The 144179-nt window shown below is 45.5% G+C and overlaps 1 protein-coding gene across 1 annotated transcript; it reads right to left on the reverse strand.

Moving 5' to 3' along the window:
- Positions 1-6116: 6116 nt before the first annotated feature.
- LOC134579472 (NXPE family member 2-like) lies at positions 6117-104538 on the reverse strand. The gene is made up of 5 exons (XM_063438776.1): positions 104442-104538; positions 70941-71620; positions 31789-31850; positions 31224-31439; positions 6117-6722 (listed from the first exon to the last, which is right to left on the reverse strand). The coding sequence occupies exons 1-5, from the start codon at positions 104529-104531 to the stop codon at positions 6187-6189; spliced, it is 1584 nt and encodes a 527-aa protein (XP_063294846.1). The 5' UTR covers positions 104532-104538; the 3' UTR covers positions 6117-6186.
- Between the last annotated feature and the right edge of the window lie 39641 nt (positions 104539-144179).

Here is a 144179-nt window from a genome sequence, read left to right on the forward strand (position 1 = left end):
ATTTCCTTAATAAATGTTGATGTCAAGCTGTTTGCATCAATCTTAGCTAAGAGATTAAAAACAATATTGGAGGATATAATTAATCCAGATCAAAGTGGATTTATCCCTGGGAGAAACTCAGGTAATAATGTGAGGAGGCTAATAGATGCAATGGATACGTCGGACAAAAACGGGGATCCCCTCCTGATCCTGTCTTTAGACGCAGAGAAAGCGTTCGACAGGGTCAGTTGGGGATTCATGTTTAAGGCCTTGGAAGCATTCAATATCTCTGGGTGGATGTTGGATGCGATTAGAGCTCTATATGCCAACCCATTAGCAAGATCGGTAGGCCAAAATCTATGTTCTTCCTGGTTCGGATTAGAAAATGGAACGAGGCAGGGATGTCCCCTGTCCCCAATCCTATACATCATTACCATGGAGATTTTTGCTTTAAAAATAAGACAAAATCAATTAATAAAAGGCCTTAATACAATTAAGGGTGATCTAAAAGTATCATTATACGCAGACGATACCCTTTTATATGTCAAAGACTTGGAAAACTCTCTACCCCAAATAATGACAGAAATTGAACTGTATAGTACCATTTCAAATTATAAAATAAATATGACCAAATCGATTGCTATGTATAAAAATGTAGGAGTAAGCATAATAAAGGAATATCACATTAAATACGGTTTCTCACAACCAGAAGAGTTTGTATATTTGGGGATTAGAATAACTAAGCATATAGACAGACTAATGGAAATACATTTCTTACACCTTCTAAAACGTACTAATAAAGATTTAAAGGAATGGCGCCAACTAGAATTATCATGGTGGGGCAGAATTAACACCTTAAGGTCCTATGTCCTCCCCAAATGGATATATATGTTCAGAATGTTGCCGCTAACAATCCCTCCCCCATGGCTAAAAATTATAAAATCAACTTTTTCCAATTTTGTATGGAGAGGCAAAAAACCCAGATTAAAAATAGACACTTTATGCAATCATACAAGCAAAGGTGGGCTAAGTTACCCAAATATAGAAAAATATTATGAGGCTGGGATAATTCATCATATAACACTATTGCAGAAAGAATCCATATTTAAGGAGGGCTGGTTCTGGTTAGAGTCTGAAATGTGTCAAACCAAGAAGTTAGCTAATATAATATGGAATGACAAAATATGTGATTACTCTACTTCCTATGTGCTGAGACACTTACTTCCCATGTGGGAAAAGTTAAAAAAGAAATTAGATATAAAAAACAAAATTTTTGGTTTCCAAAATATTGAGCATCTAGAAAGAGAAATACCCAATATTTCTCTAAAAAAAAATGGAAAGAAGGAAATATTACCACAGTAGAAAATATTTATAAAGATGACAAGGTGAAACCATTTAAAATATTAAAAAATGAAGCGTCTCTTCCGCCACAAGAAGTTTTTTCATATATAAGAATAAATCGCTATCTAAAAAAATACAAATTTATGAATCAAGGGAATATGTACAATGCAATTAAAGCAACATTTGATAATGATGAAACAAGAAAACTATTCTCAAAAAGTATTAGAATACTAGATACTAAGGTGACAGAACATTATCCAACAGCAATAAAAAAGCTGGGAGAAACTTCTACATATGAATATAGATATAGATATATGGTATGGGGCTTTAGCTAAGGTGAACAAATATGTGCATAGTATACATTTATTAGAAACTCATTACAAGGTGATAAATAAATGGTACTTGGTACCTACAAGACTGTTTAGAATTTCAACAGATAATGACCACCTATGTTGGAGATGTGGCAAATCAAGAGGAGATTATCTTCACATATGGTGGAAATGTAAAAAGTAACCCCCTTGTGGAGCTGGGTGAGCACTTTGTTACTCAAATGGGATAATATCAGAATAGAGACCAGCCCAGATATGATGTTGCTTCACTTTAGATGGCCTGCTTTAATTAAAAGAAAACAGATACTGACAACTCATTGGTTGATAGCGTCAAAAATAATTATAGCTAGAAACTGGAAAAAGACAGAAGAATTCTCTAAAGCAAAGCTTATACAACAAGTAAAATTTCAGCTAAGAATGGAAATAGGAGTAAACAAAAGTCGAAGTAACAGTAAAGAGAATAATTTCTGGTTTACCTGGTTAGAATTGTTGGAACAAGAGGAAAAAAAAAAAACGCCATAGAAATAGTTATTTATACAACGCATACTTCCATAAGTTAGAGATGATAAAAATGAAATTCACCACTGTAACAAGTTAATGTATGAGTGAAAGATGAATGAATGTAGAAAGAGATTTTTCTCCCCTGTCTCTACCCCCCACCACCCTCGGCCATTGCCTTCCATAAATGGAGACATTGAATATTTGATGGATATGGAAACCGACTCTCATAGGATTGAAAAGTAGAACCCTAATACAAAATGGATGGGAACTCGGGAAGGAGAAGAGGAGAGCAAGAGAGGAGAGATAGTAGGGGGAGAGGGAGAGGAGAGAGGAGGGGAACGGAGGATGGGGAGAGAGAGGTAGGAGGAGAGATAGGGGTTACGGAAAGGAGTCAAATGAGATAAGAGAAAATACTATATTGATGATGACTTTTTACCAAAGCCCTATACAATGATGTATTAGAAAAATCTCTTGGCTGGTAATGTCTGAAATAAATAAAAAAAAAAAAAAAAATAATAAAGAAAAAAAATAAAATAATACCCATTACAGAAAACAAAATTGCCATACAAAAGTATATATTTATATAAAGTAGAGCAAAAAAATGGGTCACAAGAGAATACTGAGAATGGGCAGCAGCTGAAATAGCCTGCCCTTCGGTGGGTCCCTGCTTAGTTCTCAAGCTGGTTTTTGCTCATTACAAAGAGAAACTATCCTCTGGGGTTGCTGTGTCTCTCGTGCAGAGGGAATTTGCTGGCATTTCGGGTCTGGACTGCCCGTACGGGTGGGACCAGTCTGATATGTTTCAGAGATGTTCTCACTGTAATGGCACAAGATGAGCAAAAACCAGCTTGAGAACTGAACGGGGACCCACCGAAGGGCAGGCTATTTCAGCTGCTGCCTGTTCTCAGTATTCTCTTGCGACCCATTTTTTTGCTCTACTTTATATAAATATATACTTTTGTATGGCAATTTTGTATGGCAACAGAAAATGCGACCCATTTTTTTGCTATTTATATAAAGTAGACCTCACAGGCTATTTACCTAAGGTTAGTTTGACACTTTTTACGTAGCCATTTTAACGCCAATCTCTGCTAAATATTGGAGTAAAATTGTGTTGTTTCTCTATTTTGGCATATACACATATAACAAGGTTTCTGTAATGTGTATTTCGTAAAGCTAGTGTGTGCTATCCCTGTACAGAACCCTGTATTGTGTTCAGCTACATCTGCTGAGTACAATGATTGTATACCTTTGTCCATATTCTGTGAAGCTACAATGCCATATAGGAGACCATGCATGATATTTCAGTTTCTATAGTTGGAATTTTCATAGATGGTCATATGTCTGATTTTGTGGCACTATAGCCATTTGACTGTTCAAATAACCCCACAAAGGCCTTCCATTTGAGAAAGCAGACACATTCCAGCGTACCGTATTAGGCATATATTATACCTTAACTCGCCACAATTTTTTCACCAATTTATTTCAAATTTTGTGGTGAAAAATAAAATAAAAAAATATATATATATATTTTTACATACATGTTGCATTTTCGCTGGGTATTTCGTACATTTGATATGTGCCACTGTCATAAATTCCCGCTAAGTATGCTCAGTTACCTCTTCTGAGTAAAACAATAAGCCCAATGTATGACCTAGACACTAATTTGTGAAGTTACAGTGCTGTAAAAGAGACATGACAAGTTCAGGTTTTTAAGTGTGAATTTACATGGAGGGTTTTAATGGGTCCGTTTTCTATTTTGAAATATGTTAGCAGGCTGCTTCTTCCAACTATATGTTGCCATTAGGAGCAGGGGCGGACTGACCGGTCAGGCACTTCGGACATGGTCCGAGGGCCCGGCCAGGAGGGGGGCCCGCCCTCAGGGGGCCCGGCGGCAAGTTCTGAGGCGGCACATTGCCCCACACACCCTACACATTCACACACTACACCCCCTCACACACACTGAACCTTTCACACACACTGCACCCCTTACACATTGCACCACTGCTCCTATACCCTACTACAGCCTCATATCCCAGCATACCCCAGGTAAGTTGTCAAACTGTTCTTAAACAGTTTGACTACTTACTCTGGGAGGGGGGCCCGGCCCTCCTGGCACCATAACGACTACACAGAGCAGTAGTGTTTATTGTGCATGGATTATTTCTTTAAATAATCTACAAGTGCCCAAGTAGCCAGCAAGCCAGCCAGCCCACAGGCCGGCCAGCCAGCCCACAGGCCACCAGTTAGGCTTACAGCCAGCAAGCCCACAGCCTGCCAACCGCAGCCAGCAAGCCACAGCCTGCCAGCCAGCAAGCCACAGCCAGCAAGCCACAGCCTGCCAGCCGCAGCCAGCAAGCCAACAGCCTGCCAGCCGCAGCCAGCAAGCCCACAGCCTGCCGGCAGTAGCCAGCAAGCCCACAGCCTGCCGGCAGTAGCCAGCAAGCCCACAGCCTGCCAGCAAGCCCACAGCCTGCCAGCCGCAGCCAGCAAGCCCACAGCCTGCCAGCCGCAGCCAGCAAGCCCACAGCCTGCCAGCAAGCCCACAGCCTGCCAGCCGCAGCCAGTAAGCCCACAGCCTTCCAGCAAGCCCACAGACTGCCAGCCAGCAACAGTAATTAAGGTAAGATGAGCCAACTTGGCCTAGGTATCAGCAAGCTATGTTGTGTTGCTATATTGTGAATAGGAACCAGAGTGTGGGAGAGACCCCCCTCCAGGCCCCATTAGACTCCATTGTAGTCTCTAATGGGACCTGGAGGAAATTCTTTCTAACACACTCTCTAAAGGACACTGAGATAGCCTCTGCTAGAATGCTCCCCCCCTCCATGGCCCATTAGCCCTCAATTGTAGTCTCTACTGGGGCCTGGAGGCGACTGTTTCCAGCAGGGACACTGAGATGACCTCTGTTAGAAAGACCCCCTTCCAAGCCTATTAGACTCCATTGTAGTCTCTAATAGGGCCTGGAGGGGATTCTTGCTAACACACTCTCTAAAGGACACTGAGATAGCCTCTGCTAGAAAGACCCCCCTCCATGGCCCATTAGCCCTCAATTGTAGTCTCTACTGGGGCCTCGAAGGGATTATTGCACTTTTGTTCCTTGTGTCTAAAGATTGTGTAGGGTGTGGCTGGAGGCGGTGCATGGAGGCGGGACATGGGTGGCGCTTGCTGCGGAGTATGGGTGGGGCCTGTAAGGGGGCCCTTGATTTATTTTGCCCAGGGGCCCTGAGGGTTCTCAGTCCGCCCCGGGATTCCAATCAAGCTGTAGTGAATGAGGCTGAAGCTTTCCAGGGTACCTAAAAGCAGCTAGGAAGAAAACAGAGCAGAGGTACTCAGAGTACTGGATTTCCGATAAACACACACACACACACATGCACGCACGCACGCACTCTCTCTCTTTTCAACTTCCTGCAAGTCCAGCCTGTTAGAGCTGGTTGTCATGACAACACTGCAGCACTGCACAAGTATGACTTGCAAGAGAAGGAGAGGACCAGCTTGTGGTGTAAGCTGGAGTCGTCTGCGTCCCCTTTCAGTATACAAAACAGCTTGGAGATTGCACAGCATCACTGGACCACCAGGAAAAGTAGTGGAGGGGGAACAAAAAAAAAAATATATAATATATATAAACTAGTATAAAAGACAACTACTCAGCCCCCACAGAACACAGCTCCAATCATATCTACCCCATACATTTATGCACACTCTGCATCCACTATACACACTCACATAATTTTTGTTTTGTTGTTAGATTAGAGCACTATAGTTTTGGAATTTAAATTTTAGTTGTTGTTGTATATCATATGACCATCTTCTTTGCCCAATTTTTACAAAATATGTTAGTGAATGCATTCAACCATTTCTTCTCTGCTTGTTAATGCAGATCAAGATGTATCAGGAACAGAAGTAATTTTAACTTTTTTACATTAAATTTATTTATTTTCACATTTTTACATTATTTATTGCAAAACATTTTTGATATCTATTCCATTTATACACAGCTTATATTCTGCAGAGTTATAGTGGATTTTTACTACTGCCATCAGCAAATATAAGTCATTAGCATATCCACTTCATGCTGAATATATGTATTTGGAGGGTGAATTATATTTGAATTGAATGCGTTTGTCATATCCCATGCATTAACAAAGCCAACATTTAGATCTTTAAAGATCTGTTCCATGATTAAATAGTGCACGTAGCCATGAAAGCTACTGTTTATTTCATATTCTTTTTCATTCTCACCAGAATGTTCAGTCTTAATAATTACTTTGGTTTCTGGACTTCTTAGGAACAGACGCTTCAGAGCTCTTTGAATGTTAATGATTCTTCTAATGTACAGATGGAGTGGGTGAGGTCTGAAATGCACACCGATATTAAGCACAATCACTGTGTTCTTATGACCTCCAATTAAGTCAATTTCTCGAGGGATTGTCCGTTCTTCTCTAAAAGACTGGTATGCGCCACTAAGAAATGGCCTGGTATGCCTTTTCCAGCGAACCATGATATTTCTCTTTAGGTCAATACCTAAAAGCTGACTTGCCCATCCGTCTCCATAGGGTGAGAACACTGTAAGTGCTAAATATACAAAAAGTAAAAATAAAATTAGTTTATACCAATATCATATTACATATTATATAACATTTATAGAAAATTGAAATAATGAATGGTCTATTGCTATAAAGATACCATGTTATCACGTACATTTAATGAGCTTCCAAATTCCTGGCTATATCCTTTCAATAGCTTAAAGTGGCACTGCCATTATTTTGTTTAATTTCATTTTTTCATGCTATTCCTGTCACGATTCCGGGAACCCAACACGCTAACAGACACACACACACACAGAAAAGGTGCCGTACCGGACCTTAGAGTGGCCGGGCTAAGCACACACAGAATAGTCAGGAGACAAGCCGAGTCAGGGGAACCAGAAAACAGGATAACGATAAACAAGCCGAGGTCAAAGGGTAGGAGAAAGTCACAAAGTCAGATTAACAAGCCAGAGAGTACGTAACCAGAAATCACAAGTTCAGAATCAATACTATACAGCAAAGACCACAACAGGGCAGGGAGGAACAGGAAAGGTGAGTATAAATACCCTAGGTTAAATTCTGATTGGATAACTTCCAATCAGAATTAACAATCACACGTGGGAGATATCTAAGCCTCCCACTGTGATTGTGGTACTGTTGCTTTAACGCCGGGTCACTCACGTGACCCCGGCATTTGCATAAATCAACGACCATCCAGCGTGCAGCGTTATACATGCTGCCGCTGGGAGGCGTGACGGATGCGAGCGGCGAGCGGCGGAGAGGAGACGCCGCTCACCGACAGGTAGGAGGAGGGGAGACCGCGGGCGGCGATGGACTGAGGGTGAGTGCTGCGAGCTGCGAGCAGCCTCCCCTACTAGCCGCCCGCGGACCCCTGACATAACCCCACCCTCGAGGACCGCCCAACGGGCGGGAAGCCGAAGGCTTCAAAGGAAACCGCGCATGAAAGGAGCAGACCAAAGAGGGCGCGTTCACGTCAGAGGCAGAAACCCAGGACCGCTCCTCAGGACCGTATCCCTTCCAGTCAATCAGATACTGCAAGCGACCCCGAGAAAAACGAGAATCAAGCAGGGCAGCCACGTCGTACACGTCACTAGAGGCTGCACGGAGGGAAACTGGACACCTGAGAGGACCAGAGAATCTATTACAGAGCAGGGGCTTCAAAAGGGAGGTGTGAAAGGTGTTAGGAATACGCATGGAAGGAGGCAAGGCCAGGGAGTAGGACACAGGATTGACCCTACGCAATACCTTGAAGGGGCCAAGGAACCTGGGTGCGAATTTCATTGAGGGGACCCTGAGGTGGAGATTCTTAGAGGACAACCAAACCCTATCACCCGGAACATAAGAAGGAGCAGCACCTCTACGGCAATCAGCAAATCTCTTCTGAGCAACAGCCACTCGAGAAAGAGTAGCATGGACCTGATCCCACATCTTCTGTAAGGAGGTTAGGTGCTCGTCCAAAGCGTTTATTCCCTTGTCGGAGAATACGCCGGGAAGGACAGAGGGTTGGAACCCATAAGCAACCAAAAAAGGACTTAAGCCAGTGGACGAATGAGTCACAGTGTTTCTGGCGAATTCAGCCCAGGGAAGGAGGTGAGACCAGTTGTCCTGGTGTGCATTCGTGAAGCAGTGTAAATACAACTCCACAGATTGATTCGCCCGTTCGGCAGCTCCATTGGATTGTGGATGATAGGAGGAGGTAAATTACAAGGAAATCCCCATCTCAGCACAAAAGTCCCTCCAAAACCGAGAGACAAACTGAGGACCCCTGTCGGATACGATATCCTGTGGTATACCATGCAAGCGGAAAACCTCATTGGCAAACACCCGAGCCAACTGAACCGCAGAAGGTAGTTTTTTGAGTGGAATAAAGTGTGCCATCTTAGAGAACCTATCAGTCACAGTCAAAATTACTGTCATTCCATCGGATGAAGGAAGATCAACAATAAAGTCCATGGATAGGTGGGTCCATGGTTTCTTGGGTACGGACAAAGGCATCAGGAGACCCTGGGGTTTAACAGTAGGGGACTTACACTGTGCACAAACACGACAAGCCTGCACATAATCCACTACGTCTTTCTTAAGTGAAGGCCACCAGAATTGTTGAAGGAGACCCTTGTATGTTTTGGTAACCCCTGGGTGACCAGCCGTTTTGGCGGTGTGAAATAAAACCAACAATTTCTTTCTCTCTCTTTCTTTCACGTATAATCTATCAACAGGTGTCTCAGAGGGTGCTTGGGTTTGGTATGCCTTGATACCATCCAGGAAAAGGGACGAAATAACCAAACGGGTAGCGGCTATTTTCTTAGACGTGGGTACAATGGGTTCAGGAGCGGGGGCAATAGACTCCAAAGGTTCGTATTGTCGGGAGATAGCATCAGCCTTGACATTACGGTACCCAGGCCTATATGTGATAATGAACTGAAAGCGTGAAAGAAATAAGGACCATCTGGCTTGACGAGAGGACAATCTTTTAGCATCAGCTATATAGGAGAGATTCTTATGATCAGTGATAACCAGGATTTCGTGTCTGGCTCCTTCTAATAAGTATCTCCACTCTTTAAAAGCCATCACAATAGCTAATAGTTCCCTGTTCCCGACGTCGTAATTTTTCTCCGAATCAGATAGTTTTTTAGAAAAGTAGCAACAGGGATGGAGGGGTTCGTTATAGGATAGTCTTTGTGATAATACAGCTCCCACACCTGATTCTGAAGCGTCTACTTCCATTACAAAGGGAAGGGAAGGATCGGGATGGTGTAACACAGGGGCAGTGGCAAATGCCTTTTTGAGAGTCTCAAAGGCTTTAATGGCTTCAGGAGTCCAAACCCTGGGGTGCAAACCCTTTTTAGTCAGTTTAGTGATAGGAGCAATGACTGATGAAAAGTTTTTAATAAACCTGCGGTAATAATTGGCAAAACCTATAAATCGCTGTATTGCTTTAAGGCCTTGAGGAAGAGGCCAAGACAACATGGCTTCTAATTTTGAAGGATCCATGCTGAACCCCTGTTCAGAAATGATGTACCCTAGGAATTGTACTGATTTTTGGTCGAATAAACATTTCTCCAATTTACAATAAAGACCATTTTGTAGCAATCTCTTAAGTACCTTCCTCACATGGGCATGATGAGACTCCAGATCAGGAGAAAACACAAGTATATCATCGAGATAGACCACGGCACAGACATGTAGTAAATCTCTAAGGACATCATTGATGAGGTCCTGAAAGACAGCAGGAGCATTACACAGTCCGAAAGGCATGACTAGATACTCGTAATGCCCACTGCGTGTATTGAACGCTGTCTTCCATTCATCGTTTTCTTTTATACGAACCAAGTTATAAGCCCCCCTGAGGTCTAGTTTGGTAAAAAATCTAGAACCTTTGACACGGTCAAACAACTCAGTAATGAGAGGGATAGGATAAGCATTTTTAACTGTTATATTATTCAGGCCTCTATAGTCTATACATGGCCTTAAATCGCCCTCTTTCTTGGCAACAAAAAAGAAACCAGCACCAGCCGGAGAGGAGGACCTTCTGATAAAACCTTTACGTAAGGATTCCTGTATGTACTCCTCCATGACCTGGTTTTCTTTCTCAGAAAGCGGGTAGACCTTGCCCCTAGGAGGCATCTTTCCAGGTAACAAGTTTATGGCACAATCATAATCCCGATGTGGGGGTAGTCTATCAGCTTCCCTTTTTTCAAAGACCAATGCGAGGTCTGCATAGACAGGGGGGACAGAAACAGAAAGGGGTTTAGCTGTAGGGACATTGAGTAAACAAACGGGACGTAAACGGACCATACAGTCTCGTTGACAGGATTCCCCCCAGGAGAGTATATCCAAACAACCCCAATCAAGTACCGGGTTATGCTTAACTAACCAGGGGAAGCCCAGTATGATGGAAGCTGTAGGGGAGTCAATTATTTGGAAGGTTATCCTTTCTTTGTGTAAGGCACCCACGGCCATTACCATTTCTTGGGTCTCATGGGTCACCAGGGGTTTCTCAAGTGTTCTATCATCTATGGCCTCAACGGCCAAGGATGTGGCCTTTTGGATCAGATTCAAGGCTGCGGTTTTAGCAAAGTTCTCATCAATAAAGTTATCTGCAGCACCTGAATCGATCAAGGCTTTAGTTGTAATCGTGGTTTGATTGACCAAAAGAGTAACCGTAATGAATGGTCTGGAGATGGACACATGAGGGGAAAAAAACATAACACCCGAGGCCGACCCCTCTTTAGGCCTTAGGTGCTGTAGTTTCCCTGCAAACTAGGACAGTTACTTCGGAGATGCCGAAGTACCACAATAAAGGCACACGCCCTCCCTTCTGCGGTATGTCCTTTCAGCTTCAGATAAGCCTACAGCACCTAATTGCATGGGTTCGGGAGGTGGTTGAGTAGGGGGAGGTAACGCTAGTAGTGCAGTACTGGGTAAAGCAGGTAACCCCTGTGTATTCATTCTTCTTTGACTACGCCTCTCTCTTATACGGTTGTCAATTAGAATGATATAATCTATTAGATCATCCAGAAGAATAGGCAATTCCCTGGATGCTATTTCGTCTAATATGTAAGCGGCCAAACCCTCCTGAAAAGCTGTTACGAGAGAGTCGTTATTCCAAACCACTTCAGCTGCCAGAGTGCGGAATTCAATGGTATAATCCACTACTGATCTACTGCCCTGTCGGATCCTGAGCAGAGCTTTGCCAGCAGAAGCAACCCGGCCAGGCTGATCAATTGTACGTTTGAAAGCTGTTAGAAAGTCTGCAAAGGACATTGGGGACGTGTTCTCCCACATGGGGTTGGCCCATGCTAGAGCTTTTCCTGACAAATGGTTGATCAGAAAAGCAATTTTGGCTCTGTCAGTGGGGTATGAGCGCGGATTCATCAGCAAATGAATATCAATTTGGTTGAGGAAACCACGGCACAATGCTGGATCACCGCTATAGCGCTGAGGTGGCGTCATGTGAACCACGTGATCAGGAGCGGTTACCGGATCAGGGCTGGGTTCTGGCCCAGCAGCAACAACTTCTTGAACGGCAGGTTGCAAGTGGGCAGTATGAGCCAGTATGGTTTGTAAAGCCTGGGCAAACTGATCCATACGATGGTCTAAACCATCCATTCTAGCCTCCTGATTAACTAGGAGCTGTGGAATGTCAGCAGGTTCCATAATGGCCCTGTTGTAATGTCACGATTCCGGGAACCCAACATGCTAACAGACACACACACACACAGAAAAGGTGCCGTACCGGACCTTAGAGTGGCCGGGCTAATCACACACAGAATAGTCAGGAGACAAGCCGACTCAGGGGAACCAGAAAACAGGATAACGATAAACAAGCCGAGGTCAAAGGGTAGGAGAAAGTCACAAAGTCAGATTAACAAGCCAGAGAGTACGTAACCAGAAATCACAAGTTCAGAATCAATACTATACAGCAAAGACCACAACAGGGCAGGGAGGAACAGGAAAGGTGAGTATAAATACCCTAGGTTAAATTCTGATTGGATAACTTCCAATCAGAATTAACAATCACACGTGGGAGATATCTAAGCCTCCCACTGTGATTGTGGTACTGTTGCTTTAACGCCGGGTCACTCACGTGACCCCGGCGTTTGCATAAATCAACGACCTTCCAGCGTGCAGCGTTATACATGCTGCCGCTGGGAGGCGTGACGGATGCGAGCGGCGAGCGGCGGAGAGGAGACGCCGCTCGCCGACAGGTAGGAGGAGGGGAGACCGCGGGCGGCGATGGACTGAGGGTGAGTGCTGCGAGCTGCGAGCAGCCTCCTCTACTAGCCGCCCGCGGACCTCTGACAATTCCTATTGTATCCCATATTATCCTAATGGTTACTTCCCCCTCCTCCCCTGTTTAAACTTCTGAGTTTGTGCCCATATTCTAGAGCTTATTCAGTACATTTTCAATGAAAACAATTATATCCAATTTGAATGATAAATTTTCTTTGAGATTCTGTTTACTCGCTTTTCAGTTAATTGAATCTGCATTGTACTGGATGGATCCCTACTATTTTCAGATAAACTTCTTGATGCATTGAGATTATTTTGCAAAAACCCCAGCAGCTGAGGTTTCCTTGCTATAAGAAACAAAATGCCACTATGGCAAGAGTAAGGTTGGGAGGAATTGTCATGCATAAAGGAGGGTTGGGAATAGCATAAAAGTGACTTTTAGGTAGATTAGAGTAGTCAAGGAAGTGCAAGAATGTTCGCATCACAAAGTTACATGCCTCGCAACATTTCCAATTGACAAACCACTTACAGGGTTTTTCACTAAACACCAGTGTGACATAAGCTCCCATGCAACAGCCTTCTGGAGAGGCTTGAATGACAGCTTCTTGCCCACAGACAATGGACCTGGTGCCAGGAGCCCCAAAAAGGGTCTGTTGTCCCTGAGGGTGAGAAGCCCTAGATGCTTGTTGTATTACAGACTAGAGTTGAGCGGACACCTGGATGTTCAGGTCCGGCGGGTTCGGCCAAACTTTTTTAAAGAGTCTGGGTTCGGGATCGAACTTGACCCCGAATTTGACCCTGAACCCGAACCCCATTGAAGTCAATGGGGACCCAAACTTTTGGGCACAAACAATGCCTGTAAAAAAGTCCTGGAAAGGGCTAGAGGGCTGCAAAAGGAAGTAAAATGGGGGTACGAGTAGGACAAGTTCCCTGCAAACAAATGTGGATAGGGAAATCACTTAAAATACCTAAAAATTAAAAATACAGCTGAGCCATAAAATAGCACTAGATGGAATCTTTGATTTTAGCTTTTGAAGAACAAAATCTAAAGCAAGGCTGTCAGGAGGATCACCAGAATTATCCATTTGAGAGAGGGTTGGATTGCAGGGTATTCTCTTTCATTGTTCAAACTGAGCTCAACTACTGATGCATGGAGAAAAGGCCTTCACAAGCCTCTGCTCTTGTGTACATAGTTTATACAAGTGACCCATAGGTTGAGGAAGCGGTGACCGTGGCGGTGGAGGTGGAAGCGGCAGTGGAGGAGGTAGCCAACACTGTTTATTGTTTTTTTTTAGTTTTTAGTTTTTTTTTTAATTGGGGTAGCCCCAAAATATTGGGACATATAAAAAAAGAAAACTCTGTTCCGTGCGTGCTGCAGCTGAAACTCCCCTATCGCCTGCTGCTGCTCGCACAGTCTCATGAGGCGGTCATGCAGGTGCAGACAGGCGAGCAGCAGCAGGGTGAGAACGCCAAAAGCGCACACAGATGGCCCACACTTTCTGCAGCAGCTCTGATATATCTGGGTATACACCGTGGCGGTGTAGGTGGAAGCGGCGGTGGAGGAGGAGGAGGTAGCCAACACTGTTTTTTATTCGTTTGTTTTGTTTTTTATTGGGGTAGCCACCAAAATATTGGGACAGATAAAAAAAGAAAACAAAGAATAAGTGCACTTGAGTATAACAATGGTATAAATGTCTATTCTGCACAAGGTACAGACAAGTCTGGTGGGATCCACGCCTGGTTCATTTTAATAAATGTGAGCTTGTCCACGTTGGCTGTGGACAGACGGCTGCGCTTGTCTGTGATAACGCCCCCTACCGTGCTAAAAACACGTTCAGACAATACACTGGCTGCAGGGCAGGCCAGCACCTCCAAGGCATAAAGGACAAGCTCAGGCCATGTGCCCAATTTGGAGACCCAGAAGTTGAATGGGGCAGACCCATCAGTCAGTACGTGTAGGTGTGTGCACACGTACTGTTCCACTATGTTGCTGAAATGCTGCCTCCTGCTAAGACGTTCCATATCAGATGGTGGTGCTGGTTATTGTGGCATGCTGACAAGGCTTTTCCACATTTCGGCCATGCTAACCCTGCCTTCTGAGGTGCTGGCGGTGCCCCAGCTGTGTTGGCGACCTCTTCCTCCTCCTCTGCCTTCGCCTTGTGCTTACACTGAGCCCCCGGTGTCAGTTGGGAATGCCCTCAGCAGCGCGTCTACCAGCGTGGGAATTAAGGACGGCACGTTGTCCTTGTAACGGGGATCCAGCAGGGTGGCCACCCAGTAATCAGCACAAGTTAGAATGTGGGCAACTCGGCAGTCGTTGTGCAGGCACTGCAGCATGTAGTCGCTCATGTGTGCCAGGCTGCCCAGAGGCAAGGACAAGCTGTCCTCTGTGGGAGGTGTATCGTCTGTGTTCTCCGTATCCCCCCAGCCATGCTCCAGTGATGCCCACGAGCTGCATTGTGTGCCACCCTGCTGTGAACACGGTTCCTCCTCCTCATCCTCCAGAACTGTGCCCTGGCTGGACAATTGTGTACCTGGCCTATGCTGGTGCAGGAACCCACTCTCCAAGACACTTGTGAATGACTAGCCTGATAACCGTGGAAATAACCCCTCTTCCTCCTCCTCTTACTCCTGTGCTACATCCTCTTCCATCATCGCCCGAAGTGTTTTTTCAAGGAGACATAGAAGCGGGATAGTAAGGCGGAGAACGGCGTCATCGACACTGGCCATGTTGCTGGAGTACTCGAAACAGTGCAAAATGGCACACAGGTCTCGCATGGAGGCCCACTCATTGGTGGTGAAGTGGTGCTGTTCCGCAGAACGACTGACCCATGCGTGCTGCATCTGTTCGCACAGTTTCTCCAGCATGTGCAAGGTAGAGTTCCACCTTGTGGGCACGTCGCATATGAGGCGGTGAGCGGGAAGGCCGAAGTTACGCTGCAGCGCAGACAGGCGAGCAGCAGCAGAGTGAGAATGCCGAAAGCACGCACAGACAGCCCGCACTTTCTGCAGCAGCTCTGATATATCTGGGTAGTTTTTCAGGAATTTCTGCAACACCAAATTCAGAACATGCGCCAGGCAAGGGATGTGCTGCAAACTGGCTAGGCCCAGAGCTGCTACGAGATTTCGCCCATTATCGCACACCACCAGGCCGGGCTTGAGGCTCAGTGGCAACAACTACTCATCAGTCGGTTGTTCCATGCCTGTCCACAGCTCCTGCACAGTGTGGGGTTTTTCCCCCAAACATATGAGTTTTAAAACAGCCTGCTGTCATTTCCCCCTGGCTGTGCTGAAGTTGGTGATGAAGGTGTTACGCTGCCTGGATGAGGTGGTGGTAGAGGAGGAGGAAGCGGAGTAGGAGGATGAGGCAACAGGAGGCAAAGAGAAATGCCCTGCAATCCTCGGTGGCGGAAGGACATTCACCAAACTGCTATCCGCCTCAGGCCCAGCCGCCACTACATTTGCACAGTGTGCAGTTAGGGAGATATAGCGTCCCTGCCCGTGCTTACTGGTCCACGTATCTGTGGTTATGTGGACCTTGCCACAGATGGAGTTGCGCAGTGCACACCTGATTTTGTCCGCCAATTGGTTGTGCAGGGAAGGGATGGCTCGCCTGGAAAAGTAGTGGCGTCTGGGAATCACGTACTGTGGGACAGTCACCACCATCAGGTTTTTAAAACGGTCTGTCTCCACCAGATGGAATGACAGCATTTCAAAGGCCATGAATTTTTAAATGCTGGCATTCAGGGCCATGGATAGCGGGTGGCTAGGGGGGTACTTCCTCTTTCTCTCCAGTGTTTGGGAGATGGACAGCTGAACACTTCCATGGGACAGTGTGGAGATGCTTGGGGACGGTGGCGGACGTGGTGGCATTGCTGCCACATCCTCTGTTTGCGGGGTGGCAGGTGTCACTCTGACTCCAGCGATGGAGGAAGAGGCCAAGACAGCAGTAGAAGGGGAAGCAGGAGGAGCCCGAGACCTTTCTTGGTTTTTGAGGTGCTTACTCCACTGCAGCTCGTGCTTGGTCATGCAGGTTGTGCTCGGGTTTAGCACGTTTATGCCTCGCTTCAGGCTCTGATTGCACAGCGTGCAAACCACTCGTGTCTTGTCGTCAGCACATTGTCTGAAGAACTGACATGCCAGGGAACTCCTTGGAGCTGGCTTTGGTGTGCTCGGTCTCTGGGTGCGCTGGGCAGTAGCAGGCATACCGTCTAGGGGACGGCTGCTCTGCTTTTGCACCCTGCTCCCTCTTATGCTGTGCTGGTGCCTCTGTGCGACCACCGCCTCTTCCTCCAAACTGGACACGTCACTCGCTTGATCTTAATTCCATGTGGGGTCGAGGACCGCATCATCCTCCACATCATCTTCCACCCACTCCTCAACCGTGCCCTCATTTCTGGTCTGCACACTGACGAAAGCCACAGCAGTTGGCACCTGTGTTTCGTCATCATCAGAGACGTGCTGCGGTGGTCCTTGCATGTCCACATCCTGACACATAAGTGGTTGTGCATCAGTGCACTCAATCTTTTCCACTTCTGGGGCAGGGCTAGGTGGATGTCCCACGGAAACCCCACCAGCAGAGTCATCAAAAAGCATAAGAGACTGCTGCATGACTTGTGGCCAGGGCCGGCCTTAGGGGTGTGCGAGCTGTGCGGCCGCACAGGGCGCAATGGAGCAGAGGGGCGCCCTGCAGCCGCACAGCTCACACATGGCCGGGATAAAAAAAAAAATTGCGGCGGGGCGGGGCTTAGCGTGTGGCGGGGCGGGGCTTAGCATGTGCCGGGGCGGAGCTAAAATGCCGTCTAACTGCTGCAGGGGAAGCAGGAAGGAGTCCCTGCTTCCCCCAACAACCAGAATCCAGGAGCTGCAGTGCCTGTCTGCCTCCACAAGGAACAGAGGTAACTATGTGATTGTCTGCTTGTGTGTGTGTTTGTGTGTCTGTGTGACTGTGTGTGAATGTCTGTGTGTGACTGTCTGCCTGTGTGTGTGTGTGACTGTCTGCCTGTGTGTGTGTGTGTGTTTCTGTCTGTGTGTGACTGTCTGTGTGTGTGTGTGTGTGATTCTGTATGTGTGTGTGTGTGTGACTGTGTGTGACTGCCTGTGTGTGTGTGTGTGTGTGTATGTGTGTGACTGTGTGTGTGACTGTGTGTGACTGTCTGCCTGTGTGTGTGTGTGTGTGTGTGGCTGTCTGCCTCTGTGTGTGTGTGGCTGTCTGCCTCTGTGTGTTTGTGTGTGTGTGGCTGTCTGGCTGTCTGCCTGTGTGTGTGTGTCTGCCTATGTGTGACTGACTGGGCAGACTAGATGGGCCGAATGGTTCTTATCTGCCGTCACATTCTATGTCTGTGTCTGTGTTTGTGTGTGGCTGTCTGTGTGTGACTGCCTGCGTGTGTTTGTGTGTGTGGGAAGGGGGAAGGAGTGGGGAGGGGGACGGGGTGGACAGGAAGGGGGGGCGCTGTGAATATTTCTCTCACAGGGCGCCAAAAGGCCTAAGGCCGGCCCTGCTTGTGGCTCAGAATGCTTGGCTGATTTGCAAGGGGGTGAGGTGAAAGACAGATGGCCATGGGCTGCAGGTGCCAACTCTGAGCTTTCAGCAGGAGACCAGGTGGGAGACAATGTGCAAGAACTGGAGGCACTGTCAGCCATCCAATCCACTATCGCCTGTACTTGTTCTGGCCTCACCATTTGTAGAGCAGCATTCGGGCCTACCAAATAACGCTGAAGGTTCTGTTGAGTACTCGCACACGAGGAAGGTGTTTAACTTGTGCGTGTAGGTGTAGCTGGCACAGATCAACCACGTCCTCTCCTTGCAACAGGAGCTCCACCAACACCAGCAGCACCACGACCAGGGCCACGTTCCTTATTTGACGCTCTCCTCATTCTTTGCGTTCACCCACCAAACTAACAGATGTTTTATGTCAGGCGACAATGTAACCGCCAATAGTCAACAATTTTTTTGTAAAACATTTTTTTCGTTTATTGGACTGCAAGAAATGCACCGCAGGCCGCAAATGTTCTATTTAGCAGCAAAAAAATAATAGAATTTTTGAAAGTGCGATGTAACCACAGTATTTGACGGTTCTATTTGACTCTCAGATATGAAGTGCAGGCACCAAATTGACTTTTTAGCATCTAACAAATTAGAATTATTAACACTGCTATGTCATAACAGTATTTGATGGTTCTATTTGACTCTCAGATATGAAGAGCACGCCCCAAATGTACTATTTAGCAGATTAGCACCCAGAAAATAAGAATGTTTACAATTGCGCTGTAACCGCACTATTTGACGCTTCTATTTGACTCTCAGATATGAAGAGCACGCCCCAAATTTACTATTTAGCAGATTAGCACCCAGAAAATAAGAATGTTTACAATTGCACTGTAACCAAGCTATTTGACGCTAGTGATGTCGCGAACCTGAAATTTTCGGTTCGCGGACGGCGAACGGGAACTTCCGCAAACGTTCGCGAACCGGCGAACCGGGCGAACCGCCATTGACTTCAATGGGCAGGCGAATTTTAAAACCCACAGGGACTCTTTCTGGACACAAAAGTGATGGAAAAGTTGTTTCAAGGGGACTAACACCTTGACTGTGGCATGCCGGAAGGGGATCCATGGCAAAACTCCCATGGAAAATTACACAGTTGATGCATAGTCTGGTTTTAATCCATAAAGGGCATAAATCACCTAACATTCCTAAATCGCAATGAATATGGATTGACACCTGACATATGACATTGACACCTTGACATATGGATTGACACCTGTCCTCAGAGCCCCTGATGCACACGAACACAGAGCAGAATAGGGACTGTTCCCCTTACATAGGGTCACTTGGCAGGTATGGATTGACACCTGTCCTCAAAGCCCCTGATACACACTGACACAGAGCAGAATAGAGACTGTTCCCCGTCCTCAGAGACCATGATACACACTGACACAGAGCAGAATAGAGACCGGGGGTCTAGTAGCGTGGATACCCAGCTCAGCCTTTTTAAACGAAGGTCCCTCAACAGGCACGACAGCATGAAAGACCACATTTGCACAAGGTTGGATGCCGAGCTACTCATTTCCCGTTCCTCCTCCTCACACAGAGTAGAATAGAGACTGTTCCCCATCCTCAGAGACCATGATACACACTGACACAGAGCAGAATAGAGACTGTTCCCCCTACATAGGGTCACTTGGCATATATGGATTGACACCTATCCTAAGGATCCCTGAAACACACTGACACAGAGCAGAATAGAGACTGTTCCCCCTACATAGGGTCACTTGGCAGGTATGGATTGACACCTTTCCTCAGAGACCATGATACACACTGACACAGAGCAGAATAGAGACTGTTCCCCCTACATAGGGTCACTTGGCAGATATGGATTGACACCTATCCTAAGGATCCCTGAAACACACTGACACAGAGCAGAATAGAGACTGTTCCCCCTACATAGGGTCACTTGGCAGATATGGATTGACACCTGTCCTCAGGGACCCTGATACACACTGGGGGGACCTACTGTCCTCCCCCCCCCCCTGGCCCCCACCCCTGCGCGGTGGGTGGGGGCCATAAATCACAATGGGGGACCTACTGTCCTCCCCCCCGGCCCCCACCCCTGCGCGGTGGGTGGGGGGCATAAATCACAATGGGGGGGACCTACTGATAGGAGTGGTGTACTATTCTTAGCAGTTTAATACCTGTTGCGTCTCCTATCAGTGGACGTGTATATGGCAGTGATTTTAGGAACCGCACACCTGGGACCCGAGCAAGGTCACCTCGTTCAACAGGCTACAACATTTGTCCCTGGAAAACTATCCTGGACATTATGTACAACTTATATGGATATGGCAGCGATTTCTGTAACAGGGAAATGGAAGAAGATGCTTGGTGGGTCCTCTTACTTCAAATTTGAGGCACTGAGCGGGCAATCTAATGTGCCACCAGATAGGAGTGGTGTGTTTAGTATTATTCTTATCAGTTTAATACCTTTTGCGTCTCCTATCAGTGGACGTGTATATGGCAGCCATTTTAGGAACCGCACACCTGGGAGGCATGGCATAAGGATTTGAGCACAGTCTTCTCAGAAGAACAATGGAACCAAGCCTTCATAGCCCATAAAGGTAGATCCAGATGCGCATCCCACCTAGAGCTAATGCGCAAGATACAATATAGGTGGTACTTGGTACTGACTAGACTAGCGACCATATATCCCAACACCTCGAGACTTTGCTGGAGATGTTTAATAGAGTAGGGCACAATGCTCCACATCTGGTGGGCCTGCTCGGCCATCAGAGGATACTGGAAGGCAGTTGAGGGTGTGATACAAGGGGCACTGGTCATGAGAACCAACCTGAGACCAGAAAATGCCCTACTCTTCATCTCGATTGACCCATTCCCAAAACCACATGCCGACCTAACATATCATATTTTGATTGCTGCCAACTTATTAATAGCCAGAGGGTGGAAACAACAACAGCCACCGGAGAGATCTAGCCTTCTCCAACAGATCTCCCTAAACCTAGCATATGAAACAAAAACCTGCCAGCGGCTACACCCCCCACACCACATAGTGGAAGCCAGGAACATATGGGAGGCGTATCTGAGGAAGGAGGAGGAGGGGGTCGTGTTAGAACAACAGCATAACATATCACACATATATATATATATATATATATATATATATATATATATATATACGAAGGATGAATAGTACCACTCCTAAGACCTAACTGCTCTGACGCAGAGAGACAACGACTCCAAACACCATGGTACAACAGCCAACATTGAGGTATACCAAGCTGAGGTTAAACAATCCTAGGGCATAACGGAACAAACACCCACATTGTACATAGTTAAGTAGTTAGATAAGGGAATAGACCCGGTGACCGCACACAGCGTGCTAACTAAGAAGGAGACAAAGGGAGGTGAGAGGCTTTCGACGTCTATTTCCCCCATTCTTCTTCCCCTACCGTAGCCTGTCCCCAGGTTTCCCCCTTCCCATACCCCGGACCAAACCCAGGTTTAGGAGAGAAAGACAACCCTGACATGGTACTAGACCGAAGGCACAAGGGCAGCGGAAAAACTCCCACGAGAATGAATAACCAGTTTGCTCTTGAATGTATACCCTCCCTTTTTTTCCTTTCTGTATCCCAAACAAGTTCTCTGATAAAATAAAAATTGTCAGATTCAAGTTCTTGTGCCCCACAGTTCAAATTAACATTCAAATGACAATTCATGACAGATCACACAAGTGAATAGCCCTGCCAACGTCGTCTCAGAATTTTTTTGTTATTTAAGACGAAATACAAATGGAAGAGCAGAATAGAGACTGTTCCCCGTCCTCAGAGACCATGATACACACTGACACAGAGCAGAATAGGGACTGTTCCAACTACATAGGGTCACTATGTGCCTTTTTTTGGGGGTTTGGTTTTTGAAGCCACAGTGCAGCACCAGAGGGTCTAAAAATTAGGCATGTACACATGCCTGAAAAATTTGGTATTGTTGCAGCCACTGCTGTAGCAGCGGCCAGAAAAATGTATGTTTGTTTCACAGGCAGAAAGTGCCCTAAAACATGGCGGCTTGAACCCTAGTTGGTGGCGGATAAGTCACGCAAGTCAACCGGCATTCAGAGCTAAAATACAGCAGCGTGTGGACCATTTTTAGCCCAAGGCAGCTCATCTCATCAGGCCTTTTTTAATCGAATGTATCGCCCAGTGTCAGTCCCTTCGGGATCCATCCCTCATTCATCTTAATAAAGGTGAGGTAATCTAGACTTTTTTGACCTAGGCGACTTCTCTTCTCAGTGACAATACCTCCTGCTGCACTGAAGGTCCTTTCTGACAGGACACTTGAAGCGGGGCAGGCCAGAAGTTCTATCGCAAATTGGGATAGCTCAGGCCACAGGTCAAGCCTGCACACTCAGTAGTCAAGGGGTTCATCGCTCCTCAGAGTGTCGATATCTGCAGTTAAGGCGAGGTAGTCTGCTACCTGTCGGTCGAGTCGCTCTCTGAGGGTGGATCCCGAAGGGCTGTGGCGATGCGTAGGACTTAAAAAGGTCCGCATGTCCTCCATCAACAACTTTAAAGCGTCCTGTCCTTGCCGGCGTGGTCGTGGGAGGAGGAGGATGACTTCCACCTCTCCCCCTGTTAGATTCTCGTTGTGCTGTGACATCACCCCTATACGCTGTGTAAAGCATACTTTTTAATTTATTTTGCAAATGCTGCATCCTTTCAGACTTGTTGTAATTCAGTAACATTTCCGCCACTTTCTGCTTATACCGGGGGTCTAGTAGTGTGGACACCCAGTACAGGTCGTTCTCCTTCAGCCTTTTTATACGAGGGTCCCTCAACAGGCACGACAGCATGAAAGACCCCATTTGCACAAGGTTGGATGCTGAGCTACTCATTTCCCGTTCCTCCTCCTCATTGATGTCAATGAAGGTATGTTCTTCCCCACAGCCACAAACAACACCACGGGTACCAGATAGGTGACAACGAGCACCCTGGGATGCCTGTTGTGGTTGGTCTTCCTCCTCCTCCTCAAAGCCACATTCCTCCTCTGACTCCTCTTCCTCACAATCCTCTTCCAGCGTTGCCGCAGGTCCAGCAAGCGATGCTAATAAGGCTGTTTCTGGTGGTGATGGTGACCACAACTCTTCCTCTTCACGCTCATCTATGGCCTGATCCAGCACTCTTCGCAGGGCACGCTCCAGGAAGAAAACAAATGGTATGATGTCGCTGATGGTGCCTTCGGTGCGACAGACTAGGTTTGTCACCTCCTCAAAAGGATGCATGAGCCTACAGGCATTGCGCATGAGCGTCCAGTAACGTGGCACAAAAATTCCCAGCTCCCCAGAGGCTGTCCTAGCACCCCGGTCATACAAATATTCATTAACGGCTTTTTCTTGTTGGAGCAGGCGGTCGAACATTAGGAGTGTTGAATTCCAACGTGTCGGGCTGTCGCAAATCAAGCGCCTCACTGGCATGTTGTTTCACCGCTGGATATCGGCAAAGTGAGCCATGGCCGTGTAGGAATGCCTGAAATGGCCACACACCTTCCTGGCCTGCTTCAGGATGTCCTGTAAGCCTGTGTACTTATGCACAAAGCTTTGTACGATCAGATTACACACATGTGCCATGCACGGCACATGTATCAACTTGCCCGACTTCAATGCCGCTAACAAATTTGTTCCGTTGTCATAAATCACTTTGCCGATATCCAGTTGCTGCGGAGTCAGCCACTTTTCCACCTGTGCGTTCAGGGTGGACAGGAGTGCTTGTCCGGTGTGACTCTCTGCTTTCAAGCAAGTCAAACCCAAGACGGCGTGACACTGCCGTATCCGGGATGTGGAATAGTACCTGGGGAGCTGGGGGGGTGCCGTTGATGTGGAGCAAGACGCAGCAGCAGAAGAGGACTCAGCCGAGGAGGTTAGAGAAGAGGATGGAGTAGGAGGAGCCTGCAAGTCGTGGCGGTGTCACCAAATCCTCTGCAGAGCCATGCATTCCATGCTTGGCAGCAGTCAGCAGGTTTACCCAATGCGCAGTGTAGGTGATATACCTGCCCTGACCATGCTTTGCAGACCAGGTATCAGTGGTCAGACATGCCATTACTTCCTTTTGCACAATTGAGTACAGGTTGGGGATTGCCTTTTGTGAAAAGAAATTTCTGCCGGGTACCTTCCACTGCGGTGTCCCAATAGCTACAAATTTTTTTAACGCCTCAGACTCCACCAGCTTGTATGGTAAAAGCTGGCGGGATAATAGTTCGGACAAGCCAGCTGTCAGACGCTGGGCAAGGGGGTGACTTTGTGACATTGGCTTCTTACGCTCAAACATGTCCTTGACAGACACATGACTGTGGGCAGATGAGCGGGAACTGCTCAAGGCGGGAGACGGAGTGGCGGATGGTTGAGAGGGGGCAAGGAGGACAGCAGTGGTTGACGTGGCTGAAGATGCTGGACCTGGAGGAGGATGGCGGCTTAGAGTAGGCGTGCTGCTTGTACTCATGTGTTGATCCCATAGGCGTTTGTGACGTGAGATCATGTGCCTACGCAAAGCAGTTGTACCTAGGTGGGTGTTGGAATTCCCACGACTCAGTTTCCTTTGGCATAGGTTGCAAATTGCATCGCTGTTGTCAGAGGCAGACACACACAAAAAAATCCACACTGCTGAGCTCTGCAATGATGGCATTCTGGTGGTGGACACAGCATGCGTTGATTGGCGTGCTGTCGGGCTGACCCCGGGTGCCGATGCATGCTGTCTGACTGTGCCACTAGCTCCTTGCGATGACCTCCCCCTGCTTCCAACTCGTCTCCTCCTCCTCCTCTCTGTCTCCCCATCTGAACTTTCGCCCTGTTCTTCTTCTTGCCGAGCGGGCACCCACGTGACATCCATGGACGCATCGTCATCATCAACCGCTTCACTTGTATCTGACAACTCAGCAAAGGAAGCAGCAGCGGGTACAACATCATCATCATCACACCGTACATCCATGTGTGTAATGCTGCCTGCCTGAGACATATCCCTGTTATCTACATCCTCTGGCAATAATGGTTGCGCATCACTCATTTCTTCAAACGGATGTGTGAATAACTCCTCTGACATACCAAGTAAAGCGGTTGTGGTGCTAGTTTTGGTGGTGGCGGCAGGCGGGTGAGTGGTATCTTGAGAGGTGCCTGAAGCTAAGCTGGAGGAGGATGGTGCATCAAGGTTCCGAGCGGAGGCTGTAGAAGATTGGGTGTCCTGTGTTAGCCAGTCAACTATGTCCTCAGAACTTTTCAAGTTCAGGGTACGTGGCCTCTGAAAACTGGGCATTATTCTAGGGCCAAAGGGAATCACAGCACCACAACCACGATGGCCCCTGCGGGGTGGCCTGCCTCTGCCTGTCATTTTTTTGGGGCTTAGTGGTACTATGCGTGCAAGCTACTGTGAGACCAGATATGAGTGGCAATGTGCACTGGCACAGTTCTGCAGAGCACACGCTGTAGGCCTGACACACACGCTTTAAGGACACTGACTGCTATTAGCTTGCACTGGAAACCTTTTTTTCTTTGTAAAAGCACGCTATACAGACACCAGATATGAGTGGCAATGTGCACTGGCACAGTTCTGCAGAGCACATGCTGTAGGCCTAATAAAAACCCGCTTTAAGGACACTGACTGCTATTAGCTTACACTGGAAACCTTTTTTTTTTTTAGGCACAGGTTCAAAGTTTGCTCAATGATGACGAATAGGGGGCGGTTGGAACCGCGCATGTGTTCGCACGCGGCAGTGAACGCGAACACGCTATGTTCGCCAGGAACTATTCGCCAGCGAACAGTTCGGTACATCACTACCACCAATCAGAGTGCTCTGAGTCTAATTGCAGGGCCCTGCAGAGCTCAGTCTGCGCGGAGCCCTCCATGGGTGAAGATGGATTTTTTTTTTTGCGCTCGTTTTTTTTTTGCATCGGTTATTATGGATTTTTTATTTGCCCTTTTTGGGCGCTGAAAAAAGAAGATTTTAGAAGAAAGAAAACATCAAATGGTAAGTTTTATTTATTTTTTTACAGGTACCTAGTTATTGGTCCCCCCTCACTATTTTTAGGGTGGGGGGGGCAGGTAGGGGTTAATTAATTTTGTTTGGAGGGGGGTGACTAGGGGTTTGGGGACCCCTAATCACCTGGGGTGGTAACATTTTTATTTAGGGCCCCCACCCGGGTTTGGCTGGGGGGGGGAGGACAAAAGGTCCCCCCCTATTGGTATTTAGGGCCCCTACCTGCTGCTCAGGGGTGGGGGCCAGGGGGGAGGACATTAGGTCCCCCCCTTATTAGTATTTAGGGACTCCACCCGCCGCTCAGGGGTGGGAGCCAGGGGGGAGGACATTAGGTCTTCCCCCTTATTAGTATTTAGGGCCCCCACCCACCGCTCAGGGGTGGGGGCCAGGGGGGAGGACATTAGGTCCCCCCTTCCTCTAATTTAGGGCCCCCACCCACCGCTCAGTGGTGGGGGCCATGAGGGAGTACATTAGGTCCCCCCACTTATTAGAATTTAGGGCCCCCAACCACCGCTCAGGGGTGAGGGCCAGGAAAGGACATTACGTCCCCCCCTATTAGTATTTAGGGCCCTCACCCACCGCTCATGGGTGGGGGCCAGGGGGGAGGACATTAGGTCCCCCCTTTTCTAATTTAGGGCCCCAACTTACTGCTCAGGGGTGGGGGCCAGGGAGGAGGACATTAGGTCCCCCCCTTATTAGTATTTAGGACCCCCACCCACCGCTCAGGGGTGGGGGCCGGGGGGGGGGGAGGACAATAGGTCTTCCCCCATATTAGTATTTAGGGACCCCACCCACCGCTCAGGGGTGGGGGCTGTGGGGAGGACAATAGGTACCCCCCCCCATCATTTTACCAATAGGTCGTCCCCCCCCATCATTTTACTTTAGGGCCCCCACCCGCCGCTCAGGGGTAGGGGCAATAGGTCCCTTTCTTTTTTTTTTTTTTAAACAGTGAGCAGCCATAGGCTGCTCACTGTTTAATAGAGATGCCCCTACTCGCTGTATAGCGAGTAGGGGCAACATTTACTAATACAAAGTAATTTTTACTTAGTATTAGTAAATTTGTCTGAAAGACCAATTTAGGTCTTTCAGCCTTTTGGTAGATAACTCCCTAATACCGTGGGAATTAGGGAGTTATCTACTAAGCGGCTGCAAAAGAAGTCCCGAAATGCCGAAATTCCGAAGTGCCGAAGTTGCCGAAGTGCTGAAGTGCCTTATTGCGGAAGTCTTTTAGACGTAAATCATTTCAGGGGGGTGACTTTGTGACATAAGAAGCCAATGTCACAAAGTCACCCCCTTGCCCAGCGTCTGACAGCTGGCTTGTCCGAACTATTATCCCGCCAGCTTTTACCATACAATCTGGTTGAGTCTGAGGCGTTCAAAAAATTTGTAGCTATTGGGACACCGCAGTGGAAGGTACCCGGCTGAAATTTCTTTTCAAAAAAGGCTATCCCCAACCTGTACTCAATTGTGCAAAAGGAAGTAATGGCATGTCTGACCACTGATACCTGGTCTGCAAAGCATGGTCAGGGCAGGTATATCACCTACACTGCGCATTGGGTAATCATTATATATATATACACACATGCTTGTAAAGGAAAAGAGGTATAATGTTGACTCTTAGGCTTGTCAAGTAAATTAATTGACTTGTTGATTTGAACTCCTATATAATGTAGCAAATTGATTATAGTTTTATTGTTTCGTTGCTTTGCATTTTATAGTGTGTATTATTAAACGTATATATATATATATAAAACAATATAGATAGGAGAGTGCGCTGGATCTTGTGTATTGTTTATTGTATAATATGGCCCCCAGCAGCACCCCATTTAAGCATGTTCAGGTGAGTGCAACCATCCCCCATGTTTCATATATATATATATATTAGGGAGTCTAGCCAACTCCTTGGTTTTCCACCCCTCCCTGTTCCAGGTGCCTCATCTCAGGTCCCTTGTACTGCAGAGAGCCTCAGATGGAATTTTTTCCCAGGTAAGTGGGTTAATCTCATAGGAGCAGACATTAGACTGTGAGAGTAGGACCTGCCAAAGATGGGGTACATTGACGTTGTGGCAGGCTTATGCAATGTATGATCATATGATGTAACTAAATCCCCATAATTTTTTTGCCTAGATTAGGTGTTTTTAAAAACAACTTTTAAAAACTAATAATATCTGTCAACATTGAAGTTGCTGTTTAGTAGGAGAGTGCGCTGGATCTTGTGTATTGTTTATTGTTTAATATGGCCCCCAGCAGCACCCCATTTAAGCATGTTCAGGTGAGTGCAACCATCCCCCATGTTATATATATATATATATATATATATATATATATATATATTTGTAGTCGGGGCAATCTAGCCGTAATGATAGTGTAACATAGCATATCATAACCAATAGACATATTCAAATGACACCAGTCGGTTGTGGTGTGCCGGAACCGACAGAGCAGTAGGCCTGTAAAAAAAAGTGGGCCCACCTTAGAGGGTGATATAAATAGAGGGAGGGGTGACTCGCCAGACTATCCATGGTAAGGTGGGAGAGGGTTGACAGCCCTTTTAAGGGAATTCAAGCCCCTCCCACAACTACAGGCCAAAGTCTTACATTTGTAGTCGGGGAAATCTAGCCGTGATGATAGTGTAACATAGCATATCATAACCAATAGACATATTCAAATGACACCAGTCGGTTGTGGTGTGCCGGAACCAACAGAGCAGTAGGCCTGTAAAAAAAGTGGGCAAAAAGAAGAATACCATACAAAATTTAATCATATAACATCTATTGTTTATTTGGACAAGTCATGAGAAGCTTGTATTAACTCTTTAACTGGTTTGGCATGCCAAGAGCCTGGGCGGAGAACCTCCCGCGTTCCATAACCCCGATGACATGAGCCAGAAATGTGGTTTGAGGAAGCTGAGGATGCTGCCCCTATGTGTAAGGAGTGTCATGAGGAAAGGTTTGTATATAGGCCATCCTTTCGGGATGGTGCGGTGAGTCTTGGTAGTCGAGCTGGGTCTTCGTTTCGCTGCTCTCCGCCTGTGTGGCCGGCACCTTTGGGTTTTGTGCCCTGTTGCTCTCGGCCTGGGAAGGCGTGTAATGTGGGATACGGTAGCGTGGGGCTTAGTGGTGCCCTGAAGAGGAGTTCCAAACCTCCTTTCGCCTACGGCCTCATCCCACTAGGGTAGTTCGCGGCGAGGTGCTACTGGCTGTAAGCTCGCCATCAGCTTGCCCAAAAGCAGTCGTCGAAGATTGCTGCCAGGGGGTCCCCTGTACGTCCACAGGTATATACTGTAGCATTTTGCTGTTGCCGCTTGTTTTGCATTGCCGCGTGTAAATCCGCCATCTTGGAGGCCCTCGGTTCCACATTGCTCAGTGCAGTTGCAGGGCCCGTCGTGTAGTGTGGTGTTTGGGGCACTCCGCCTGGCGGGGACCGGGATAACCCCCGCCAGTCCATAGGGGGGTGGTGGTTTGCATTCGTTTGAGACGTTCAGCCTTGGGTAGGAAGGCGGCCGTTCTTCCTCCCTGTCTCCTCTGGTAGGCCTCATTCTGCAGCTGCGGTTCCCGGTCATGCCGGTTGTCGAATGAGGTGTCAGCAGGTTTGTGCTTTCTTCCCCAGTCCAGTGGGTTGTTTAGTGGGTAACTTTCGTCGCTGTACCCCAGGATTTCAGCAGAATTCGAGCCCAAACAGCAGGAGCTCGTGCTGAGTGCGTCTTGTTAGTTTGCCAGTCAGGCCCCGCCTGTGGGTTGTTTTACTTGTGTTTTTTTTTTTTATAAGACATTCTGTATTTACCAAGAGGTGACTCAATTATCTCCCAGACACAGAGACACCAGGGAGTGACTACCTATGTGGACAATGGAGACCCCCTGCTGGGGGTCTGTGTATAAAAGACCACCTAGTCCCATTAAACTTTGGCATTGTCCCAACGTTAAGTGTCATCTGATGTGTGGAGATCGGCTTCTGTCCTCCAGGACCGTGTGGGGAAGACCTCTCCTCCAGGACAGCGTATCCGGAACAAGCTCTTAAAAGAGCTAAGTGATTAAAGCTCAGGGGAGTATGTAGAACATAGCAATCCCCAATGTGATATAGCAGTTCCCTCCAATAACGAGACAAGGCTACGTATTGAGGGTCAAGAAGACGTCTGAAGTGCTGGAACACCCAGCCTGGTTTTTATTACCATTTTGTAAATACAGGACCACCCACAGGGAGGGACAAAACAACCAATCATACACGTACATCATTGAAACCACTCCCAGTAATTACACACAAAATCCTCCCTTCTGTCTGTGATATAATTATGGTTTAACATAATTATCACAGACAGTAAAAATACAGTTTTTACACATGCACTGTAACTTTAAAACCATACATTCAATCTCCATAAATCATACAAATCCCTCCAGCGGATCAAAAGTTAAGTGGAAGTCCTTTATGACCGACCGCAAGCACAATTTCCTGCCCAAAACAGTTCCATAGATTTGGGCTGTGCGGTCGGTCAATTTCATGCAGAAAAACGACTAAGTCCCATCTTCGAACAGGACTTAGTCTCTGGAGCTGCAAGTTCAGTATGGAAGAAGGTAAGGGTCAGCGATGTTCGTGTATTTGCGCATCCGATTTTAGTTCCACAGAATCTTTAGCATACACCGCTGACCGCGTTCGAATGAACAAAGATGGCCGCCGCCACGTGTTCGACTGTCGAATGGCGGCCACCCAGCGGTCGGCAATTAACCTGCAGTAACCTCACAGCCTGGGAGGTAAATTGCCTGCACACTTCCACTTCTGGGTGGTCCGCCTGTGTGGTACTTGGTTCAGTAAGCCCTATTTACTGAACCAAGTGGGAGAAAGTCAGGAACAAGTTATTTTGCAGGTCTGGGGACATAGTCTTAAAGGGGCATGGTTCACCAAAGTCACAATATGTCCCCAGACGGTTCTTAAAGGGCCATACACACCCAATAAAAGTTAATAAGTTTTCAGGGGCACAATCTTCCAGGGGCCATAGTCATGAGGAAGGAGGCTGGCAAACAGGCTTCCCCAATGCCCAGTGATAAATGGCAGTTTATCATTTAAAGGGCCAGTTACAAATAGCAATTTGTAACGGGGGAATAAGGGCTATATCACTAAACAGTGCTTTCTTCCAGCTTCAAGGATATTCAAGTGGAGATACCCATCCAGGGTATATGAGCTCTGCTATATCCTTGTTGACCTTTTATAAATAACCCTGTAAGTAAAATGTGAATAATGAAAACATATTCAAAGTAAGCAACTTACTTTTGACATTGCTCTGCAAGTTGTAGATCCACTGCCTTAAAGTTGAGTCTCCAAAAAGGTAGATTAATTTTCCTTGCATACATCGGTTCAGTTCATCCGTACTGCGATATGTCTGTATACTGCAACCATTTGGATACCATGCATTTTTTATAAAATGTCCACTGGGGTATTTTAATTCCATTCCAATTTTGCATCTTGGATTTAAGATCAAATTATCTTAAAAATATAAACAAGATCAATAAATAAATACTTATTTATATACTCAGACCCCAGTATTTACTAAATATCGTATTGCAGCATTGACACTTTCAACACTGATCTACATAGAAATAGAAATGAAAGGCAATACAAAAATAAAAAGAAACTCTGTCATAGAAAGCGTATTTTTTTTTCCCCCAATGCATATCATTAATTTTTCACTTTCCAACAAATAAATTACTAAAATTTGCACATATATTTCCAAAGCCCTAAAAATATAAATGTCATTATCTGCAAGGCCAATATTTATGTTTAAACAAACACAAATAAACTTTTCTTTTCAAGGAAATATGAACATGATACTTACTACTGCAGTTAACAACCATGATGTTTCCAAATGCATTTGGAATCTCCAATCTGATATCTGTCCTTTAAATTTGAAAAGGAAAGTAAAGTTCAGTTTTTAGCAGTTTAAAACCACAAATATCAACTTAAAACAACCTAATATCTAGGTACTATAGGTATCAAAACCACTACAGCTTAATATAGTGGTTCTAGGGCATAGAACATTTCCCTGCAGGCTGTAAAATGGCAGTGCTTAAAATTCTACTTTAAGCAACCCTTAGTGGCTTTAACTCTAACTGTATCCTCAGACTGCTATGAGGAAGCATTCAAATGGCCATTATCGGGAGTAATGATCTCAGCTGGAGAGGCTGACAACCACACAGAGACCCGCACAAGTTATTTTTTTATTTATTTATTATTTATTCATTCTTGTGGGGGCGGGGGGGGGGGGGGGGGGGGAGAATCTAAATAGTTACTTGAATACTATTACATTAGAAATGCATAGTTGTATTCATGGCCAGATTTGGCATAAGGCCATGGTCTCAGGGTAGCAGGTAACTGAGGGGCGTCATGGCCGATAGGGAGATCAAAGACCTCCCTCAATGGCCAGTCGATTCTCCTGTCATGGGGCCAGGCAAGCCGGCAGGACCTTTGCTCAATATTGTATCACAGCATTGTCATTGCTTATCAGGGCAACTCGTTTGTACAATTACACCCGATTGGGGTGCAGGCAGCAATATCGCCCACTGCAACCAGGGATTAGGTTACCCCTCCCTGACCCAAGGTGGGGGAAACTTTTTATGAGCAGCTCCTCAGTCCCTTTCTTCCACACTACAATCCAAGTCCTCCCATTATAGACACTATTCCTCTCCACCACAGCCCCTATCCTCCAATCATAGCTACAACCCCCCGCACTACAGCCACAATCCCAACTACAGCCCATATTTCTCCAACCCCAGCCCCTCTCCCCTCACTTCTGTCCCTATCACCACCACCATAGCCCTATCTACCTATCCCCTACTACAGACCCACTTATCCCAGCCCCTGTCCCCCTGTTTAAAGTGACTTACAAAAATGTAATTCCGAACAAGAATAATATATCCTGTTTACAATAAATGTGTTTACAATTCAGTCCATGTAATTTAAAGACATGTTACACAAACAATATGGAGCTCCTAGAAAATAGGAACATTTGAATTGAAAAGAGGGATTTGGGCCCAAATAGGGATTGTCTTTGATATATAGGGCACTTGAGAGACATGTTGTACACTGATCAGCCACAACATTAAAACCACCAGCCTGATATCATGTAGGATATCAAAACAGGTCTGATGTGTCAAGGCATGGACTCCACAAGACCTTTGAATGTGTCATGGGCTCTCTGTCACAGATACAATAGCAGCAGATCATTTAAGTCCTGCAAGTTGTTAGGTGGTTCATCCGAAGATTGGATTTGTTGTTCCAGCACATCCCACATTAAGATCTGGGGAATTTGGAGGCCCTTTCTTAATTAAACAATTCCTTGACTATTTTTGCAGTTTGGCAGGATACATTATCCTGGTGAAAGAGGCCACTGCCATCAGAGAACATTATTGCTGTGACGGAAAATGGACACAATGTCCATCTCTGCTCCCAGTCAAACAAACTGCCACTGGGGAGGGAAACTGACCGTCTCAACTCCTGGTAGAACCGACTGCCACTGGGGAGGCAGGTTGATGCTCACCTTTCCCTGTAAAACAAACTGCTGCTGGGTATAGGGACTTACCTTTTCCGCTCCCGGTAATTCTTGCTGTCGCTGGGGAGGGAGGCCGAAACTCTCTGCTCCTGGTAACACAACCTGCCACTGCAAAGATTGACACTCTCCTTCCCATGGTTGTAAAGTCCAGCAAATCATCAGTTTCGAGGGCCTGTTGCTGAACCGAGTCGAACAGTCATTGGTAATCTTGCTCCAGTTCCCACTCCCTGGCAGCCAGATGGCTCAGATTTGGACCCGGGTTGGCAGCTCCATGATGATCCAGCATGACTTTCCTATCACTGTGGATTTCCCAGACTCAAAACTCTTCAGGAATTCCAAAATCAATGTAATCCTCAAAGGCCTCTCACAACAGGCCAGGGCCATCATAGTTCTCACCCTCTGGCACATCATCCTCAGCGATCCATGGATATTGCCCATGATAATGCCCAGTAAGCCTCATCCAGATCAAATTCCCTTAAGACAACCTTGTCAGGCAGTGTGGGGTAAGGGCATTTCAATTTCATCCGTTTATGCACCTCCTTGTCCAATGATTTGCACAGTCAGAAATGCATGAACCTTGCCAGGTGGTCAGGAGACGTTCAGTCCCCCGGCGGATGTTTCTCGGATCAAACATTCTTCCACTTGAAGCATCCAGGAAGACCTTGAAGTCGTCTTCAAAGGAGGGTGGTTCTGCACCTTCTGTCCTGTTTGGCCCTGGGGGATCACCCAGGAAGGTGCTTTAGCAGTGTTAGAGTCATGAGAAGTTGAGCCCCACACCCCATCATCTGAGGCCTCAGCCTGCCACTCATACAGTATCGACATTGAATGCAATAGGTTACGCTCCTAGTCCGAGGAGGGGTCAAGCATATGCCAGGTAGCCGGTTGTTGTGGGATTGGTTTGCACCTGAGGAGTGTTGTAATGGAGCACCTGTACCCAGAGTGGCACCTCCGCTGTGAAGCAGTGCTTATAACGCCCGCATACCCAAACATTAGTTGAGACTTGATGAAGGGTACAAGAACTGGTTTATTTATTTATACACAGATCACCAGCATGGGGTCTCTATTCATGAATTCTTAAGTCCGCCCAGGTGTGTGTCTGGGAGATAATTGAGCTGATAACCGCTAAACTAATTATCTCCTGGGCACAGAAACTACAACATAGTAATACCCCCAAAACATCTCTTAAACATTACGGTACCCCCATATGTCATATGTTATTTTGAAGGGCAGATCCGAGCGCCCATTTTGGGAAAATAGTGTTCGGATCCATGCAGAATTGTCCAAACTCTACACAGTCAAAGTCTGGGTCAATCCTCTAATTTACCAGGTGTAATATCTCAGTGTAAAATAGGAGCTCTTTGGTGGTGTTAAGGAGCTATTGTTCCCTTCTGAGGACAGAAGCTTCCCTCCAAAAAGCACTTTTCTGGGTCATTGGGAAAGTGCGGAAAGTAAAGGGAAAAAATGACAAGAAGATCACAAATTAAGTGGTCGGGCCAGAGTTCCAGAGCAGTTTTAGGTTTGTCCTGCTAATCGCGTCTGGACCCTTCAGCTCTAAAGGGTTAGGAAAGGGTTGTGAAAAAGGACAGGGAGGTAGGAGCTTAGTTGATCATAGTCTTTAAAGAGTGAGTTCATCACAGGCATCTTGCCTCTGGTAGTCTGTGGCTTAGCACTTTCACCTTTCCAGTGGCATTCTGCCAATCTGGAGCACTCCTTGGAGTCCGATGCAACCTTTTGTTGTCCGATGCAACCTTTTGTTGTGACCACTTCGAGACCCATTTAGGAGAATCCAGCCTGGAGAGTAAGGCCCTAATGAGCACCTTATCCACTGAAGTGGCCACAGCCTCGGCAATCATGGCCTGTAGGTCCATTGGGGTCTCCATAATAGGATGTACACAGATACAATTGAGGCTCACAAAAGTACATTATATGGGACATATCGGCAGGTGTATGGGCAATCTGAGGGAATTATCAGGCAGAATTGGCAAGTGAAGGGGTCAGGCAGGAGGGTGTCCATTTACTCCACATGCAATTATAAATGAATATTAATGCCGGGGCTTACCCAGGTAGCGGTAGCTTGCATGCACAGGCCCTGTTCAGAAGCACGAATTAGGGAGCTCACTCAGGTTAAACCCACTGGCACACACATCGCAGGTACCAACACCAACCTGACAAAGATGCCGTGTAGAGGAGTAGATATGCAGGCCGATGTTTAAAAGCCTAATGCAAGAGAGTAATAGTGGTACCGAACGAAAGCCTTTGTTTGGTAGCATGAACTCGGAACCTGTCCCAGGACATTTGCAGCTTTTACCGGGAACATATCAGAGGCAGTGGCCAGCATTGTACCTTAGCTCAAGTGGAGGGAACGATCCTCACTCGGATCGTGGAGAGAGGGGCCTGGAGAGCAAGACCCCGTGTAGAAGGAAGGTAAGGGGGGCTCACAGGAATCAATATATATGGGAAAAAACAGAACAAGACAGAACAAGAGTCTCAGGGGGGTCCCAAAGCAAGGAGGGAGCCCAAGGAAACGTGAGACACACAGAAAAACCCTCAAACGAGAGTAGGAAGGGACAGGGAAAAAGGCAATCAAGAAATAACTCAATACAGTATAAGATGCAATAAACATGCAACAACAAAAAAACACTTGTCTTGTGATGGAGCAGCAAAGAAAAAGGACGTTGCTTATGTGTCATGTGCCTCTTATCTATGCTTGATTATGATTGGTTACCATTTTTTCTATGTGTTTCTCTGCTGCTGTGTGGAGTTAGTAATGTGAAGCTTCCGGTCATGTTGTAAAATTAAAGTTGCAATCTCAACATGCCAAATTTTGCAAAGTTGTAGCTTGACAAACCATTGTTTTATAAGTTCTAAAAACTAAACTATACACTAAACTATAAAATAAAGTCCTAGACACATTGGATGTTTTAACAATTGAAGATTATGCTAGCGTCAGTATACTGATAATCTTAATTTTAATAATGACAGGAGGCGAGTATTTAGCATATCTCTCTTTACTAAACTCCACAGCAGTAAAGAAAGTAAACGTTTAACCAATCAAAAATGCAATAGGGAGTAAGGTGTTCCCAGAAAATACGCTCCTCCTCCTCTTTCAGTTAGCGACATCGTAACAGAGAAAGTGCAATATCGTAACATAGAGAAAAGTTAATCAAACGACATCTGGAAGGCACAACGGTGAACGACCAGTAGTGTGATGATCAAACTGCAATCAACACCAACAGATGAGTGTGTAAGAAGAGACGGTCCTCATGGGGGGTAGTCGTCCTGGCAGTTCGCCAAAGTGGCTCTCGAAACTCCAAAAACTGATGAAGTTAAACTGAAATGAGAGTGTGAAATGGGTTAGACTCTGGTCTCTTACTGGTTGTTATAATGACAGTGACCCAGCAATGGTATTAACAACATATAAGTAAATGATAGAATCAATTGATAACAGTTATTGTCCCTGGTTGGTGAAGGGATAGCGTAGAGACAGATATAAGATCAATAAGAGGAAGAAAAACTGCAGTTATAGTTCTAACAGTTCCATCTTCCCCGCGTGGGAAAGGGAGGGAAAATACTAGCCTCTTGTCATTATTAAAATTAAGATTATCAGTACACTGACGCTAGCATAAACTTCAATTTTATCACATGACAGGAGGCTTCTATTTTGCATTTTTAACGCTGTAGTAATAGTGACATGGCCGCGTTGGAGTTCGGCCGAAAGTAAAAGGTGCGAAATGTAGATTCTCTCGACCAGTCCGCGGAGCGTAGGATGTCCGATAAGGAGGTGCCCGCTGTGAAGGCTGAGGAGGCAGCTGCGCCTCGTCCCGAGTGGGCCCCGAAAGAAGCGTCCACGCCTGCTAATGATAGTATCCAGCGAACCCATCTGGCGAGTGTAGTGGAAGTGATGGGGACATGTGGTCGAACATATGACACGAGGAGTTGTCCGGTAGGAGGTGTCCAAATCGGAAGCGTAATCTCCACATAACGTCTTAGAGTGGATACGACACAGAGTTGTGGGCCGGAGGTGAAGAAAGGGTAGAAAACTGTAGAAGAGTCCGATTTTGTGCGGTGTGATATGTGGAAAGTGACTCCCTCTGGGGAGACCGAGAATGAGTCTATGTCAATCGCCCGGACGTCTGATACTCTGCGGAAGGACACCAGGCAGAGTAGAATCGTTAGTTTTGCTGAGAGTTGTCGAAGTGAGAGTCTATCGTTGGTCGGCCATTCCCTCAGGAAGCGTAGAACTATCTCGACATCCCAAAGTCGTGAATATTTAGGTGCGGGGGGTCGTTGTAAGCGGATGCACCTGAGAAGTCTAAATACCAGTGGATCTTTACCTACTGGGATCCCTATAATAGGGACGTGGGCCGCCAAGATGGCGGAACGGACCACATTAATTGACCTGTATGATCGTCCTGTTGAGAACAGATGGGTTAGGTAGTTTAAAATGGAAGGGATAGAGGCCGTAAATGGATCGAAATTCTGTGCACCAATCGGACCAGGAATTCCAAGCGGACAAGTAGGATCTTCTGGTTCCTGGAGCCCATGAGTCCCATAGGAGGTCCTTAGCAGCCTGCAATAGTTCACCGACTTGCCAGGCACCCCGGAAAGTGTCCAGGCCACCAGATAGAGTCGGTTGGCCAGGATCACTAGGTGGGGGCTCCCTTTCGGATCCCTGAGGGTATACTGGTGTAAGGGTAGTAGGAGGGGATCCCGGTAAGATAGGGCTAGGAGGTCTGGAAACCATGGTTGTCCTGTCCATAGCGGTGTGATGAGTAGAAGAGACACTCGTTGTCACCTCAGGTAGTGTATGGTCCTGGCTATCATGGCGAATGGGGGAAAGGCATATGCCCCCGTGGTCAGCCATGGTTGGAGGAATGCATCCGTTGCTTCGCTCTCCGGGTCCGGTAGAACAACTGAAATATGTCCTTGTTTGCCTGTTGTTGTGAGACGCAAATAGGTCTAGGTGAAATGGACCTCGATGTTGTTGTAGACTTTGGAATACTTGGGGATCCAGTTTCCAATCGCTGGGACACCAGTGTCGTGAAAACCAGTCCGCTGTGAGGTTCGTGTCCCCCGGGAGATATTCCGCTTTGAGGGAGATGTTGCGGGGTAAGCAGAAGTCGAAAATCTCCTTTGTTATCTCTGACAGGATGCGTGATCACGCTCCGCCAAGGCGGTTGATGTAGCGGACCGCTGAGATGTTGTCCATTCGTAGAAGGATGCAGCAGTCAGTCTTTTCTTTTGCGAGGCTGCGAATGGCAAAAGATCCTGCCAGGAGTTCCAGGCAGTTTATGTGTATGTGGAGGTCCTGGGAGGTCCAGTCTCCGCCTGTTGATGTACAGTTGCTTGTGGTGCCCCAACCCCAGAGGCTGGCGTCCGATTCCAGGACTATGTCGGGTGTGTTCCCAAAGATGGCTCGACCGTTCAATGCTTCCATGCTGTCTAGCCACCAGCTGACTTCTTCTGTAAGTGGGATCAGTTGATCGTAAGATGGGTTTTGTCTGAGGAAAGAAGCCTTGAGGCGTTGCATCGACCCTGTAGTGAAGTGGGCCCGGGAAGATAGCTTGTATAGAAGCTGAGAGGAGTGCCACGATTCGAGCGAGGGCATGGAGTGGAAGCGGATGGTTTTGTGCAGTTATTTGCGAATGTTTGAGATCTTTGACGCCGGTAGTCGTAGGTGCTTGTGGTGGAGTCTCTCAAATCCGAGGAATTGTACTGTTTGAGATGGTGTAATGACGGATTTGTGGAAATTTACTAGAAAACCCAGGGATGATAGGAGGTCCATGGTATAGCTTGTGTGTTGTATCAGTCTGGACTTGTCGGAGCAGAACAGTAGGAGGTCGTCCAGGTATATGATGCACCGAATTCCTTGTGCTCGAAGATGAGCAACCACGGGCTTCAGTAATTTGGTGAAGCACCACGGGGCCGAGCTGAGGCCGAAAGGAAGGCATGTGAATTGCCAGGGGTGTCCCTGCCAGTGGAATCTTAGGAATTGTCGACAGGAATGGTGGACGGGTACTAAGAAGTATGCGTCCTTTAGGTCCAGTCTTGTGAACCAATCTTTGTCCTGTAATAGGTCTCTCAGGAGATGTATGCCTTCCATCTTGAAGTGCCTGTACGTAACGTATACGTTGAGACTTTTTAAGTTTATGACAGGGCGAAAGTCCCCTGTTTTCTTCTTCACCAAGAATATGTTGCTGAAGAAACCTTGTGGTCCGGAGGCGGGTTCGATCGCGCCTTTCGCCTGTAGTTCTTGTAGCTCCTTGTGAATGAGTTCGGTGTTCTCTGTCGAGCATCTGATGGGGTATGGGACGACCGTCTGTCGTGGACGGGCCGTGAAGTCGATGATGTAGCCCTGTACAGTTTGCAGGATCCAGCTGTCTGAGGAAATGGTTCGCCATTCCTGAAAGAAAAGGGAGATGCGACCTGCAATACGAATGGGAAGACAATGAATTAGTTGATTGCTTACCTGTGGAAAAGCGAGCTCTGCCGCGGGTACGTGGTCCACGTCCTCTGTCTGCCCCTCTGGTGTAAGAGAACTGTTGACGGTATCCCACTTCGGGGTAGAAAGGTTGGGGCCTTGCATTGCGGGGGCCTGAAGGCCAGAATCGGCTGGCAGCACGGCCCCTTTGGCGGCCAGCCCTTCCAAAAACACCCCTGGTGGGGTTATGTCTAAACACTCTTCTCATGGAAGATTGAGCTTTGTTAAGAGAAGTAAATATATTTACATGTTTGTTTAAGTCTTTGAGAAAGGGGTCTCCAAACAGTTTGCCCTGTGCCAGAGGACCTAGTTCTTTGGTGCCCAATTCCACCAACTTTCCGTCAATGCGGAGTAAAGCTGCTTTGCGCCGCTCGGATGAGAGGGCGGCATTGGTGTTGCCCGCAAAGCAAAAGCATCTTTGTGCCCACTCCCGTACATCGTGAGCCCATTTGCGGACCATGGTCGTGTCGAATTGGTCTGCTTTTGTGAGAGCATCATCTGCCAGGTACATGATCCTGAAAAGTGGCCCCACTAAGTCCAGTAGTTTATCCTGGACTGCTCTGAAACCTTTCTCCATGCCTTTTCGTGGGTCACGGCCACCGCGGGACATAAAGGTGGTCATCACCTGGTCAAACTCAGGTGTCTCCGCTACGTGGTCTGGTAGAGAGGGTCTTGGACATTCGGAACGTAGTCTGTTGCGAACTGTCTTGTCCATGGATTTTCAAAGCCAGAGATGCATACATTTTGCAAGATGCTCTGGGGGTGTCCAGTCCCCTGAGCGAGGATGTCTTAGGTTTTGTGGATCGAATAATCTCTGGCCTGAAGGGTCGAAGATGGCGTCTTCGTCCTCTGGCGGGTTATGCACCGCGTCAGTCACTTGGGAGTCTCCCAGTAATGTGTGTGGTAATAGACCGGGTTGGGACTCTGAGTCGGAACTCCAAGGGTCTTCTTGCCCGTCTGACTTTTCAGCTTGCCACTCGTCTAGAACGGCTAAAGACTTGGACTGCATGTCTTCCTCTTCAGAGGAGTAGTTAAGTAGTGGGGTCGGAGTAGCGACCGTTAAGGGCTTATGTTTTTTAGCTGAGTTTTTACCCTTACTTGGGTTCTGTTGACCCTTTTCCCCCTTCCAGTGGCGTTTGCCAGCGGGGGGTTCTTGGCTCTTATGTGGTTCCGAATCTTCGGAAACTGAGTCATGTCGGGATTGGTGGGTTTTTGATGGTATCCTCTTTTCAGTATTAGAGGCCATCATTTTGGAGAGGGCTTTCTCCATGGAGGCTGCTATTCCCTCATTTATCATATTTTGGAAGTCTACGGTATTTTGAGAGGCTTCCATGTTCTGATCACTAGAATATATGTATGGCACATGGAGAAAATAAGTAGTTATAGAGGTCAGTGCAGCTGTACTTTTTTCACTGTATAAGTAACACTTTGCTGACCCCAGCTGGGTGCAGTGGTGTACAATAGATACTCATCTGATCTCTGCTGTAAGAACAGCACCCCCAAAAAGCCCTTTTTAGGGCTAGAACATCAGTCTGCTTTTTTTTCTTTTTTTTTTTTTCTGTGTAATGTAATTGCAGTTGCCTGCCTGCCAGCTTCTGTGTCAGGCTCACAGTGCATACTGTGCCCATTTGCCCAGTGCCACCACTCACTCACTGGTGTCACAATAGCTTAAGCTTGACATTTAAAAAGAAAAAAAAATTTCACTGTAATAAATTGAATAGCAGTTAGTTGTCTGCCAGCTTCTGTGTCAGGCTCAGTGGATACTGTGCCCATTTGCCCAGTCAGTGCCACCACTCATATCTGGTGTCTCTATAGCGTGCTTTTACAAAGAAAAAATGTTTTCCAGTGTAAGCTAATAGCAGCCAGTGTCCTTAAAGCGGGTGTGTCAGGCCTTCAGCGTGTGCCCTGCAGACCCCTGCTAGTGCACATTGCCACTCATATCTGGTGTCACAATCGCGTGCATTTAAAACCCAAAAACTTTTTTCACTGTTATAGATTGAATAGCAGTTAGTTGTCTTCAAGCGGGTGTGTCAGGCCTACAGCGTGCACAGCACAGTGCCACTCATATCTGGTCTATGTCTCAGGCAGGCAGCATTACACACATGGACATACGGTGTGATGATGATGATGATGTTGTACCCGCTGCTGCTTCCTTTGCTGAGTTGTCAGATACAAGTGAAGCGGTTGATGATGACGATGTGTCCATGGATGTAACGTGGGTGCCCGCAAGAAGAGAAGAACAGGGGGAAAGTTCAGATGGGGAGACAGAGAGGAGGAGGAGACGAGTTGGAAGCAGGGGGAGGTCATCGCAAGGAGCTATTGGCATAGTCAGACAGCATGCAGAAAGAAAAGTCTTGCGCTCAACTCCCATCACTACTGGGCGGCTGCAATGACTACAGTACACATCAGCCCCAATACATAGTAAAAACCAAAGAAAAACATGTTACTTGCGCTCTCTCCTTTATCCCTATGTATTTTTAAAACAAATGGAGGTCTTTTAGTCAGACAGCATGCATCGGCACCCGGGGTCAGCCCGACAGCACGCCAATCAACGCATGCTGTGTCCACCACCAGAATGCCGTCATTGCAGAGCTCAGGAGTGTGGCATTTTTTTTGTGTGTCTGCCTGTGACAACAGCAATGCCACTTGCAACCTGTGCCAAAAGAAACTGAGTCGTGGGAAGTCCAACACCCACCTAGGTACAACTGCTTTGCGTAGGCACATGATCGCACATCACAAACGCCTATGGGATCCCATGAGTACAAGCAGCACACAAACTCAAAGCCTCCTCATGGTCCAGCATCTTCAGCCACGTCAACCACTGCTGTCTTCCTTGCCCCCTCTCAACCATCCGCCACTCCGTCTCTCGCCTTGAGCAGTTCCCGCTCATCTGCCCACAGTCAGGTGTCTGTCAAGGACATGTTTTAAGAAGCCAATGTCACAAAGTCACCCCCTTGCCCAGCGTCTGACAGTTGACTTGTCCGAACTATTAGCCCGCCAGCATTTTTCGTTGATATGCATTTCTATTTCTTCTTAGATAACAAAAAAATTCTGAGACGACATTGGTAGGGCTATTAACTTGTGTGATCTGTCATGAATTGTCATTTGAATATTAATTTGAACTGTGGGGCACAAGAACTTGAATCGAAAACATCTTTAAGCCAACTATGTTTTCACTAAGCTTAGTGAATAACTAACATTAACAAGTCGGATTAAACGCACTCTGCACTCGAGGTATGATCTGTCTAAATGACCCCACTCTGGCCCTAAATGGTAAAACGGTTCACATGGGCATTCGAAAGGTACACATGGCAAAATAATATATGTAAAATAGTCTATTTATATATATATATATATATATATATATAGACTATTTTACATATATTATTTTGATTCATTTGAATCTTTGTTTTTATTTGTCAAGATTTATTTGAGTTTATTTTGTTCAATAAATTTCTTCCTGATTTATGGAAAACTGACCCATTTGCATCTTTATCTCCTATTTGGAAGTTGAAGACAACAGGAGGATACAAGAAGAGGGCAGTGGATCCCCTTTAAAGATCCCAAGGCGTTTATCACTAGAGCCAGGTGACCCTGTGGCTCTATATTTGTGAGTGTACATTTTATATGCGCATTGTTCTCTATTTTTCCTGTGTTACATATTTGTCTGCACTATGATGTGGTTGTCTGTTGTTTACAGGCTATAATACAGTATTATCTATACACACCGTATCTACAATTGTACAGGTATTTTAGTGCTCCACTTATTTTTGTATTTCTTCCGGGGACAAATGTTGGAGCCTCGGCGTTGCCCCAATATGGAGGGAGCGTGGAGTTTGTTGGAGGCTTCGATGTGAGTAGCGAGTCCGGGGGAGACCCAGTTGCCCCAGGATTCCCTCTGCCTCCTGCATTTTGCTTACGGTATGCCTGGCGACTTCTCGCTTCAGTAGTTAGGACACGCCCCCTAGCCCGCCAGCTTTTACCATACAAGCTGGTGGAGTCTGAGGCGTTCAAAAAATTTTTAGCTATTGGGACACCGCAGTGGAAGGTACCCGGCCGAAATTTCTTTTCAAAAAAGGCAATCCCCAACCTGTACTCGATTGTGCAAAAGGAAGTAATGGCATGTCTGGCACACAGTGTTGGGGCAAGGGTCCATCTGACCACTGATACCTGGTCTGCAAAGCATGGTCAGGGCAGGTATATCACCTACTACACTGCGCATTGGGTAAACCTGCTGACGGCTGCCAAGCATGGAATGCGTGGCTCTGCAGAGGAGTTGGTGACACCGCCACGACTTGCAGGCAGGCCTGCTGCCACCTCCTCTACTCCTCCTACTCCATCCTCTTCCATAACCTCCTCAGCTGAGTCCTCTTCTACTGCTGCGTCTTGCTCCACATCAACGGCACCCCCCCCCCCAGCTCCCTAGGTGCTATTCCACATCCATATTCTGCTGTGTGTCAGTGTGTATCATGGTCTCGGAGGACAGGTGTGAATCCATATCTGCCAATAGACCATATGTAGGGGTAACAGTCTCTATTCTGCTCTGTGTCAGTGTGTATCAGGGGCTTTGAGGACAGGTGTCAATCCATATCTGCCAAGTGACCCTATGTAGGGGGAACAGTCCCTATTCTGCTCTGTGTCAGTGTGTATCATGGGCTCTGAGGACGGGGAACAGTCTCTATTCTGCTCTGTGTCAGTGTGTATCATGGGATTTGAGGACAGGTGTCAATCCATACCTGCCAAGTGACCCTATGTAGGGGGAACTGTCTCGATTCTGCTCTGTGTCAGTGTGTATCATGGGCTCTGAGGATGGGGAACAGTCTCTATTCTGCTCTGTGTCAGTGTGTATCATGGGCTTTGAGGACAGGTGTTAATCCATACCTGCCAAGTGACCCTATGTAGGGGGAACAGTCTCTATTCTGCTCTTTGTCAGTGTGTATCAGGGGCTTTGAGGACAGGTGTCCATCCATACCTGCCAAGTGACCCTATGTAGGGGGAACAGTCTCTATACTGCTCTTTGTCAGTGTGTATCAGGGGCTTTGAGGACAGGTGTCCATCCATACCTGCCAAGTGACCCTATGTAGGGGGAACAGTCTCTATACTGCTCTGTGTCAGTGTGTATCATGGTCTCTGAGGACGGGGAACAGTCTCTATTCTGCTCTGTGTCAGTGTGTATCATGGGCTCCGAGGACAGGTGTCAATCCATATCTGCCAAGTGACCCTATGTAGGGGGAACAGTCCCTATTCTGCTCTGTGTCAGTGTGTATCAGGGTCTCTGAGGACAGGTGTCAATCCATACCTGCCAAGTGACCCTATGTAAGGGGAACAGTCCCTATTCTGCTCTGTGTCCGTGTGCATCAGGGGCTCTGAGGACAGGTGCCAATCTATATGTCAAGGTGTCAATATGTCAGGTGTCAATCCATATTCATTGCGATTTAGGAATGTTAGGTGATTTCTGCCCTTTATGGATTAAAACCAGACTCTGCATCAACTGTGTAATTTTCCATGGGAGTTTTGCCATGGATCCCCCTCCGGCATGCAACAGTCAAGGTGTTAGTCCCCTTGAAACAACTTTTCCATCACTTTTGTGGCCAGAAAGAGTCCCTGTGGGTTTTAAAATTCGCCTGCACATTGAAGTCAATGGCTGTTCGCCCGGTTCGCGAACGTTTGCGGAAGTTCCCGTTCGCGAACCGAAAATTTCAGGTTCGCGACATCACTAGCGTCAAATAGCTTGGTTACAGTGCAATTGTAAACATTCCTTTTTTTTGGGTGCTAATCTGCTAAATAGTACATTTGGGCCCTGCACTTCATATCTGAGAGTCAAATAGAAGCGTCAAATACTTTTGTGGAAGTTCCCGTTCCGAAAATTACATGTTCGTGACATCAGTACCTATAACCAAGCCAAATAAAAGTCCAGATAAAGTGGAGAATTATAGACCTAGCTCACTTATCAATTCTGATGCAAAGCTGATTGTGTCAGTTCTGGCTCATAGGCTGAAACAGATCCTGCCACGGTTAATACACCGCAATCAAAAAGGTAGACGTGTGCAATTTGTTTCATTCCGAAATGTAAATTCGGACGGATTTTGGCAATTCGGAAATTTAGATGCGTCCAAATGTCTGAATTGCTGAATTTCCGAAGTGCTGAATTTTCGAAGTGTCGAACCGAAGTGCCGAATTACCGAATTGTCGAAGTGCCGAACCAAACTAAATTGCCGAAGTGCTTTGGATTTCTGAAAAGTGGCAAAACAAGAGAGGGAGGGAAAATGATGTGAATGATGACAGGAATGTAACCCTAACTCTACCCCTAACCCTAATCCTGGTTAGGGTTAGGGGTTAGGGAATTGTCGAAGTCCCGAATTTCGGAAGTGCCGAACCAAAACAAAATTTTTGCTCACTGCACATCTCTACAAATAGGGTTTATGTCAGAGGGTTTTATAATAATACAAGAAGGGTAATGCTATATAGTGATGTACCGAACTGTCCGCTGGCGAACAGTTCCCGAAATTAGCGTGTTCGCGTTCGCCGCGGCGGGCGGACACATGCGCAGTTCGATCCGCCCCCTATTCGTCATCATTGGGCAAACTTTGACCCTGTGCCTCTCGGTCAGCAGACACATTACAGCCAATCAGCAGCACTCCCTCCCTTCCACACCCTCCAACCTCCCTCCCAGCATCCATTTTCGATTCATTCGGAAGATGCATGCTTAGTGAGAGGAGGGAAAGTTTAGCTGCTGCTGATTACATAGGGAAATTGATAGCTAGGCTAGGGTATTCAGTGTCCACTACAATCCTGAAGGACTCATCTGATCTCTGCTGTAAGGACAGCACCCCAAAAAGCCCCTTTTAGGGCTAGAACATCAGGCTGCTTTTTTTTATTTATTTTTTCCTGTGTAATGTAATTGCAGGTGCCTGCCTGCCAGCTTCTGTGTGAGGTTCACATTGGATACTGTGCCTATTTGCCCAGTGCCACCACTCATATCTGTTTTAACAATTGGTTAAGCTTTAGATTTAAAATAAATAAAAAATGTTCACTGTAATAGAAGAGCAGTTGCCTGCCTGCCAGCTTCTGTGTGAGGTTGGATGCCTTGCCCATTTGCACAGTCAGTGCCACCACTCATATCTGTTTTAACAATTGGTTAAGCTTTACATTTAAAATAAATATTTTTTTTTCACTGTAATAGAAGAGCAGTTGCCTGCCTGCCAGCTTCTGTGTGAGGTTCACATTGGATACTGTGCCTATTTGCCCAGTGCCACCACTCATATCTGTTTTAACAATTGGTTAAGCTTTCGATTTAAAAGAAATAATTTTTTTTCACTGTAATAGAAGAGCAGTTAGTTGTCTGCAAGCGTCTGTGTTTCAGAGCACACGCTTTCAGCGTGTGCTCTGCAGACCTGTGCCAGCGTGCCAGCGTGCTTTGACAGTTGCCAATCATATCTGGTGTCTCTTTAGCGTGCTTTTACAACCAAAATTTTGTTTCCACTGTAATAGAAGAGCAGTTGCCTGCCTGCCTGCCAGCTTCTGTGTGAGGATCACATTGGGTACTGTGCCTATTTGCCCAGTGCCACCACTCATCCAATACGTGAAGATCTGGGGTTTCTCTGACTCTCCTCAGTAGTGTATCAAACAGAGTCTGCACTGTGGTAACACGGACATCTTCAGGACATAACTCAACTATTTGCAGATAGGCAGTCTGCAGCTTCTCTTTTTCACCTGTTCTCTTCTTTCTCTTATGCGTATTCTTGTCTATATGCAGGTGGTCTCTTGCCTTTCTTTTAACCAATTCGTTCCTTCCATAGCGTTTCAAAAGATCTCTGGCATCATTACTTTCAACGCAAATAACATCATCATAGTTAGTCTCCTCATTATTCACCGGGAAGAGAGTGCTTGCACTGACTACCCACAGCATGCTCTTGCCATTGCCTACTCCACCTTCAACGACAGGGTGCAAGTCCCAAGGAGAAGGATCATTCACTTTATTATCTGTCTTTATTTCACAAGTAGTGCCTGGAACATCCTCATGGGTCACAAGATGTAAATCTGGACTAATGTCAACCCCAGGGTCTGGAAAATCTAAAGAGTCCTGTATTGTTATTTGTCGTCACTACCTTCCCGCGTCGGGAAGATTTCTTGCACAGGGCGCCCAAAGGCCTAAGGCTGGCCCTGCGCATGGGTCAGTGGCTCTGCACCAGACTTCCCTCCAATTGATCAAAGTTAAAGGATTTCAAGTGGACTGATTACAATTACAGGGCCTCTAAAGAGTCCTGTATTGTTATTTGTCGTCACTACCTTCCCGCGTCGGGAGTGGGTCATTTGCGCCCCTGCTGCCTTCCTTGCATGTGGTAGCTGTTTGTCAGGGATTTGTCAATCCATATCTGCCAAGTGACCCTATGTAGGGGGAACAGTCCCTATTCTGCTGTGTCAGTGTGTATCAGGGATCATTAGGATAGGTGTCAATCCATATCTGCCAAGTGACCCTATGTAGGGGGAACAGTCTCTATTCTGCTCTGTGTCAGTGTGTATCAGGGATAATTAGGATAGGTGTCAATCCATATCTGCCAAGTGACCCTATGTAGGGGGAACAGTCTCTATTCTGCTCTGTGTCAGTGTGTATCAGGGATAATTAGGATAGGTGTCAATCCATATCTGCCAAGTGACCCTATGTAGGAGGAACAGTCCCTATTCTGCTCTGTTTCACTGTGTATCAGGGATCATTAGGATAGGTGTCAATCCATATCTGCCAAGTGACCCTATGTATGGGGAACAGTCTCTATTCTGCTCTGTGTCAGTGTGTATCAGGGATCATTAGGATAGGTGTCAATCCATATCTGCCAAGTGACCCTATGTAGGGGGAACAGTCTCTATTCTGCTCTGTGTCAGTGTGTATCAGGGATCATTAGGATAGGTGTCAATCCATATCTGCCAAGTGACCCTATGTAGGGGGAACAGTCCCTATTCTGCTCTGTGTCAGTGTGTATCAGGGATCATTAGGATAGGTGTCAATCCATATCTGCCAAGTGACCCTATGTAGGAGGAACAGTCCCTATTCTGCTCTGTGTCACTGTATCAGGGATCATTAGGATAGGTGTCAATCCATATCTGCCAAGTGACCCTATGTAAGGGGAACAGTCTCTATTCTGCTCTGTGTCAGTGTGTATCAGGGATCATTAGGATAGGTATCAATCCATATCTGCCAAGTGACCCTATGTAGGGGGAACAGTCTCTATTCTGCTCTGTGTCAGTGTGTATCAGGGATCATTAGGATAGGTGTCAATCCATATCTGCCAAGTGACCCTATGTAGGGGGAACAGTCTCTATTCTGCTCTGTGTCAGTGTGTATCAGGGCTGGGCTTTGAGGACAGGTGTCAATGTTAGGTGATTTCTGCCCTTTATGGATTAAAAGCAGACTCTGCATCAACTGTGCAATTTTCCATGGGAGTTTTGCCATGGATCCCCCTCCAGGCATGCCACAGTCCAGGTGTTAGTCCCCTTGAAACAACTTTTCCATCACTTTTGTGGCCAGAAAGAGTCCCTGTTGTTTTTTTCATCCACTCCCATCATCCATATCCATACCCAAATCCATCCACTCCCACCATACATATCCATCCATCCACTCCCATCATCCATCCTCACCCACTCACCCTCAGTCACCCACCCACCCACACTCACTAAATAAGTTTACTTACACAGTTTAAATCCTCCCCTCCTCCTCTTCGGTCTTCAGCCTGTCAGACCTGTCAGCTCAAGCCACTCCCACGCAGTGCTGACAGCCTCAGCACACAAAGCTTGTGCACAGTGCTTTGTGTGCTGATAGCACGTCTGAAGTATTCACCCATGCGTGAATACGTCAGACGTGAATGAAGCCTTTTTAGGGCTTCTGAACTCGGAAGTCCCTCTGGTGGCCGTCTGATTGATTGCAACAAAAGGTGTTCCAAGCTTCCAATGTAAACACTGTATTTTCTATGAAAATACAGTGCTTACAAGAAAAAGGCTGCAGGGACCTATAGCACTCACCTGAACAACCTCATTAAGCTGAAGTTGTTCAGGTGACTATAGTGTCCCTTTAAATATTTAGGACTGGTTATTACTGCAGATCCCAAATGCATTATGGAAAGAAATTTTATTAAAGTATTAAAAGAGACAAAACATATGTACAAAGAATGGAAAAATCTACTTGTCTTGGTTGGGTAGAATCAATGTTTTTAAGGCTTATATATTATCAAAATGGATATACATTTTTAATCACATTCCCATAAACGAATCTGAGGTCTGGCTTAACCATGCACAGTCCTATGCCCCTGAGGGGCATGGTTTACATTCTATAAACCCCTTAAAACCGGAGGGCATACTATTACGCCCTATTCTAAGCGGCTCTAAACGCTGCAGGGCGTAATAGTATGCCCTCCGGTTTTTTGTTACTTACCCAGGGAGTTCCCCGCGGCGGATCCTGCCTCCTCCGGCCCCTCCGGCCATGTGAGATTGAGGTCCTTGTATTACTCATACATACACACACACATATTAATTTTACATATATATTTATGTAATATTTTTACATATTTAGGTATCTTAATTAATCCAATTAGCGGGACCTGCCTGACAACCCATGCCGAAAGTAAAGGGAATTTAATTTGCTAGCACTATATTTAACCCTATAACTTTCCAAGACACCATAAAAGCTGTACATGGGGGGGTACTGTTTTACTCGGGAGACTTCGCTGGACACAAATATTAGTGTTTCAAAACAGTAAAATGTATTACAACGATGATAGCCAGTAAAAGTGACTTTTTTTGCATTTTTCACGCACAAACAGCACTTACACGGACGATATTATTGCTGTGATACTTTTTTGAAACACAAATATTTGTGTTCAGCAAAGTCTCCCGAGTACAACAGTACCCCTCATGTACAGGTTTTATGGTGTTTTCAAACATTACAGCATCAAATATAAGGCTTGTGTTTAATTTTTTTTCACATTAAAATTCGCCAGATTCGAGATCCGTCCCGTTTGTGCCGACAGGTCACACACCCGAACCCTACGTGGCACTCACTACCTGAATGGCACGTGGGACGGTAAAGAGACGACCTCTTGGTTGGACGCAGAGTATCCTAGCATGGAAATACAAATAAATGAACGATGGACAAATATATATAATATAACATATACCACAATTTGCCTACAAGTACGTAGGAGATCTCATAATCCCTGATTGATGGACATTTCTCCTGTCATACTGCTCTGAAAGAGGTAGCTCTAACTGTATACTGGCATACAAAATAGTACTAGTCCTCTATGACATAAGGTAAATTAGGAGTTAACTACCCCCAACCAGGAGTTGTTCTGTATGTCGTTTCCTGAGTGCTAGTTGCACATCTCAACAGTGGCCTGCCTATCCTGGCATCTGAAGTTTATTTTATGTTATTGATACAGATATTGGCCCTCCTGCCTAACCACGCTCCCATAACTAGAATTAACCTGGGGATGCTCGCAGACATGACACCTTCGTATAGTTAACAGACCAACACACTACTATTGTTCTCCCGGTTGCCCCACCCCCAACCATCACTAGGGCTCTGGCACACCTGGATAAGTCCCATGGTTTCATCTATTATCCCTCGCATATGACACAGGGGAACCCTTCTGCCTACCATATCACCACCCCACGCTACCTGACAGACTATTACTAATTAACGATGGAGAGGCACAACAGGCCCCCAGGTAATCCCATACATGCAATTCCGCCTTCACGGACCGCTATCGCCTAGATGGGCCCAGATGAGCAGAACTGACACGGCAATCCCTGACACGGAACGTCATAAGCCCCATCCTTCGCCACGATTCCGGGGTTAATACCCTGCTCGTTGCAATAAACTGCCCCCAGATATACCGAACGACTAAATGGCCACAGACGACACAGTGAGGGAGCAGAACCGACTTGTGACAGTACTGACACTCTTATATAATGCACTATTTTGACGCACGAGAAGCTGCACCCCGCTAAAGCGTCCAGAAGGCGCACCACACATCCGCTAAGTCTGTTAGTTTGCCTTTACTACAGACGAGGACGAAGCTGGTACAGGGCCGGATTAAGAGCACAGTGGGCCTGGTGCTGACAATTATGATGGGCCTAATTACGGAATCTTATCGACCAAAAACACTAAAACAGTCATACCTCCCAAGCGTCATGTACCTGATGGAGATAGTGCTGGAGGGAAACTCATAGGATGCAGCTATAAGAAAAGACATACTCTATGCTAATCTCTCTCTAACTTATGCTTTCATCTTTCAAGTAAATCCATAACCCCTAACAGCAGTGTCCAGTGAAGCAGGAAGTCAATGGGCAGGGTAAAAGGGTGGGACACTGCTGCGAATCACGTGACCAGACCTGCCAAAAGGGAAGAACATGCCCAAAAAGGGGGCATGCCTGCCCAAAGAATTTGAAGGACAGCCTGGCATGAATGCATGTCAGGCTGCTTGCCAATCATGCAGGCATACTACGCAGGCAGCACCCTGAGCTTGACATAAATGTGTCTAAAGATGCGCTCACTCCATGCTTTCTAAGGACTGTCCCCTAGCACTCGCTGGTCCACTTGTCTCCTTACCTTATTACTAGCAGGCAGAAATGCCTGGTATATAGTCTGAGACAGAGAAAAGGTGTATGTAGTAAGTGTAGAAGAAAGGGGACATGCCACAGTGTTAGAGAGACCAATGTCTGGATTACTTAAGCTAATTTTATTGTCAGCCAGTCCACACAAGTTTTGTTCCCATACATCCCTCTTAAGCTTCCAAACTTAAAGGGACACTATAGTCACCAGAACAACTACAGCTTATTGTATTTGTTCTGGTAAGTAGAATCATTCCATTCAGGCCTTTTGCAGTAAACCCTGTCTTTTCAGAGAAAATAACTCCACTGGCCGCTCCTTAGATGGCTGCTAGAGGTGCTTCCTGGGGCAGTACTGCCCATTGTGCACCACTGCTATTCAGTGTCTCCACCCTCTGCATGCAGACACTGAACTTTCCTCATAGAGATGCATTGATTAAACTTATCTTTATGAGGAGATGCTGATTGGCCAGGGCTATGTTGGACTTGTGATGGCTCTGCCCCTGATCTGCCTAGTTGACAGTCTCAGCCAATCCTATGGGCAAGTATTGTAATTTGCTCAGACCACCACTTCTGATGATGTTAGCAGACAGTCAGTTCAGAGGCAGAGCCAGCAGCTGCAGACTTGAATACAAGTTATATTTGACTATACTATAGGGAGGCAAGAAGGGGCCAGGATGGTGGTTTTAACATAATAGGGTCAGAAATACATGATTGTGTTCCTGACCCTATAGTGCTCCTTTAAGCAAGAGTATGTGAAGAGTAGTTAGGGTTCCCACCTTTCTTGGGAAAAAATACCAGCCTTAATCATTTGTATAATCACAAGGAGTGATTATAGATGGATTGCTGTATAGATTGCTGTATAGATGGATTGCTCCCAATGTCTCCAAGTGTCTCAGTCTCGCAAGTCACCCAGTGTCTCAGTGTCCCTATGTATCACAGTGTCAGTGTCCCCATGTCGCCCAGTCCCCTAGTCTCCCAGTGTCTCAGTGTCCCCATGTTGCCCAGTGTCCCAATGTCTCAGTGTGACCCATGTCACTAGGATACTGGGGACACTGAGAGACCCGGGGACACTGAGAGACATGGGGACACTGAGAGACCCGGGGACACTGAGAGACATGGGGACACTGAGAGACATGGGGACACTGAGAGACCCGGGAACACACAGACATGGGGACACTGAGAGACCCGGGAACACACAGACATGGGGACACTGAGAGACCCGGGAACACACAGACATGGGGACACTGAGACACTAGGGACACAGACACTGAGAGACATGGGGACACTGAAACATTTGGGGACACTAAGACACTAGGGACACAGAGACATGGGAACACATACACTGGGAGACTAGGGGACACTGGGAGACTAGGGGACACTGGGAGACTAGGGGACACTGGGAGACTAGGGGACACTGGGAGACTAGGGGACACTGGGAGACTAGGGGACACTGGCTGGGAGACAGACACTTGGGGACACTGGAAGACATGGGGACAGTTGTGGACATAGACATGGGGACACTGGGACATATAGGGACACTGGGAGACATGGGGACACAGACACTGGGAGACTTGGGGACACTGAGACACTAGGGACACTGGCTGGGGGACATGGGAACACTGGGAGAAATGGGGACATAGTGTCTCCGTGTCACAATGTCTCAGTGTCTCCCAATGTTCCTATGTCTCACAGTGTCCCCATGTGTCTCAGCGTCCCCATGTTTTCCAGTGTCCCCAAGTGTCTCAGTGTTCCCAGGTCTCCCAGTGTCTGTGTCCCAATGTGTCCTAGTGTCTCAGTGTCCCCTAGTGTCTGTGCCCCCTAGTGTCTCAGTGTCCCCATGTGTGTCTGCTGCCTTTCCCCCCATCCCTCACTTACTGTAGAGCTGCTGTCTGGACTCTGTGCCGTGTTGCTGCTCCCCCATGGATCAGTGAGTAGTAGAGAGAGGCAGGGATATGCTGTAACTTCCTGCCTCTCTCCACACACAGTGACCCCTACTGGCCAGTGCTGGTATTGCAGAGTAATCTCCATTTATTCTGAGAAAAATACCTGCATTTGTATTGCCGGTATTACTGCAATACCGGCACGGACAGGCACACTCAAATACCAGCTGTGCCAGTAAAATACCAGTCAGGTGGCAAACCTAAGAGTAGTGTGTTAAAAAAAAAAAAAAAATTTTTTTTTTTTTTTTTTAAATGGGCCTATTCCATGGGCCTGGGCCTGGAGCTGCAGCTCCATCAGCCCCTATGTTAATCCGGCCCAGAGCTGGTAGTCAGCAAACAACTAGTCACCACACATATTATCGAGAGGCACATACCTGTCTCACCCTCTTCGCCCCTACACAAGAAAACCTGCGGTCACCATACATTAATTGTACACTGTTAAGCCTCAGATAGCAATAGGGTAATTGACTAAGCCTGTTAGTTAACATACTACGTTCACGTCCTAACTAATCCCTTTTTATAGGTTAAAATAGGTAAACCCAACATGCTATGACGCTGTATTGTTTAGAAATGCAACTGTCTGTAATGTAATATGTCTTAGCCTATGTATACCTAAGCATCATACTTTTATCATGCTTAAAACGCACCATAAGCGTTTGAACTACCTAAACCTATTCCTATATACACGTTGAACTTCTAATTTACCTAAAAAGTGCACAACTGGGTTAACAAAACCAACATCGTAGCATGTTATTTCTTTTGTCCTGCCGTTTATAAACATTATAATTTTTCTATTCGTATACCTACTAACTATGATACTTGCATGCCGTATATATCACCAGATAGTCTTACCACGTTTAAATGTTTAAAAAATGTTTTTTAAAAAATGTGCTTTCACCTCAATGCCACATATGTATGAATCTGTGATATTGCTGTGATTATGTCTGCTGTTGTGGCAGCGTATATCATTTTGTCAAACCATGCACAACAAAAATAAAGAATAAAAAAAAAAAAAATTTGCCAGATTGGTTACGTTGCCTTTGAGACCCTATGGTAGCCCAAGAATGAAAATTACCCCTATGATGGCATACCATTTGCAATAGTAGACAACCCAAGGTATTGCAAATGGGGTATGTCCATTCTTTTTTAGTAGCCACTTAGTCACAAACACTGGCCAAAATTGGCATTTTTTGCGTTTTTCCCACACAAACAAATACTAACGCTAACTTTGGCCAGTGTTTGTGACCAAATGGCTACTAAAAAAGACTGGACATACCCCATTTGCAATACCTTGGGTTGTCTACTATTGCAAATGGTATGCCATTATGGGTGTAAATTTAATTCCTGGGCTACTATACAGTCTCAAAGGCAAAGTAACCAATCTGGCGAATTTCAATTGCAAATGTAACACGCTATATTTGACCCTGTAACTTCCTAAAACACCATAAAACCTGTACATAGGGGGTACTGTTCTACACGTGAGACTTTGCTGAATACAAATATGTGTATTTTGTTGCAGTAAAAGCAAACAGTATTATGACATTGACAGTTAAAATGTCATGTAGAACTAAACAAATAAAATGTCTTCTTTTCTCCCATTTTTTTCATACTAAATTATGTTTCATAGCTAAATATTTGATATTAAATGAAAGCCCTGTTTCCCCTGAATAAAATGATATAAATTAAGGGTGGGTGCACTTAATATGAAAGAGGTGAATTACGGTTGGACAGACATATAGCGCAAATGCCAGGTTTTGTTTACGTTTTGTTTTGTTCACAACGTGTACATTTGGCTCAGTCACAAATATGTGTTTCAAAACAGTAAAAAGTATCACAGCAATAATATCGTCCGTGTAAGTGCTGTTTGTGCGTGAAAAATGCAAAAAAAGTCACTTTTACTGGCTATCATCGTTGTAATAAATTTTACTGTTTTGAAACACTAATATTTGTGTCCAGCGAAGTCTCCCGAGTAAAACAGTACCCCCCCATGTACAGCTTTTATGGTGTCTTGGAAAGTTATAGGGTTAAATATAGTGCTAGCAAATTAAATTCCCTTTACTTTCGGCATGGGTTGTCAGGCAGGTCCCGCTAATTGGATTAATTAAGATACCTAATTATGTAAAAATATTACATAAATATATATTATAGTGATATATACGTATATATTTATGTATATAGATATATATATTTCGTTCTACGTGTATTTTGATATAAATATATATAAATATCACAATACAGTTGTGGGGGGGGAAGGGGGTAGATGGTGGTTTTAATACTATAGGGTCAGGAATACATGTTTGTGTTCCTGACCCTATAGTGATCCTTTAATTAAAATAAAAGATGGAAAAAATGGAATAAAGAGTAAAAATATAAGATCATTAGATATAGAATTAATATCATATAATATAAAAGATCTATCTTTGAAGAGTTGGACCGAGGTGGGAATTGATAAAATAGAGAAATTGCCAGAGGGGCCACGGTAAAAACATTTTCCAAACTTGTCCAGGAATATAATTTACAAAATAATTTTTTTTAACTTATATAAAAGATAAAACATTATTTAAATCAATCATTATGTAAGAGACAAGATACTCTACCACAGAAAATGTAATATATATTTAGTGGACAAAAAGGTAGATAATTCACTCTCAGTATGTAATAAGATTGTATTACAAACTCAAATACAAATCTTTTCTTGCTCTTTTAGGTTGTTTTTTTTTTTTAGAGGAATGACTCATGCAAGTCGTCTCTTAGATATTACAGCCACAGCCTTAGATATTACCTCAGCCAGATTTGGGTTAATGGTTTCTGCAGATGTAGATCCTCCTACATTTGCTATGATTAAAAGCAGTCTCTGCATAAGTTTTCACCTTCAGTTGCATCAGATGGGCAGGTATGATATTTCCTGGATTTTCTGTTATCCTTGGAAATTCATCTCTCAGGCTGTTTCAAGTTGCAATATATATATATATATATATATATATATATATATATATATATATATATATATATACAGATATGTATTGGTAGGATTGTGTGTGTGTGTGTGTGTGTGTATTTACACACACACATATTATATACATACATACATACACACACACACACACATATATATACAAACAGTGTTTCTTGGCACTCACCCTTTCATGTGTATAGTTCAATTCCGCCTGGGTGCAATCCCACGTTGAAAATATCTAAACAGAAATAAAGAGATGCACTCCAAGGACTTGGTAGATGAGAAAAGTGTTGTTTATTCCAATAGGTATAGCATTAAAAAATAGCCGACGTTTCGACCCATTCGGGTCTTTCTCAAGGTCAATGTACCTAGCTACAAAAGTTATATATTATATATATATATATATATATATATATATATATATATATATATAATAAGAAAATGTACTTATTACTTATTATTATTATTTATTTATTGTTTTACTTTAGTACATTTGTTGATTAATTTTGCCTTTTTTTCGATCTTTTTGGTTATTTTTTTGCAAATATATTTGTTGTATATATTTTTTTCAGTTTAGATATGCTTTTTGATTGCTTTAGTCTTAATATTGTGAGCTTCTGAGATCTATGTGATCGAGGATTTAATGAGATATTTATAATTGTATATAGAATGTACTCTATTGGAGATATTTTGCCTGTGACATCTATATGATGTGCTGTATTTGTCTTTTGACTCAATTTTTTTCTATTTGCATGCCTGCTGTTCTTGTCTGTGTTCTGAGTCTTTGCCTTAATAGCCTTGATTCTCCTCTTTAAATTGATTTATAATCATTATAAGATATTTTAAGTAATGCCCATAATCTTGATATGGTATGTGAAATGCTTTTAACACACCTTATTCTGGGTCACTCTTCTTATTGGGTATTAAGTGACACCTTCATAGTATATATGATGACACAATCTTTTTCATTTTTTGTTCACATCTTTTAAATTTTTTTTGCTTATTACACTTTGCACTTTACATTTCTATATTTCTATGATAACAGATAGTCCAAGAAGAGATTTCATGCATTTCACTGGCACACTCGATATATACACGCCAGAACATTACACCGATCTTATAAGGGTGTTTGTTTATCGGTATCCTAGCAACACCATGTCATCACACGCGCATCACGTGACCGTGGTGTTTTCACTTCCTGTTTCACTACCGGGTGTGCACGAAGGGATTCAGGGGTTTCTTCACGATTGGTGAGTCAATTTTCTTATTTCGAGCATCGAGCTTCCTCTTGAACCCATCATGTTACTTACTTGTGACGTTAAAAGTCTATATACCGTTATTCCACATCAGGAAGGTATAACGGCAACAAGACTGGTATTGGCAGAATCAACATACTATCAAGGACCTCCTATTGAGTTTACAATAGAACTTCTTGAAGCAGTGTTAACTTGTAACTACTTCCGCTTCGAGCAAAATTGGTACCGCCAGCTTGCAGGGACATCGATGGGGGCGGCGATGGCCCCCATGTACGCAAATTGTTACATGTATAGGTTCGAAATGGAACATATAATGACACCATTCAAGTCCAAGATACTGATGTATGGGAGATACATCGATGACCTGTTTTTCATCATCAAGGGTGACCTAGAGACAGCTACAGAGATGGTGGCAACGATTAACAGGGCGAGTCCTAACATTGAGCTGACTATGACAGCTAGTCCCACGTCTGTGGACTTCCTTGATGTAAGAGTGAGTATTGGAGAGAACAACAAAATAGCATACACCTTATTCACCAAATCTACAGATCGGAATACACTCCTCCATGCCAGGAGTTTTCACCCTAACCTGCTAAAGGCATCATTGCCATATTCGCAATTTCTGAGGGTATATAGAAATAACTCTGATACAAATAGAGCTCAAGAGCAGATTAAGACGATGTGGAATAAGTTCCTGGAACGTGGTTATAAAGTGACGACCTTAAACAGTGCTCTGCAGAGATGCAACCAGACGGAGACCATACCTGATACTAAAAGCCAACGCTTGGTTTTTCCAACTGTTTACAATACAGCATCCCCGGCACTGAGGAGATCAGTGAATGCCAACTGGCGGGCAGTTAGAAATGATACCACACTTCCGAACATCTTCTCAGCCCCACCGATGATGAGCTATAGGAGGAATAAGAGCCTTAGGGATTTACTGGTTAGAACGGATCCCCGCCACTGCTATGAGACTAAAACAATGACCAGCAATGCGGGTTGTTATCGCTGCTTGGGATGTGTCACTTGCGGACACATGGTCCCCGGTCGATCGTTTTCACACCCTTTAACGGGGAGACAATACACCATCAGACATCGCCTTACATGTACCAGCGACTACGTTATCTACAAATTGACATGCCCATGTGGATTGGCCTATGTGGGCAAGACGGATCTGCCTTTGAGGGAACGTATTAGAAACCACCGCTCAAGTATCAGGGTAGCTTATCGGGACAATGGTTCCGAACTGCCCATGGCTAAACATTTCTTGGAAGCTGGACATGCCCTCACGACATTGAAACTGATGGCAATTGACCAAATACCACCACCAATACGAGGAGGCGACAGGAAGAAAATGCTCCTGCAAAGAGAAATTTATTGGATCAGGACATTGGAAACAACCGCACCTAAAGGTCTTAATGAGAAATACTCACTAGCGGTCTTTCTCTAACTACCTTAGCGGTGTCCATACGCCTCTGGATTTTGATGGTTTTGCATTGACTCCTGATAGGGGGTTATCACACCCGTAGGCCCACCCTTGGGGACAGGCCGACGGACTGAATACCCTAATGATGGATGAGTAAAACATTTGCCGGGTAATTAATGTGGAGTGTCCCACTAGCTATCGATGAAGGACCCATGGACCATGCATGGTAAAGGTTGATGGTCTGGTTGGGGGATCTGAGAATGACACACAGGGGACCCACATAAGTATGTACTCTCAAATATGAATAGTTTCCCTCACGGGGATATGACATGTAGTAGGTATATGTCCGTGTAAAGAAATTGAATTTGGAACACAAGGATTGATACTGGGTTAGAAAGAGAGGTTCTAGGAATCCCCGTCTAGACAGAAAGGCGCGTTGGGCCTATGGTTTCTGGTCATAGGACGATTCTAAGCAAATTTTATCTATTGAGTATTACTCTGGGGTCCGGATCCTTACCAAATGAGTAGCCTCATAGAGGCTGGTCCATAGGCTCCGTCTGACATATCCACGAGGATTGATGTTCAGGATATGGAAGGGAGATCCCTGTAGATTAATATAAGAAGCAACACTAGCTGGGTAATTGGGGGTAATACTGAGTGTGACACCTGTAAATATGTAAATATATGTTATTCTTTGGCTGGAAAGGGGAACAGGACTTGCAACATAGATAGGTTGTTTTGATGGACCCTACAAAGGAGCAGGTTGGCCTGGAGCAACTGACTATGACAGCTCTGTTCATATGTGCTGTTTGCTTATGCTACGCTCAAATGCTGTTCAATATATGCTGTTCAAGAGATTCTGGTGAATAGACATAGGTTGTTACTGTCCCTTTAAGTAAATCCGTTATCAGCTCGGTAGTCTTGGACTGTTTAACCTCCGGTCATGAGTGCAATGTAGCATTGTTGTTTTTAATATGCATGCAGTTAGTACTGTAAATTTGGTGTGTTAAAAGTAAAGCAGTATGTTGAATTTGGGTTGGAAAGTACAGTTCCAGCCGTTTTGGCGATTGGTCCCCATGGTAACCAAGTGTAAACGAAGGGCCCCAGCTATGACACACGCGCAGTAACGCGGACGTCATGACGCATGCGTAATGACGCACGATGACGTCATCAGGAAGCGACCGGCATTTTTGGCGCGAAAATGAACCGAGAAGCTTGGAGGGGAGGTCCGGACACAGGAGGGGTGAGTGTATTGATTGTTTAGAGTGGGTATATAAGAGAGAGTTATGTGAATGTGGAATATGTCCTGATGAAAGTCTAGAATCGCTAGACTGAAACGTTGATATTTTACTTGGAAGAATAAAAGTTACTTTTTAAGAAGAAGTCCTTGGAGTGCTGTCAATTCTACTTTCTATAATTTTTGCCGATCAAGCACCGGGCATTCTATTGGAGCAAACAGTGAGTGCAGCACCTTTCGAATTTTTTTTTATATATATATATATATATATATATATATATATATATATATTTATTTTAAATAACTTTTGTAGCTAGGTACATTGACCTTGAGGAAGACCCAAACAGGTCGAAACGTCGGCTATTTTTTAATGCTATACCTATTGGAATAAACTACCCTTTTCTCATCTACCAAGTCCTTGGAGTGCCTCTATTTCTGTATGTATGTATGTATGTATGTATGTATGTATGTATGTATGTATGTATGTATGTATGTATGTATGTATGTATGTGTATATGTATATGTGTATATATATATATATAAAAATAGATTTTTTTTCCACCTCTCCTGGGTGGTATGTTTATTCCTCATTCTCGGGTCCTCTACTAGAGGCCTGGGAGTTTGAGGGTTCTGCGCAGTATCTTAGCTGTTCCTAGAACTGCACTCTTCTGGACAGTGATCTCAGATGTCCCATCTGGAATCTGTTGAAGGCACTCCCCCAACTTAGGAGTCACATCCCCAAGTGCCCCTATCACAACTACTGCCTTCACTTTCCACATCCTTTCTAGGAAGGATGTGGCTTTTTACCTATATTATAAGAGTGCGTAATGGCGATACCTCTATATACACACACACACACACACACACACATATATGTGGCACTCTTATAATATAGATAAAAAGCTCCCCTTATTCTTCTATATCTTAAACGTACCTGTAATCCAACACTGAGACGGTTTCCTTTTTGCCGCTCAATCTGCTTCTGATAAGATCTTCAAACCCATAGAGAAAAGAGATGTTTTTTTCTACGTCTGTGCTATTGTCGTATAGAACGCAACATCCTTTTAAGAATTAGACTAGGGAAGGATAAGGACGGCCTGAGGCAGGTTCAGCTGTTTGGGGCCCCTATCTTACTCTTTATGCAAGGATGGTGAAGTAAATTCCTAGATCTGTGGCACCTGCCTAGAACAGGTTCGCTAGGCAGCTACCCAAGATTACCGTATAGTTAATCCTGCTATCTTCTAGACAGCAGACCAGGATGGGGAAGTGAGAGTGGCTAAATGTGAATTTCAGTGACTTATTTCTAAGCCCAGCCCACAATGCTTTACTGTTATCTTATATTTTTAAGGAGAGCCACTCTACAGAGTTTGTCTGATTTTCAGCAGAATGTAAATGAATTATCTGCACTTGAGGAGGTCAAACCATAACAGCATACTGGGGCATAGTAAATAAATAAAAAGGCCGTTTCAGTTATATGATTAGAATGCCGTACAAAAAAGTAATTATCTGCAATTCAGAATTGTTTCCATCCTATAGACTGTAAGCTCGTTTGAGCAGGGTCCTCTTCTATCTATCGTTCCTGTTTTCTTGTAAGTGTCCTATTTATAGTTAAATCAGCCCTCCCATAATATTGTAAAGTACTACAGAATCTGCTGGTGCTATATTAATGGCAATAATAATAATACTATCTGATTCTAGAGGTGGAGGAAGAGGAAGCCATGATCACCAAAAGGCTACAAAGCAATTGAACTAATTATAAACATATACCAGCAAAATAAAACTTATTACAAATCTTTATCATAAAGGTAAGGGAATAAATATAATTCTATGTTAAAGATCAGGGTTAAAACCAACATTTAGAAGCAGCAAATTCACCAAGTAAGCCATCCAGAAGTAAGAGCTACCTTAAAAAAAAAAAAAAAACTTTTCAGTAAACTTACTTAAATATCATTCTGGCCCTTTGAGACAGTTCGCACATGCTCAGTGCAAACCGGAAGACACAAATCAACTATTTTGGATTCTTTAGATTGAATCCCCAAGTCTGGATGTTAGCGATACAAATAGCGCCAAAACACTTTTTTTTTTAAAAGGGAAAAGGCAGGGAATAGATCTGCAAGAGGACCGTGAATCCAATAAAGAAGAAAATAATTACTTACAAAGCCAAAAAAGATTGTGGCGGCCATCTTGGAACACCCAACATGCCCTTAAGATAAGAAACATAGAAAACATAGAATGTGACGGCAGATAAGAACCATTCGGCCCATATAGTCTGCCCCGTATTATAAATACTTTCATTAGTCCCTGGCATTATCTTATAGTTAGGATAGCCTTATGCCTATCCCACACATGCTTAAACTCCTTTACTGTGTTAACCTCTACCACTTCAGCTGGAAGGCTATTCCATGCATCCACTACCCTCTCAGTAAAGTAATACTTCCTGATATTATTTTTAAACCTTTGTCCCTCTAATTTAAGACTATGTCCTCTTGTTGTGGTAGTTTTTCTTCTTTTAAATATAGTTTCCTCCTTTACTGTGTTGATTCCCTTTATGTATTTAAATGTTTCTATCATATCCCCCCTGTCTCGTCTTTCCTCCAAGCTATACATGTTAAGATCCTTTAACCTTTCCTGGTAAGTTTTATCCTGCAATCCATGAACCAGTTTAGTAGCCCTTCTTTGAACTCTCTCTAAGGTATCAATATCCTTCTGAAGATATGGTCTCCAGTACTGTGTACAGTACTCCAAGTGAGGTCTCACCAGTGTTCTGTACAATGGCATGAGCACTTCCCTCTTTCTACTGCTAATACCTCTCCCTATACAACCAAGCATTCTGCTAGCATTTCCTGCTGCTCTATTACATTGTCTGCCTACCTTTAAGTCATCAGAAATAATCACCCCTAAATCCCTTTCCTCAGATGTTGAGGTTAGGACTCTATCAAATATTCTGTACTCTGCCCTTGGGTTTTTACGTCCAAGATGCATTATCTTGCACTTATCCACATTAAATGTCGGTTGCCACAACTCTGACCATTTTTCTAGTTTACCTAAATCATTTGCCATTTGGCTTATCCCTCCTGGAACATCAACCCTGTTACATATCTTAGTATCATCCGCAAAAAGACACACCTTACCATCAAGACCTTCTGCAATATCACTAATAAAAATATTAAAGAGAATGGGTCCAAGTACAGATCCCTGAGGTACCCCATTGGTGACAAGCCCAAGCTTCGAATATACTCCATTGACTACAACCCTCTGTTGCCTGTCACTAAGCCACTGCCTTACCCATTCAACAATATTGGAATCCAAACTCAAAGATTGCAGTTTATTGATAAGCCTTCTATGTGCAACAGTGTCAAAAGCCTTACTGAAATCTAGGTAAGCAATGTCTACTGCACCACCCTGATCTATAATTTTAGTTACCCAATCAAAAAAATCAATAAGATTAGTTTGGCATGATCTCCCTGAAGTAAACCCATGTTGTCTCTGATCTTGAAATCTATGTGTTTTTAGATGTTCAACAATAAGGCTTCCTTAACACCTCAATATTCAAATTAAAAGTTGTGGAATTTAGTCCAGCAAAGTCCAATCTCCAGTTACTATTAAAGGGACACTATAGTCACCTGAATAACTTTAGCTTAATGAAGCAGTTTTGGTGTATAGAACATGCCCCTGCAGCCTCACTGCTCAATCCTCTGCCATTTAGGAGTTAAATCCCTTTGTTTATGAACCCTAGTCACACCTCCCGGCATGTGACTTGCACAACCTTCCATAAACAATTCCTGTAAAGAGAGCCCTACCCTATTTAGGCTTTCTTTATTGCAAGTTCTGTTTAATTAAGATTTTCTTATCCCCTGCTATGTTAACAGCTTGCTAGACCCTGCAAGAGCCTCCTGTATGTGATTGAAGTTCAATTTAGAGATTGAGAGACAATTATTTAAGGTAAATTACATCTGTTTGAAAGTGAAACCAGTTTTTTTTTTTCATGCAGGCTCTGTCAATCATAACCAGGGGAGGTGTGGCTAGGGCTGCATAAACAGAAACAAAGTGATTTAACTCCTAAATGACAGTAATTTGAGCAGTGCAATTGCAGGGGAATGATCTATACACCAAAACTGCTTTATTTAGCTAGAGTAATTTAGGTGACTATAGTGTTCCTTTAACTATCATAGTAATCTTAACCCAGGGAGTCCCAAACTGCTTGGGCTGTATCTGGGTTCATCTTTGGGGAGAGAAGCTGAACTCCCTAGGGATGCCATAATGAAAAACTAATGGCAGATGAACTTTAGAATAAAACTGTTGTGCTGGATGACAGAAACAAAAAGACTGCTTATTCTGGGGAGATATATTCCTTATACACCTTAATTTGAAATTTAGATTCCTGTACTATCAGCTGAGAGGGAGAAGCGAACCTATAGGTGATGCAGACTAGAGCCCATGCAAGGATTTTTTGCTACACAAGTGAAGACGCATTTTGACACCCCCCTTAAAAAAAAGTGTCTTCACCTGTGTGTCTTGTAACCCTGCTTCTAAATTTCTTACCCTCTTAAGTGTTTTTTTATCCACCCTTTACTATGTCTTACACCCTCTTGGGTGTCTCTTACAACCCCTCTTGTGTATCTGTTACTTTCCCCAGCCCCTTTGTGTTTCTCTTTCCTCCCTCCAGGGGCTGAGAGGGGTGCACAGAGGCACATTGGCTGTAGATGGGGGAGGTGGAAGGGGGACTGATACTGCAGAGGGGGAGGGGGACAGGTGCTGTAGAGGGGGCACAGGGGCTTTGGTGAGGAAGGGGCACAGGAGCTGGAGAGGGGGACACACAGGAGCTGGGTGATGGGGTGGTCAGGAGCTGGAGAGGGGGTGGTCAGGAGCTGGAGAGGGGGGACAACAGGAGATGGAGAGGGGGGACAAGAGCAGAGAGGGAAGGACACAGGGGCGGAGAGGGGGACGGGAGCTGTAAAGGGGGAACATGAGCTGGAGAGGGCTGGGAAAGGAGCTTTAGATGGGGGAGCAGGTGCTGGAGTGAGGGGACAGGGGCAGTAGAACTGTAAGCTCGTTGAGCAGGGTCCTCTTCAACCTATTGTTCCTGTAAGTTTTCTTGTAATTGTCCTATTTATAGTTACATCCCCCCCTCTTATAATATTGTAAAGCGCTACGGAATCTGTTGGCGCTATATAAATGGCAATAATAGTAATAGAAGGGTGATATGAGCTGTGGATGGGACAGGGGCTATAGTGGAGACACATGGACTGTGGTGGGGGTGGACAGGGGCTCTAGAGTGGGGGTAGTAGCTCTATAGGGGGGCACAGGGATGTTGTGGGGGGGCACAGGAGCTGTAGAGGTGTGTCAGGAGCTGGAGAGGAGCTGGAGAGGGGCACAAGAGGCTAGGACAGGGACTGCATAAAACAAAAAACATATCCACCCTCCCCGAGGCTTACCTTGGGCCAGGGAGGGGTGAGACACTAGCAGGAGCCTGCAGCCAGCACAGAGCAGCCAAGGAAGTCGGACGGCCTCTCCTGATGATGTCAAGAGCAGGGGCCTGACTTCCACTGCTCTTCTCCCATCCGCTGGGGAGTCTGGGAGAGGAGAAGTGGAAGTCATGCTCCCTCCTCCTGACATCATCAGGAGAGGCAGGCTGACGTCGCAGGCTGCAGGGAGAGTGAGGTAAGTTGAAAAATCTGAGTCCCCAGCCAGAGGCCCCCCTGCCTGGTGCCCTAAGACGGCCGTCTGTGCCGCCTTATGGACGCGCCGGCGTCGATGCTTACATGGATTGACTAGGAAAATGGATTTGATTATGTAAAAAAAAAATACAGCATATCAATGAGGCCAAATATGATCGTTCTCCAACCCCTTTTTGTTCTGAATAGAATAATGCCCAAAAGGCAATATTCTATCAGTCCCCACTACAAAAATGCTTAAACAGCATTTTAAAGTAAGTTTTTACTTGCCTTAAAACAGCACTGGCCAATGCTCTCAGCACTGCTCAACGCCATTGTGCAACGTCGTGGAGTAGTGCCAAGGTTCAATCAAAGGGAGAAACCTTTGATTGGAAGATTTAATGGGCTCAGAGTGGCTGTGCATGCTCTGAGCTCACAAGGAAAGGGAAGAGCTGATGGGGGAAGGAAGGAATGAATGAAGGAGGGAGCGAGGATGAGATAAAAAAAAAAAAACAAAGCAGCAGAGTGGATGGGGAGGCAGACATGAGCAAAGGAAGAAACAGCCATGTCTGTCAGCAGCGTGCAGTGCGCTGGTAAAAGACGTACATTATGCACAAAATTTATATTAGCCAGCCCGGAACAGTGTTCTGAGAGTGCCACTAGCCCCAAGTAAACAATTGCCAATGTCTCAGGATGTGCAGTGTTTCAAGCTGAAACAATGCACATACAGACTCCTTCCACCATGGTAATGTCAAATCACTGATGTCATGGTGGTTTGAGTAACTAAGTTATTATGGGGCATGAATGTCTGTGGGCTGTTTAACCTTCTGACGCTAAGCCATTTTGCAACCCTTATGAAATATAGCTGCCCTCTAGCTTTCATCTTAGCTGTGCTGCAGCCCCAAATTTTGAGTTCAGCTGTTGCAAAACAGTCCAGAAAGTAAGATGGTGCCCAGACAGTCCTCCTCCTATAACAACTTAAATGAGTTTAAAGGAACACTATAGTCACCTAAATTACTTTAGCTAAATAAAGCAGTTTTAGTGTATAGAGATCATTCCCCTGCAATTTCACTGCCATTTAAGAGTTAAATCACGTTGTTTCTGTTTATGCAGCCCTAGCCACACCTCTCCTGGCTATGATTGAGAGAGCCTGTATGAAAAAAAACAGATGTAATTTACCTTAAATAATTGTCTCTCAATCTCCAAATTGAACTTCAATCACATACAGGAGGCTCTTGTAGGGTCTAGCAAGCTATTAACATAGCAGGGGATAAGAAAATCTTAAACAGAACTTGCCATAAAGAAAGCCTAAATAGGGCTCTCTTTACAGGAAGTGTTTATGGAAGGCTGTGCAAGTCACAGGGGAGGGAAGAGAGGGAGACAGCAGAAGCTGGACATTTTTTTAACCCTGTGAGTGCATAAGCACTGCTCTCGTTAGGATAGAAGAGGAGAGTGACAAGACAGACTTATACGTTACACTTAACACGTACTGTAAACAAAGAAACATATACAGGTGAAGGCACAATATACAGATGTAATTAAATCACAAACTCCTTAAAATAAATGCAAACAAAACACAAACCCCTAAAGATACAAAGAAAAACCACGCTACACACGCAGATGCAAACACACCACACACAATACAACCCCAACTAAGCAACCACCATAATACAACAAAGAATAATAACGTATCAAGCATACCAATAATTGAATCAGCAGTCTCTGTTCCTTTCCGAACTATATAGCAAATAATATCAACCTGTTCCGTCCGAACAACAAAGCAAGCAATTAACCAGTTCCCTCCGAACTATAAAGCAAGCAATAAGCTAGGTAATTAAGTTAATAAAATATAACAATACAATGCAATAAACTTATCTCAAATCCCCAAGCAAACACTTTCACACCCAAGACTCACACTCAGGAGACAGATAGACAATCAACAGGTTCTTTTAAAGGAGGTTAACTACTTTTCTCTTGCCACATATTTTGATATATTTAGTTCCTATCCCTTTCCCCATTAAAATGCTTTAAGGGGTAGGAGTATCCCACTTAAAAGTAATTTTATAAAAGTGCCACTTAATATGAGAAATCAAGTACTCAGGTACTAGCAGTCCCCAACTTTCATTATTAAATAATGATCCCCCCAGCTGTAAATCAAACAGCCAGAAATGATAACTTCAAAGGCTTCTCAATGAGATCCTCTGTTAGGCTGTTTACTTATGAAGAGACAAAAAGTCTATTTTGGGTTAAAGAAGGTGGTTTGCTGTAACGGAACCTTCTGTTAATGGACGCTTCCTAACTTGCGCCGAGGACCACAAGCACCGCACCGGACACCACAACCACCGCAGACTCCACAACCGCCGTAGCTTAACTGGAGTCTCGCCGTCTTCTGTCCACCCTGGATCAGCTTCCTCCAGGACCGTGTGGGGAAGACCTCTCCTCCAGGAGAGCGTATCAGGAACCAGCTCTTAAAAGAGCCAAGTGATTAAAGCTCAAGGGAGTATGCAGAGCATAGCAATCCCCAGTGTGAATATAGCTGTCCCCTCCAATCACGAGACAAGACTACGTGTTGAGGCTCAAGAAGAACTGACTGTACTGGCACATACAGCCTCTTTTATTCACATTCTACAAACATAGTACTGCCCACAGGGTTTTGAAGAAAAAACAATCAACACATTACAACACAGCTAACACTCCTATTCATTACATCAGAAATATTCCCCTCTGCCTGTGATACAATTATCTCAACACAATAGACTAACCTAATTATCACAGGCAGGAAAATACAGTATTATAAAACATATCACAGGGACCCCAAAACATGCAATAACCCCATAAATATATCATCGGAACTGGGGGATCTGGGTGAACCACATATCCAAATTCACCCAGATCCGTTCAGTAGTTTGGAAGATAGGGTTTGATGCAGATTCTGCAGAACATATACAGGCTATATGAAAAATAATTACTGTTAAATGTGTCCCCTGTTCTGTAGTTTAAAACTACTGAATGATGTCTTTGTGCACCAAATACCGGCGAGTTAAAATGGCCACCATCCATTGTTCTCACCATGTGCCTCTGATACATGAAATGGTGGCCACCCAGTAACTCCACAGTTTGTCTGGTTGTCTGGTTTGTCTGGTAATGGGTTATACCTTAAAAGATTTGTCAAAAAGTTACCTTTACAAATGTGGCGGAACAGACCTCGCCACGTGTTCTTGGAGGGGGCTGCTTGCCCGCCTCCTACCTTCTGACTATGGCCCTGGGATATATGGCATTTTAAAACACTATTTGTGCCCTGTGACAAAACTGGAGATTGTGCACAAATATGACTATTGTCCATATGTTTTATGATTCCCTTCGTTTGTTGCACTGTTCCCCATGTTTCATCTGTTGGTTCGGCTGGATAGACTTATCCAGCCGAACCAACAGATGAAACATGGGGAACAGTGCAACAAACGAAGGGAATCATAAAACATATGGACAATAGTCATATTTGTGCACAATCTCCAGTTTTGTCACAGGGCACAAATAGTGTTTTCAAATGCCATATGTCCCAGGGCCATAGTCAGAAGGTAGGAGGCGGGCAAGCAGCCCCCTCCAAGAACACGTGGCGAGGTCTGTTCCGCCACATTTGTAAAGGTAACTTTTTGACAAATCTTTTAAGGTATAACCCATTTAAAGGGAAAATAAAGTGCCAGAAAAAGAAACTCGTTTTCCTGGCTCTATAGCTTTCCCCTTCTGCCCACAAAGACTAATTTATTTATTAATTGGATTAATTAGAACGGTGGATTCTTGTGGATCTGGGGAATGTTGTGGAACTGTGGATCAGATCAAGACTTGATTATATGAAATAGATTTAAAACGTTAATTAGTTAGTACTTACTTATCAAAAAGGCTTCTACTTTCCTTAGTCAAATATGACTGCTTAGTGAAACTGCCTCTGATTTCTGTAAAAGAATCACAAGAAATGTTCCATGGCTTTACACAAAAGAAATATTCCTCATCTCGATGATCTGCATACTCACACAGTTCTTTGGAATTATCTCGCTCAAACCCGCATTTAGTTTCAATCTTTTTGTTTTGGTTTATAAACTTGCCAGTGTATGCAATGTAACCATACCAACTGTTTCTTGCATTCCAAAGAGCCGCAACTCCTTCACTTGGATAAAACAGGAATACAGACACTAGAATTTTTCCTTCCCAGAAGAGAGTGAAATGTATATGGTAAGTCCCGTTTTTAAAATCCTCAACCTTCCCAGAGGCAGCGGCACTAAATTCCGGGCTAGAAATTCTTGCTTTCAAGAAGTCACCTCCATAACTTTTCCTTTTTCTCAAATAGTCAAACATGTCAACTTGAACAATCAAAATATCTCCAACACAATATTTGTCTTTAGGGTTTATTATGGTGAGCTTGCTATTCCGAGCACAGGTTGATTTATTCTTCTGGATGTCATTGATCCTTGGTACAATTTTATTTATTTGGTCCAAAAATGTATTTACTTGGATTTGAAGTTCAGACATATTTTCTGAGGGAGAAACAACTGGAACAATATATCTGCATACCTGGTAAATTAAATTTAATTGTTTAAAATATTAATTTAGTACATGATTTTAAATAACATTGACAAATAGTACTCTGTTCATTGTAGAAGGGTATTAGACACATAAAGAGAGGCAATGGTGTTGTTAGATGCAAATTAAAGGGATACTGTTAACACCAAAACAAATTTAGCTTAACAAAGTGGTGTTTGTGTATAGATCATGCCTGTGCAGACTCTTTTTATACAGTCCTAACCACATTTGCCTTGGCTATGATTTGCACAGCCATCTTACAGCCACATTTTCTGAAAAAAGAAGTGTCAATATTTTAGCTTCCCTTATTACACAGTGCGTTTAATCTAGACATATGTATCTCCTGCTCTGTTAATTTCCTGCTAGAGCCTAATGTTGGTAAATAAAGTTGAATTAACAGTACAGGAGATAAGAACTTCTAAAGTAAATACACTGTGCTGCAAGATCTGAATAAAAATTGTGATAGTCACCATCACCAAGAGCTTAAGATGGACAATTCAATTAGGTATCTGAATGATTCCCATGTTTAGGTCACCCTGTGTCCATTGTGGGTGCAGGGTGTGTGTGTAATGTGGTTGTTTGGGGTTAAATGTTAGCGTGCTCTCTTTTCTTGCTAATGCTTGCAATTAACGAGGTGGATTTGGCTGTGGAGCCTGTACAGCGCCACCTGTTGGTTGCAAAGATCTAGGAACAGAGATAGGCACTATCTGAATAGCCATACTTGCTCATTTGCATATTTGGGTAGATTTGTATATTGCTAATTCTGCAGGAAGGAGAGATTTTCTGTGAATTATCATCCCCACCCCTTTATAAATATGTCATTGTGTTATAATAAGTTGCTGCATGTAGTCTGCTATGATTTGACTGTTTGTATTTTTATTGAGTTGCCTTTTGGAACTTGTGTCCTGTGTGGATTTTTAAGGATCCCAGTGACAGAGTGTAGAATATTGCATATTCTATGTTTCTATTGATTATATATGGATGTGTGGATTGACATAAGTAACAGATGGTACCAATAAGTCACAAGGCTTTCTTTGTCCGAGAGCTCTGGAATGTGGATTTGAGGGTCTTGTCCTTATATGGCAAGAGTATGCTCTGACGTCAGTATGGGCACTTCTATATAGTAACGGAGGGACACGAGGTCTCTCTCTCTCTCTCTCTCTCTCTCTCTCTGGCTCTCTCTCGATGTAAAGATGTAAGGACGTCAGGAGTCCAGCAATTACCATCTGCTGTTGAACATCCATTATCCTGTAACATCCTTTGTTGTTTTATTATGTATCAGTAACTAAGAATAAACCCGAAGAAACTGTAAGTCAGATTGCGTATTAGTACTTTTCAATAATATAGACATATATTATTGTGGCGAGCATTTGGCCCAAGACTATATATACAAAAGACTTATATATCAATCAACTGAAGACAAGAAGTAATTAAGAAGATTTAACGGTGACGATTCCAAACCAGTTTTTACACAGAGTCTTCGGACCTGTTTGGCTGGTTGCAGGATCCCTCTAGCCCTGGGACAAATCAAGAGAGGTATTTTAAGGGCTATTAAGGGATAATATTCAGGCATTCATTGGGAAGAACTTTGTTATTAGCAATAATCAGCATGGTTTTATGAAACATAGGTCATGTCACACTAACCTAATTACATTCTACGAAGAAGTAAGTAGAAGTATAGATCAGGGTGTTGCAGTGGATGTGATCTACTTGGATTTAGCCAAGGCATTTGATACGGTTCCTCACAATAGGTTAGTCTTCAAACTAAAAGAAATTGGTCTAGATGAATATTCTTGTTCTTGGGTAGAACATTGGCTTAAGGATAGAGTACAACGAGTTGTCATTAATGGTAAATTTTCAGGCTGGACAAAAGTGGTAAGTGGTGTCCCTCATGGTTCTGTTTTGGGACCACTTCTATTTAACATATTTATAAATGATCTTGAAATAGGCATTGAAAGCCATGTAAAGGTTTTTGCAGATGACACAAAACTTTGTAAAGTTATAAAATGTGAGCAGGATATTGCTTTGCTGCAGAGGGATTTGGATAGATTGGGGGACTGGGCACTAAAATGGCAGATGAAATGTAACAGAGAAATGCAAAGTTATGCACTTCAGGGTTAAGAATGCACAAGCAATTTACACCCTAAATGGTAGTGAACTAGGGATAACCACACACGAGAAGGATTTGGGAATTGTTCTAGACAACAAATTAGGCAGTAATATGCAATGTCAATCTGCAGTTGCTAAGGCCAGTAAGGTTTTTTTCATGTATAAATAGGGGCATAAATTCTCGGGATGAAAATATAATTTTGCTTCTTTGTAAATCGCTGGTAAGACAACACCTTGAATATGCTGTGCAATTTTTGGCGCCTGTTCTAAAGAAAAATATTATGGCACTAGAAAAAGTCAAAAGATGAGCTACAAAATTGATAAAAGGAATGGAGCATTTTAGTTATGAAGAAAGGTTAAAAAAAATTAAATCTGTTTAGTTTGGAAAAACAGCGCCTGAGAGGGGATATGATATTATACAAATATATTCGGGGCCAGTACAAATCTTTATCAGGAAACCTATTCATAAACAGTGCTATACATAGGACACGAGGTCACACATTTAGGCTGGAAGAAAGGAGATTTCAGCTAAGGCAAAGAAAAGGTGGTAGTTTTGATCCTAATCTGGTGCAGCGCGTTGTTGCGGTCGCCAGCCCGCCGAGTCTCACGGCCGTGCCCGACCGGCACAGCCTCGCCGACAACACAAGCTTACCTGCTCGTCGGCGAGCCGGGAACCGCTCCCCCAGGTCTTCCGGGCATCACGCCCATATCCAAGATGGCGCCGACCGCGTGGTCGCGTCTATCGCTAGCCCCGCCCCCGGGAATTATACCAACGTGTGCGCGACGTCAACGCACACGCACGTTTTGGGGTCCGAGGTCGCCCTCTGACCAATCAGAGCATAGAGAGGGATATTTAAATCCCTAACTCACCCCAGTACTTTGCCCTTTCGTGGTTTCCGTTTCCTGGTTTCCTGAGAGTGCAAATTTTTCATGTTTCTGATTTCCTGGTATCCTGATCTTGGCTTTTCCCTGGTTATTCTAAATTCTGGTTTCCCTGACTTGGCTTGTGTTTACGGTATTGTGTATTTTCTGGCTTCCCTGACCTCGGCTTTCCCTTTGACCATTCTCTGTCTCTAGCGTATTAGTCCGGCCATTCTAAGGTCTGGTTTACGCTCTGTCCTTTTATTTCCCTTTCCTTGTATATGTTTACATAGTTTCTGCGTTCTGGACCACACTAGTAGTCGTGACACGCGTACACGTGGCTGTATCGGGTAGGCCTGAACTTTACGTCCAGTTTCCGTATATTGATTGTTGGAAGCGGGCCGTAAATTACTTGCCAAAATGGATCAGGGTATGCCACGAGGAGCAATGTCGCCTCATGGTGGCCAGAACTCGGTTGTCCACTAAGGCCGTGATTACGCCCATTCTGGACATGCCCCCTGAGTCAGAGATCCCCATGCCGCCCCCTTACTCCTCCTCTACAGGAAGAGGAAGAGGAGGTACTGATGGCAACACTACTCCCCTTGCTCCGTTGTCTCCACCTACCCCCTCCTCTAGCTCAGAGTCAAGCTCAATTGTTTTAAATCCTCCCCTTCCGGTACCTACCCCTATTAACCCCACCTATCCGGATTTGGCGTAATTTCTAGTTCCTGGTCAGGCTCCTCCCAGCCCGGCCCGGAATATTCTACTTACTGATCTTCCCTTCAGTAAAGAAAAGGCGTCCCCTTCCCCTCGTCTTACTACCCCTCGACCGGAACCCATAACTGACATCCCTCAACGAAGCCCCATACTAACCCGACAACTGACCGGTACCCTCCAACCCCGACATTATCAAATGCCTCTCCGACTCACACCGGGCCCGACACATATTAACGGTGAGGGCCAGTTACAACATGCCAATCCCGTATTTGTTTACGTTCCCTTTACCACAACTGATTTATTCAACTGGAAGACCCATAACTCCTCCTACACCGATAAACCTCAAGCCATGACGGATTTGTTTACCTCCATAGTCCAGACACATAATCCCACTTGGGCTGATTGTCAGCAATTGCTTATGACATTGTTTAATAACGAGGAAAGAACACGGATAAATCAGGTGGCAATTAAAGCGCTTGAAGAAGTGGCCCGTACTCAAAATCAGGCCAACCCGGCAGCATGGGCCGCAGCCCATTATCCAAATGCAGATCCGAATTGGAATGTCAATGGCGCAGACATGGCCCATTTAAAAGCTTACAGGGACACCATTATTGCTGGCATGAAAGCTGGAGGGAAGAAGGCGATTAACATGTCAAAGACGGCTGAGGTATTACAGAAATGTGATGAATCGCCCAGTGCCTTTTATGATCGATTATTGGAGGCATACCGGTTGTATACCCCCTTTAATCCAGAGGCTCCTGAGAATTCCCGGATGGTTAACTCTGCCTTTGTCAGCCAAGCCTACGGAGATATAAAGAGAAAGTTACAAAAGTTAGAAGGGTTTGTAGGGATGTATATAACTCAACTAATGGAGATAGCGAATAAGGTATATACAGGGAGTGCAGAATTATTAGGCAAGTTGTATTTTTGAGGATTCATTTTATTATTGAACAACAACCATGTTCTCAATGAACCCAAAAAACTCATTAATATCAAAGCTGAATATTTTTGGAAGTAGTTTTTAGTTTTAGCTATTTTAGGGGGATATCTGTGTGTGCAGGTGACTATTACTGTGCATAATTATTAGGCAACTTAACAAAAAAAATATATATACCCATTTCAATTATTTATTTTTACCAGTGAAACCAATATAACATCTCAACATTCACAAATATACATTTCTGACATTCAAAAACATAACAAAAACAAATCAGTGACCAATATAGCCACCTTTCTTTGCAAGGACACTCAAAAGCCTGCCATCCATGGATTCTGTCAGTGTTTTGATCTGTTCACCATCAACATTGCGTGCAGCAGCAACCACAGCCTCCCAGACACTGTTCAGAGAGGTGTACTGTTTTCCCTCCTTGTAAATCTCACATTTGATGATGGACCACAGGTTCTCAATGGGGTTCAGATCAGGTGAACAAGGAGGCCATGTCATTAGATTTTCTTCTTTTATACCCTTTCTTGACAGCCACGCTGTGGAGTACTTGGACGCATGTGATGGAGCATTGTCCTGCATGAAAATCATGTTTTTCTTGAAGGATGCAGATTTCTTCCTGTACCACTGCTTGAAGAAAGTGTCTTCCAGAAACTGGCAGTAGGACTGGTAGTTGAGCTTGACTCCATCCTCAACCCGAAAAGGCCCCACAAGCTCATCTTTGATGATACCAGCCCAAACTAGAACTCCACCTCCACCTTGCTGGCGTCTGAGTCGGACTGGAGCTCTCTGCCCTTTACCAATCCATCCATCTGGCCCATCAAGACTCACTCTCATTTCATCAGTCCATAAAACCTTAGAAAAATCAGTCTTGAGATATTTCTTGGCCCAGTCTTGACGTTTCAGCTTGTGTGTCTTGTTCAGTGGTGGTCGTCTTTCAGCCTTTCTTACCTTGGCCATGTCTCTGAGTATTGCACACCTTGTGCTTTTGGGCACTCCAGTGATGTTGCAGCTCTGAAAAATGGTGGCAAGTGGCATCTTGGCAGCTGCACGCTTGACTTTTCTCAGTTCATGGGCAGTTATTTTGCGCCTTGGTTTCTCCACACGCTTCTTGCGACCCTGTTGACTATTTTGAATGAAACGCTTGATTGTTCGATGATCACGCATCAGAAGCTTTGCAATTTTAAGAGTGCTGCATCCCTCTGCAAGATATCTCACTATTTTTGACTTCTGAGCCTGTCAAGTCCTTCTTTTGACCCATTTTGCCAAAGGAAAGGAAGTTGCCTAATAATTATGCACACCTGATATAGGGTGTTGATGTCATTAGATCACACCCCTGAGAGAGTGAGAGTGAGAGTGAGTGAGTGAGTGAGTGAGTGAGTGAGTGAGTGAAAAAACAAGGGCAGGATATAGCAATAATTATAGAGGTAGAGCGAGAGGAAGAGGAGGCCCTGGAGGAAATGGTGGGAATAATAGAGGAAACATTAATGGGGATAGGAGACCCAGAGAGAGAGAGAAGATAGGGACTTTGTGGGTTTGGCTGACACTGTCATGGAGGACTATTGATGCCGACCGGGCTCCATCCCCCTTGGCCGAGCGGAGCCTATGGTCGATGTAGCAATAGGGGGAAAAAGGAGTTCTTTCATGATCGACACTGGTGCTGAACATTCTGTGGTGACTGACCTAGTCGCTCCTCCTTCAGGAAGAACTATCACCGTAATAGGAGCAACTGGAAGGAGTGCTGCTAAACTGGTTCTTAAAAGTCGACTCTGTACACTGGGAGGCCACGTAGTAAAACATAAGTTTGTTTACATGCCTGAATGTCCAGTCCAACTGCTAGGGCGAGATTTGTTATCGAAAATTACAAGCACAGATAACATTTCTACCTAACGGAACGACATCCTTGAAGTTTAATGGACCCTCAGGTATAATGACAATATCAGTACCAAAGGAAGAAGAGTGGCGACTTTATACAGTGTTGACCAGCCAAACCCTAAGAGTGATGAATCCTTGTTTAATGTACCAGGAGTGTGGGCAGAGAGTAACCCACCAGGACTTGCTCGCAATATCCCACCTATACGGTTTGAACTAAAGCTTGGGGTTTATCCAGTGAGATTAAGACAATACCATATTCCACAAAAGGCAAAGAACAACATAGTCTTATTTGGATAAGTTCATAAGGTATGGTATCCTAAAATTCTGTACTTCCCCCTGGAACACCCTATTGTTGCCTGCTCAAAAGCCCGGGACAGATGAGTATCGCCCTGTGCAGGACTTGAGAGCAGTCAATGATGCGGTAGTAAGTATACATCCAGTTGTTCCCAATCCCCATAACCTGCTTGCTTTAATTCCAGGCGGGGCTACTTACTTCACAGTTTTGGACCTCAAAGACGCCTTCTTTTGCCTACGAATTGCTACAGAAAGCCAGTGTATCTTTGCATTCCAATGGGAAAATGCTGTAATGGGCTCGAAACGCCAGATGACTTGGACAAGACTGCCCCAAGGGTTTTAGAATTCACCTACCCTATTTGGATCAGTATTAAGTCAGGACTTACTAGATTTCAAGTCCATCCCAGGAGAATGTGTACTACTACAATACGTAGATGATTTGTTGATAGCGGCAGTTACTAGAAAAATGTGTCAGCAAGCAACACATGATTTACTACACATTCTTTGGAAGGCAGGATACAAGGTGTCCAGGAAGAAAGCCCAGTTGTGTCAGCCAACTGTCAAGTATCTGGGATTCCATATCTCTGAAGGTCAAAGTATAATGGGGCCAGAGAGAAAAGAAGCTGTATGCCAAATACCAACACCCAAGAATAGAAGACAAGTGCGGGAATTCTTGGGGGCAGCAGGCTTCTGCAGGATATGGATTCCCAGTTATGCGATATTGGCGAAACCCCTTTATGCAGCTATAAAAAGGCACAGAACACTATCCCTTCCTGTGGACTATCGAACAGCAGAAGGCATTTGAGGATGTTAAGAAGGCATTGATGTGCGCCCCAGCATTAGGTCTACCTGATCCTACACGTCCATTCTACTTAGATGTACATGAGCAAAGAAGGATGGCTGTGGGAGTACTGACACAGTACTTGGGATCATGGCAACGACCTGTTGCATATATGTCCAAACAACTGGATGCAGTGGCCAGTGGCCTTCCACCTTGTCTAAGAGCCGTAGCTGCCGCCGCCCTGCTGGTAGCTGAAGCTGATAAGCTTACTCTGGGTCAGGAACTCTACGTGCGAGTCCCACACGCAGTACAGACGTTGCTAGACTATAAAGGCAATCATTGGTTTAGTAATAGCCGTATGACTAAGTATCAAGCTATGTTATGGAAGTGTACGAGAGTGCATCTTGAGACTGTTAATACCTTGAATCCAGCTACCCTTTTGCCACAACCTACTGAGAGTCAACATGATTGCCTGGAGGTGATGGATGAAGTGTTTTCAAGCAGACCGGACCTTCGTGATTTTCCCATCCAGAACCCCGATGTCCAGTACTATACGGACGGCAGTAGTTACGTGAGAGAAGGGATTCGCTACGCAGGATATGCAGTGACAACCATAGACAAGGTGATAGAAGCTCGGCCATTGTCAAAAGGAACATCGGCACAGAAAGCAGAATTAATCGCACTCACACGAGCGTTACAATTGGCTGAAGGATTGAGGGTGAACATCTATACGGACTCCAAATATGCGTTTTTAACCACTCATGCCCATGGAGCCTTGTATAAAGAAAGAGGACTACTGAACTCAGAGGGTAAAGAAATCAAGTACGCAGCTGAGATATTACAACTCTTGGAAGCCGTATGGGAACCGAAAGAAGTTGGTATCTGTCAGGGTACCTGAAGTCTCTACCTCGGAGGAGGTTAGACTTCCCGACGTCCGTTCTCTCAGCGGGGCTGATTCATCTAATCCTCACAGCTCTCATAGTCATTCCCACACCGGCCGCGAGAACCCCACTTCCTTTTATGACACGACGCTCAGGAGCCGACGTCATGACGGCAATCACATCCCGACCTGTCAATCTGGTTCGGAACAACGAATCAGGGCTCGGCAAGGGCGGAGCCATGATTTAGAGAACCAGGGTATAAAAGAGGGATGTGGCTAATGGTTCATTGCCCTGTCGTGGTTCTAGCTTGTCTGGTCCCTCAGTGCTCTTATGTTTATCGTTCTATCTGGTTTTGACTCGGCTTGTACTATCGTTCCGGTTTACCTCTCATGTCCTTTGACCTCGGCTTGTCTCTCGCTTACCTGTCCTCTCGTTCCCTCGACCCCGGCTTGTCTCTGACTATTCTCTGCTTTCTCCTTACGTTAGTCCGGCCATTCTAAGGTCCGGTATACGTACATCTCTACTGTTCGTACTCTGCGTGTTGGATCCCTGTCCCGATCCTGACATTACGACAGGGCCATGGATCCTGCAGGTACTAACGCTCAGTTTGGTTCACCTGACTCAAGGTTTGAAGCCATGGACCATAGAATGGACCAAATGGCTCTGGCGCTGCAGGCATTACTATCCCATCAGAGTAATCAAGCAGAGGAAATTCGTACTCCATCTATCTCTCTTGCTAACACAGGCCTAGAGGTAGCCACGGGGAATTTCTTCCCGTGTTACTTCCCCTTTACGGTATGGCGGTGCTCCAGATACTTGTCGTGGTTTCCTAAACCAGATAGGAATTCATTTTGAATTACAACCCCGCACCTATCCTACTGACAGGGCGAAGGTTGGATTCATAATATCGCTACTCATTGACAAAGCTCTTAGATGGGCTAACCCTCTGTGGGAAAATGATAATCCAGTAGTCTATAACTATAATGCGTTCCTTACTACGTTTAGGAGGACTTTTGATCCTCCAGGGAGAAAGGCCAGTGCTGCTAGATCACTATTACGTCTTAGACAGCATAGGCTAACCCTTGTGGATTATGCGCTAGAGTTCAGATCCTTGGCGGCAGAGGTCAAGTGGAATGAACAAGCCTATATGGACGTATTTCTGAACGGATTGTCAGATGCGATCCTAGACGAGGTTGCCACTAGGGATCTTCCTGAAAATTTAGAGGAATTAATTTCATTTATTTCTCGTATAGATGAACGCATGAGACTGTCAGGGTACCTGAGGCCTCTACCTCTAAAAGAGGTAGAGACTTAGTAGTTTATCCCTCCAAACGAGCTGTTTCCTTCGTTCCTCGCGGTTCATCCAGTCACTTAAACACCGACCGCGAGGAATCCACGTCCTTTTCTAGCGGGACGCTCAATACGTGACGTCATGACGCTATCACGAGCGACCTGTCACTCAAGTGTCCGATATCCAATCGGTACTTGTCGGAGGCGGGTCTACTATCCGGAGCCAGGGTATTTAAGCTTACTTCTCACTTCAGCTCATTGCCCTGTCGTGGTTCTAGCTTGACTAGTCACTCAGTGCTCTGGTATTCTAGTTTGCTCTATTGGTTTTGACTCGGCTTGTTGTACTACCCTGCTTCTCTGTTATCCCTTGACCCGGCTTGTCTCTCGCTTATCTGTCTTCTCGTTCCCTCGACCTCGGCTTGTCTCTGACTATTCTCTATTACTCTCGGTACGTTAGTCCGGCCATTCTAAGGCCCGGTATACGTACCTTTCCACTCTTTGTACCCTGCGTGTTGGATCCCTGTCCCGATCCTGACATTACGACAGGGCCAATGGATCCTGCAGGTACAAACAGTCAGCTTGGTTCTTCGGATCCCAGGTTTGACGCCATGGAGCATAGGATGGATCAGATGGCTTTGGCACTACAGGCACTTTTGTCTCGTGCTAGTAATCCACCTGAGGAGACACGTACTCCTTCTATTTCTCCTGCAGTCTCAGGTCTAGAGGTAGCCACTGTAGGTGCTTCTTCCCGTATTACCCCACCAGTACGTTATGGCGGGTCACCGGAGAAGTGTCGTGGCTTTCTGAACCAGATTAGCATCCATTTCGAATTACAACCCCGCTCTTATCCTACAGATAGAGCGAAGGTTGGATTTGTTATTACTTTACTCATTGAGAAAGCTCTGAGATGGGCCAATCCTTTATGGGAGAATGATAATCCACTAGTCTATAATTATAATGCCTTTGTAGCTGCGTTTAGAAGAACTTTTGACCCTCCTGGTAGAAAGGTCAATGCAGCTAGATTACTGTTGCGCCTTAGACAGGACAATCGAACACTTGTGGATTATGCACTAGAGTTCAGATCCTTGGCGGCAGAAGTTAAGTGGAACGAACAGGCTTATATAGATGTGTTTCTGAATGGGTTATCAGATGTAATTCTTGACGAGGTCGCTACTAGAGAACTCCCTGAAAATTTGGAGGATTTAATTTCTTTTATATCTCGTATTGATGAACGCCTAAGAGAGAGGCAGAACACTCGAGATAGGACCCGTAGACCCTCCTTTAAACTAGCGCCTACCTTTCAAAATTCTGAGTTCGAGGACTTACGTATTTCTGAACCTATGCAGATAGGCAGTACTCATCTCACAGAGAGGGAGAGACAGTACAGGAGAAGGGAGGGTTTATGTATGTATTGTGGAGTCAGAGGTCATTTACGCCTAAATTGTCCTAATCGTTCGGGAAACGCTCGCACCTAAGTTTCTCTAGAGGACAGGCCTTGGGTGTTTCTACTTTGTCCTCTATTCACAACTACAAAGAGCTCAGGCTTCTGTTACCCGTTTCTTTAAAGTGGGAAAAGGGAGTAGTTAAGACTATGGCACTAATCGATTCTGGAGCTGCTGAGAGCTTTATAGATCAGGGTTTTGCTGCCAAGCATGCTATTCCATCCCAGTTAAAAGAGACACCACTGGCTGTTGAGGCCATCGATGGTAGACCGTTACTTGAGCCTGTTATTTTCCATGAGACCATACCGATTAACTTAACTGTTGGCATCCTACATAGAGAGGACATATCCTTACTGCTCATTTCTTCTCCGTCTATTCCCATAGTCCTGGGGTACTCCTGGTTGAGGAGACATAACCCTATTATTAATTGGGAGTCAGGGGAGATAGTTTCGTGGGGACAGAATTGTCAAGAAAAATGCTTGCGGAAGGTCTTACCTCTCGGCTTAACCAACACATCGGCTAACTCTGACAATCCTACAGAGACACAAATTCCGTCTCAGTATCTAGATTTAAAGACTGTATTTGACAAAAAGAAAGCCGATACCTTACCCCCACACAGGTCCTTTGATTGCAAAATTAACCTACTCCCTGGTACCATGCCGCCCAGAGGTCATGTATACCCGTTATCTACGAAAGAGAACTCAGTTCTAGAGGAGTATATTCACGAAAATTTAGACAAGGGATTCATTAGGAGGTCCTCCTCCCCTGCCGGGGCTGGATTTTTTTTTGTTAAAAAGAAGGATGGTTCTTTGAGACCTTGTATTGATTATCGAGGCCTAAATAAGATAACCATTAAAAATGCCTACCCGATTCCCTTGATCACCGAACTCTTCGATCGTTTGAAGGGCTCTACAATTTTCACCAAGTTAGACCTCAGAGGGGCATATAACTTGGTGAGAATCCAGCAGGGACATGAGTGGATGACGGCATTCAATACTCGATATGGCCACTATGAATATACTGTTATGCCTTTTGGGTTATGCAATGCACCAGCTGTATTCCAGGATCTGATAAATGAGGTTCTTAGGGAATTTCAGCAAGATTGCGTCATTGTATACCTAGATGATATACTCATACATTCTAGTGAGATTGAGACTCATCACAAGCAAGTCAGGAGGGTTTTGCACAAGCTTCTCCAGCATGGCTTGTACTGCAAGTTGGAGAAATGTAGCTTTGATCAAACCCAGGTAACCTTTCTCGGCTATGTGATCTCTGGGGAGGGATTTAAGATGGATCCGGATAAGCTCCAATCCATTCTAGAGTGGCCTTTACCCAAAGGTCTTAAAGCCGTACAGAGATTTATTGGTTTTTCTAATTATTATAGGCGCTTTATTAAGGGCTATTCTTCCATTATCGCACCTATCACTAATATGACCAAACAGGGGGCTGATACTAAGAATTGGACTACTGAAGCTCTTCTTGCGTTCAAAACTCTCAAGGAGCTTTTCGCTTCCGCTCCAATTTTAGTTCACCCCGACACTTCCCTGCCTTTTCTACTTGAGGTAGACGCATCAGAGACTGGTTTAGGTGCTGTCCTATCTCAAAGGTTGGGTGTTGATAAACCATTACATCCATGTGGATTTTTCTCTAAAAAATTGTCCGGTACTGAGAGCAGATATGACATTGGTGACAGAGAATTACTAGCGGTTATCAAGGCTTTGAAAGAGTGGAGACATTTATTGGAAGGTACATTACATCCTGTTACCATTCTAACAGACCACAAAAATTTGTCTTATATCAGTGAGGCCAAGCGTTTGTCCTCCAGGCAGGCTCGTTGGTCGTTGTTTCTTACCCATTTCAATTACGTTCTGACGTACAGACCTGGCTCAAAGAATTCTAAAGCCGATGCGCTATCTCGCCAATATGAGCCTTCTGCTTCAGTTGAACCACTTTTGTCCTCCATTGTACCCAAATGCAATATTATTGCTAATACCAGTCTCAAAATTCATTCTCCGCTACTTGACCAGATCTTGAAGTCACAACATCTAGCTCCCGGAAACACTCCTGAGGGAAGAAACTTTGTTCCTCCTGAACTCCAACTGGAGCTCTTACAATGTTTTCACGAAAGTAAAGTAGCTGGTCATCCTGGTATTCGCAAGACATACTCTCTGATATCCAAGGATTTCTGGTGGCCTTCACTACGAAAGGATATTGAGGAGTTCGTCGCAGCTTGTGAGACTTGTGCCAAGACTAAACAACCTCATGCATCTCCATCTGGTCTGTTACACCCCTTGGACATTCCTGAGAAACCTTGGTCCTGTTTGTCCATAGACTTTATCGTTGATTTGCCTGCTTCTAAGAGACAGACTGTTATTCTCACGGTGGTGGATAGATTTACTAAGATGGCCCATTTCGTGCCATTACCTAAACTTCCGACTTCTCCTGAATTGGCGGAGATTTTTGCGAGAGAGGTTTTTCGCCTACATGGGATTCCTTCGGAGATTGTTTCTGATAGAGGTTCTCAATTTGTCTCACGTTTCTGGAGATCCTTTTGTTCTCAAATGGGTATCAAATTGAACTTCTCCTCTGCCTATCACCCTCAGTCTAACGGAGCTGCTGAACGTACCAATCAAAAGATCGAACAGTATCTACGTTGCTTTGTTTCCGAACACCAGGACGATTGGGTCGGTCTGATTCCTTGGGCGGAGTTCGCACACAATAACCTTGTTTGTGATTCAACTCGCTCTAGCCCTTTCTTCATGAACTATGGCTTTCATCCTTCAATTTTTCCTTCGGTTTCCTCTTCTCAGGGGATACCGTCGGTTGATGATCATGTCGCCAACCTGAAGAAATTATGGGATCAGACTCGGCAAATTCTGTTACATAATTCCTCGTTGTTCAAGAAACACGCTGACAAGCATAGAAGAGCGGCTCCGGTCTTTGTTCCTGGGGATAGGGTGTGGCTGAGCACTAAGAATATTCGCCTAAAAGTTCCATCTATGAAATTTGCTCCGCGCTACATAGGTCCTTACAGGGTTCTCACTCGTATCAACCCGGTTGCGTATCGCCTTGCTCTGCCACCTGCCTTACGCATTCCTAACTCTTTTCATGTCTCCTTGTTGAAACCTCTCATTTGCAACAAATTCTCCTCTAAGGTTTCCTCACCTCGTCCTGTTCAGGTGGAGGGTCGGGAAGAGTACGAGGTCAGCTCCATCATTGATTCCAGAATTTCAAGGGGAAAATTGCAATATCTGGTCAACTGGAGGGGATATGGTCCTGAGGAGAGGAGTTGGGTACCTCAGGAGGACGTTCATGCTTCTCGCCTTCGCAGAGCATTTCACCTCCGCTTCCCATCTCGTCCCGGTTCCTTCCGCCCGGTGGGCGTATCTGAGAGGGGGGGTACTGTCAGGGTACCTGAGGCCTCTACCTCTAAAAGAGGTAGAGACTTAGTAGTTTATCCCTCCAAACGAGCTGTTTCCTTCGTTCCTCGCGGTTCATCCAGTCACTTAAACACCGACCGCGAGGAATCCACGTCCTTTTCTAGCGGGACGCTCAATACGTGACGTCATGACGCTATCACGAGCGACCTGTCACTCAAGTGTCCGATATCCAATCGGTACTTGTCGGAGGCGGGTCTACTATCCGGAGCCAGGGTATTTAAGCTTACTTCTCACTTCAGCTCATTGCCCTGTCGTGGTTCTAGCTTGACTAGTCACTCAGTGCTCTGGTATTCTAGTTTGCTCTATTGGTTTTGACTCGGCTTGTTGTACTACCCTGCTTCTCTGTTATCCCTTGACCCGGCTTGTCTCTCGCTTATCTGTCTTCTCGTTCCCTCGACCTCGGCTTGTCTCTGACTATTCTCCATTACTCTCGGTACGTTAGTCCGGCCATTCTAAGGCCCGGTATACGTACCTTTCCACTCTTTGTACCCTGCGTGTTGGATCCCTGTCCCGATCCTGACAGAGACAGAGGCAGAACACTCGTGATTTTGGTTATAGACCTTCCTTAAGTCTAACTCCCGCATTTCAGAATTCTGAATCTACTATTCTAGCTCTCCCAGAACCTATGCAGATTGGTAACACTCACCTTTCAGAGAATGAAAGACAATATAGGAGAAGGGAGGGTCGGTGTATGTATTGTGGAGTAGGAGGTCATCTACGCCTTAATTGCCCTAACCGTCCGGGAAACGCTCGCACCTAAGTTTCTCCAGAGGACAGGCCTTGGGTGTTTCTATTTTGTCCTCTACATATGATTACAGGGATCATAGGCTACTAGTACAGGTTTCTTTAACTTGGGAAAAGGGAGCACTTAAAGCTATGGCATTAATAGATTCCGGAGCAGCTGAAAGCTTTATTGATCAAACTTTTGTCAAGAAACATGCTATCCCATCTCAGTTAAAGGAGACTCCCCTGGCCGTTGAGGCCATAGATGGTAGACCGTTGTTAGATCCAGTTATTTCTCGTGAAACTTTACCAGTTAAACTAACCATTGGTATTTTACACGAGGAGGAGATTTCTTTCATGCTTATCTCATCCCCTTCAGTTCCTATAGTTTTGGGGTATCCCTGGCTTAAAAAGCATAACCCTACTATTGATTGGGAACAAGGTGAAATAGTATCTTGGGGTCAGGGTTGCCAGAAAGGTTGTGTACAGAAAGTCTCACCGTTGTGCCTAGTGGACACACCTAGCAACTCTAACAAGCCCACAGATTTACAGATACCTTCCCAGTATCAGGATTTAAAGGCAGTCTTTGATAAGAGGAAGGCTGATACTTTACCTCCACACAGGTCCTTTGATTGTAAGATTAATCTCCTGCCTGGTACTATGCCCCCGAGGGGTAATGCATATCCTCTATCCGCTAAGGAGAACTTAGTCTTAGAGGAGTACATTCAGGAGAATCTAGACAAAGGCTTTATTAGGAGGTCCTCTTCTCCAGCCGGAGCCGGTTTCTTTTTCGTAGATAAAAAAGACGGCACACTACGGCCTTGCGTCGATTATCGGGGCTTGAACAAGATAACAATCAGAAATGCTTATCCGATTCCCCTGATTACTGAGCTATTTGATCGCCTGAAAGGTTCTAAGATTTTTACCAAGTTAGATCTGAGGGGAGCTTATAACTTGGTGAGAATTCAGCAGGGTGATGAATGGAAAACGGCTTTCAATACCCGGTATGGCCACTATGAATACACGGTAATGCCCTTTGGGCTTTGCAATGCTCCTGCTGTATTCCAGGACTTGATTAATGAGGTTCTTAGGGAATTTCAACAGGAATGTGTTATAGTTTATTTGGATGATATACTAATACATTCTAAAGAGCCTGAAACTCATCACAAACAAGTCAGAAGGGTATTACATAAACTTCTACAGCATGGGTTGTACTGCAAATTGGAGAAGTGTAGCTTTGACCAATCCCAGGTAAATTTTCTTGGTTACGTTATTTCTGGAGAGGGCTTTAAGATGGACCCTGTTAAACTCCAATCTATCTTGGATTGGCCATTGCCCAAGGGACTCAAAGCCATTCAGAGATTCATCGGTTTCTCGAATTACTATAGGCGCTTCATTAAGGGATACTCGTCTATTATCTCTCCTATTACTAACATGACTAAACAGGGTGCTGATACTAAGACATGGTCTCCAGAAGCGCTTGTTGCTTTCAGTACTCTCAAGGAACAGTTTGCCTCAGCACCGATATTAGTTCATCCAGACACATCTTTGCCTTTCTTACTCGAGGTAGACGCCTCAGAGACAGGTGTAGGCGCTATTCTGTCCCAAAGGTTAAGTTTGAATAAACCACTGCATCCATGTGTTTTTTTTTCTAGGAAATTGTCTGGGCCTGAGAGCAGGTATGATATTGGTGACAGGGAACTGTTAGCGGTAATTTTGGCTTTAAAGGAGTGGAGACACTTGTTGGAAGGGACTTTACACCCGGTTACTATTTTGACGGATCACAAGAATTTGTCATATATAGGGGAAGCCAAGCGATTATCTGCCAGGCAGGCTCGTTGGTCTTTGTTCCTTACTCATTTCAACTATGTTCTCACTTATAGACCTGGTTCTAAGAATTCTAAGGCCGATGCATTGTCCCGCCAACATGAACCTTCTACTATGCCTGAAATGTTTTTTTCTTCTATAGTTCCTAAGCGTAATATTATTGCCAGCACTAGCATTAAGATTCACTCTCCGTTGCTGGAGGAGATCAAGAAGTTACAACATCTGGCACCCGGACCTATTCCGGGGGACCGTTACTTCGTGCCTCCTAAACTCCAACTGGAACTTATGCAGTGTTTTCATAACAGTAAATTTGCCGGACATCCTGGCATACGCAAGTCATGTTCTCTGATTTCTAAAGATTTCTGGTGGCCTTCATTACGTAAGGATCTTAAGGAATTCGTCGGGGCATGTGATGTCTGTATGAGGACCAAACAACCTCATACGCTTCCATGTGGACTTTTGCAACCCCTAGAAATTCCTGTGAAACCATGGTCCTGTCTGGCTATGGACTTCATTGTTGATTTACCGGTTTCTAAAAGACATACGGTTATCCTCACAGTAATTGACAGGTTTACCAAAATGGCTCATTTTGTACCTCTGCTCAAATTGCCCTCTTCTCCCGAATTGGCTGAAATTTTCGCGAGGGAGATTTTTCGTTTACATGGGATTCCTTCTGAAATCGTTTCTGATAGAGGTTCCCAATTTGTTTCCCGGTTTTGGAGATCCTTCTGTTCCCAGCTTGGTATCAAATTAAATTTTTCCTCTGCCTATCATCCCCAGTCCAATGGGGCTGCCGAGCGCACCAACCAAAAGGTTGAACAGTTCTTGCGTTGTTTTGTTTCTGAACACCAGGACGATTGGGTCGGTTTGATTCCTTGGGCGGAGTTTGCGCACAACAACAGTGTGTGCGATTCTACTCGTTCTAGCCCCCTTTTCATGAATTATGGCTTCCATCCTTCCGTTCTTCCGTCGGCCTCCCCCTCCCAGGGGATACCGTCGGTTGATATTCATGTTGCCAATCTGAGAAAGTTGAGGGATCAGACTCGACAAATCCTTGTTCATAATTCCATGTTGTCCAAACAACACGCTGACAAACGCAGAAGGGTGGCTCCTGTATTCTCTCCGGGCGATAGGGTATGGTTGAGTACCAGAAACATCCGCTTGAAAGTTCCTTCCATGAAATTTGCTCCTCGTTTCATAGGCCCTTACAGGGTTCTGTCTCGGATAAATCCTGTTGCATATCGTCTGGCTCTTCCGCCTGCTTTACGCATCCCGAACTCCTTTCATGTTTCTTTATTGAAGCCTTTGGTATGTAACAGATTTTCCTCCACTGTGCCGTCCCCTCGTCCTGTCCAGGTTGAGGGTCAGGAGGAGTATGAGATCAATTCCATCCTCAATTCTCGGATTTCTCGGGGGAAGGTGCAATATCTTGTGGACTGGAAAGGATATGGTCCTGAAGAGAGGTCTTGGGTGGCCCAGGAGGATGTGCATGCTCCTCGCCTTCTCAGGGCTTTTCATGCTCGCTTTCCGTCTCGCCCCGGTTCCTTCCACCCGATGGGCGTTTCTGAAGGGGGGTATTTGTTCTGTGTGTGTGCGTTGGATGGCGTCTGTGTGTGCGTTGGATGGCGTCTGTGTGTGCGTTGGATGGCGTGTGTGCGTTGGATGGCGTCTGTGTGTGCGTTGGATGGCGTCTGTGTGTGCGTTGGATGGCGTCTGTGTGTGCGTTGGATGGCGTCTGTGTGTGCGTTGGATGGCGTCTGTGTGTGCGTTGGATGGCGTGTGTGTGCGCTGGATGGCGTGTGTGTGCGCTGGATGGCGTGTGTGTGCGCTGGATGGCGTGTGTGTGCGCTGGATGGCGTGTGTGTGCGCGCTGGATGGCGTGTGTGTGCGCGCTGGATGGCGTGTGTGCGCGCTGGATGGCGTGTGTGTGCGCGCTGGATGGCGTGTGTGTGCGCGCTGGATGGCGTGTGTGTGCGCGCTGGATGGCGTGTGTGTGCGCGCTGGATGGCGTGTGTGCGCGCTGGATGATGTGTGTGTGTGCGCTGGATGATGTGTGTGGGTGCGCTGGATGATGTGTGTGTGCGCGCGCGTGTGCGCAGGATGATAGGGGAGAAGCATTTTTTTTTTTTGAATTCTTTATTTTTGTGGGTATACAAAATACGTTAATGCTTTACATCGTGTGCACAATGTTTTCATATTTAACACATATGAGATACACATAATAAAATCACTACTGGCAACATTTACACATTCGCTGAATTCACTCTTTTATATAGAAAATCGTATAGGTTACTCCTCTAGCTTAACCCTTAGTTGGAGTGTCGCGTGTTAGGAGGGTGCATGGAGCCGGCTAGATAGGCCCTGCTTTTGGATGACGGTGCTGATGGCCTACGTGGGCTCTCATAGTTAGTTTTAGGGATACTCAGGTACGTGGCCTACGGCCGCTTAATCCGCTCGGGGGGGGGGTCATCTTATACAGAATCCCTTGCTATCCGCTCTCGGAGCCAGTTATCAATTTTAGATCTTAAATGGGGAATAATAACTTTAAAGGAAGGATCTACGGCACAATCTTGCACTGAACATAGTTTTCACTAAGAAACTTGACATGTAGTATAAATTAAAAACATAAAACAAAACATAACATAAAACGAGACCGCAGCTATGCGGAGAGTTTGTAAGCCTGTGCGGGGAGTTCAGCATGCAGTCCTGCACAGACGACCTGTGTGGGTCGGTAATGGATTAGTCTGCTGGTCAGTGTGCTCAGGTCTGGGAGCTTGTCGCGTTCGATACCCGTTCTCTAGGCGCAAACGGTATTATGTCTTCCACGTTCCATGTCGGGCGGGCTCCTGTAGACGCCGCTGGCAGTGTAAGTCCAAGTGCTTGGAGGAAGTTGATCGCTTCGGATATATGAGACAAAGAAAACGTCTTACCGGCTCTTTCCGTTGTGAGACGGTTTATACCCCATTTATAAGGGATGGCATTCTCCCGCAGCTGTAAGGTAACTTGGCGAAAGGATCTGCGCCATGTGAGGGTCTGTCTGGAGAGGTCCCTGTAGAACGTTAAGGTGTCACCTTCAAAGGTTATCGTTGGGGAGCCTTTTGTGGCGCCCATCAGGGCTCCTCGGTCTGAGTCTCGGACAAATTTGAATAGAACGTCCCGTGGTGCTTCCTGGGGAGCCTTAGCCGCTTTAGGTAGACGGAAGCAGGAGTCCAGTCCCACTTGCTTGGCCTGCTTCGGGACCAACAGCTAGCTATAAGCCTCCTGCAGTAGTGTGGCAGTTCCATGTTGGTGACTGTTTCGGGCACCCCCCTGATTCGCAGGTTTCTGGCCTTCGATTTGTCTTCCATGCCGGCCATTTGGGCCGTCAGTGTTGCGCATTGTTTTTGCAGGGATCCCAGCATTGCATCCGTGGCTGACTGTGCCACCCTGGTGCTCTTAAGGGACTCTTCCGCTGAGACCACGCGTGTAGATAGCGTGGAGATGTCACTTCGGACTTGCGCCATGTCTGCATCAAACATTGCTTTAATATTAAGCATCAGTGCCTTAATGTCAGCCTTTGTAGCAGGTGCCGCATCACCCAGGTCGTATTGCTGTGGTGCCTTGATTTGTGCCTTGCCGGGAGTGGAAGCAGAGTCAGGCATGCTGTCCTCATCCGAGGAATGCGTGGTGTAGGCCTCACTCGGCGCCATTTTGGCGGGCTCCTGTCGCAGAAAACTGCCAATATCCTGAGATCCATAGGTAGGATCAGCCCGGCTTTTCTTGGCTTTTTTCCTCATATTGTAAGGAGTCCGGGGGTCTGATTATTTGGTCCCGGAATCTGCTTTTAGTGCAGAGATGAGAGTTTTAGCGGGTCTCGGTGTCAGAGCTGCTTCAAGCTGCGACTTGCTCGGTCAGGCGCTGGCTCCGCCCCCTCGGGGAGAAGCATTTTTTTTTAAATTCATGTGTGTGTGTGTATATTTTTTTAGTTTATTCCCCCCTCCCTGCTTCTTACCTTGTCAGGGAGGGGGGAGATCGCCGGGTGGTCCGGTGGGGGAGCCAGCCGCTGCACACAGGGCCCATCACACGCTGTGTTCCCTCTCCAGCGTGTGATGGGCCCTGTGTGCAGGTAGCAGGGCAGGTCCTGCAGGACTGGGAACGGGAACGGCGTTCCTGCTTTGGAAAAAGTGCAGGACTCGAGCCCTGGTCTTTGTTCTGTTGATTGGGTAAGAGTACGTGTGGGTGGAGCCGATTATGGGAGGAGCTATATACCTATATAAAAAGGGACCTACACTGTATGATCAGGGCTCAGACTTTGCTGTTTTTTGGTGACATTAGTCCCTCTGAGTCCCGGTCGGTGAATCGAATAAAGATCTCTTCCTTCCTGAAGAAACCTGTGTCCATCTGTCTGTGCTCGGCTTCCGTCAGTTTCTCTGGTATCATTGGATTGGCGTATACGACAATGTGTTCCAGGTCCTGCCAATATCCAGCAACTTTGCACAGCCATTGAAGAGGAGTGAACCAACATTCCACAGGCCACAATCAAAAACCTGATCAACTATGCGAAGGAGATGTGTTGCACTGCGTGAGGCAAATTGTGGTTGTGTGAGGCAAATGGTGGTCTGTGTCTGACTGGTGTTTGGACCCCCTGATCCCCTAGTACAGTAAAACTGCACATTTTAGAGTGGCCTTTTAATGTGGCCAGCCTAAGGCACACCTGTGCAATAATCATACTGTGAGGTGGATGGATTATCTCAGCAAAGGAGAAGTGCTCACTAACACAGATTTGTGAAGATTTGAGAGAAATATGCCTTTTGTGTACATAGAAAAAGTCTTAGATCTTTGGACTTCAGCTCGTGAAAAATGGGGGCAAAAACAAAAGTGTTGCGTTTATAATTTTGTTCAGTATATATTCAATGAGTTATACTATCTAACCTGAATTTTATAAAATGTTTTGCTATGTTCACATATAGCACAAGCACTCATTTGTTTTCTTAGTTTATTTATGTTCTCTTAATTATACTAATGAAGGGAATTTTAATAATAAAGACAATTTCTGTGGGAGCATCCTTAATCTTTGGTCAACTTCTTTTCTTCAAGTATATATTGATAAAGGTTAAGCCATTTCATCCTTTTTTTTTTTGCAGGAATGTGTAGGGATGTCAGGAATGCAAAGGGGATATTGTCAGAAAATCAAATTGAATTTTAACTATGAAGTTAAAGAAGGGAATAAGGAAACATAGCTGACTGAGGATTTTTCTATTTCAGCAATTTTGGCCTTACATTCAAAACTCACCTAGAATTACATAGAATTCCTGTAGCCCCATGTAGCTAGAGTGCAGCTAAGCGGAAAAAGGCCTTGACAGGGGTTAGGAGGCGGGCTTAGGAGGAAGTAAGCAAGGGTTGGAATTATGGGTAAGTAGGATTGGCTATTTAAATGAGCAGCCATTTTAGGTGAGTCATTCTAACTTTCTACCTGGTTGAGTTTGTGTTCACCTCGGTGTGCGCGGACTTGCTTGGTCGGATTTCTTTGTCTCCTCTGCAGGGCCAATGGACGACGTGGAGCGTTTGCTGGAGGGGATCAGGTCGGCAGCACGGCATCAGGGTGTGGACTGGCTACGGGCACAGCTAGGCCCTGCCCTGGCGGAGGCGGCGGATCGGGACGGTGATGGCGGGAGACCGGTCCGGGCCCGGAGGCCCCCGAGGAGGCTAAGCCCGGGCGCGGGGCCCGGTGAAGTTGTCCCCGGAAGCAGTGGAGTTTCGGTTGCGACCGGCAGCAGGCCCGGGAGCCGTGTGGTCGAGGCCTTGCCTCCCCGCGTGCGGCCGGAGCCTCGGATGAGCACTCGGCGGCAGAAGGATGTCGTGGACGGGGGCACTGCTGCTTTCGGGTCAGAGGTGGCCGGGCGGCCCCCTGGTGGTGCGGGACCCACGGAGGGGAGGTCTAGGAGGGCTTCCCCCCCATCGGAGAGTGACGATGATGAGGAGGCTGGATCCGGGAGGCCGCATGGCCGGCCTAGGAGGCAACAGGCAAGTGCAGAGGGCTCCGGCCGGGGCCCTCTTGGCGGGAAGGTCGCTAGGGGGATCTCTGCCACGGAGGGGGGCGGGAGTAGGCCGGTGGGGGGCGCCCAGGCCATAGTCGTAAGGGGGGAGGGTCCTGGGGTCCCTAAGCATAAATGTGGTTCGAAAGGAGTGAGTTCCAAGGGCGGTGGGGGTTCTCGGGATGCGGCCAGGTCAGAGAGCGGGTCCCCCAAAGGGGTGGTGGGTAGGTCTGGGCCGACTGGGTCTGGTAAGCATGGGGGAAAAGGTCAGGGGGCAGTGGCGGTGGGTGCGGGAAAGGGGGTTCCGGAGGCAGCTAGGCAGAGGAATAGGGGAGGCCGGGGACTGGGATCCTCCGTAGTGGTTGGGCGGCGGGGGGGCCCGGGTTCTGGGAGTAGTAGCGGCAGTCCCTCACCCGTTAGATCTCTGGGGTCCCTGGATGCGCGGGGGAGGTCGGGTCGGCACTGCTCCCCCTCGGACAGCTCGGCAGGGGAAGGTGCGGCAGCCCCTAGGTATGGTCGGCAGGGGCGGCCTGCTGGTAGAGACGGGAGGAGTCATAGCCCCAGGGGTTCCCGGGTGCCACGTGGTGGTAGAGGTCAGCGGGAGGCTTCGGTGCAGAGCAGGCGCTCCCGGGGTCGTGACGGGAGGGGTATTGATGTCCGTTACACCCTACCCAGGACTTCTTCTCCTTGTCCTAGATCTCGGAGCCGTTCTGCCTCCTCGCAGGCTGGTCACCGGGTGGGCTCCCCGGTCGGCGAGACAGCAGCGGAAGTTCCTCTTCCTGGACGTCGGGCGATCTGCACTGCAGCCCCCACCGTTCCGGTGTCGGGAGCCTTGGCCGGTGAGTCCAGTGGGTCACTACACTCTAGCGCTTTAGTTACCACACTTCAGGCACTACTCCACTCATTGGGGGCGGGGGGTGACACTAGCGGCATTGGTCAGGTGTGGGCTCCGGGTGCTGTGGCTACGGGCTCTCGGGTCGGGAATTCCACAGGGCCTAGTTCGGGCGGGGACATGGTGGTGCCGCAGGAAGTAGGGGAGACTGGGAGTGAGCGGGCTGAGTTGACTGGGGGTATCCCCAACGCGGCTAGACAGCACGCGTATGTATCTTTTGCGGGCCCGCTGGGGGTTCATTTGAAACGGGACGTAAAGGATAAGATATGGAAGGGTGAGTTCTGTGAGATCTTCTCCCTCCTCCCATTAGAGGACTTTATAGACCTCAAAGAGGAGGATAAGAAGGACGAGAAGAAGAAGGAGGAGGAGGAGAAGAGGAAGCGGTATCGCAAGATTCCGAAGTCCTTTGGTAATTGGTTGAGGGCCTTTTGCGTGCTGGCTAGCGTGCTCGGCGAGAAATCGCCGGGGTTATGCTCCTCTCTGTTTTGCTATTTGGATGGCATTTGGGAAGCGTACCGGACTTACGGGGGGTTGGCGTGGTGGCGGTATGACGAGCAGTTTAGGCAGCGGCTGGCGGCTAACCCGGGCATGCGGTGGGACCAAATGGACCTGCCGCTCTGGATGAAGCTGATGATGGCTCAAAAGGCGCAGCCCTTTCAGAACTCGGCCGGCGCTAGGGGGCAGTCCGCCTCGTCGGCCACCTTACCAAAGGGCTTATGTTGGCTCTATAATGAGGGCCAATGCAAATAGGGGGCCACCTGTCGTTTCAAGCACGAGTGCTCCGGCTGCGGAGGCGCTCATGGGCTCAACCGCTGCTTCAAGAAGGGTAAGTCCGGTGGCTCCTGTGCGGCTGTCGCGGCCGGGGGAGGGGGTGCATCCGCTTCCCCTGGGCTTAACCCCAGTGAGGCTAAGCGCGATGGAGCCGTGGCTAAGCCGCTACGATAACAGGGCGGATGCCGCTGTGCTCCTGGCGGGTTTTGCGACGGGGTTTTTTATTCCGTTTCAGGAGCGGGGTTCAGGGAGGCTGCGCAACCTGAAGTCTGTGGCTGACTTCCCGGACGTGGTTAGGGAGAAGCTGGGCAAAGAAGTCGGGCTGGGCCGCATGGCGGGCCCGTTCGCAGTGCCTCCGCTGGAAGGCCTGCGGATTTCCCCACTTGGGGTGGTTCCCAAGAAGGAGCCGGGTAAATTTAGACTCATTCACCATCTCTCGTACCCGAAAGGGGAGTCGGTGAATGACGGTATTCATAAGGACTTGTGCTCGGTGTCATATGCATCTTTCGACCGGGCGGTCGATCTGGTCCGGCGGGCCGGGCGTGGGGCTCTGATGGCGAAAGTGGACATTGAGGCCGCGTTTCGGCTGCTGCCAGTCCACCGGGACTGTCATCACCTACTGGGGTGTTTCTTCGAAGGGGCCTACTTCGTGGACTTGTGCCTGCCCATGGGTTGTTCCATTTCGTGCTCCTATTTTGAGAAATTTAGCACTTTTCTCGAATGGGTGGTACGGGTGGAAGCGGGGAATCGTTTTATTGTGCATTATCTGGATGATTTTCTGTGTGTGGGGCCGGCTGATTCCTTGGATTGCCTGCGCCTGCTGCGGACGGTTGAGTGGGTGGCGGGCCACTTCGGGGTTCCGCTGGCGGCGGATAAAACTGAAGGCCCGACCACGTGTCTGAGTTTCCTGGGTCTGGAGATTGACTCTGGGTTGGGCGAATGTCGGATGCCCCGGGATAAGCTGGACAGGCTTCGAGGGGCGGTGGCTGCTGTGGCCGGGGCGCGCAAGGTTACTCTGCGGCAGCTCCAGTCTTTGATTGGGCTGCTCAATTTTGCGTGTCGGGTCATTCCAATGGGAAGGGTCTTCAGTCGCAGTTTGTCGGCCGCTAACGCGGGGGTTCGGTCCCCGCACCATTTCATCCGGGTGTCGGCGGCCATGAGAGCGGACTTGGGCATCTGGGATGCCTTCTTGCGGGACTTTAATGGGACGGTGTTGTTCCGACAGGAGGGCCAGTCGTCGGCCGAGCTTGAGCTTTTCACGGATGCATCGGGCAGTGTGGGCTTTGGGGCATATTTTGGTGGCTGCTGGTGTGCGGAGAGGTGGCCTGACTCTTGGGGTTCGAGCCCTCTTATGCGCAACTTGGCTTTCCTTGAGTTGTTCCCGTTGGTCGTTGCGATGGCACTGTGGGGCGACAGGCTGTGCGATTGCAAAGTGGTCTTTTTCTCGGATAACATGACAGTGGTTCACGCGGTGAATCGTCAGTCTGCGGCCTCGAGGCCGGTGGTTAAGCTGCTTAGGCGACTGGTATTGCTGTGTATGTCTCGGAATGTTGTTTTTCGCGCGCGCCATGTTCCGGGCTATTTGAATGAGGTGGCTGATGCTCTGTCTCGTTTTCAGTGGTCCCGATTCTGGCTGGTGGCGCCGGGGGCATCGAAGGAAGGGCAGGCTTGCCCGGACGAGATTTGGCAGCTGGGAGCATCCTGCTTGGAGGACTTGTGAAGGCTTCTCTGGCACCGGCCACTTGGGCCTCGTACAGTAAGGTTTGGGGCTTGTGGGAGCGGTCGCTGGACGGGTTGGCCATGGACAACGGGGATGCCCTGCGGGATGCTTTCCTGTGGTACACCTGTCAGTTGCTGGCAAAAGGGGCGTCGCCTGCCATGGTAGACAGGTCCATGGCGGCGATGGCATTTTGGTTTAGGTGGCATGGGAAGGAGGACTTTACCAAGACCTTCGTCATCAGGCAAGCCCTGAAGGGTTATCGCAAGGGACGCAGGTCGCCGGATACCAGGCGCCCGGTGTCGGTTCAGCTACTGGGGGATTTGGTGGGTTTATTGCCTGAGATCTGTTTCGATGGGTTCGAGGCTTCGCTGTTCAAGGTGGCGTTTATTTTGGCGTTTTTTGGGGAATTGGTGAGCGCTAATAAGATGGTGCAGGGGGGCCTGCAATTTTCGGGGGTTCGTGTCTTGGATGGGAAGGTGGTGGTGCACCTTGGCAGATCCAAAACGGACGTCCGCGGCGTGGGCCGGGACGTGGCACTGGGGGCCTTGCCGGGCTCGGCTTTGTGCCCGTTGGCTGCTACGGCAGAGTACCTGGCGCGGAGGCCAGCGATGGGGGGTTCCTTGTTGGTGCATGCCGACGGATCGTCCCTCTCTCGGTTCCAGTTCACGAAAGTTTTTCGGTTGGGCTTGGGCAAGTTAGGTCTTCGTGCTGAACGATTTGGAACGCACTCGTTCCGTATTGGGGCGGCCACGGAGGCGGCTCGGTTGGGATTGGGGGACGAGGTGGTGAAGCGGATCGGGAGGTGGGAATCGGTAAGATTCCGTTCCTATGTCCGGTTGGGTCTGTTGGAGTAATGGACTTGGGGACCGTTTATGCAAAAAAAAAAAAAAAAAAAAAAAGTGAATAATAGACTTGTAACTGGCTGTACTGAAATGGTTCACTGTGTTGTTTGGGCTGGGGTGGGGGTCTCTGTCGGACTTCCCTCATCATTTGTTTTTCCCCCCCAGGGCGTGAGGCATGGATCGTGGGCCATTCGTTTGTCTTCTGGGCCGAGAGGAGGGCCGCAGCTCGAGCGCAAGGCCAGCAGCTGGGTTTTCCGAGAGGCCAGTTGGCAGTTCGCTGGTTTGGGTATCGGGGTTTTTGCTGGGGGGATGTTTGTGGTACACTGTTTGGGATGCTGGCGGCGGGATGCACGCCAGACTTACTGGTCCTACATATTGGGGGTAATGACCTGGGCCTTACGCCGCAACGCCGGCTGGTGAAGTGGATGAAGCAGGACATCAATAAGTTGAGGGGCCTGCTTCCGGGGGTCATGTTGGTCTGGTCGGAGATTGTCCCGAGGCGCCGGTGGCGGCACGCTCGGGATCCGGTGGCTATGGATAGGTGCAGAAAGAAAGTGAATAGCTTGATGGCAAGCTTTGTCGGGAAGGTAGGGGGTGTGGTGGTGAGGCACCTTGAGCTGGAGGAAGGGTTGCCAGGATACTACTGCTCGGATGGTGTTCACCTCTCGGATGTGGGTTTGGACCTGCTCAACTTGGGTTGGCAGGATGGTATACGGATGGCTCTGTTTCTTCGGGGTGGCGGAGCTCAGACAGCTTAAGGGGTCAAGGTCTGAGCTTGTGGCGGGACGGGGAGCTGAAGGAGAGGAAATAGGCTCCCCTGGATGAACGTGAGGTGGAATAAACAGATTGTGGTCATCGGTGGTTGAGAGGTTTCGAGTCCTGGAGGTGGCTCAGAACCTGGTGGGGCAGGGGTATCCGGGTATACCCCTGCCGTGGTTAATGGATGGTTGGCACTTTGGAATGTTGGTGTATGTTATAAATATGTATATTTGTTATTATATGGGGGTCATTGCCTTTTGTATGGTAGCCGAAGGAACAGGATGCGAGGGGGCGGAGTATGGGGGGCAATGACCCATGTTTATCTGTTAATTTATTATTGTTATTATTATTATTATGCCTAGTCCGCCTAACAGGTAGCGCCGGCCCTGTGGACATTCGGCAAGTAACAAAAAGAAAACAACACTAATAGCTGAACTCATGGAGAGCGATAAAGTCAGTATTTCATCGACTGGGAGCATTGAAGAATCACAGTTTCAAAGGAATGTACAATGGTGGCAGAGTATACTAGGGACCAATCGCTCACAGGACATTATTGTACAAATTATGTCACAAGCCATGGAGGCACAAAGGGCCCAGGAAGCTAAAGCCGGATCACCCAAGGTAGACACCACAGCTCTTCAAGGATCCATCAATGGAGGACAATGTAAGTTGAATTATGCTGCATGGGGAGATGGACATAGACAGATATTTGCAAGACTTTGAAAGACAGTGTGTGTTGGAATGACTGGATAAGGCTAATTGGGCAGCTATCCTGAGCAGGAAATTGTCGGGCAGAGCAGTCGAAGCCTACCGGGCAGTACCAATCTCATATCCACAATTATGACCGGTTAAAAGAGACATTGCTGGCTCGGTATGCAATAACGCCCAAAGCCTATAGAAGGAAGTTTTGTGGATTACGGAAATGTAACTCCTTTGCCAAGACTCTCTTGCCGAATGGGCTTTTCAAATGCACCGGGCAGCAGAGAACTGAATAAAGGGATTCCAGGCAACCACTCTGGCCGATGCATTGCAACTGTTGGTGCTGGAACATTTATTTGATCACGTGCCACCAGAAGTTGAGAAATATAAGCATGCAGACTTTTCTGCCTGAAGAGGTGGTTTTATCAGAGTTTATACAGATGTTTAAACAGCCATTGAATGCATGCAAAAACATACAGGGATATAATTTATAATTAGTGGGTTAATAGCTGCTTGATCCAAGGAAATATCTGACTCCCATTTTGGGGTCAAGAATGATTTTTTTTTCCTAGTTTGTTGCAAAATTGGAAGTGCTTTCAGACTGGGTTTTTTGCCTTTTTGGATCAACGGCAAAAACATATGTGAGAAAATCTGAATTCCTCTCCGGGACATCCCCAAGCCAACCCATTGTGATCTAGGCGGGTATGCTAGACCATGGAACTCGCAGGGAGCAATGTGACGAACTGCCCTGAAACTATTTTCATTTTTACCAAGCCCAAGTTGTTTTCCCATTGTTCGGTACTTCTACCTACCAAACACCGACAACCCCCTGACTCATTATCTTCAAAGAAAACCACAAACGTAAGTGCTCTCTCTGGGTGGCTGCAGTGAATGGTGTGTATTTTGGAGGCGAGGTACAGTCCATCAGAGGGGACAATTGCAACCTATGAGCCAGGGGGAGCTCCCCTACCTCACCCCACCAGAGCTATCTGAGGATTTAAGACTTGATGGGGTTCAAGATGGTTTTTCATGTAACATGTAACAGTGTATGCTGTTTTACCTAGAGCTGGGCTTAGCTCTTTAAATTGTAAGTTGGCACTTCTCCACGTCTGTGTTGTTCGTGATCCTTTCCGCATTACGGTTTTGCACTATTGGTCTCCCCTCTCTGCTTTTGTATTCCATATTAGACTACTGAGATCCCAAAGAAAGAACATAAGAACACTCACTCAAGGTCCACATTGTACCTATAAAGACTTTCATCTCCCTTTATTTTATTTAGCGCACCCTGTATTTGTTGTCTTTTGTTCTCTCCATTCTTTGAAGGGTTTGAGGGTTACCCTTCCTTTCAGGTGTGCAGCTCTATCCCCCCTTGTGATCAGTACTGTAGCACTGTTCCCCTCCCTTTCTATTTACTACTATCACCAAAATCTTGTTTAAACCACACTAAAAGACTATAACACTACCGTGGCTCTCTGTTTCCCTCTCCCCTCCATATGGATCCAGCAAGCGCCTCTCTGCCGCATTCTCAGTTTATACCATAAGCCAGAGTATCTCAAACTCTTCAGCAGGACTTGCCTGTGTTTCCATGGAACTCTGGCTTAGCCACAAGTATCACCTTAGCCCAGTCATATTCTATCACGGTTTTTACTCCTTTCCCAATGCCCAATGAGAGCGCTCTTTAGAAGAAAGTTACAGTCCTTTAGAGGGGGCAATCGCTATTTATGAGCTAGGGGGAACTGTCCAACCCCACCCAGCCAGACACCCTATTAAAGTACCGGTGAATTACTATAAACGCCTGGAATTAATTTCAGCTAGGATCACTCTAGCAGCCGGTTTACATTTTATGGGGTGGTGTTTCCACAAACCTTCATGGATCAGGGTGCTTTTTAAACAGATTAGGAGCTTCCTAAAAGGCTATCCAAGGATGTAAGACTTGTGGGGGTCAAGACTGTTTTCAATGTAATTTGGGTTTTTTTCTTTGTTCAGCTTTCAGTGTCAGTCAGATAATTTATTTAGCAAGAGATTACTAAATTGCCTCCCAGACACAGAGGTGTCTGGGCAGGATCTGTATGTGTTGAATGGAGACCCATGCTGAGGGTCTATGCATAAAAGGCTGTATTTTGTACAATAAAATCAGTTGAATTCCTAGAACTAGGTGTCATCTAGTTTCAGAGGGAAAGAGTTATAGTCACTTAAGGTTCTATTCTGGCTTAGAGGAGAGTTTAACGGAGGTAGCCAGTCGGGTTACCCAGGTTCCGCTTCAGAAATATTTTTAAAAACACCATTAAAACTTTATTTTAGGGGGGCGGGGCCGGGCGGCCATGCCGACAGGCTGCAAATCACTTGGGCTCCCGAGGAAAAAACTAAACACTGGGGTATATACCCACCATACCCGACTTGTACCAACCCGGGGGTCCATGGCACGAAGCTCTGGAGTGTCCCGGTGCAGCTGGAGCACCCGACCATGGGTGGCTCTGGGTCCTGGTGAGAGACTCTGGGGCTCGGATATGGAGGCCTACCCGGGCGGGGAGTGGGGCGGACGGCCGCTGCCTTGCTCTCCGTCCTGATCTACTAATGTCGACCTGGCTCCTTCCCGGTCCAGTTCCCCCCCCGTGGGCCAGGGGGGGTCATCCCGGTCCCCATCAGGTGGGCTAATGCCTTGCACACGTTGCCTGGGCGGCCTGAAGTCGCAGAAGAAAAGCTCCCACGCGGTGGCACCAAAATGGCCGACGGCCGCGCTGCAACACCTGGAACAAGCCCGAAGACAGGCGGAAACCCCTACAGCCTACATCTACTCCACCTGCCCATGCCAAAGCGATAACCTCCGACTGAGCACGCCTTACCACTGATCGGGGCTGGAAGAATACACAGGGACAACATCCTCATCCACCGACCACGCAGGGCTACAACCCTTGTCTGAAAACGAAGGTCTGTGAAGCTAGACACCTCGACTCACACAGCAACCGGGAGGCTATGAAGGGAGCTCGGGGGACCTGCAGGGACTCTCCCCACGACTAAGCACAGACTGCATTCCCATTGCCTCTTACTTTGTGCCCGGTTGGAGCTGGCAGTGACCCCAGCCATCCACACTAAAGCCTCTGTGTACACTCCTGAGCAGTTATACACGCTCACGATCGTAAGTTAATAGACCCTGACATGACCCACCATGTTGGACATGCTAATACAGCCTGCACCCAGTCTCCATCTTGTCAAGCATGTTTACTGTACTAGGCTTGCCCTTAAAACGCACAGTCAGAGTAATCAGTAACTATTTGCATATAAGAGTGGAACCTAGTTCGTGGCAACCTGTTTATCACTTATATAGTCACATATGACAGCAATGGCAAGAATGTATGCTTAAAGGTGTGATGCGCTATCTTACTGCTTAGGCCAGCGATAGATAATTTTGCATGTGAACCCGTGAGCCACACACTTGATGGCTTAATTCAGCTTGAGAAACTCATGATATGTATATCTAACTAGCATGCTTTAAACTTGACACCCCTGCACTTAAACAAAAAAGTTAGTGCACTGTTATGACATACCCCACTGTTCTTATTGTTCTGTTAACATTGTGCTGAAATATGCATGCAGACTGCCTTTGGGGTACCGCTCGCTTGTATGTAACCCTCATATGCACTGCAAAAAAAAAAAAAAATAAGAAAAAAAAAAATAAATAAGAAAAAAAAAAAACTTTATTTTAGCTCCCACACAGACTTCTCACATGAGCCTGATTCTCCTACTGTAAAGTCATTAAGCTTTATTACTTTTGTCAATCAAATTCTTCATATAAGGAAGAAATGTGGGCATGCACAGCTGTCTTCACAATCAGTCAATCCAATGTTTCTAATAGAGGAGGATTGCATGCACACTCATACGTTGCATGCTGTTGCTGGACAAAGATAAGGGTCTTAGTTGATATAGAATCTTACCTGATGCTTGCTGATGTTAAATAGAAAACTAAGGACCATGATAATAATGACTGCCAGGGTCATAATGAACCCACATTTCATCTGGTACATTGTTGTTGGTATCTGATAAACAAATAGAAAAGTGAAAACATGTTTAGAGAGACTTGGGAAACATATAGTTGTGTTAGAAAATGTATAAGTCCCTTACTTCTTCTCACTAATGATAACATACTCACTTTATTAAAGAGAAAAATCTATTTACCCAGTATGTATGCTTATTCTCTATTTATTTACTGATTCTTCATTAATCACAGTACACAAATATGTATCATAGGGTGAAACAAACATATGTGCTTGATATGTGAACCAAGGTACCGAAAACTGCCAAAACATATTATAGAAAAAACATTTATATTTAATGATCTAATATACTCAGGATTGTACTACTATGATGTACCACAATGTACATAAAAAAAAATATTAAAGGATAGGTTTGTTACAATAGCATAATTCCATATAAGCGGTGTGCATCCCTTTAACCCCTCTTTAACCCCTTAGTGACCAGTCAGTTTTTAAATTTTCTTACCGTTAAGGACCAGGGCACTTTTTACATTTCTGCAGTGTTTGTGTTTAGCCGTAACTTTCCTCTTACTCATTTACTGTACCCACACATATTATATGCCATTTGTCTTGCCATGAAATGGTCTTTCTAAAGATATAATTCTTTTCATCATGTCATATTTTCCTATAACATTTTTTTATAAAATATGATGAAAAATTAAAAACAAAAAAAAACACACTTTTTCAAACTTTGACTCCCAAAATCTGTTATGCATCTACAACCGCCAAAAAACACCCATGCTAAATAGTTTTAAAATTTTGTCCTGAGTTTATAAATGCCCAATGTTAACATGTTCTTAGCTTTTTTTTGGAAAGTTATAGGGCAATAAATACAAGTATCACTTTGCTATTTCCAAACCAATTTGTTTTCAAAAGTTACAGTGTAACACTGATATCTGTCAGGAATCCCTGTATAACACTTCACATGTATATATTTAAAACAAGACAACCTAAGGTATTAAACTTGGGATACTTTGACTCTTTTCATGCAACCATTTTACTACCAATATATGCCAAATTTAAAGTTGTATTCCTTACACTATAGTTCCTTCTGTCCCACTTTCCTTGTGTGTCCCCTTCCTCCCCACCGCCCCTCTGCTCAGAAAGGGGTAATAACTGCCTTTAGTTACTTACCCAATTTCAACACCCATCTCCTTCGGCACTGGGTTGGCAGATACAATCTGTTCTGGTATGCCATGTAAACTGAATACCTCCATGGAGAAAAATCCTAGCTAATTCAGCAAAGAAGGGGAGCTTCCTCAGGGGTATGAAATGTGCCATCTTAGAAAACCGATCTACGACCATAAGTATGACAGTATGTCCATTGGAAGGGGAAAATTCTACTATAAAATTGATAGACAAGTTATACCATGGGTAAAGGTTGGAGCAATCCCCATGGTACCCAGTGGACATGTGCACCAGTGAAATGTTTGTTTCGTACGAATGATTTCGTACTAAATAAAAAATTAATTTGTCAATCCCCAAATTGGTCCATAAACCATTCGTTTTTCGGATGAAATTCGGTAAAGAATAATTTGTTTTAGTCCAATATGACAAAAAAGGAAGGAGAGGTCGGCAGCTCTACCAGCTCCCTGCTCTTAATAAACATTACAACCTCCTCCCCCCCCCCCCCCCCGCCTTAACCTATGTGGGTCTGACCCCCATATTAATAAAAGGGAGGTTAAATCCTCCAGCATGTGGCTGCTCGCCGTCATTTAAAACTGGATATAAATAAATCAGTAGCTTATATAGAAGTGACAGAGAGCTACGGTAAGAGTACATGTAACCAATAGTTATATCAAATACAATAACAATGTTGCAATATGAAACAGAAACTATTTAGATCAGTAACAAAATTAGGCTGTGCTACTGATCTAAAGAGCTACGTTTTACACATACTCTTACCGTAGCTCTCTATCACTTCTATGTAAGATACTGATTTATATTCAGTTTTAAATGACAGCGAGCAGCCACTCCCCTAGGTCCCCACCCATGACTGGCAGGTGGGGACCCCAGTTAATTAAAGGGAGGGACCCAATGTCCCTCCAGGTACCCACCCATGAGCGGCGCGTGGGGACCACAAATAATAAAGTGACTAGGTGTCCCCAACCCCTAGTCACTCCCCCCCAATAAAAATAGCCTACCGACCCACCTCACCGTAGTAGTAAGGAGGGGGCAATAGACCAACACCCTGTAAAATAAAATGTCATACTTACCATTAGATGTCGTTCTTCTTTTCTTTCTTCAGCTCCAAAAAAGGCCAAATAAAAAAAATAAAATAAAAAAACCTGAATTTATAATATTAATATATATATATATACATATACACACACACACGCAAAAAAAATCCTGACGCTAAAAAAAAAAAAATCAATCTTCACCCAGCGAGGGCACCACACAGAATGAGCTCCGCAGGGCTGGGAAAGGCTTATAAATCCTACCCACGCCCTGCAATTTGACTTCAAGCCCTCTTGATTGGTTGATTCCTAGACAACCAGAGGGCTCTGACAGAATCAACCAATCAGAGGGTTCCAAGTCAAAATCAGATCAGAGCGTCTAAGATGGTAGAGCTATCCGGGGATATATAACATGTTGAAGTTCCTGCTTGTTTTTTTGTGTGTTTTGGTGTATGGTGTGTGTTGTACCTTCTGTGTCTGGGAGACAATTAATCTGGCTAAACCATCTTCCAGACACTGATGTGCCAGGGCGGGCTGCATGTGAATGGAGATCCCATGCTGGAGGTCTGTGTATAAAAGACCAAGTCTGTGGAATAAAACATTGTTGTACTCCCAGAACTATGTTGTCTAGTTACTGGGGGGTGTGACGGGGAAGCTATTCACTAACAGCGCTTGTTCCAACTTTGAGAGCATTCAACTGAGTTACCTATGCCAGGTATTGCAGCTCCGCTACAAAAACAATAGCTTTCATCCAGCACAACATTTTACATAATCACTTAACAATAACACTATGTACCCCCACGTGTTCTACCTTATTTTAAAAGTTGGTGACTGGGCCCATAGCCTGTGGGCAGGAGGCTAGCCTTCAAGCCTCTCCAGAAGGCTGCAGCATGGGGGCTTATGTGACAATGTGTATATATGTATATCTGTGTGTTAATGTGTATATCTTTGTAAGTATGTAGGTCAGTGTGTGTGTCAGAGTGTGCATGTGTGTTTACATGTCAGTGTGTGTGCACATCAGGATGTGCATCTGTGTGTATGTATATGCCAGGGTATGTGCATGTGTCAATGTGTATATGAATTATCGGTGTATGTGTCAGTGTGTTTAGAAGTGTACATATGTGTGATAATGTGTATGTATTGTGGCAAACCTTCATGTCACCTCATCAATTCTCACCCTCTCCAAAAAGACCATTCACTAGATACTGATCATCATCCCGTGTCTCCCAAGCCAACCAGACTTGCTTGCAGCACCAGAAGCAGCCTATATCAGCCAAGAAGGCATGGTATATCTGACTGGGAGTAGCTCTGAAGTTTTATGGAACTCTAAAGCAGATCACAGAGTCGCTGCAGTCCGCTGAAACTTCAATCAGAGCCCTCTCTGCCCCTGAACAAGCAAACAGGGCGCTTTCTGGAGGGTTGATAGAGGGGGGGAATAAGGCATCCAACAACGCTCTCCACGTAACCACGTAGAGCGTTTTGGTTTTAGATGACCAAAAAATCTCTACTCCATATTCTTGAACCCTGTACCAGATTGGAGGCTAGCAGATCTTGCTGAACTTTGGACTTTCACCTAGTTTGAACAAACCACCTATTTTACAGGTAGGATTTTGTCTCAGATCTTACAGCAACCACAGCCTTCTAGGGTAATCAAAGTCCAGGACACATCCAGCTGTGTTTTCCTTTTTATTTGATAAGAAAACAGGTGCTTTAAATAATAAACAAAACATAATTCCTTGCTCTTACTAGACAGAAATAACTATTTGTAATTGGGTGGCTTTCCCACTTACCCATTTTTAATAACAAAATAGATTTACAATAAACACAATTGTTCTCTCTCCTTCAGCTCTCCTAGCTGGCTTTTTCTCCCTCACTCTGCAGCAGGCTGATCTCTTCTTTTAAAGGCCTGCCTGCTAATTGACCAGCTACAGGTGAGTGTCAACTAGTTCACATCTCTGGAACTCTTAAGTTAAATCCAAGTTCTGGTCTGTTACAGAGCAACTAGTGACGTTGGAGCACTGGCCCACCCTGCTCTCCAAATGCTCCACCCCAGGGACCCATACCGTTTTTTGCAGAGTATCAGCAATGTATATTGCAAACTTAACATCTCTCCCTGGGACATTTAACTGTCTATTATGTGTTTTCAAGGTTTTTCAGTATTTGGCTGTGTCCAGGAGATAATTAGTTTAACCGAGAGCTGACACAATTATCTCCCAGCCACAAAGACTCCTAGGCGGGCTTGAGTTACATTGAATGGAGACCACATGCTGGGGGTTCTGTGAATAAATTCTGTGTGCCTGGAGCTAATAAACCAGTTCTTATTCACCCTTCACAAAGTCTCGACTAGTGTTTGAGTGAGACATCGGTAACCTGTGCAGGAGGGTGTAATCACTCTGGAGCTATTAACTGGGAAGGCACGTTGTGACAGACCCATCCCGCTGGACTAAACCTATTGGGTTCGTCTGATTTGCCCAGTACTTATGGTCCCTGAGAGATCCTGCGGAGAGTTGTGACTTTGCACAACTAACAGTTCGAATACAGCCAAAACCAACGAAGCGCTAAAGCTATCAAAGCCTCATGGTGGCCGACATCGGACAAAGGGCCACGTGGCGGCGGCCATTTTACCTTCGAATCCGCCGACCCGTACTATCGACGATACTTCGACAGTACAACGTAGTCGAAGTACCGATCCACTTCGAACAGGACGTAGACATTTTTAGGTCAACAAGTGACCGACCGTATAGCCCGAATCCAGGGAACTCTTTTGGGCACGAAACGGTAGCTGCGGTCGGTCATAAACGGACGTTCGAGTAACTTTGGATTCACTGGAGGGATTGGTGTGATTTTTGAGACTGTTTATGATTTAAATATGCTGAATCTGAATATGTGCCTTTTATGTGAATATGATGGATGGATTTGGAGTTATGAAAGTTGTATAAAAATATATTCTAAACTGCCTGTATAATAAGATTATGTGTCACACCAAGGGGAGGGAATGTGTGGGATGTACCATCGATGCCAGTGGTTGTTTTATGCCTCCCCTTGGGTGTGGCCTGTGTGTGTGAAATGCAAATAAAAGGCAGGCTGGCTGTTCCAGTCCTCAGTTCATGTTTTACCCTCATAATGGAGCTCGGTCTCGTTATTGGGGGAACCGGGAATACAAGTGACTAACGACTGTGTCTGGAGCTCGGAAGGTGGTACCGTAACACACGTCTTAGGTGGTAGTAATCCATCTTCTGGAGGGTATATCGCCACAAGTATATCTGTATATATGTATGTATGTGGCTGTGTATATGTGCCTATATCCAAGCAAACACCAACACAATATGCAAGCACACACCTGCAATCTAACACAAACATACAAATACACCCCTGCTTTCAAACTCCTTAATTATTTACTAGCATACTCCTTTACTTACATACTACACACAAATGTGCATTTAAAAGCCAGAATTGCATCCAAACACACCCCTGCAAACAAGCAAAGACAATTATTACATTCAAACACACCCTATATTAAAACACTAAAATGATATACAAGTATCCCTTCAAACAAAATCGTCCGTTACTGAATTTCTGCTAGAAGCATCTCGCCTTTATCTTATATTCTGGTTGCCACTCTCCAGTCCTAGAGGTAGCTTCTATCGGCTGTGCTGATTCTCGGTTTGAATTGTCGGGAGTTATTTAGTACGCCGCATCCACGCAGTGAACTCCATTTGTGCCAGAACACATTCGCCTTCCGAACCCTGCCTCCCAGCGCATGCAGACGCCCTCACGTCACCCCTACTCCTTCGTGGAAGGTTGTCAGGATATTTATATCGGCAGACATTTTGTGCTAAAATAGAAATTAGAAGTGTATATTGCCAGAGTCACTCAGAACAGAGCAGACTCCATTTTGGATTTTCTGGCTAACAAAGATACATGAAATTTCTATCCTTTCTGTAACACTAACCAACCACTTAGCCTGAACTAAGGAATGCATTGTATAAACAAACCAAGTGATAAGAAATTAGACAGGGGGATGGATACTCTGCCTAGATGTTAATGGAATAGAAATAATTCAAAACCCAGACATTTGTGACAGAAGATTAAATAATTTTATTTTACTTTCTAAATTTTACAAGGTCCCATTGTAAGTTAAAGGTGAATTTATAACTGTCAATTTTAGAAATTACAACAGGAATTGTCGACGCACTGTCTGGAGAAAATCCAAAGAAACGCTTTGAACTGACAGCAAATTTAAGTTATAGGTAGTCATATAGATAACCCAAATGACGTCAAAATAGCTATCAGGAAAAGTTAACTCTTTCCTGGATAGGAAAGTTTAGTGAGACGAGACTGCCCTCTATGGACCAAATACCTAAATTGCAATCTGCAGGTTGACCACACCTTCAGTTTCCTATTGGCCTTATCACCTAATGACGTACAGAAAGTCTGGCCCTTTAAAAAAGTCAGGATCGCAGGCCAAGTAAGTGAGTCAGAGATGAAGTTAGAGCTGAGTTGAAAAGAGTTGGACTTTCAGATTTGGACATGCAGAAAGATCTATGACAGACAAACACTCCTGGAACTAACACTCAAGCAACACTTGCACACTTCCATGCAACCAATCATACATCCATTCAAGTTCCTGAGACTATCTACTCATCTGATGAGAACATCTACTTAACTGGTAATTATGCTGGTTTATTTAATTAATCTAAATTAATTAAAAAAAATGTCATAGCATGATATATGACTGGATAAATCACGGTCGGATTTCAATAATAGAAATCTTAGATAACCAAAAGAATATATAGTTATAAACATTCCATTCTGCAGGTGGAATTAAGAATAATTATATATTAATGTGATATTATCACGTGTTAGCATACTGCTGTTTTTATCCAGGTGTATTGATTTGCTCTAAAATAAGATAAGATATATTTTTAGTCAAATTAAAATTCAGCTTATAGAATCTGGTAGATTACTCTTATTGGATGGTTCCAGGAAATGATTAGTGAGCTGGTTTAAATGTTATTTTAACTAAAATTACATGAGAATAGGTATTATATGCCTAGGAGGATCTAGCCAGCATTGAAAGGGTTATTCAGTTAACTGCTAGCCAAAGTTTTATGGCCTTTCGCTGCGCTGTGTGGACGTTTTTCTTTGTCTCTGAAGCACCCTCATAAATCTTGTCTTGACAATTGATGCTGTAAACATTGGAACGTGTATTGCCATTGTATTGCATACTATGTTATTCTAGATATTCATTGATTATTATCACGCATGTTACATATTATTATTTAATTTGTCACAATAAAATTGTATCTATTTTTATAACAAATTGTGATTTTATTTGTATGGAATACATTTCACTTACATGATAACGATCTCTAAGATCTAAGAGAATTGAAATAGTGGGCAATTCTCGACTGTTTACTATTATTATCCCATAAATATCCCCACAAGGTACTTGACTTTCCTAATCTGACCTCATTTATGTGCGCCAAATTCGGTCTACTGAATTCCGTGTACGGTTAGGCGAATGCTGAATTTGGTAGTTTGTTCACCGACACATATATACACGCTGCACACAAGCGTGCAGCTTCAGACGGAATGCCGGAGGGAATCGCGGCACTTGGAGCCATGTGGACAGGTAAGAAGGCAGAATGCCTGACAGTGGTGAGGCATCCAACGACACCCTGGTCTTGAGGGAGCCCTGCATGCCCACAAAAAGTACTCTGGTTTTCAGTGACCAGAACCTATTACCGGGCATCATGGGACTCTGCTTTGGATCGGTGGCTATCCACGAGCCGCTAAAACTTTGGCTTCCATCTATTTTGAGCTACCCATATCTGATTCTGGAGCTTTTAGGACAAAGTGGGGATGTGGGTACGGGAACTGAAATTATTTTGTATTTTTCCCCCAGTGTTTGGCTGCTAATTAAATTACAAGCTCAGGTAGAGACACCAAAGCGCCGTGGATGTTACAGTCCTATTTATCTCCCTGGGGACCTCCTGTTGAGATCCCAGGTATATACGGTGACATTGTGGGGCAATTAAACCAGTTCTTCTATACCCTTCACTAAGTCTCGACTAGTGAGTGCTTGGGTTAAACCGCTATACAAGCTATATGTGGCATTACTTCCCTCCGCCGAGCTGTGCAGACCTCCTCCTGCTGCACGGTCTGACCAAACCATGCGGCCTTGCATCTATAAATAGATGTGAAGTGGCGTAACTCCCAGTCTTAAAATGACCACGTCATCATTGAGATCCTAATCTGTTTTGGATCGCAGTGATGATGTTGACTTATCAGAGCATAGGTAAGCCTATTTAAGGCTTGTTTTAGCCCTGATGCATTGTCCTATCGTGGTTTCTGTTATATCCTCATTTAGTGCTCCTAGAGATTCCCTTGTGATTTCCTGTGTTTGACCTCGACTTCGTATTTGACTTGCGATTTCTGGTATCCTGACCTCAGCTTCGTATTTAACCCATGATTTCTGGTATCCTGACCTTGGCTTCTTGACTTTGTGTATTTCTATCCGTTATTTATCTTGACCTGGTTTCTTGTTGTATTATACGTCAAGTCTGGCCATTCTAAGGCTCGGTAATACGTCTTTCGGATCCACCTTTTGTGGGTTTCCCCTTTCCTGCGTGTTGTGGTACGACTCCCATGACACTATAACACTGAAGCTATAATCACTGATACATGCGCTGGAAGAGAGACTTCGGAGGGGAAAGGAGAGCCCTGGTGGTGACACTCAGGTCCCCTAATGGGTAGTCCGCCACATGCATTCACAAGGTGTATTGGGCTGTGTTTATTTCTAAGTATGTTTTACATTGTTTGTGTATGTGCCTAAAAGGGCTCTAGACTTTATGAGGCCTTAGGCGAACATAAGGCCCCCACTAACACCCAAAGTAAAAAAAATTAATAATAATAATAATAATAATAATAATAATAATAATAATAATAATAGGGGTTGCATTATGTGTATAAGGTGCTGTAGTTGTATTTAAGGACAAGCTTGCAGCGCTGGATACAGCGAGCTAGTCTCTGTATTCATTGTTCAGAGGCTTGCAGTGTTGTGGCTCCCTCCCGCGGCATTGTGATCTCTCTGACTGTAGTTATGGCATAATATGCAAACTATCTTAATTTGCAATAAACACATGTAATTTGCAATTATGCCAATTGTTTATACATGACTGAGGGGTATGGTTACATAGTCTTGCAGGCATGTATACATAAGTGCCGGTGTGTGTAACTGGCATTGTCTACCTGTGTGTGACAGGGTTTGGGGTGAGTGTGGCACAGTTGGACTACAGGATTGTAAGGGTTTATGTAATAGGGTGAGTGTGGCAGGGTGAATGGGGGTGAGTGTGACAGTGCAAGAGAAGGCGAGTCCGACAGGGTAAATGCGATAGGGTAAGTGTGGCAAAGCAAGGGCAGGTGAGTTTGGTATGGTTGGAGTGGATGAGAGTGACAGGATTAGGAGGGGTTATGCAAGTTTGGCTGGGTGTAGGGGGTGAGTGTGTGGGGACTTAAAGGATGGGGGGTGACAGGGCAGGGGGTGTTAGGGGGCAGAGGGTGGTAAGGTAGCTGTGGCAGGGGGTATTAGGGGGCTGTGATAGGGCAGGGGGTGGTAGGAGGGCAGTGACTGGGTAGAGGGTGGCTGTGGTAGGGGGCAGCGGGTGGTAGTAGGGCAGTGATAGGGTAGTAAGGTAACTGGCGGTGGTTGGGGGCTGTGACAGGACAGTGACATGGTAGGGGATCAGAGGGTGGTAAGGTAGCTGTGGCAGGGGGTAGTAGGGGGCTGTGACAGGGCAGGGGATGGTAGGGGGCAGAGGGTGGTAAGGTAGCTGTGGCAGGGGGCTGTGACAGGGCAAGGGGTGGTAGGAGGGCAGAGGGTGGTATGAGGACAGAGGGTGGTAAGGTGGCTGTGGCAGGGGGAAGAGGGTTGTAGGAGGACAGTGATAGGGTAGGTGGTAGGGCGTGGTAGGAGGGCAGTGACAGGGCAGGGGGTGGTAGGAGGGCAAGGTGGCTGTGGCAGTTGGCAGAGGAGGGAGGGAGGGAGAGGGAGATATATATATATATATATATATATATATATATATATATTATGGACTCCTCCTGTTAGTCTTTTATAGTGTCAGCCCATGTGTCACTTTTTGTTGACGAGTACAGACTTGTGACATCACGGTCTTCTGTGACCGGTCACTACCCAGTATAGAGTATATATACTTCCTTGTTGTCCCGGTTGCCTTGCCCTGTCATGGTTTTTGTTACCTGAGAGTGTGTTTATACAGTGTATTGGATTTCCTGTTTCCTGACCATTCTTGCTCTCTGTTATCCTGACCTTGGGACTGATACATGCATCTTTACTGTTACTTTAGGTTTGTGTGTTAAAAGGTAACTATTCCTGCCCATATATATCTCTTGATCTCCTATAATATGAGTTGTGAAAAAAGAGTGTAGCGCTTAGATAATGTTTTGCATATGTGGAAATTCCCAATGAGAGTGATATCAAAATATGTGCGATAAAGTGTGTGACGGTAGTAACCATCACTGGAGTCTGAAGACGGATAGTGATGTACCGAACGGTTCGCCAGCGAATAGTTCCCGGCGAACATAGCGTGTTCGCGTTCGCCGCGGCGGGCAAACACATGCGCGGTTCGAACCGCCCCCTATTCATCATCATTGAGTAAACTTTGACCCTGTACCTCACAGTCAGCAGACACATTCCAGCCAATCAGAAGCACACCCTCCGTAGCAGACCCTCCCACCTCCTGGACAGCATCCATTTTAGATTCATTTGGAAGCTGCATACATTTTTATTTTTATTTTTTTATTCTTTATTTTTGTAGTGCATGGAGGTGTAACAAATGAGCATGTGGTACCCCAACGGCATTCCTCATGCTTTTCAAGTAGCAATTGTAACAATAGGGTAAATGTTAATACCCTAGTCTGCGCGGAGCCCTCCATGGGTGAAGATGGATTAATTATTTTTTTTTGCGCTCGGGTTTTTTATTTTATTTTTAAGTTCGACGGGTATGATGGCTTTTTATTTGGCCTTTTTTGGGGCTGAAAAAATGAAGACGTTGAATAGTAAGTTGAATTTTACTTTACAGGGTAGTAATTTTATTCCCCCCTCACTATTTTTTAGGGTGAGGGGGGTAGGTAGGGGCTTTTTTATTTGGGTGTGTGACTAGGGGCTTGGGGACCCCTAGTCACCTTTGATGGGGGAGGGGGGAGGATTTTCATTTAGGGCCCCCACCCGCCGCTCAGGGGTGGGGGCCGGGGGGGGACAGTAGGTCCCCCCCTTATTGTTGTTTAGGGCCCCCACCCGCAGCTCAGGGGTGGGGGCCGGGGGGGGACAGTAGGTCCCCCTCCATTATTCTTTCATAGGGCCCCCACCCGCAGCTCAGAAGCCATGTTTACACTGTATACAGAGGGGAAGCCATGTTTACACTGTATACAGAGGGGAAGCCATGTTTACACTGTATACAGAGGGGAAGCCATGTTTACACTGTATACAGAGGGGAAGCCATGTTTACACTGTATACAGAGGGAGTGGCGTACTAAGGGGGGGCAGCGGGGGTGGTCCGCCCCGGGTACCACTCACTAGGGTGGTGCCCGGGGCGAACTTTCGCAGGGGCGGCGAAATGCCGCCCTGTGTCTTGTGTAAAGGGACCATCCGCTAATAAGACTATCTACCCGAGTTTCCCATCCAGCAGCAGCAGGGTCCTCTGTTCTCGCGATCCGTGAGAGCGTTGCCGCGGATCGCGAGAACGTTGCCATAGCAACGCTCTTGCGGATCGCGAGAATAGAGGACCCTGCTGCTGCTGGATGGGAAACTCGGGTAGATAGTCTTATTAACGAGCATGGAGAATACTGGGCCCCTCTAAACTGCCCAGTGATGCTGTGCCACCGGACCACCAGTCGAGGATGACGGGAGGGACAGGTAAGTGGCAGCACTTATTCCACACAACATACACACTGTGTAGAGTGAGTGTAGAGTGTATGCGCACACACTCTGCACACACTCTGCACACACTCTGCACACACTCTGCACACACTCTGCACACACTCTGCACACACTCTGCACACACTCTGCACACACTCTGCACACACTCTGCACACACTCTGCACACACTCTGCACACACTCTGCACACACTCTGCACACACTCCGCACACACTCATTTAAAAAAAAATTGCAGTTGTTTTTTACCTTTCAAAGTTTGGGAGGGGGTTGTCAAATAAAGGATCCGCCCCGGGTGCCAAATGCTCCAGGTACGCCCCTGTATAGAGGGGAGCCATGTTTACTCTGTATATAGAGGGGAGCCATGTTTACTCTGTATATAGAGGGGAGCCATGTTTACTCTGTATATAGAGGGGAGCCATGTTTACTCTGTATATAGAGGGGAGCCATGTTTACTCTGTATATAGAGGGGAGCCATGTTTACTCTGTATATAGAGGGGAGCCATGTTTACTCTGTATATAGAGGGGAGCCATGTTTACTCTGTATATAGAGGGGAGCCATGTTTACTCTGTATATAGAGGGGAGCCATGTTTACTCTGTATATAGAGGGGAGCCATGTTTACTCTGTATATAGAGGGGAGCCATATTACTATCTGAGATGGTTAACTATGATTGGCCCTGGCATGTTTGTTAGTCTGTCCTGCATGGAGAGCAGTGGCATGAATAAAAGTAGCATGTTTCAACTATATTAGTAGTTAGACTAGTTTGCACTAAAACATGTGCAAATGGGGAGTTTGCGGTTGTGCAAATGGACTGTTTGCGGTTGGTTAAACGGGGAGTTTGGTCTGTCACTGTGAAGCAGGCGTAAACCTTACACTACCTGATCGATACAACATCCTACCTGATGTTTTAAAGCACGTTATTCCAAACAATTTAGGAATGTTAGGTGATTTCTGCCTTTTATGGATTAAAACCAGACTCTGCATCAACTGTGTAATTTTCCATGGGTGTTTTGCCATTGATCCCCCTCCTGCATGCCACAGTCCAGGTGTTAGTCCCCTTGAAACAACTTTTCCATCACTATTGTGGCCAGAAAGAGTCCCTGTGGGTTTTAAAAATCGCCTGCCCATTGAAGTCTATGGCGGTTCGCGAACATTTGCGTACCGAAAATTTTATGTTCGTGACATCACTATATAATAAAAATAAGCAGAGCTAGTTCACCTTGCAATAATTACATCATCTGTCTATGTATTCCTAATGGTAAATGACAAAAACAGTTGTAATATAAATGTAAAATAATCTGAAAAGTTATTATTCCATATACAAAATCATTGTGGTTGTAAATAGTAAAAATTATAACAACCAGTAAGAATTAGTCTTTACATCTAAGAATCCTGACTTAAACCGAGTCTTGCTGACTAGTGATTTAAATAAAATCCACCCTGATGCTGGAGGAAAGTCATTAAGTACAATTAACATAATACAATTCTTCATTCAGTCACTAGTCATTAAAACATTATATTTGCCCCATCTAGGAGAATAAAAGCATGTTTGCTTACAGTTAGACAAATATACAGAGACATGCAATCCCCTGCACTTACCAAAAATCATCTGATGGTATGTTTGCAATCCTCACTTTCTATATATTTAAGCTGCTGTTTGAATGCCCCACCTCCTTCAGGTTAATGAGCAACAATGCAAGTCTCATGTTCTTAAAGGGATACTCCAGGCACCCAGATCACTTTTGTCCATTGGAGTGGTCTGGGTGCCAACTCCCACTACCCTTAACCCTGCAAGTGTAATTATTGCAGTTTTCATAAACTGCAATATTTACCTTGCTTGGTTAAGTCCTCCTCTAGTGACTGTCTGCTAGACATCCACTAGAGGGACTTCCGTGTTCATAGAACATGAAGTGTTTTAAGCAACGCTGGACGTCCTCACGCTATGTGAGGACCTCCAGCGTCGCTGAAATCCCCATAGGAAAGTATTAAATAATGCTTTCCTATGGGGAGGTCTAAAGAGCGTGCCTGGCCATTGCCACGCATGCGCATTAGGTCTCCCCCGCCGACGTCAGCGGAGAAGAGAGTAGGAGAGGGGGAGAGCAGAGTAGGCAGAGCCTGACCACCGCCGAGGGACTCCGGTAAGTCAGTAAAGGGGTTTTAACCCCTTCAGCAACTTGGGATGGGGGGTGGGAGGGAGAGGGGCACTGCAGGGTCCTGCAGTGCCAGGAAAACTAATATGTTTTCCTGGAACTGGAAAATCCCTTTAACACTTCCTATGCAGTTGAAAACACTTTAATTTAATTTAAGTGCACCTAGACTAGCTATTGGTTTGAGCGCTAACGGGCGGGTGTCCTCAGTTAGCCGTGTTCCGTTGCGGTGGGTCGTGAACCCTCCAGCCACTTGCGGGGGCGCTGTCTATGGTCTCCCTTGGGTTGCTATTCTCACCTCCCATGTGTACCCAACGAGTACAAAGTGGAGAGCGGCAGTGGCGTACACATGACCTATGGGGCCCCGGTGCGAAAATTGATCCGTGCCCCCCCCCCCCCCCCGCACGCTTACTCTGCGCAGGCCGGGGCCGCAACACATGGCGGCGGGCACCTGGTCGCAGGGGTTGCAGGGCTGCGACCGCGGTATGTACACCAGTGCATGCAGATGCACACACACTTAAAGGACCACTACAGACACCCAGATCACATCAGCTCAATGAAGTGGTCTGGGTGTCAGGTTCCTCTAGTTTTAACCCTGCAGCTGAAAGCATAGCAGTTTCACAGAAACTGCTATGTTTCACTGAGGGTTAATCCAGCCTCTAGTGGCTGTCTCACTGACAGCCGCTAGAGGAGCTTCCGCGATTCTAAGACACTGAACATCCATAGGAAAGCATTGAGTAATGCTTTCCTATGGGCGGTTTGAATGCGCGCACGGCTCCAAGGGAGTCCGGCGCTGGAGAAAGGTAAGTGCTGAAGACACACACACACTCTCACGAACAGACGCATACACGCTAGCTAACAGACACACACATTTACTGACAGAGACACACTCAGCGACAGACATACATACACACTCACTTACAAAACATACACTCTCACTGACAAACACACACTCACAAACAGACATCAAACAGACTCACTAACACAAACACACTCAGTAACAGACACACAGTAACACACTCACTGACACTCACTAGCAGACCCACACTCAACAGACACACTCACTGACACTCACACTAACACACACACTAACACTCACAGTAACACTAACACACACACTAACACACACAGTAACACACACAGTAACACTCACAGTAACACTCACAGTAACAGTAACACACACACTAACACACAGTAACACTAACACACACACTAACACTCACAGTAACACTAACATACACACTAACACTCTCAGTAACACTAACATACACACTAACACTAACACTCTCAGTAACACTAACACACACAGTAACACTAACACTCACAGTTACACTAACACACACACACTAACACTCACAGTAACACTAACACACACTAACACATTTTTTTTTTATTTAATCCCCCCAGCCTCCTTACCTTTTGAAGTGCTGAGGGGATTCCATGGGGTCCAGTGGTGCTGCTGGGCTCCTGGGGGGCCGGTCACCCAGCGGGCAGTCAGGCTGGTGGGCGCGCAAGGGAGCACTCTCCTCTTCAGCTCCCTCGCGCGCACCGTGATGTCATCTTCCGGCTCCGGTATCAGTACGGTGCGCGAGGGAGCTGAAGAGGAAGCACTCAGGGGAGAGTGCTCCCTCGCGCACCGGCCAGCCTGACTGCCCACCGGGTGTAAGCAGGCCCAGCCTCGGGGGGCCCGGAGGTGGACGGCTCCTGGGCCCCACAGGAGAAGAGGCTGACCCAGTGCGTACATACCGGGTCGCAGGGGCGGCCGGGCCCCCTGGTGGGCCGGGCCCGCGACCCCTGCGACCCTGGTATGTACGCCAATGGAGAGCGGCAAGTTGTGTGTAAGCCACAAGGTAACCAAAAAAAACTTTTTATTGTTTAAAATACACAATTTTAAATTGAAAACAATAAAAAGGTTTTTTTGGGGTTACCTTTTTTATAGGACCAATCCTTATTTTATTGTATTTAATATGCACTTTTTTATCTACTTTTCCTGGCATTTTTACTGTATCCTGATTCAAGAAATCCGAGGTGTGGATCATTCCACCAGCGCCGTGTTAATAGAGCAGTATCTTCTGCTCTATACTTGTAAGTATATTTTATTTTAATCTATTTCAATGACTTTTTTAAACTGAGAGCACTATTGCTGTTTTTTATATACTGTGGAGTACCACACAACCAAGGCTGGATTGACGGACGCACCTTTCCAGTATATCCCGTAGCAGGGATTATACCGCTAAATGCCCTTCATCCTAGAGTTGACCCAAGCTTCTCCAAATGTGAGTGTATTATCTTCTTTTCCTTTTACTTATTTTATCCTTGGATCTGCAATACTTCACCATTGGAGTGAAGTTTGTCGTGTTTCCATTTTTGTCTTCACATATACGGATTATTTTACAACCTGGACGGAACAACTCCTGAGGACTGTATATATATCCCATCCAGCTATATTAGTGAGACGTTTCATTTAATATTTTTATCGAATATTTTTACCATTTGGAAGGACTCGTTTATTCGATTTCATAAAGACTTTTTCATAGACCTATTTTGGTGTTATCTATCCATTGAGACCATTTGGTCTGGTCTTTACTGTCATTAATTACTGTATTTTAGTTCCTAGCACAGCCCTTACCCACTTTTACCATTTTCAGTCTGTTTCATTAAGGGTCTTGAGGGATTCCCTATTTAGGATTGCTGCTTACATTTCTGTTATTTAGCGCAGACTCTTCCCCCCTGTTTTTAAGGTTAGACCGCCCACCAAATTCTGTTGAGTACTACAGATATGTGCTCAAGGTGGGTTTCCCATGTGCTGCTGAATATGGCAATATCATCCAGGTAGGCACATGCGAAATCCTGAACTTCCTCCAAGAGCCGATCAGCCATCTGGGAGGGTTCTATCACCCCAAGTACTAACATCTCCTGAATTTCCTTGCGCATGCTCTCCCTAACGGCTTCAGGGATGCAATATGGTTGCTGCTGGAGAGGTATCTGACTTGGGGTTTCCACTTGGTGTACCGCCAGCGTTGTGTGCCCTGGTAGGGCAGAAAACATCTTGCGAAATTCCCCTAACCATTGGGAGACTTGCGGTTTCTCATAGGGACTTAATTCGGTTCCAAGACTGACCTGCTCCACTCCTGCTGTGGTGGCAGTGAGCAGATCAGGTAAGGGAAGGCTTTCACTGTCTTCGAAAGCTGGGGCGCATGCTACTACTATCTCTTCTGAACTATCTAGATAAGGTTTGAGCATGTTCACATTCACACAGTGACGTGCACACGATCCATGGAGCCCCGGTGCAAAAATTGATCCGTGGGCCCCCATCCCCCCCCGGCGCTTATTCTGCACGGGCCGGGGTCACTACACATGGCGGCGGGCACATGGTCGCAAGGTTGCAACCCCTGCGACCGCGGTGTGCACGCCAGTGCATGATACACATACATTTAAAGGACCACTATAGGCACTCAGATCACTTCAGCTCCATGAAGTGGTCTGGGTGCCAGGTCCTTCTAGTTTTAAACAAATATAGATAGCAAAAAGAAAGAATCAAGTTGCTGGTACCAGGAGATAGTTACTGACACTTATCGTACTAAAAAGAGAGATATAATCTCACTAAACTCAGTATAATAGCAATATAAAAGAGCAGGAGGGGTAAATCGACTAAACAATGTTATATCTTAAAAATAAAAATACAAAAACTTAAAATCGCTTGGAGATGTAAAAGTAGTCTCTATGTATAAAAATGCAGTAATAATATTAGTCCTTAAGATTTGATAAACGAGCAAGGTATTTAGATACGGCTGAAAACCCTTCTATTGTAATAGCAGGGAAAGCTAGCCAGTAGGAGCAACAATATTACTCTAGTAACATACTTAAATAATATGCAACAGTGTGATACACATAGAAAGTGGTATAAATCAATATATGAAGAAAATGTAGAGATGTGTGAAAAACTTCTCTACAAAAGGATCAAATGTTGTGATCGGTAGTGTTGTCTATCCAGCTCCAGCAGTTGGTCTTTATGGTGTGAAATACAGAAAACTGTCTTCCATATAAAACAATATTTATTAAAAAATAAGAATAAAATCAAAATCACAATTATTCACTGATGGTTACAGAGAATAGGAACCTTATCCGGAGTTTGTACCACCTTCAGTTCTAATCCTCTGCCGTTGCTGACTGTCAGAAGCCGGCTTGCGCTCCAATCAGCAGAGGCGGCTCTCTAATTAGGCGATTTAGGCGGCCGCCTAAGGCCTCGCGCTTATGGGGGCCTCGCGGCCGCCTAAATCGCCTTAGGGCAGTGTGACAGGTCGGGTCCTCGGTCAGAGACCGAGGACCCGACACAGGAGGGTGCCCGGCGGCTTGCCCTTAATGCCGCCGGGTGCGAGGCCCCTCCTATGCCTGCCCGGGAGAGCCAGCCTGTCTGCAGCTCCGCCGAGCGCAGAGCTGCAGACTGAGTGGCTCTCGCGATCTCAGCCAATCAGAGCGTTGCCGCGGTTACCACGGCAACGCTCTGACTGGCTGAGATCGCGAGACTAAACTTACCACGTGGTCTGCAGCTCTGCACCCGGCGGAGCTGCAGACCGTAAAGGGAGCCCACCGGACCACCAGGGAAACAGCCTGGCCGCCCACTGGACCACCAGGGATCCTAAGGTATGCCTCCGCTCCCCACCCTGCCCTCCTACCACCCTCTGTCCCAGCCCCCACACCACCACTGCCCCAGCCACCCCACCACCACTGCCCCAGCCACCCCACCACCACTGCCCCAGCCACCCCACCACCACTGCCCCAGCCACCCTCTGCCCCAGCAAGCCCACCACCACTGCCACCCCACCACCACTGCCCCAGCCACCCACTGCCCCAGCCACCCCACCACCACTGCCCCAGCCACCCTCTGCCCCAGCCACCCCACCACCAATGACCCAGCCACCCCATCACCACTGCCCCAGCCACCCCACCACCACTGCCCCAGCCACCCTCTGCCCCAGCCAGCCCACCACCACTGCCACCCCACCACCACTGTCCCAGCCACCCTCTGCCCCAGCCACCCCACCACCACTGCCCCAGCCACTCCGCAACCCTCTGCCCCAGCCACCCCACCACCCTCTGCCCCAGCCACCCCACCACCCTCTGCCCCAGCCACCCCACCACCCTCTGCCCCAGCCACCCTACCACCACTGCCCCAGCCACCCCACCACTACCCTGTCACTGTCCTCCTACCACCCCCTGCCCTGTCATAGTCCCACCTACCGCCCCAGCCACCCTCTGCCCTCTTGCCCCCCCACCACCCTCTGCCCCAGCCACCCTCTGCCCCAGCCACCCACTGCCCCAGCCACCCCAGCCACCCACTGCCCCAGCCACCCCAGCCACCCACTGCCCCAGCCACCCCAGCCACCCACTGCCCCAGCCACCCCACCACCACTGCCCCAGCCACCCTACCACCACTGCCCCAGCCACCCTCTGCCCTCCTACTACCCTGTCACTGTCCTCCTAGCACCCCCTGCCCTGTCATAGCCCCCCTACCATCCCAGCCACCCTCTGTCCTCCTACCAACCCCTGGCCCAGCCACCCTCTGCCCTCTTACCACCCCCTGCCCCAGCCACCCTACCACCCTCTGCCGTCCTACTATCCTATGCCCCCTACCATCCCCTGCCCTGTCACAGCCACCATACCAACCTCTGCTCCCTACTACCTGTACCCTGTCACTGCCCTCCTACCACCCCCTGCCCAAGCCACCCTCTGCCCTCCTACCTCCCCACTACCCTGTCACTGTCCTCCTACCACCCTCTGCCCCAGCCACCCTCTGCCCTCCTACCACCCCACTACCCTGTCACTGTACTCCTACCACCCTCTGCCCTCCTACCATCCTATGCCCCCTACCATCCCCTGCCCTGTCACAGCCACCCTACCACCTTCTGCTCCCTACCACCCCGTACCCTGTCACTGCCCTCCTGCAACCCCCTGTCACAGCCACCCTACCACCCCGTACCCTGTCACTGCCGTCCTACCACCCCGTGCTTTGTCATAACCCCCCGGCCCCAGGGGAACCCTACCACCCTCTGCCCCAGCCACCCTCTGCCCTCCTACTGTCCTCCTACCACCTCACTACCTTGTCACAGCCCCCCTACCACCACCTGCCCCACCACCCCCTGCTCCAGCCCACCCACTACCCCTTGTCCTGTCAAAGTCTCCTTCCCTCTCACAGCTCCTCTACCCTGTCACCCCACACCCACCCAATCACAGCCTTCCCACACACACGCACTGTCACAACTTTCCACCGCACACCTTGTCATTCCCCAACCGGACCCTATCATTACCACACACACTGACATCCCCTTCACATACACTATCACCATTCCCAAACAGTTCAGACCCCACACACTGCCGCCCCCTACACCCAGCCAAACTTACATAACCCCTCCTAATCCTGTCACTCTCACCCACTGCAACCATACAATACTCCTTGCTTTGCCACACCTACCCTATTGCATTAACCCCCCCCATCAACCCTGTCAGACTCACCTTCTCTTGCACTGTCACACTCACCCCCCGACCCTGTCACTCATCCTCTATCAGTCTGTCCCACTCACCCCCTTCACCCTGCCACACTCACCCTATTACATAAACCCTTACAATCCTGTACTCCAACTGTGCAACACTCACCCCAAACCCTGTCACACATAGGTAGACAATGCCAGATACACTCATATATACATATTCCGGCACTTATGTATACACGACTGCAAGGCTATGTAACCATACCCCTCAGTCATGTATAAACGATTGGCATAATTGCTAATTAAATTTGTTTATTGCAAATTAAGTTAGTTTGCATATTATGCCATAACTACAGTCAGAGAGATCATAATGCGGCGGCACAGGGAGCCGCTACACTGCAAGCCTCTGAACGATGAATACAGAGACTAGCTCTCTGTATCCAGCGCTGCAAGCTCGTCCTTAAATACAACAACAGCTCCTTATACACACAATGCAACCCCTATTTTTAACTTTAGGTGTTAGTGGGGGCCTCAAGTTTGAGTTTCGCCTAAGGCCTCACAAAGTCTAGAGCCGCCACTGCCAATCAGTCTCTGTTTCGGTGAGATGCAGCCTTACGCGTTTCGTGCCAACCTGTCACTTCATCAGAGGAGTGCATCTTACATCTGAAGCTGGATACTTATACACTATATGCTTGTGGGTCATATTAACCCTGTAGTTACTCCATTTTCATATTGTGAAACATTCTAATCACATTTTAGAATTAAAAAATAAAATGTAAAAATCAATTTAAAAAACAGACCATAATATAACACAAAGATTGTCTCTTCATGATATAGACTTAGTTGATATAGAATATGGTACCATCACTATTACAAAATTAAATTATAATTCTATATCTCAAACATTATAGAAAATTGTAAAAAAAATTAAAAAAAAAAAAATGAATGAGAAAAGATATCATAGATTAGCTCAACCAGAACTTGAAATTTCATAAAGTATTAGAGGAATACTAATATAATAATGACATAACCTAAAAAATAAACCAGAGTGGAAAAGAAAACCAGAATAAGAAAAGATCAGATTTAGTCCAAATTAAAAGAGACTTTCTCATAAAATGTTCTCATAAAAATCCTCATAAAAGTTCTCATAAAAAAGCATTCAACTCAAAGTCCAAGTTTAACCCTTTCGGTTCTAAGGTGTCCAACTGGAATATCCACTTAGCTTCGGCTCTATCTAGAGACTTTTCTAAGTTCCCCCCTCTCCAATGTAGATTGATTTTTTTCAATTTCTATGAATTGTAGTCCTTCCGGATTGCTTGAATGTGTAGTTTGATAATGTCTTGAAAGATTATGAGTTGGGAGACTTTTCCTGATGTTCCTGATGTGCTCAGCTAACCTTGTCTTGAACATTCGCTTAGTTCTGCCAATGTAATACTTACCACAGGGGCATAGTAGAATATATATGACTCCACAAGTAGTGCAGTTCAGATTTTCTTTTATTTTAAAAGGTTCTCCAGTTGTTGGATGTTTAAACTCAAAGATCTTGGATGTTTGCGTTGTATTATTCTTACAACCCATGCATTTGCCACATTTTTGAAATCCATTCCCAATTCTTTCTGAATTATTTTTCTTTTCTTCTTTTAGAGTAGGAGCAATCATTGTTTTCAAATAGGTGCCCTAGAGTATATTACCTTTGGTTTGCTTCCCAAAATTTTCTCCAGCACTGGATCCTCTCTTAGGATATTCCAATGTCTGTTCAAAATTTTCTTAAGTTGAAAAGATTGGTTGCTATATTGAGTAATGAATGTAGGGGTTTCCATGTTGTTGTGAGGTTCCTTAGTTTTATTTAGTAGAGACTCTTCTCTAGGAATTTCAATAGCTTTCTTCAATGCATCCTCTACTATGTCCACCACATATCCTTTGTCCAGAAATTGTTTCTTCATTTCTTCCATCTGGAATTTGCATTTTTCCATTTCTGAGCAGTTTCTCCTGATCCTTCTGAATTGGCTGAATGGAATATTCTTTAGCCACGTTCTCGTGTGGTAACTATCGAAGGGTATAAAGCTATTACAATCTACTGTTTTTTTGAAAGTTTTTGTATGGATAATATCCTCTTTAATGTAGATCTCCAAATGCAGAAATTCTACTTTTTCTTTTGAATGTTGAAAAGTGAATTTTAAATTATATGGATTGAAATTTAAGTATTGTTTGAATAGCTCCAGACATGTTAGATCATCTTTCCAGATGAAGATACAGTCATCTATGTATCTCTGCCATAGGACCAGGTTTGCTACTGCTGGGGAGTTGTTCCAGATGAATTCATCTTCCCATTTCCCCATAAAAAGATTTGCGTAGCTGGGTGCAAACCTGGTACCCATGGCAGTCCCTTCTATTTGGAGGTAAAATTCTCCATCTGAACAGAAGAAATTAGGGCTCAGAATAAACGCTATACATTCTACCAGATAACTTCTTTGGTCATTCTTCAGCTCAGAATGGACAGCCAGATTGTATTGAATGGCTTCACAGCCTTGTAAATGTTCTATTATGGTGTAAAGAGATGTTACATCTGCTGTTACCAGAAAAAAAGTCATCTTCCCATTGTGTATTCCTCAGGATTTGGATAATTTGGGTGGTATCTCTAAGGTAGGATTTTAATTTACTAACTACCAGTTGCAGAAACTGGGCCACATACTCGGAAAGGTTCGAGGTCAATGAACCAATTCCTGAAATTATTGGTCTACCAGGAGGATTGGTTAACCTCTAATGGATTTTCGGTAGGTGGTGGAAGACTGCTAATCGTGGATGTTTACATAGGACATAGTCTCATTCTCTTTTTGTCAGGATTCCTCGTTCTGTACCCTCATTTATTAGTTCCACAAGTTCATCCAAAATTTTTTGACTTGGGTTCTGCTTCAATTTTATATAGGTGTCAGTGTCACTCAATAGTCTCCTATTTTCCTCATCATAATTTAGACTGTCCATTATGACCACTCCACCTCCTTTGTCAGCTGCCTTAATGGTTATTTCTTTATCTTGCATTAAAGATCTTAGAGCTTTTCTTTCTTTCTTCGTAAGATTATCGTTTAGATTTGCGTCAGTTTTCATAGATCTAAGATCCTTATCCACCATCCTTTCAAAGACCCTTATATTTTCACTTTTAACTTGTTGCGGGTAGAATGTGGATTTGGGGTGGAGGCTGGTGTGTATATAGTCTCCTTCAATTTTTTTGCTTGAGAAGTTATTTTCTAAGAATAAACGTTTGACTGTGAGCTTTCTTATAAACTTATGTACGTCAATAAACATGTTAAATTTCTGATTTTATTTTTTTTTAGAATTTTTTTTTACATTTTCTATAATGTTTCAGATATAGAATTATAATTTAATTTTGTAATAGTGATGGTACCATATTTATATCAACTAGGTCTATATCATGAAGAGACAATCTTTGTGTTATATTATGGTCTGTTTTTTAAATTGATAATCAATTATTGTGCTATAAAAAGGTGTTTTCTATTACTGTTATGATTAGTATGGTTTGTATTATTATTTCAAGTATGTTGTCCTAAATACTGGGGCATTTAAAATTTGTAAATTTTCCTGCCGTTTTTTACATACATTTATGAGATTTTTAAATTTTATTTTTGAATTCTAAAATGTGATTAGAATGTTTCACAATATGAAAATGGAGTAGCTAAAGGGTTAATATGACCCACAAGCATATAGTGTATAAGTATCCAGTATCCCATGTAAGATGCACTCCTCTGATGAAGTGACAGGTTGTCACGAAACGCGTAAGGCTGCATCTCACCGAAACAGACTGATTGGAGCGCAAAGCGGATTGATGTGGAACGCACGCGGCAAGTCTCCCCTTCAGCTTCGGAACACACAGGACTCTGCAGCTGACTGCAAGCCGGCTTCTGACAGTCAGCAACGGCAGAGGATTAGAACTGAAGGTGGTACAAACTCCGGATAAGGTTCCTATTCTCTGTAACCATCAGTGAATAATTGTGATTTTGATTTTATTCTTATTTTTTAATAAATATTGTTTTATATGGAAGACGGTTTTCTGTATTTCACACCATAAAGACCAACTGCTGGAGCTGGATAGACAACACTACCAATCACAACATTTGATCCTTTTGTAGAGAAGTTTTTCACACATCTCTACATTTTCTTCATATATTGATTTATACTAATTTCTATGTGTATCACACTGTTGCATATTATTTAAGTGTGTTACTAGAGTAATATTGTTGCTCCTACCGGCTAGCTTTCCCTGCTGTTACAATAGAAGGGCTTTCAGCCGTATCTAAATAGGAGCATACAGCTTAATAGACTTCAATAGACTCATTTGGACAACTTGCTCGTTTATCAAATATTAAGGACTAATATTATTACTGCATTTTTATACATAGAGACTACTTTTACATCTCCAAGCGATTTTAAGTTTTTGTATTTTTATTTTTATTTTTAAGATATAACATTGTTTAGTCGATTTACCCCTCCTGCTCTTTTATATTGCTATTTTACTGAGTTTAGTGAGATTATATCTCTTTTTGTAGTACGACAAGTGGCAGTAACTATCTCCTGGTACCAGCAACTTGATTCTTTCTTTTTGCTATCTATATTTGTTTCTAATATTTTTTAACCTAAGGTGTGGGTTAATTCACTGGGATTTGATAAGTTACTTGCCTCTTTGTGGGACCACTATATAACCTTCCAATTTTATCAGAAAGGGAGCACACCTGTTTCTGGTGATCTTCTACCTTTATTATTATCCTTCTAGTTTTAACCCTGCAGCTGAAAACATAGCAGTTTCTCTTCCACTGAGGGTTAAAGGGACACTATAGTCACCCAGACCACTTCAGCTCAATGAAGGTGCAATGTCCCTCAGGTTTTAACCCTTCAGATGCAAACATAGCAGGTTCAGAGAAACTGCTATGTTTACATTTGGGGTTAAGCCAGCCTCTAGTGAATATGGCAATATCATCCAGCTAAATGGTGTATGGCCCCTCCCACCACCCTAATTGCTACAGTGCTCCTGATATGTTGGTAATGGTTTAACCGCTGTGGTTGCACCAGGGTCAATGTAGCACTTGCATCCCTTAGCCCCTTGTCCATTTAGGCGTACTAGTTGACTGTGATGGGCTCGGTTGTCTCCTGCAACTTTTATTGGGTTCACTTCGTGAAGCACCAACCAGTGTTTCTCTGGGCTGGGGAGGGGTGTGTAAGAGTTGGCACCCTGGTTGTCCCTCATGGTTTCTTCATGCGAGCACTGAGCAGCTGCTTGCATCGGTGGTGCTGTCTGGCGGTCCCATCTTTCTCACCTGCATAGGGGGCAGCTGATTTTAATGTGCCACATTTGGTTACAACGGTGGAATTCATCAGCCAGTCTACACCCTGTTCCAAATTATTATGCAAATTTCTATTTAAGTGTCACAAAGATTAAATATTTTGTTTTTCAATTTAACTCATGGATGGCATTGTGTCTCAGGGCTCTTTTGATCACTGAAAACAATCTCAGACACCTATGATAATTAGATTGCCAGGTGAGCCCAATTTAAGGAAAAACTACTAAAGGCGAGTGTTCCACATTATTAAGCAGAGCACCATTTTCATGCAATATGTAGAAGAAAAAGGATCTCTCTGCTGCCGAAAAGAGTGAAATAGTTCAATGCCTTGGACGAGGTATGAAAACATTAGATATTTCACGAAAACGTAAGCGTGATCATCACACTATTAAGAGATTTGTGGCTGATTCAGAGCACAGACGGGTTCGTGCAGATAAAGGCACATTGAGGAAGATTTCTGCCAGATCCATACATCGGATCAAGAGGGCAGCTGCTAAAATACCGTTACATAGCAGCAAACCGATATTTGAAGCTGGTGGTGCCTCTGGAGTCCCACGGACATCAAGGTGTAGAGTCCTCCAGAGTCTTACAACTGTGCATAAACCTTCTATTCGGCCACCACTAACCAATGCTCAAAAGCAGAAACGGCTGCATTGGGCAGAAAAATAAATGAAGACTAATTTTCAAACAGTCCTGTTCACTGATGAGTGCCGTGCAACCCTGGATGGTCCAGATGGATGGAGTAGTGGATGGTTGGTGGATGGCCACCCTGTTCCAACAAGGCTGCGACGTCAGCAAGGCGGTGGTGGAGTCATGTTTTGGGCCGGAATCATGGGAAGAGAGCTGGTCGGCCCCTTTAGGGTCCCCAAAGGTGTAAAGATGACCTCTGCAAAGTATGTGGAGTTTCTGACTGACCACTTTCTTCCCTGGTACAGAAGGAAGAACTATGATTTCCGTAATAAAACCATCTTCATGCATGACAATGCACCATCTCATGCTGCAAAGAATACCTCTGCATCAATGGCTGCTATGGGGATAAAAGGAGAGAAAGTCATGGTGTGGCCTCCATCCTCCACTGACCTCAATCCTATTGAGAACCTTTGGAGCATCCTCAAGCAAAAGATCTATGAGGGTGGGAGGCAGTTTACATCCAAACAGCAGCTCTGGGAGGCTATTCTGACATCTTGCAAACAAATTCAAGCAGAGACTGTCCAAAAACTCACAAGTTCAATGGATACAGGACTTGTGAAGCTGCTATCAAATAAGGGGTCCTATGTTAAAATGTAACGTGACCTGTTCTAAGTTTGATTGAAATAGCTTTTGATTTCAGTAAATATGCTGCAAACACAACAAATGACAATTGTCAGTTCTTTACAACCTATAATCAGGGCCGGTGCAAGGATTTTTGCCGCCCCAGGCAAAAAAATTTTGCCGCCCCCCCATATGTCCAGCCCACCATGTGACATCACAATGCCCCACCCATATGCTCTGCCATATGGGCCAACGCCAGTCTTCACAAAGTGTCTTATCTGAAAAGACAGTGTGTTTACATTAGAAAGCCTACAGGCACAGGCTATAGACACCAGAACCACTACATTATGCTGTAGTGCTTCTGGTGACTATAGTATCCATTTAATGTGAGGTAAATTAGAGATTAGTGCCACTAATAATATATTGGATTGCCTACTTACCACCAGATGAGGACAAGAGGCTGATGATGGGCTCAGTCTGGCTCCACAGGTCTGGTGTAGAAGAGGCTCTCTAGAGACTGTTTTTAACAGTGCTCACAACAATTAACGAACAGGAAGCAGCTCCATTTTTTAGGGCCCCTTACACAGCTCAAGGTCTGGGCCCCCAGGGGGCATACGCCTACAATGCCCACCCATAAATCCACCTACATGGCCCATCCGTGAGTTGGGGATGTTTTATGTGTGCAATTTGTGTAAGGGATGTAGTGTGTTTATAGGGGATGTAGTGTGTTTTTGCTTGTAAGGAATGCATTGTATGTTTCTGGGTGTGTGTGTGTGTGTGTGTGTGTAAGGGGTGCAAGGTTTGTTTCTGTGTATGTAATTGAATGCAGTGTGTGTCTGTAAGGGGTGCATTAATTATGTAAGAGAACGTAAGGGATGAATTGTGTGTTTCGGGTGTGTCTGTGTGTGAGTAGGAATGCATAGTTTGTTTCTGTGTGTGTGGGGGGGATGCATTGTGTATGTGTGTAGTGTAAAAGAGAGGGTTTGTGGGGTAGGATAGGGTCCTTATCCCCCCTCCCTCCTATAGTGCTCCTTATCCCCCCCTCCCATAGTGCTCCTTATCCCCCCCTCCCATAGTGCTCCTTATCCCCCCCTCCCATAGTGCTCCTTATCCCCCCCCCTCCCTTAGTGGTCCTTATACCCTCCCCCCTCCCTTAGTGGTCCTTATACCCTCCCCCCCTCCCTTAGTGGTCCTTATACCCTCCCCCCCTCCCATAGTGCTCCTTATCCCCCCCACCTCCCATAGTGGTCCTTATCCCAACCATCCCTCCCCTAGTGGTCCTTATACCCCCCCATCCCTCCCCTAGTGGTCCTTATACCCCCCTCCCCTAGTGGTCCTTATACCCTCCCCTAGTGGTCCTTATACCCCCCCCCCTCCCTTAGTGGTCCTTATACCCCCCCCTCCCTTAGTGGTCCTTATACCCCCCCCACCTTTAGTGGTCCTTATACCCCCCCCACCCTTAGTGGTCCTTATACCCCCCCCCCCTTAGTGGTCCTTATACCCCCCCCTTAGTGGTCCTTATACCCCCCTCCCTTAGTGGTCCTTATACCCTCCCCCCCTCCCTTAGTGGTCCTTAAACCCTCCCTCCCTCCCTTAGTGGTCCTTAACACCCCCCCCCTTAGTAGTCCTTAACACCCCCCCCCTTAGTGGTCCTTACCCTCCCCTCCTGCCCATGTAGCGTGGCCGGGCGGCGCGGAACGCGGGACAGGAACCATTGTTTCCTGTACCCGGCCGCCGGCGGAATGACAGGAAATGCTCACTGAGTGAGCACTTCCTGTCATTCCGCCGGCGGCCGGGTACAGGAAACAAAGGTTCCTGTCCCCGTTCCGCGCCGCCCGGCCACGCTACATGGAGACCGGCAGGAGGGAGCGCTCTGCGCTTCCCTCCTGCCGGTCACTCAAACCCGGCCGCCCTCACACAGCAGTGCTGCGCCGCCTGGGGCTTGCTAAAGCGCTCAGGCGGCGCAGCATGAGGAGGCGCACCGGGGACAGGGATCCGGCGCCCCCTAGTAAGTTGCGCCCTAGGCGGCTGCCTAGGTCGCCTTACAGGTGGCGCCGGCCCTGCCTATAATGTGTTTTGAAACTTACTGTGCATAATAATTTGGAACAGTGCATTGTAAGTTTATTATGTTTAAAAACGAAAAATTATTAGGAGGTTTGTTCAATAAAATTTGAATTGTACTCTTAATAGTTGATAACATGAGAATTATGCTGTCTGTTATTTACATCAATTATTAAGGTAAATGAGAAAAATATCATTTGCATAATAATTTGGAACAGGGTATAGTGGCTTCTTCCACGGTTAAAGGTTCACGGTCCCGTACCCAATCTCTAACCTCTGGTGGGGTATGGTCAAAGAATTGTTCTAATAATATTAATTGTAAGGCATCAGTCAATGTGGTCGCCTGGCACCCTTGCATTCAATTTTGGGTGGTGCAGTGCATACGAGATGCCCATTTGGCATACAAATCTCCTACCCCCTTTCTTAGTCTGCGGAATTTCCTTCAGTAAGCTTCGGGGGTTACCGCATACCTGGCCTGCAGTGTTTCTTTGACTCTTTCATAGTCATCAGGCACTGCTTGGTATGCTTCTGCTGCTCTGCCCGAACGTTTGTTGCTAAGTATGGCAGCCCAGTTAGCCTTTTCCAGACCCTCCAAAGAACCTTCAAAGTCCTGTAAATAACTGTCAATGTTCATCTCACCCTCTAATTGCCTTAAATGCTGCATTATTCACTTTCCGTGGCTGTCCATTCATAGATCCTTGTAGGGACGCTGTATCTCCCTGTAGCAATCCTGCTCTTGACTCATGAGCTTTCTGTGCCTCTGTTGCTTGCACCATGATCTGCACTATGATGGCCTTCGATGGATTCAGCCCCATGATGCTGTGCCTCCATCTTACATCTCTTTGAAAATCAGTCACCTCAGCGTTGTCCATTGCGGTGTTACTGGTTAGTTCGGCGAGGAGTGTGGCTTTCGGCTTGTTGCTCGCAACCTTCTCTTGAGCTTCCAGTAATTCCTTTAGTTGTGGTTCACTTGAGGAGTTTGTACTGCTGGGCCATTCACTGTTTCTTTCAGTTTGGGACAACCATTTGGGAGACAAATCCCAAAGCTGTCACCAGTGTAAAGGATACCCTATACTACGACTGAGTACATCCGATGTAAGTCTACCAAGTCCCAAAGCGAAGTAGTAATTATAGCTCTGGTATACCCAAACATCAGAAAAGACTTGATGAAGTGTACTTGATGAAGTGTACAAGTGTACAAGAAGAATGTTTTATTATGGTCCAGTGGCTGTTGATATACACAGACCCCCAGCAGAGGGTCTCCAATTATTTGTACAGTAAGCTTTTGCTTAACCTAATTATATCCCAGGCACTAGAGGTACAAAATATTATGCAAAAAAAACAAAATACTCATAACACATAGAGAAACCCTCACAAGTATTATATCCCTGGATAGCCTGGATCTGAGCTCCCAAAGTGTCCAAACAGTGCTCAGATGCCACGAACACAGCTGAATCACCAACAGGGTAAAGTTTTGACTGACCGCACATGTGGCGTCTGCCCAAATTAGTTCCAGAGAAAAAGTGGTAGCAGTCGGTCACTTTCAGGAGTTACAAAATGAACAAAATGTTGAACAGTTCACCTGGCTCATAGGTAGCGATTGTTCACCTAGTTCGTGCGAACAATCCTACCGAACAGCGCTCTCCTGTCTTGTCGGGAACAGAAGCAGGCGTCAACGCAAGATCACCAAGGTTCGAACGTCGATGTTTCTGACTTTGAGTCTAATGCACTCGATGACCAAGTGCTGCTGCCTGCATTAGGAAGATAAGATGGCCACCGTTTTCCACAGCACGTGTTGTTCGGTTATACGAACGGCAGTGTCATGGCTTACCGGGAGTTGGAGCTGGCAGGTGATGGCAACGAAGGAAACGAACGAAAAACCAAAGCACAATACAGATGAGGGGTATCCAAAGGCAGGGTCAGGCAAGAAGCAGAAGTCAGGGCCGGCAGCGTAATATCATAATCGGTAAAGCAAGCAGAGGTCAGAGTCCAGGAAAACAGTCAGCAAAGTAACGCACATCCAGCAGGAAAAACAAACGACCAGATACAACTGGCTGTGACTGATTCCCCAATCCCTGCATTGTCATCCTTTTTATTTTAAATTATTTGTTACACTGGGTGGTTCGGTGTATGGGATTCACCAAACACTTGGGACCCATGTAGTTCACATACCGAACATACTGCTGAATGGCCAGACCATCCAGAGGAGTTGTGTGTTGCTCATTGACCATTTTGGCCCTTGTTCTGACCTTGATAACTGCAATTATCACAATGTTCTAAGCGGTTGGCTGGGTGGTCACCGTTAATATGTACCAACACGTGGCGGCGGCCATCTTTAGCTGCAAACGTGTACAGCAGTGTTTGGCCGTACAGTGCATGGAACTATAATCGGACACTCAACAGCCTAAACACCGCTGAGACTTACATCTTCACATATGTTCGGTTCTATTCGTCTGGGAAGAACGGCGTTTGCTTGAACCATACTCCCGAACGAGGGGCACACGACTAGTGTACTCACAAACTGCTATAACCGTGGTTTTACTGTATTTGGTTTCCCGAAAGAGACCGACCACACAGCCTGAATCTATGGAACTCTTTTGGGCAGGAGCCTCGTGTGCAGACGGTCTAAACTATACCCCGGAGGCGTTTCGGCTGCGTTCGTGGGATCTGAACGCTTTTCGGATATGTTGTGCGCTCAAATCCAGGCTATGCGGGGATAGAAGACTTGAGGGGATACCTACTTGTTCAATATGTATTCTAGGGTGTTTTTGTTATGCATGTCCTGGACCTAAGAGTTAATGTAATGATGTGTGTGCTTTCTCTATAGTCCCCTCTCAGGTTCAGTGGGGAACACCCATGGAATATGTAATGGGAAACCTCTTGCATGGGGACTTGCATATATGGCCAGTTTTGGCTTTTTCAATAAATCAGTTCCTGCTTACACAAATGTATATGGAAGTTAAAGTTTTAGCGCTTTGTGGCTAGCCTCTGATCCGGCACAGAGTTCCATGCCACTGGGTGGAAAGTCACGGTCACCCAAAACAGCAGTGCTTTCTGTGAATCTTTATAGCACTTCCAAGTCCAGGTATCGTTGGATGCCTCACCCCCTCCTCTATCTCCCATTTAAAAAGTGCACTGTTGAGTGGTTTGTGCTCTGGTTAAAGTTTTAGTGAACCCCGGCTGATCCATGATCCGAGACACAGTACCAAAGCACATCATGGCTCTGGAGCCTTCCTGCGGCATGCATTGCTCACAAGGGTTGTTAGGATGGGTGCTGAAGGGCTGACATGGCTGGGGGGGGGGCAATGGTTATAATGGCTCTTTTTTGGGGGTGAGGTGGAGGGCTACAGCCCAGGTACAATCCATGGGTGACTAGTGGGTCTGTCACAGCACATTTAACAAGGAAGATAAACGGGAAGCTCTTCCTTTTTTCAACTGGCTGATTATACTTGAGGAAAAGTAGTCCTAAATGTATTGCAATGGTCAAGGGAGGTACTACATTAGGTTAAAAAAAAAGTAACAATTTTAATGCTGTTGCCTACATCCAAAGACTGGTTACATGGCACTCTCCAGTGGGGGGAGAAGACAAGGAGACAGAATGAGTAGAAAAACAGATATCAAAATGTTGTCATCCTCTAAGTGCTGCTTGGGTCCTTTGGACCCAGTGAGACCCATAGTAGAAATTGGCTCTCAGTGATGAGAATGTAATGAGGTAGTCCACAAACTTAGGAAAACGGGGGATCCCACTCTATTGGTTTACATAGCAGCAGATTCTCACCATAACTATATAAATAAAACAGAAATAAAAATATAGTGTTCACTGTTAAAAATGGTAAAAGTAATAAAAGAAGATGTACTCACAAGTGGAGATCAAGAGAGGTTTTGCTCAATTCATAAGTCATAGGTGCAGGCCTGGCAAATGTCCGGTGGGCCGTGGGGGCCATGAGCCGAGGCCGGCAGGGAGATCACAGGATCTCCCATGCCGGTCTTTGCAGGGCCGGCTCTGTCCGAGAGCCGGCACTGCAGTAGTCCACGGCGGGCCGGTGGGGGAGATCAAAGATCTCCCTCACCGGCCCACATGCAGCATTGTGCAGCCGCCGGCGGGGGTGGGAAGTGCGGGAGACAGCCTGCCAGCAGAAGAACCGGAGGAGCCCACAGCTTCCTCAAACGCACATAGCACCCTCACACAAACACAGCATCCACACACACACTGCACCCCTCTCGCACACACACTACACCCCTTACACACACACACACACACACACACACACAGCACCCTCACACACACTGCACAATATGCTTTCCTAGCATTTTTGTCTCCTGGTATCCCAACTATGGAGACACCAGACACAAATTTCAAGCAAGCACAGTGCAAGCATGTTATTCAATTTGCTTGCACTTTGCAGAACAAATACAGGGTCTTTTTCTCATGCTAGAGCTCTTCAGCAGAGCTCTGCGCATGGTCTACCCTGGAAGAGCATTAAACCAACATGCTCACTTTGTGATGGGGCGTGTTTGTCATTGGTGATGACAAAACACACCCTAACTGGCCCCGACCCCTTTATAGTGGCCCGCTGTAATTAAAAAATGCCCGGGCCGAATTTTCTTCCCAGTCCAGCCCTGCATAGGTGGTATAATCCACACCAAAGAATTTCCTGGTACAGTCTTCTGGTTGAAATCAGGAAGGTCCAAAATTAGGTGTATAAAAACACAAATTGTTAATGAAAATAAAATCTAAAAGCATAAAAGACTAAAACACTAACACAAAAACACCTTTTTGACAGGCGTTCTCAAAGTGTTAAAGATGTATGGACCTTTACTGTTTATAGGGGTACAATATTCAAACATAACTGTGTGCATGACATCTCAGTCATGTGATGAAACAAAGCATTTAACATAAAAAAATTCAAAACAATAGATAAAGGCAAGGCTTAGTAAAAAAAACCTGTTAAAGTACTCTATAAAGTTACTGTAATCCTAAAACAAGGTATAAAACTAAGAAAAAAAAACAAAAAAGGCTCATCACTTTAAAGGGTATGGCTCCACCAAAATGGCATTGGAACCAGAAACATAATGTGGAGAGGGATGTGACAGAGACCCCTGAAGTATCGGAATACAAATGGATAGTGAAAATGAACAGAACTGGGAAACAAATAAAGAATATATAGAATATATATGTATATATATATATATATATATATATATGAGAAATAAATATATTGAAATCAGAAAGGTTCGAAATTAGGTATATAAAAACACTAATTTTAATGAAATTTCTTCCCCCGGATGGTCCTGTGGTCCCCCAGATGTACTAAATTGCTCTAAAACTGAGCTCCTTGTCTTTCATAGAAACATAGAATGTGACGGCAGATAAGAACCATTCGGCCCATCTAGTCTGCCCAATTTTCTAAATACTTTCATTAGTCCGTGGCCTTATCTGATAGTTAGGATAGCCTTATGCCTATCCCACGCATGCTTAAACTTCTTTACTGTGTTAACCTCTACCACTTCAGCTGGAAGGCTATTCCATGCATCCACTACCCTCTCAGTAAAGTAATACTTCCTGATATTATTTTTTTTTTTTTATATTTATTAATATTTTATTTTTCATTATAATAAAAAATTACATTCATATCCATTTAACACGCTTACAAAGAGACAAATAAAAAGAAGCAGGTTTGATATACTATCAAAAGTTAAATATTATACATACAGTATATACATACACTTCCCTCTTTACTTTCCCTTTTCACTCATTTTCCCATCCTTTCTAGTTACATAATCCAAAAAGAAAAAAAACAAAGAAATACATTCAAAAGACTCTACATACACTTCCTCATGTGGTTACTACCTTGCCTTAGAGAGATTGACATTTAGGGGGGGGGGGGGGGTTAATTTTGAGTGTTAAAGTATCCATTCCAAGGGGCCCAGATCTCCTGATATTATTTTTAAACCTTTGTCCCTCTAATTTAAGACTATATCCTCTTGTTGTGGTAGTTTTTAAATATAGTCTCCTCCTTTACTGTGTTGATTCCCTTTATGTATTTAAATGTTTCTCCCATGATCTCCCTGAAGTAAACCCATGTTGTCTCTGATCTTGAAATCCATGTGTTTTTAGATGTTCAACAATCCTGTCCTTCAACATGGTTTCCATCCCTTTCCCCACTACTGAAGTAAGGCTTACTGGCCTATAGTTGCCCGACTCCTCCCTATTACCTTTCTTGTGAATGGGCAAAACATTTGCCAACTTCCAATCTTATGGGACTACTCCTGTTATCAATGATTGGTGAAATAAATCTGTTAATGGTTTTGCTAGTTCACTACTAAGCTCTTTTAATAGCTTTGGGTGTATTCCATCAGGTCCCATTGACTTATATGTCTTTACTTTTGAGAGTTGAAATAGAACCTCTTCCTCTGTAAACTCCGGTGTAATAAATCACTCATTTATCCTTTTTCTTAACTGAGGTCCCTTTCCTTCATTTTCCCCTGTCTCGTCTTTCCTCCAAGCTATACATGTTAAGATCCTTTAACCTTTCCTGGTAAGTTTTACCCTGCAATCCATGAACCAGTTTAGTAGCCCTTCTCTGAACGCTCTCTAAGATATCAATATCCTTCTGAAGATACGGTCTCCAGTACTGCGTACAATACTCCAAGTGAGGTCTCACCAGTGTTCTGTACAATGGCATGAGCACTTCCCTCTTTCTACTGCTAATGCCTCTCCCTATTCAACCAAGCATTCTGCTAGCATTTCCTGCTGCTCTATTACATGGCCTGACTACCTTTAAGTCATCAGAAATAATTCACCCCTAAATCCCTTTCCTCAGATGTTGAGGTTAGGACTCTATCAAATATTCTGTACTCTGCCCTTGGGTTTTTACGTCCAAGATGCATTATCTTGCACTTATCCACATTAAATGTCAGATGCCACAACTCTGGCCATTTTTCTAGTTTACCTAAATCATTAGCCATTTGGCTTATCCCTCCTGGAACATCAACCCTGTTACATATCTTAGTATCATCAGCAAAAAGACATACCTTACCATCAAGACCTTCTGCAATATCACTAATAAAAATATTAAAGAGAATGGGTCCAAGTACAGATCCCTGAGGTACCCCACTGGTGACAAGCCCCAGCTTTGAATATACTCCATTGACTACAACCCTCTGTTGCCTGTCACTCAGCCACTGCCTTACCCATTCAACAATATTGGAATCCAACTTAAAGATTACAGTTTATTGATAAGCCTTCTATGTGCAACAGTGTCAAAAGCCTTACTGAGATCTAGGTAAGCAATGTCTACTGCACCACCCTGATCTATAATTTTAGTTACCCAATCAAAAAAATCAATAAGATTAGTTTGCCATGATCTCCCTGAAGTAAACCCATGTTGTCTCTGATCTTGAAATCCATGTGTTTTTAGATGTTCAACAATCCTGTACTTCAACATGGTTTCCATCACTTTCCCCACTACTGAAGTAAGGCTTACTGGCCTATAGTTGCCCGACTCCTCCCTATTACCTTTCTTGTGAATGGGCACAACATTCACCAACTTCCAATCTTATGGGACTACTTCTGTTATCAATGATTGGTGAAATAAATCTGTTAATGGTTTTGCTAGTTCACTACTAAGCTCTTTTAATAGCTTTGGGTGTATTCCATCAGGTCCCATTGACTTATTTGTCTTTACTTTTGAGAGTTGAAATAGAACCTCTTCCTCTGTAAACTCACATGTAATAAATCACTCATTTATCCTTTTTCTTAACTGAGGTCCCTTTCCTTCATTTTCATCTGTAAATACCGAACAAAAATATTCATTGAGGCAGCCAGCTAGACCTTTACCCTCTTCTACATACCTTCCTTCTTTTGTTTTTAATCTAACTAATCCTTGTTTTACTTTTCTTTTCTCATTTATGTATCTAAAAAAAGTTTTTGTCCCCCTTTTTTACTGACTGTGCTATTTTCTCTTCTGTGTGTGATTTGGAAGCTCTTATAACTTGCTTAGCCTCTTTCTGCCTAATCTTATAGATCATTCTGTCTTCCTCACTCTGGTTTTTTTTTTATAATTACTAAATGCTAACTTTTTGTTTTTTACTATTTTGGCCACATCTGCGGAGTACCACAGCTGTTTCTTGAATTTTTTGCTTTTACTGACAAGCCTAATGCAATTTTCTGTTGCCTTCAGTAGTGCAACTTTTAAATAATCCAATTTCTCTTGGACTCCATTTAAATTGCTCCAGTCTGATAATGACTCCTTTACACATATTCTAATTTTAGAAAAGTCTGTTTTTCTAAAGTCTAAAACTTTTGTTTTTGTGTGGTGTGACGCAGTCACTGTTCTTATATTAAACCACACTGACTGATGATCACTGGATCCTAAACTTTCACCTACAGTAATATCGGATACCAAATCTCCATTTGTTAACACTAAATCTAGTATGGCCTCTTTACGAGTTGGCTCCTCAACTACATGTTTTAGAAACAATCCCAGTAGGGAGTTTAGAATATGTGTGCTCCTGGCACAAGCAGCTATTTTTGTTTTCCAATTCACATCAGGAAGATTAAAGTCACCCATGATGATAACTTCCCCCTTCATTGTAATTTTAGCTATTTCCTCAACTAGTAGATTATCTAACTCTTTAATTTGTCCTGGGGGCCTATAAATCACACCTACACGAGTTACTGTGTGATTACCAAATTCTAACGTAACCCAAACGGACTCTATGTTCGCCTCACTAACCTTTATTAGGCTAGATTTTATGCTATCCTTCACATACAGGGCCAGCCCTCCCCTTTCCTGCCTTCCCTGTCTTTTCTATATAAAGAGTACCCTGGTATGTCTATGTCCCAGTCATTTTTCTCATTATACCATGTCTCAGTAACAGCGACTAAATCTACCCTATCAGTTGCCATTATTGCCACAAGTTCATGGATCTTATTCCCTAAACTGCGAGCATTTGTAGACATGACTCTAAGCTTATCATTTTTTAACACACTTGCTACAGGCACCTTCTGTCCTTGTTTTGGGGGACAATTGGATTGATGTTTTATCACCCTTTTGCCTCCCCCCTCCTAGTTTAAATACATCCTAGCAAAACCTCTGAACTGCTCACTGAGAACATTTGTTCCCTTTTGAGAAAGATGCAAACCATCTTTTTTTGTACAGTTTATTTCCATTCCAAACAGAGCTACCATGAGAAATAAACCCAAATCCTTGCTCCCGACACCATTCACCAAGCCACAAGTTAAAGTCCCTAATACGCATCCACCTGTCGTTCTGAGTGTTATGCACAGGCAGAACTTCAGAGAATGACAGTGTGGAAGCAACCTGCCGTATATCATTGGCAAAAACACTAAAAACTTCCTTAACCTCTGAAACCTCATTGCAAGCCAAGTCATTTGTCCCTAGATGGACAAGTACATCCAATTCACCTTCCTGCTTTGCTCGCTTAACAATATTACAGATATGTCTCCTGTCTCTGTGAGCAGTAGCTCCGGGAAGACACCTCACAAGACCAGCATTGTCCATCTCCACACCTCTTATGATGGAATCCCCTAACAACAACTGCTTTCTATTAGGCCTCACCATAATCTCCAAGCCTCTTTCCACAACACCACTAGCCTCAGTGCCTCTCTCCACAACACCACTAGCCTCAGTGCCTCTCTCAACAACACCACCAGCCTCAATGCCTCTCTCCACAACACCACCAGCCTCAATGCCTCTCTCCACAACACCACCAGCCTCAGTGCCTCTCTCCACAACACCACCAGCCTCAGTGCCTCTCTCCACAACACCACCAGCCTCAGTGCCTCTCTCCACAACACCACTAGCCTCAATGCCTCTCTCCACAGCACCACTACCCTCAGTGCCTGTCTCCATATCACCATTACACTCTGAAAGTGCAGAAAATGAATCATGTAGAGCAACAGACTGTGCAATATACCTTTTATCCACAACTCTAAGTCTACCAGATCCTATAGTGATCCATCTGCCATTCCTAGTATGTCTCTGCGGCAGTGGCTTTGCAGCAGTTCCAACCTGAGTTTGTTTATTAGATAATTTACAAATCTCAGTCTTCAAAAATACAATCTCCTGCCGCAAGATAGAGAACTGTCTACAGATTAGACAACAACCAAACCTCCAAAAAGTGGAACGTGAAACAAATGCATAGCAACTATTACACTGAACTAAGTCTGCCATTCCAAT

This window comes from Pelobates fuscus, chromosome 12, assembly GCF_036172605.1.
Source record: "Pelobates fuscus isolate aPelFus1 chromosome 12, aPelFus1.pri, whole genome shotgun sequence".
NCBI classification, from domain to species: Eukaryota; Metazoa; Chordata; class Amphibia; order Anura; family Pelobatidae; genus Pelobates; species Pelobates fuscus.

What these genes read in the sequence shown, in the direction of transcription:
- LOC134579472 (XM_063438776.1), bottom strand. Translation starts at nt 104,531, where the DNA reads ATGTACCAGATGAAATGTGGGTTCATTATGACCCTGGCAGTCATTATT. An exon ending in TTAACATCAGCAAGCATCAG is followed by an intron (nt 71,621 to 104,441) that starts GTAAGATTCTAT and finishes TTAATTTACCAG; the next exon opens with GTATGCAGATATATTGTTCC. An exon ending in CATGGTTGTTAACTGCAGTA is followed by an intron (nt 31,440 to 31,788) that starts GTAAGTATCATG and finishes TATATTTTTAAG; the next exon opens with ATAATTTGATCTTAAATCCA.